This window comes from Strix uralensis, chromosome 4 (assembly GCF_047716275.1).
Source record: "Strix uralensis isolate ZFMK-TIS-50842 chromosome 4, bStrUra1, whole genome shotgun sequence".
Lineage (NCBI taxonomy): Eukaryota > Metazoa > Chordata > Aves > Strigiformes > Strigidae > Strix > Strix uralensis.
In genome coordinates, this window is record NC_133975.1 from 64,847,871 (window position 1) to 64,992,049 (window position 144,179).

The 144,179-nt window shown below is 41.2% G+C and overlaps 2 protein-coding genes across 2 annotated transcripts; one reads left to right on the forward strand and one right to left on the reverse strand.

The window, feature by feature from the left end:
- Nucleotides 1-43,993: 43,993 nt before the first annotated feature.
- On the forward strand, nucleotides 43,994-51,852 carry PAQR3 (progestin and adipoQ receptor family member 3). Its single transcript, XM_074866992.1, has 7 exons — nucleotides 43,994-44,346; nucleotides 44,443-44,605; nucleotides 45,822-45,977; nucleotides 46,729-46,926; nucleotides 48,363-48,453; nucleotides 48,776-48,924; nucleotides 49,384-51,852. Exons 1-6 carry the CDS (start codon nucleotides 44,162-44,164, stop codon nucleotides 48,916-48,918), a joined length of 936 nt encoding a protein of 311 aa, XP_074723093.1. The 5' UTR covers nucleotides 43,994-44,161; the 3' UTR covers nucleotides 48,919-48,924; nucleotides 49,384-51,852.
- Nucleotides 51,853-53,370: 1,518 nt separating this feature from the next.
- BMP2K (BMP2 inducible kinase) lies at nucleotides 53,371-120,565 on the reverse strand. Its single transcript, XM_074866993.1, has 16 exons — nucleotides 120,105-120,565; nucleotides 94,536-94,654; nucleotides 93,088-93,193; nucleotides 91,250-91,392; nucleotides 90,835-90,956; nucleotides 89,736-89,817; nucleotides 88,949-89,081; nucleotides 85,671-85,774; nucleotides 83,454-83,533; nucleotides 81,649-81,809; nucleotides 80,116-80,294; nucleotides 79,023-79,118; nucleotides 78,083-78,270; nucleotides 75,911-76,068; nucleotides 69,803-69,916; nucleotides 53,371-58,920 (listed from the first exon to the last, which is right to left on the reverse strand). Exons 1-16 carry the CDS (start codon nucleotides 120,265-120,267, stop codon nucleotides 57,482-57,484), a joined length of 3,387 nt encoding a protein of 1,128 aa, XP_074723094.1. The 5' UTR covers nucleotides 120,268-120,565; the 3' UTR covers nucleotides 53,371-57,481.
- Between the last annotated feature and the right edge of the window lie 23,614 nt (nucleotides 120,566-144,179).

Below are 144,179 nucleotides of genomic sequence, written 5' to 3' on the forward strand. Positions count from 1 at the left end.
AGCACATCACCATTGTACTTCTGAGAGCTATGCTAATTCATCCTGGCGAGGATCTGGTGACCTGAGCACGTCCAAACAATGGCATTACAGAAAGCTAATGTGCTATGGGTTACTTGATAATTTCTGCAGCATAATTGGCCAACATGGAAACGTTAGAAATGATTGAAGTTCATAACTAATTGCAACCATTACCGAGACAGCATTATTTATGATTAACTGCATGTAGTAGGCCTGATTCTGATTTCACTCACATCTCATTCCAGTCAGTTTTTTGACAGGTAGCTGGTAACTTTTCCTGTGTGCCCAGCTTCTGCAAGAGGCCAGCCTCATGGCTACAGCTGTGTTTTCAGCATATGAAGTTCTACATCATACTGGGAACATCAGGAAAGTAAGATCTTCAGTGCTTGAACTCTAGGCTGAGAGAAGAGAAATGTGTGTTTCATTCGTTCTTTAATTTCCCTGTTGGCAGAACTCTCCTAGCCCACCCGTCAGGGCACTGACCACCCCTGGTGCTTCAGGCAGTCTGGTGACTTGTCTGTCTCTTGACTCCCATATTTGTGTGGCTGTCAGGTCAGGTGGGACTACTGCAGCATCATTTGACAGGTTCAGCACTGGCATTAGCTATGTTTCAAAAACTCATGTGCTGCTTTGTATGGAACTGGAACAGAGCAGACAGATTTCCTCAAAAAGCTTACATAGAATTTTGCAGTCCAAAATAAATGGCTTGCATTTCCAATTTTCTTCCACAGGTCTGTCCATGGAGTCTTGACAGAAGCTTTTGGGATCTGGCTTCTCTTGGAAATCTGCTTTCAACTTCAGGGTGCTCAGCTTAGAAACCTGACTGGCAGGAAGATGGCTCATGGCAGCATTACTCGAGTTACTTTGGAATTTCCTAAACAGAGAGAAAAATCAGTGTGAATTCAGCTGGTACTCCCCTGAACACAGACACATGCACAAACACAGAAATATATGTGTGTGTAATATAAATAAAATGTACAAAAATCAAGTCTCCCAAAAAGTCGCCTGGTTGGACACTCATTACTTTTGACATAGCCAAGACAGAGCCTGGAATCTCTTGTGCAGAATGAACAGTTCCGTATCTTTATTTTCCCAAGACCCCTTTTCTAAAAACAATCATCTGCAAATTGTAATTTTTCTCCACCTTTCATAAATATCAGCAATAGCGCAGCCCTCTCTCCCCCTCTCTTTTTCTTATTCAGGATATCAGGCAGATAAGAGTTATCAGTAAAGGTCATCCGCAATTTCTGTACAGAAATGATCTGTCTCCGGTATGTAATAAACATTTATCCATGCCTTTATTAGCTATATTGGATCTGACAGTTCTGTTAAACCATTTTCTTTCATTTTGCTAGGTCATGACGGTTAATGCTGCTAAAAAATCTCATCACTGCTTTTGATCACTGTATTGTCTTCTCAGTATTATCAGGATTTTGTAAAGGTAAGCACTGGCTGGAATGACCTATTAAAGTTACAGCCCGTTGAGTTCCTGGCTTTTTTCTCACCACAATAAAAAAGCGAAGGAGTGCAAAGCATAAATTCTACTTTCGGGGTTATATTTAGTTGTGCAGTTGACATTTAGTAGAGCAGTCACTTTAAGCCCACTTTGCATTGGTTTCGCTCCATCTTTTTCACATCCTTGAGTTTCTCAAATGGTGTTGGAAGCCACACCATGGCAAATGAGCCCAATTAGTGGGACCAGGAGGTGATGTCCCAGTTAACCCCTACCATGCCAGCAGTGCGTTAGGCATCTGCTCAGGATTTTTAAACAATTCCCATGATTTACGAAGCAGACTCCATCTGCAGATTAAGAAGTGTTTAAAGCATTTTCATTCACTCTCACATGCCCATGGCAGAGCAGCACGTATTCCAAACCCTAGCAATACTCGGGAAAGCACTGGAAGATATTCACAAAGTTAGGCACCTATGTCAGACCTATTGCAATTCTCATCTCCCTCCACCCAGATCTGTTTCAACCAGTGAGACAGACTTTCTTGCAGTTTAACATGAGTCAGATGCATCTAAGCCCAGGGTGCCTTTCTTTATCCTCTGCCCATTGTTCTCCATTGACACACCAAACTCATCACTATAGTGTCTAAGTACATGAAATATTTTTCAAACTTGCTGCTGTCCAGCATTACTTTGGTGAGGGGTGGAGAGGATAAATCAAACAGAAAGCCCTTTGTAAGCCTTCTTTGGCTTCTCTTGCCATGCACCATAGGGCCACTACTCTGCAGTGAGATCAACCATCATAATTTTCACTGCTATGGGGTCAAACCATTGGTACCCTGACCCAACAGACCAATTTGCATCCCGCGATCCGTGCAAAGTACCAATTTAACATGGTCCCATGCCCTTTGTCAGTACACAGTCATTGCAGCTCAGAGGTCCAGTCAGTAATGTACCATCATGCCATGACACTGTGCTGCTTATCTGAAGGGGACCCATGCTCTCCTTCCTGTGGGGCAATACATACAGAGCACCTGGGCCTCGAGCCAGAAGCCCATTACCCCATAGGCCAACCATGGGGCAAATCCAACTCATGGACCAAATCCAATCTCTGTCCATCCAGCAAGTTTTCCCCTCAGAAGTCAGGATAGGCTGCTCACACAGCAAATGCAAGAGCACTTTCCCCAAACCATTCTCAGCGACCTCCAGGGAGTGAGCAGAGACGGTGTCCCTTCAGCAGCAAAGCAGCTCCCTGCAGTGGATCTGATGGACACGCTACAGGGTAAGTAATTAAACTACTTCCTCTAGCTGAGGGGAGGCTGGTGGCCTATTGCTGTCAGGGGAGAGCACAACAGTGATCCTCTCAGTCTCTGCTGCTGAGATGACTTTGACTCCAAGTTGGGAAATAACATTTCTGCAACAACCAAACAAAAATGCATTGATGTCCCTGCAGATGGGCTGGTCTGTGAATGCCTCCCACTGATTCCCTGGGCTACTCAGGAGCTCTACAGCCTTCTTTTTAATGCTTCCTCTTTTCAAGGTAAAATTAGTATTTCTTCACTCTGTGGTTCTTTAGCCCACTTTGTTACTGGCAATGCCAGTACACACTGAAATAAAGACAGAGCTTGGGCCCAGCATTATCCTTTCAAGTGGTCCACAGGTCTTGGGCCATGGATCCTCAGACAAGTTATGAAAATGAGCCAAAACCAGAGTGAGGAACCAGTATAACTCCCTTGGGAGTGGAGAAAAAGTACATATGAAAAAGAACACTCTACTGACTGCAGAACTGGGCAATATGGGGATACTGCAGACACTCCTAGTGACTTCACTGGAGCTATATTAAATATCCACAGCCAAAAATCTACTTTCTGCCTAAAGCCCCATTTTCAGTTACAGACTGTAACAAGGGGCTTGAGGTCCGTGGTATAAAAGGGTATATTATCTCTTCCTCTAAGCAATATGTTGCTTTTCAATTTCCTCAAGTGTCCCCTTACTTGGCGGTAACAACCCATGCCCTCCTCTTCTTTTCTCCGGTTGTACCTAGCTGTAGCTTCACTGACTTCCAAAGGCAAACAGGGATGGACAAATGCAGCCACTCACAAGAACAAGAAGGAAAATGTTTTCCTAGTCTCCCCGACAACAGGCATATCAAAAAGACAAATCTCTCTGAGTGTTTCTCCATATGCTCTCCATCTCCATGTGTCCTGCAAGTCCGTGTTCACCACAGTCTGTGTGATATATACCTGCAGCAGGAGAAGAGGTCCTACCTTCTCGATAAAAACAAATGGCAAGCTTGTATACACAGAGGCTTGAGTCTCTGCTGCCAGGACACTGGTCAGCCCCAGGGAAACACAAGAATTCCCTATCCTGGCTTTCTGCATGCCAAAAATCCCACAATTTTCAACAAAGGAAGATCAAGGGTGTTAACCCCAATGCCCCAGCTAACTTAACCCAAACCTTGTTCACGGTACCCACATTTGGAGAAAGAGGCCTCTCTTCCTTGACTCTAAATGGCCACCCAGCATAAGTATCTCCCCATAATAATTCATGAACAGGCTTCAAATGGTGCAGGCTTGGAAGTGGAGATTGGCTCAGACATGATTATCCTTTTCACCAGCCTAAGTTAGAAGTGCAGACAATAGACACACAGAGCAATAGATGCACTCTGACCTTGATGTTTCAGACCACCAGGCTGTTAAACAAGAGGCAGGACCCCTGTGGTCATGGGAATCTCCAGCATGTGTTTAAAACTGTAACACTATATTTATTGGTGAACTTTGCCTAAGCTATCTTTAACATTTTTCAGGTGCATGAAAAACCATCTCAAGCCAAGCCAACCATTACCCTTTCTTGTTGACATTTCTGCCATTCAAACAGGTCTGTATAGTTCTTTAGTATAATGGATTTACAGAGCGCACTTGTGAATTTGCATTCTACTTGCAAAATTTTATCCACTCTGTATACATTCAGACATACACACAAGCATAAGGTGAGGAAGAGAAAGAGATAACTCCTCATAACAGCTTTTAAATGACCAGTTAACGGCAGCTACTGCCTGCAATTTTTCACGAAGCGCCCCTGCTCCTTTAGTTTGGTTGATAAATAAAAACTTGCTAATGAGCCTTCTCATATTATAAACAGGGAAATCTATGCCCTATTGAAGACAACAGTTTTTGGCCCAGAGCTCCACTTCCTAGGTGTTCTGCTTAAAAACAGCAAAGTGGTTTCTGATGGCTGGGAGCAACTGAATTGTTGAGTCACGAGCTACAGAGAATTCATTTAGGTAGCCAGCTTTGCCAGGCTTAGTTCACTCTCTGTACAGTTCCTCCTCTACACATCAGAACAGGACTCAAAGTGGATATCAAACAAATTTGTTTTGAAGGGCCAGTCTTCCACGAAGATGGAAGTCCTGATGTCTGACTTCTATATGAGCTAGCAGATTTGTGCAAAAGAAGCGAGAACATCCATTAAAATCACCTAATTGACCAATTTGCCAAGTTATTTGTCTTTAAAATGAGACATTTAACATGTCCTGCTATAGGCTGATGAATTTTAGTAGTGGAGAATAAACACAGTCCTAAAAAATAAAATCCATATCCAGATAATGCAGCTGGTAGTTAATGATTACAATATGTGACACTTCAAATATACCAAGTTGATGACATTTAGCTGATTTGTCTTCCCTATTTTTTGCTAAGCAGGTTAGCAAAAGAAGAAAAACGGTTGATCTACTAACAAGTCTAACACAACCTTGAAATAAATTACATTCAAAAGCTAGAAGCCTGACTCAGTTTAATAGTTAAATCATTTATTCCTAGGCTAAAAAAAAAAAAAAAAAATTTAAAAAAATCCTGCCCTGAAGTCATGATCAGCATGATCCTCTATTTGAAGTCTTGCAAAATGTTCAAGGAACAGCCCTTGTGATTTGGCCAAAAGGAAACAACACACTCAGCGGCTCTATGCAGGCCACAGAAAATGGAGACTCCCAGTATGAGAATATTAAATTATTATGGCTTTTGCAACAGGGGGCACAATTGTTAGTGGCCCCCTTCCTCTGATGGCCAAGCTATGTTCCTCCCTGCAGTGAGCATTCATTGTCATACCTAATATTTGCATGCTTTGATAATAACAAGATTGTCAAGATAATAGCAGGGAAGTTTCAGTAGAAACTCAAATTTCAAAAGCCAGCTGTGCATGGCCCCAGTCGCTTTTTCTAAGAAGATGCCTTCAAAAAGTAAAATTAAGCCTTGCTCATGAGAAAAAAAGAAATTATTCCCCTTCCCAAAAAGAAGAAGAAGAAAGGAAAGAAGGGGTATTGGACAAAAGAAGGATGAAAACCACTTCCTGGAGAAATTATTTTTACATGAGTTTAAACTTCTTTTTGTTCCCAAAAGCATTTTGGTCAGTGCAAGCAAATAATACTGCAAACAGAAAAGCAAGTCTTAAATCAGAGAATAATTACCTTTGTGAGCTTTATTGATTGCACTGATCTAGCTGAAAGAGTTTGGGGGCTTTTCTCTCTCATCCACCTTTTTGCATGACATAACCATTCAACAGCTCAAATGAGGTGGGACATAATGTGATTTTTGGAAAGAATGGTACTATTGTTGAAGTCCACAAAATCTGTATTTCTTAGGGTTTTGGCAAACTTGCTCCTTTGTCCACACAAAATAATGGCTTAAAAAAGAAAGGAAAAAGAAAAAAGTCCGCTCCCCCTCCCCTTTTGCCCTTTATCCCTATTTCAGACTATGTCATCCTGAGTTATCAAGGCTGAGGGACTTTTAAACACTCGTGAAAAGGCCCTGCAAGGGTAAACGTCGTGGGCTGAGCCCTCATCAGACAAGAAGCCAAACATCTTTCCTGTACTTCAGGAGGGCTACCAACCAACCTACAGCAGCTGAAGGACTGTGCTGTGGCTAGCATTAGGCAGTCTTCATGCATCTTTTTAGTTCTTTTTCCTCACTTTGGCCTTGTTTTACACTTTAAATAGCTTTCTTTTTAAAGTCATCTGAATTAAAGTATTTTTCCCAGTGCCATACACTCCTCTCCAGTTCAGTTGAGACATAGAAATTAGATATTTGCTTCTGGGTTCAGCAACTTTATTTCTGTGAATAGATTGCACTGAGATGCACTGGTCTGTAGTAATGTCAGCCCCAAAGCCCTTTTCACCCAACAGAGGGAGAGAGAGGATCAGAGTCAAAAACAGCCTTCCACTAAGATACCAAGCGATGAAAAACCATCTCAAGCCAAGCCAGTCACCACCCTCTCTTGTTGACATTTCTGCCATTCAAGCAGGTCTGCGTAGTTCTTGAGCATGACTAAATTCACAGAGCACACTTCACACAGTCCGAAATGCAGGTGACTGAATCCCACGACATTTTAGGTCATTTGTACTGAGCAGGGAGCACTCATGATGAGATCTGTATTCTGACTGTTTGTAGGGAAGAGAAGATCAACTTCAACTCTTGGGTCTGCCAGCAGAGATTCATTCACTGAGTCCTCTCAGATTTTTTTCCTACTGTATAGCGGAACACAGACTACCACACAAGTGTCCATAGCCTGCTCCATTCTTTGCACATGTTTCAACCTTTAAATAGCTGATGGGCTGACTTTCCTGGGAGGTTTTGGACACCACATGGCTTTATAACTTTCTGGCCCTTGTAGGCTGCCAGATTCAAAAGCAGCTAGAATGTATGCACAGACACCTACCTTTTTTTCACATTAAATGGGGATGTGTCTTTTCCCTGGCTTGTGCCCTGTAGAGTTATTTATATAGCAAGAGTGAAATGAGCATAAATTACCAATACGTGAAATGCCTTCACGGACTCATGTTTGCAGTGCACTGCCGTCTGAGCAGGAATAATCACAGAAGATGCAGCACACAACAACAGTTAAAGCACACAGGATTGCCTAGGCAGAGCTGGAGCCTCAGGTAAGACCCACTGGAAAGACATTTCCTCCAAGGTAACAGTTCCCCGCAGCAGCCAGGAAGCTGCTGAGGGAGTGGCAATCTGTAGAAGACATCAACAACAATGAGCAGAGGTATTAGCTAACTTGATACTCCTAAGATAAATAAATGCTAAAATAAGAATGGCAAGTCATACCCTCACTTCTGCCAGTACTGCCTTCTTCAGAGAGGTTTGAAGAGCAGATCACAGTGCTAATAATTCATCATTTGCTCCCACTGATCAATCCGGACAATGGTATCCCAGCACCATCTTCCCTGTTAGAAGACAACAAAACGACAACAAAAACATTTTTTAAGTGCTTTCCAGTACACCCTATAATTCTAGCAGGGTAGAGGCAGACATATCTAAGCAAACTGTCTCAGTAACACAGCCTCGCTACTCCAAAAAGCGCTAACCCCAGGCAATTGGTTAGCTGCACACTCATCTGCTTCTGCCTTTGTCACTTCCATGTTTTGGCCTGCAAGTGAATTTTGGTGTGCCATACATAAAACCATTTCTTTGTTTCATCTTGTGCTAAATTACCCATTTGCAGCAAAAGAAATCAGAAGAATGTCCAAAGAATACATATTTGCAATAGCAATTGCCCCACTGCAGCAATAACCTCTTTCGCTAAGTCAAACTGAGGTACAGCTCCAAAGCGCTTGGATTAAGGAGTTTACAGAAGGCAAATGTATTGCATATATTTATAAACATACATGCATACACATACAAACAAACATATATACATGCTGTGAAAGAAAATAAATGTTCCAGAGTAGTAAGCTTACTTGCAATGGGCAATTAAGCATCTAACAGCACACACCGATTAAAGGGAGATCTTTGTGGCCTGAAATCGTTATTATATCTGTATTATACCTTCTCCCATTGTTTGGATTCTCTAGAGGTCCATCAGTGTAAAAGACAGCAGAAAAGCAGGTCTCTCTAATTAAAGTTCATATTTAAAACAGTGAAACTTGTCAAAATTTAACTTGTTATATTTTGCATAAACAGGACTACTTGATTTGCTGGTTTCCTTGCAGGTGAGAAAGCACTCAGCACATACTCATTATCATGGTACCAGCTCTTGGGAAAAAAAATTAATAAACAAAAAAAGAATCAGAAGCATCTTCAGTGTCAGATGGGATCCCTGCCCTCCCGTAGGAGGCAAATGGAAAAGCGGCATCAACAACCAGTACTGGAGGCAGCACTCTCAGCTGAAGTCAAGAGAGTAGAAACAGCTTGAACTCCCTGACAACTTTATTTCTCTCCCTCTCTCACTGGGCCTGTGCTCCTGCCCTTTAGCTTTGAATTCCTGATGTGCCACTCGCTTGCCCTTTAGGAGTTAACAAGTTGACATCATCACGCCTTTCAGAAGAAAATCTGTCAGGAGAGCAGGAAGAAGAAATCAAAGGGGTAGAAAGCAAGAAACAAGCCCCAATTTTTAGTCCAAAGCACAGGACTTATAGAGCATATAGGATCTGATGGTTTTCCTGGCTCTTTTTCCCCCTTGGACAAGCAAGGGAGCACGCGTTTTGCTGGGAGCTGCTCAGTCTGAAAGGCCAATGTTACAACTCCTTCCCGCAACACAAGTTTATCCTCAAGCTAGCTGATCTGTTCCTTTGAGAGGGGCAGTATGGGACAGAGAAGGAGAGGGGGAAGGGGGGGAAGCTTTTCTTTACACTTGTGCTGTTCTGAATGTGGACCATCTGTGCCCCCAGCTGGAGTGCTGGAGATGGTCTGGCACTTGAACCACACCATATTTACAGATCTAAACACAAATGGCTACTGCCTGATTGTTTCATGATTCATTAGTCAGACAAGCTCTCCTCTCCCGCCAGCACAGCTGTTACAGAGTAAACCTTTGTCACTTAATAGGCCTGATTATTACTTTCCATCAAAGGTATTGATCTGTGTCATCTCTACTTAAGGGAAAAGGGGAGAAGCGAAAAGGGGACCAAAATGTGTCGGGAAAACAAGAAAGGGGGGGGTGGAAAAATTAAAAAACAATGACATTTGTATGGTGACTAGAGGCACCGGTCAATACGTTTAATCTCTCCTGGATGTACTGTATTCATGTATTCATTTACCACAGTGACTAGGTTACTCATGGAGATGAAACGTCTCACATGATGTGGCATTCCTTGCACTGCACCAGACTGCTGCAGTCACACAATATGGCCATGCATATAATTGGTCGGCCAAATACACAATGTGAATTGACAAATAGTATTCAAAAAAATAGAAATCAATTAAGTCATGCAGCAGAAGGTAAAAATACAGGTTCATTTCTAAAAGGCATGAGATTAGATGAAGAGATGGATAGTGAGACTTCAGAGAATGAACCCAGGGTTAAGCCCTTGTCCACCCAAGTCAGCGGTGTTACCCCAGCTTACACCAGTGGAGGAGCTGGCCCTTTTTGTTTAGCAAATGAGCTCAGGATAGGATGTGGTCTGTTACATAATTGTGATGCAGAGAGTATTTACCACAGCTTGAGAGCTTCTCGTTGCTCCAGTAGCCGCCTGACAAGCTGCCATTGCAGCAATTGCAGTGTTATTGCAAATTCACTCACTCCATTGGCGGGGTGATGTTTGCAACATCCAGATTGAGAGTTTCATTGCCTCTCTGACTCACAACATAGTTATTAGTAGCATTATTGCTTCCCTGCTTTATCTGAGGTGGTACCTGGTACCCACTGTTCCAGTGACCAGGTGGACAGTTCAGAGCCACAGATATGGCTCTGGTGGCAGGCTTGGCTGTGGCAGTGAGGAGCAAGCTCTTGAGGAAAGATGGTGTCACTCTTTCCATTTTCCTTACGTTTAAGGCCTCAGGTCTGCTGAAGTCAAATCCCAAAGCCCTTGTCCAGTCCTCTTTGAGACTAAACAGCAGTGAAGATCTGGGAGCTATGGGAGAGAAAAGGAGCCACAGCAGAGACCGCTTGGCTTGCACCTGTAGCAGCACAACAGTGTCACTACTCAGGCTACTGGAATCAAAGACGAATAAAAGCTGTAAGTGCATCTTCAGGGCCAAATAGGACACATAAAAATAGCATGAATGTGCTAAATGCTGTGTTCAGTTCTCTCCCAGTTGGGGAACTGTTTTGGGAGCAGCCCCAAAATCACTGCTGCTCAGCTATTCCAGAACATGTTCTTTCTGGGTGAAATCCACTCCCCTTGTTCCAAGACTCAATAGCTTTAGGACAGGGCAAGGATTCATCTTTTTAGCCCTTTTGGGCCACAGAAGTCCAGAACCCAAACTCGTTCCTACACAGTATAGTAAGTCCTTGGTTTTATCAGCATGCACACCTGCAATGTATTCCAAGTAGAGAGCAAGGTCTAACACCAAACAAGCTATTACAGGATGGGATGTAGTTTCCATGTGAGAACAGAAAAAAACCCAAATGCATAGGCCACTGGTAAATACTCAGCAAATGGGATCTTCTTGTTTTCCTCATGCAGCTTGTTTGTGTGCAGTCCTTCAAGGACTGCCTTAATTTTCCCCACCTTGCAATAAACTCGTTTTCCCCCCACCAATACCTCTCAAGAGCAGTCTATAAATACAATGAACTTTTCCTCAAACCAAGACTTGTGGAATTAACTCAGTAAGATGTTACAGAGGGAATACCAGACATTTAAGGTAAAGCACTGTTGAGAGAATGAAGGAGAAAGAGTGGGAACCTACATCATCAGTGTGGAAGACCTGCTCAAAGCACTTGGTTTTCACCTGAGGTTAGCCTGCCTCCACAGCTATACCTGCCACGTCCAGCCAAAGTTTGCAGAGCACAAAGACAGATGCCGGCCCAGCGTGTCAGTGGACAGGGAAGAGATTGACACTCTCATGAGAGAAGCATGCAGGCCTGTGTGCAGCTATGACATGGAATATTCTTTTACAGTCCAGCTTCCACCCGAAGCTCTGAAACAGACCAAAATACACATGCTTTTCTGACTAAATCTGCACCCCTAAGGAAAGCTGTCCCCTCCACCCTAGTATTTCCCCACTCAGATCCGATTTCTGCTCCCTCACTCCCACATCCCAAGGCATATGCATTTTCACCGGATGGAAAGAAAAATCAGAAGACTGCAGCACATGACACCAAGCAAGAGTTGTGGCACACACAATCCATGGGGAAGTGTTGCTTGGCAATACTGCATGTGCTCAGCTTCCCGCCAAGGGACCGGCATTGTCTCTGTGCCAGGAAATCAGCCATTCAGCTAACAGGCAAAGCAGCGGCCACAGAAGACGGAGAAGCAGAAGGGAGCCGTCAAACCCAAGAGACATGCTTGCTCTCTTCTCCTCATGCACTACAACAAATAGCAGGGGGGTAGGGGTGGGTGCGGGGCGCGAGGAACCGGACAGATGCTGTAAATTTTAGCTCAACCCATTTATCTTTCTAATGCTTCAAGGAAGAAAACTGCTTAATCAGTAGTTAGAGAAACCAAAATCAACTGAGACGATATATTAGAGCTTAGGTTTGAGCAAAAACCCTCCCATTTATGAGCTATCTTGGAATGGAAAAGGGTGACATTTTGTCACTGAATCATTTAGAAGTAGGCTGAGTAAAACAGTCAGGAACAGGCTAATCTTGCAGTAGGCAGGTCTTTGCCATTATCGATGCTTAATTTTCTTCCCTTGGAGACAATGTTTGATTCTGGTAGTTGGTGACAAGACTAAAGCAAGAAGCCAGCAAGAGAGAGGAAAGACATGCAAAAAAAAGAAGAAAAAAAAAAAAAGAAGAAAAAAATCCACTCAAGTAGCTCTTGAATAAAACCTTAGCTTTTCAATTTGCCAAGAGTACAGTTTTATTATCAGACCATAGAAATGGATTATCCTTGGGATGGAAATGCTGCTCATCAGCTCCACTATGCTTTTTAACAAGGTGCTGCTAAGACTTGCCAGACATTTTTTCTTTCTACTCTCACTGATGCAAATCAGGAGTAACCGCACATAAGCCGAACATAACACATGCTATCAGTTTAGCCCAGTACGACCCCAGATAGATAGCATTAACCAGCAACATCTCTTCAACTTCACAGAGAAATTCAGATAGAAACCTTTTTCCTGTAATACATAACAGAACCTAGCCCAACACCATTATGTATCTTTCTTCCTAAATCAACAGGCACTAATGGCCCAGATGGATTTCCCACCTATTTTCAACACCAAGTTCCTCCCTTCCCCTGTTGTTTAAAATAAACCCCTCTGACATCCTTGACAGGCACAGGAGTCCTAAGGCACTGATGACACAAACTACCTATATGCCAAAAGTACCGGTCTGACTTTTCTGAGAGAAAGACACTCAATTGCACTATTTTTCTCTCACTTGTGCCTCTGTTGCTGTGCTCAAAGCAAAGCTGAATTAATTCACACCTACATAAAGCAGCGGTTTAACGCATCAGATTCAATGGTGTCAAGTGACAGAGCTTGGCTGAATCCAAAGGACCGGCTTTGCCCAGGTATTTCCTGGTGGGAAGACCTTCCCTTTAGGAAACAGTACAATGCTTGCAGCATCACTGAACACCTACGAGCCATCATCTGCAGTTTTGGAAGGACTTAGTGGACATCCCAAGAGAGCTTTCCAGAGGGCTGCTTTACTAACTAGAGAGTTCTTCTGAGCAGCTGTGGTGAAAGGCAGGGGCAGACACAGGCTGTCTGTCACACAGGTAGGGAAGGCAGCTGCCTGGGGCAGCAAAAGTGTCTCATGACACTGGGTTGCACAGTGGCTGCAGCCTGAAGAAAGGGGCCAACCGTTCTCAACTTGCCTCAGGCCACAGATGCCCTCATGCCAGATCTGAACTGGACTGATTGCCATAAAATTGTTTGTGGCTAGTGATGAGAGGGTAAAGCAGGAGCAAAACGTTCTTATTTCACCTTCCGATCTTGGCTGTGGCAAAAGGATGGCGAGGCTGAAGCAACATCTGGCCAAGTCCATTCCCAGATTTTCCATATAAATATATATGTTGCAGCTGGTATAAATTGCAGCAGACCTGTGTCAGGTTCCTTCTGCGAGCCTTGTGAAGTACTGCGCCTTGCAACTGAACTGTATCATCAGCTGAAGACATCTTCCCTGGTAGGGGAGGCAGGGAAAGGAAAAAAGAAAAAAAGAAAAAGCTTCAGGTCAAACGATTGATTACGGTTTTGAATTACAGGGGGCTATTGATTTTTCATTAAACACCATGTACTGCTGTAAAGCGGAAAAAAAGTAATTCATTGATCAGAGCTGTGGGCCATGTTCACTTATTGGCTTCCTGCCACATCCCATTATTCCCAGTTCTAAATGTATATTGAAGTCAGTTCATTCTAATCATTGCCTCCTGTCATCAGAAATGTCTCTCAGTAACTATTAGTTTAATCACCCCTTTCTTACAATGGTAATGAGTGATAATATCCAGCATTATGGCAGATTCATGAATATTATTCATTGTATTACAGCATTGCATTTCACAATGCTACAGTTAAGGGTCTGTCAGCATTTCCATTACAAAGCCCTGAGGCCTGGGACTTTATAAATCACTCCTAAAAATTTGCTACTGGCAGAAATACAGAGCGGAGGGTGTCTCAGTTCTGAAGAGAATATTATTGGAACTGCTCTCTGCAAAATCTTTCTGGCCACAGTTTAGATGCATTGAGTGAGTGCTGGAAAGGGGAGAAAAAAGGGGGAGAAAGAAGAGGAACTTTGCCAGCTCAAGCTGCTTTTTCCAATTGATTAAAATGCCATCATTTCGAAAACAGGATGATTTTGCTGTTACATTGGACAGCAATTCAGGAGACAGGCATTCTCTTCCTAAAGCTGACACACGCAGACAGCACTACCATACTATCCTGCCGATAGTGACACTTCAAATTTAAGAATGTCTTATGTGAAACCTTTTGACTTCCACAGTATGCTTTTCTCTGTACTGGTTGATGGCTTCTATGTTTGATAACCTGCATTTTGAGAAAGCTGCTTGGTGTAGGGCCAAGTGTTGAAATTCTCAGATTTTATGTAGCAACTGCTTAGGTAAAACCTCGGCCTGGGGACAATGGCAGGTACAGATTTAGAAAAATGTTTGTATCCAAGTCCAGAATGCAGCCTGTAGGTTTAGAGGGAAACCAGTCAGATTTGGAGTTTACACCCACACCTATTGGAAACTTTTGTTTCCAGTGACAAGCCATAAAGTTGTCACTGGAACTATATGCCCTAAAACTGACAGCAGGCTCTGACCCATTATTTTTAAAACTTTCAGCTGATTAAGATTTGCTGAGGTGAACAGTGCTTTTACATTATCATCAAGCAAGAGGAGGAAAAGCAGATATTGCAGGATCCAAAACTGTGCTATGATGAAGCAAACAAATAAAGCAAACAAAATTGACTCCCAACTGCTTCCACAGTACAGAACCACGGCTAAAACATATAATGGTGACCATAAAGACTATTTTTATAAAAACACCCAGATCATCTTTTTTAAATGCTACCTTCTGCACTCAAAAAAAAAAAAAAAAAAAGCTGTATATTAAATGGTCGTGCATTCTTAGGCTACTTGAGGACTTTTTATACTTGTCAACTTCATCCTAGTTTTCCAGAAGCCAAAAGTGTCTCTGATACTCAAGAGCATATACTTTAACTTTCTACTGGCTGTTTGAAATCAATTCTCTGGAAGGAGAGAGTAAACTTACCATGTTCTGTGGGGAGCTCAAAATAGGCAACAGAACAAACCACATACATGCACATGCGTACAGAGTAATAAATATAAGACATATTAAGTTACTCCAGTATGTGAAAGCATTTAGAAAAGAAAGATCCATTACATGAGAAAATACAGAAAGAAAACAGATGAGTACCAAACCATAATTTAGCCTTACACTAATTAGGTAGAATTAATATCAGATAGACCCTCTCCCAGCATCCATACACTGATGGTGGTGTCAATTATGAATTTTATCTGGCACTGTGTAGGTATGCTCCAAGCCATTTAGTCCAGTCTCAAACTCATACAGTGCTGGAAGAATTTACAGGCAGCTCACCTCAACTCCCTGCACAAGAGTCTGCTGTTAGACACAGGCCAAGTTTTGCCTTTATTGCTAAAACTGTAGCTGCTTGCTTTCATTGTTTAGTCCAGAAGTGCAAGTGCTACCCTTCCCATCAGCATTTCATCACCACCATGTCCATCATCAACATTCCCTGTTGGTGTGAACAACAGAGTCACGACAAGTGGTATCCACTGCTGCACCTACCCCAGGTAAGGGTTTCTCAGGGACGGACTCAGAAGGGGCAGGCCAGGCAGAGTGAAAAGGACTGAAGAGTGCCACCTGGCCCTCTCAAGAAGAAAGGGGTCCCTGTGAATGAAAACATTTTGCATGAGACACCCAAGGGAGATCTCTTTTTCAGCAGGGGTCTTTGGGCAAGTTCCAGCTACAGGCAGAAAAACAATAATTCATTTACTTACCCGTGTTTTCTTGCATGAAGTGTCTTTTGCAATGTGTTCCAATACATTGCCTCTCCCTGAAGCCAATCTCCTGCTGAAGCTCTTCACAGTTTGTTGCGAAGGAGAAGATGAAGCCTGCTAATTTCTGCTTTGGAGTTCGGAGCCTGTACTTGAGAGGTCAAGTGGGGCTCAGAGTGACCATCTGGACAGAAAAGAAACACCAAATCCCAGACATAAACTTGGTTTTGTATAATGGGGCTCTGCAGAGATAGAAAGAAGGGTCCCATACACAATGCAGCCACAGAGGTGGTGGCCAATGTAAATAAATTCTAGTGAGGAAAAGAGCCAATGTGTGGGTTATAATGTGTGGAAATAAGGTAGAGGATGAATGCGGGGCTGGCAGTAGTCAGCCTAAAGGCATCAGAGGAAGCACACGGGGAGCTCTCGATTCTCAAAGGGTGCTGCAAGGATAAATAACTCTTTTCCTTACCAGACACATGCACAAAAGAGCAGCTTATCCATGTCAGGTAGTTATATGGCTCCTATTATCAAGTAAGCACTTTGCAATCTTTGCTGTGTTTATTGTCACAACACACTGATGAGGGAGGAAAATACAATTCTTGCAGACGGGAGCAGGTTTGCCTGAGTACATTTTGAGCATGGCAGGGAAAACAGCATCGGTGAAGCCAAAGAGAGTAGGACCCAGACTGTCAAAGACACTTCTGCCTCTATATCCCACCAAAAAGCACTTGGAAATCAACATGCAAATACGTCTGAGGATTTTGACCTAAGTGACTAACCCAAGCTCACACAAGAAGTCTGCAGCAGAGCAGGAGACTTACCTCCAATGTTCTCAGGGAAACCTTACTTTCATTCCTGCTAATACAAATACACTCACCATGGACAGAAGTACCCTGCATTTGTATGACACACACCTAGCCTTACAAAAAGTTAGAGAGATAGATCAAAGCTGTTATCTTGGCTGCCTGAGCATTCCTCATCTCCCAGAAAACCCCATGCCTGCAGAAGCCAGGTCATTTAAAATGGATTGGTTGATGCTATTAAATCTACACCCTAGGAATGAAGCCCTTACTGGCAAGACCTGTTTTTTCCTCTAATGTCCTTACCTTGTGCCAAATAAACGGTGTTGATGTCACATCATTTGCAAAGGACAGAAATCCTCTGCAGAGCTGCAACAAACAGCCCTTCTCCCATGCCAGTATGTAGCACACATCTTGGGGTAATAAAGCCTTCATTTCATGCTTCAGCACACCTGATCTAAGGCTCGGATTCAGCAATGTATTCAATGACAGCTCGGATTCAACAACAGCTCCCACCTAGCTTCACTATGAATGCCCCCCTATGTTATTCACATTTTTAACTTTTAACCCAGTTTCCCAGGGGAAAAAGAAAACAAAAAACATTCAGACTCTGTACCTTCCACTTCTCCAATAACTTTTGCACATACTGGTCTACAGTAACCAAATCTGAAAGAGCACTGACACACTTTAAGACAGTTAAGCTCCTGCAAGTGTCATGAAAGTAGGTGGCTGGTTGGAGACAACAAACATTTTACTTCAACAGCAATTTATACCACACCTTCAGAGCTGACCCCTTCTCTGACTCTCTCAAGCTAGCTGTTTCTTGCCAAGTGTCTCGTCATTAGTTCATGCGATTGGTCTATTGTAGTTCAAGAGGATGCAGAGCACCATGAAATATGTGTGTGCTTGTCAAAAGCATAGCCTAAATACTTACAGTGTTGTAAATATAAGGTAAACAGCTGCTGTACCTTACAGTTCAAGGTAAGACAGAATAGCTGGCATAAATTGTACCAGCGTGCTATCAACATAAAACAACAGGGCACAATATATTACTGCGAGCCCCAAGCACTTCACATCTGTCTTGACGCCATCGTAAGTTTGACACCCATCAGTTCAAAAGATAAAATACAGCTTGCAAAGAGAATCGTTTTGGCCCTGCATCAGAGAGCTCATCCCTACAATGGGGCAGGAAGACAGTACTCTCTGTTCAGGCAGCATTAAAGGATTCAGGCAATGAAGCACAAGGCAAATATGCTGATCTGTTCTACAAGAAAATACCTGTCAAGATAAGTCTCAGTTCAGCTGGGTGCTTATGCTGGCGTATAACCTCAAGCACCAATTTGAAGAGAGCTGCTTGCAATCTTCAAGTTATGCACATACTTAAGCTGTATCCATATACTAGGGCATGCTAAAACAGGACTTACCAGACTCTACTTTGCCATAGCATTTCAAACAGACTAAATGATATTCCTTGTCTGAGCCAGCCTGGGACCCAGTCTTCACTTCACCACAAATTTCACCTTGCCCATTACCAACTCCACTGATTTAAAAACATCACCTCCCCCCCTACTCCTGATGGGAAGGCTGCTTACTTCTGAACAACAGAAGGCTTGATTAGATTATCCATTATTTTTAAACCATCAAATACATGCAATCATCAAATAGGGTACAATACTGAAGGCTCATGTGACAATCGGACACTGAAAATGAGTGATACAAGCCATAGTCAATATCCGCTCTCCTGACCAAAGCCTTTTCTGATCTTAGCACTGCTTGGAAGGGAAGATAAAAATAAGTCACTCCTTATATAAAGTTCTGAATTTTTATGTGGTTTTGACCTGACAGAAACCCTTGGCTTTCAGCTATTCCTCACTTTAAAACCCCAAAACTTTTTTTCTGTCCTGCTGTGACAAAATCCTTCTTCTCAGGTTTAACTCAAGGTACCTGTGTGATTCTGTAGAGGTCACTGCTGGCATCTGCACACAGAGCAAGAGATGATCCTGGAAAAACAGGATGGGAGTCAAACACACATTCATCTTCCCTTGCAACATGTACCTGGGCAGAGCACTTGCTTGTGTCTGGGAGCCAGGAAGGACTTTGGGATCCCTGGGTTCGGAAGGACCCCACAGGACTGCATGTCTTCTTCAAGTTAAAGCTTCAGGGCCTTGTGGAATATCAATCTAGACTGGTTCACAGAATTCAGGTTGTACGTTAGCAGAGCACATCATCACAGGCCCAGTCTCAAGCACGTAAGCCATCACACTAAAATCTGGCACGCGTCTAAGCAGCTGGCTGAATCATGACCTGAGATAACAAGAACTGGAGAACAAGTTGTGACTGCGGCCACAACTTCTCCACGTTCATTCCACAATGGCACCATCTATTCTGGACACCATTAGGAGGGTTATTGATTTTCACAGATAATGCCAGTTGCCTTACTCAGATTCAAACCTTCAGACACAGACTTAGCCCTAGGGAACAAATAGAGTAGACGCAGAGCAGAGCCAGGCACAGCAGGCATTTGTGACTGTTAGTGAGCACTGAATATTGCCAACCATTATAAAACACAGGAAAATAACAAGCGAGGCTTTAGCCAGTTTAGATAATCCTGCAGGGAATACTACCAATAGAAACTAATACATATGCAAGCAATAGCAAGCTGCCTGGGAAACTGAGCATTTTGCCTTTGGTGTCAGATAAAACGTAACAGTTAAATTGCCTTTGGTCCAGCATTAAGTGTATTATTTAACATACATAATTCCCCGAAAGATTGTTCCTGAATATCTACACAGATCTTATCCTCTCTTGTTCAGAGTTTTAGCACAGGAGGGCAACATTATGCTTGTCATCTGAATTAAGAGCGACTGGTTTTGCTTGCCTGGAAACAGTCCAGATTTCTCCCTAAGTACCTGGGAGCAGAATTTGCCCATGTGGAGACATCTCCAGCCTGGATGGTGATGGCAGCCACTTGTGATCTCTTAGGAATACTCAGAGTTTCTCTGTTTAACCATCCTGTGTTGTACTGTTGTACCTGCATTGTCCTAGACCTGCTCGCTCACCCGCTCTTGCTGTTGGTGTAAGTCAATTTGTCTCTTTCCGCAATCCTTTCCTCCTCTCCTAGGAGGGCTGTATCGCTCTCCACTGTGCGATCCTGCTGCATATGTTTGTAAAACACTGATGTCCCAGAGAAAGGGAAAGGGTGAGGGCCCACAGGCAACATAATAGCATTGCTATGCCAAGAACAAAGCATCCCAAATGGGGGTGGTCGGCAGTACAAGTGGCTATCAGAAAGTCAGTGCAAAATTCAAGAGGCTGAGTACTTTCAATTACAATTCAAATGTGCCATTTAGTTCATCATGTTTACTTAGGCATTAAAAGCTATTTTCCAAGCACATGTCTGTCACATTTAGACACAATGGGCTAGCCTGTAATTAGGAAGTATATGACCTCACTGGCTTTAATTGGGAGAAGCCTGCATCCAATCCGTTTACCAGATGATAGAAGGCAACTGGCATTAGAAGGGAAGTTCGGTGTCAGCTGGTAGAATGTGCACACTACCTGCTACAATGGCCCCCAATTCATCATCACCCCCTCTACCATTAGGACTTTGTCAATGGTTTGCTCATCAATTTGTTTGTGTACCAACACAAGAGATCAGGAGACAGATACTGCATCATAGAGAATTATCACAGACCAGGGGGAAAAAAAAAAAAAAAGGAAAAAGAACCAGGAATGGCAATTTCTGCTTTGGCAAGTGAGCAGGGCAGGCACAGGGCCAAAGTCAGGTTTAGCCTAAGGGGCTATAACTCTGCTAACTTTACACCTGCTTATGTTATGCCAGAATTTGGCCCATACTACCCACCAGGGTATGCTGTAGCTTAATGCACAAGAAAAAAAAAAAAAAGACCGAAAGACCCCAGCAAAAGGCAATAATAAGGAAAAGTCCATTTGTTATAGGAAAATGCAGTGAAGAACTCCAAATTCTGCGATATGTATCCTGCTGCACAGAAAGTACAATTTTGGCCTAGTTAAGAGCCTACAGACACATTTCTCTACCTCCACTGCACTGCTCCTGACTGCTGGACAGGCCACATAACTGTGACCCATTCCAGGCACAGATTCTCAGAGACAAATACAGGCTCAGAGACAAACACAGACCATCACCCTCCAAAGGGATCTATGCTCAGGCCCAAGAAGTCCTGTCAACTGATTTTTTCAAAACAGGGAGGAGAGACGGGAAAAGCTATTTTGTGTACAAACTACACATAAAATTATTGTTGCTTTTTTTTTTTTTTTTTTAATTTACTGTGATAGCAACAGAACCTGAAGCTCTGCTTCACTAAGACCTGGACAAGCTCAAGAGACAGGGACAAAGAATGTGCAAAACAAGCATTAGAGGGAAGAGAGGCTCATGTTCACTTCATCACCAAGAATCTCTGTATGTTAAAATCACATGCTCTATGTTCTGGGGCTGGCTTGTCAGCTCCATTTGCTGGTAGAAGGATACAAGGATTTCCACACCTTAAAAACAGGTCCCAGGTCAGTCACTGCATTTATTTCTGTTGGCTATACTGCTTCAGCTCATGAAAAATTAATCTCCACTCCCTTCACCATAAGCAGCCTCTCCCTTCAGCTAACAATATCATATCACCAGGAAAGAAGCAGAAAAAGTGAAAATTCTGAATTTTCATGCCTCAGGAATTTCCAATATTTAAAAAAAAAATTTAAAAAATATATATATAAATAGTCAGATAGACAGATAAATAGACAGACAGATAGATGATGGCTTTTTACCTTGATTTGGGATAAACAGCTAAGATCTCAGAACATTTTCCAGAACAAAATACTTGATTCATTTTCCAGAACAAAATACTTGATTCCATTTTTTATCAAAGTAACATGTTGTAAACCATGGAATAAACGCACAAACCAAACATATTTCAGTTGCTCCCCACAGAAGTTGCCATGAGTCAGATAGAGACTCCTTCCATTGTTAAGAATGTGACTTTATGCCAGCCCTAACAGGACCACGTACACATCTAAACAACCTTAAAAACCCAGAACAGCTCTGCTGTGTGAGCTGGGACGTTCCTCCACAAAAGCGACCTGGGGGAAGCAGAAGAGATAAGAATGGGAGATAGAGCCAGCTACAATAAAACTCGCATTGATGCTCCTCTGCATGAAGTGAATTGTATAAATGTCTGATAGTCATATATGGGTTTTTTCAGCCTCAGACATTAAGCATTGAAGCCCTGTGAAGATGTAAATGACATGATAGAAGTTCTATGGCATTCCCAGTCCAGCTCCTATTTCTGATGAGCATCCTCCAAGGGGCTAGGACATTTTAAACTGTACACCAGCCAAAACATTCTCACTTGTAAAACCAGCCAAAGATCAAGTATGTTCTCCTTTCTTTTACACAGCTTTCTGGTACAGCCTCAGTAATTCCACCTTTCACTCTTTTCATGGGTTCAGACCCTCTATCCCAGCCAGACTTTCGTTTTGAAGAAATTGTCATAATTCCACTGACCATACCTGCACAGGATTTACTTCACAGAAGGAATACTTCTGAGATGCTGATCAAATGTTATCAGGCCAGGGGAAACATTAAATGCCTAATGTAGTTATTCCGATACTTCAATCTCTTGCTCTGCATAGTTTGGGTAGCCCTTCAGCTCAATTGCAAGGCCCAGCCTTCAACAGAGATTTTTCAAGGGAGGGCAGAATATTTACAAAGATATTTTTGCTTCTGCTCAATTAGGCATAAAGGCTGACATATATGAACCATTAGCACTGTTTCTTAAAAAAAAATAATTGCCATAAGTGATATGCATCTGCTACTGATCACTAAGTGATCCACTAGAAGCTACTTGTGGTGAACTCAAGCACAATGACATAATAGGTTCACAGAGATATGGGATAATCATGCTTTGCCATTACTTGGGAGTACAGTGTCCAAATGGGTGAGCTGGTAGAAAGAAATCGCTAGATCCTGATAGGAACATCCTGTAAAAGGACAACTGCATTTCCAGCAGATTTCCACCTTTTTTTTAATCTCTGTCAAACCTGCTAACTGCTTTACTGAGGCAACAGAGAACGTAAGCAAAATGAGACAAATATTCAGGCACAAGGAAATGCACCAGGTAGGTAGAAATAAAGGACAAAGCCACCCAGTTCTGCCATGTAACTAGTCTGACTTCTGTTCTTCGCACAATTAATGAGCTCTAACACCGAGAAACTAGCCTCCTAAGAGACAGCCAAAGCATGCACTAGCTGTAGCAAGGCCTCTTGCTTCCTTCCATTCACAGTTCCCTCCTTCATGCCTATGCTAAAACAACCTACTTCTCCCCATGGTTTCTGTTGATTTCTGTCAGCTCTTGGCCTGCTCTGGCATCCCAGCTCATCAGGTACATCCCATGCTCCTGTCCCAGTCACCCATGGGGTCTGTCTGAAAGACCTGACAAAGAGGGAGAGCCAAACTGGTTGCTACAGTGTGGCTGATTTGTATTCAGAGCACAACTGGGGGACAGACCCCAGCCTCCAGCCACAGCTTTAGGATATAAAGCTGGGCCAATGCGGGAGAGAGAAGCTGCCTGCTTATTGTTTCCAGAAGACATAAAACATGATTCCCAATGTATGCTCCCACTAAAGAGGAGCAGGGGCGGGGGGGGGGGAGGGAATTAATAGCCATTGAGCATATCGTGTACTAGATTAATGGGTTAAATAAGTAACCAAAAAAAAAAAAGCATGCAGAGCAAACAGGGGAGGCTTATTACATTAGTTGCATAAGAAAAAGGGAGCAGGCGATGGGCCTTGAGGGCCCCCAGAGCAATTAAGCCTCCTCGCTGTTTTCGGATAGGCAGGGCTGGCCACGGCTGTGACTTGTGTGCAAGCCCGCGGACATGGCAAGCTCCTCTCCGGAAGCGGCTTGCTGCTGCTGCTGCCGCTGCTCTGACTCCGAGGCATCACACGCGAAAGCTGTCAGCACAAGAGCCAGTTGTTTGAAAGCAGGAGCTGGTGCTGGTGGAGGGGGCGGGTATGGCAGTGGCTGGGCCACACAGTGCACAAACGGGTGCCCACAGGCTGGGGGAACCCCCAAGAGAGTGAGGGGGGGATGTCAGTTGCGGGAAACAGAGTGCCTGGCATTGCACATGGCTAAAGAGTAGAAGAGAACACCATTTCTTTAAACTCATCTTGCATTCAGCCAGCTGCATATAAATTTCCCTCTATCTCATCAAGCTCTCACTGTTTGGCCTCCTCTGACTGATATTGGCTCATCATACTTAATCTAGGGTGAAATTTCCTCGTCTGAGCTAAATTACTCGCAGCCATCAAGGGAAACGATATTTATTTTTCGTGGGGCTAATGACCTGTCCCCCGGACCCACCCACTGATGGTTATTTACTAGGGCCCAGATGCTTGGGCTCAAAATGAGTGCTAATGTCAGCGGGGGCCATTTCTCATTCAGGTCTCTGATTGAATTGGAGCGATCCCATTGACATTGACTCTGTGACTTTTAAGGCCATTACCCTCAGCAAGAGATGAACCTCTCATCATTGCTCCAACACTGACAGCTGATTAGCGACAAATTACAAGTGGGAAGAACCTAAGACTTTCTTGGGTGAGGGAGGGGCAGGGGGAGGAAGAAGAGGAGGGATTCGGAGGAGGTAAGGAGAAAGCACAGAGTCGGGGAAGGTAGAGTAAGTAGAACAGAAGAAGGAAAGAGTGGGAGGGGAAAGCAATACCCTGAAGCTGATGTAGCCTGTTGGCATTGGTACTGCTCTACAGGCTTTCACCAAACACAGAACAGGGCCCAAAGCCAAAGGTTGGAGGGAGCGGTGAAGACACATACCAATGGCAGGGAGCTTGAATCAGAGCAGGGCTGGAAGGAAGAACCTCCACTTCGAGTCAGTGGGTGAAGAACGGACAGCAGGGCCAAACCACAGCTGGGCGGTCAAAGTGCCATCCGGGGCGGCCAGGCAGACAGCTTGGCAGCTGTGTGCTGGCTCTCTCGGGAATCGCTTGTCCTGAGAAGACAGAAAAATCTCCAGGAAAGCAAAAAGCTGCTGCTGTGAACTGGCAGGTGTTGAGTACAGCTCTGCCACCAGCTCTCACTGTGCACCCTCCGTCAGTCCCCTCACCTCGCTGCCTCTGTTTCCCTACTAGGAGGCTGGGTGATCAGGAGTGACACTGATGCAGACAGCATCTCCTCATGGCCATCAGTCACCACTGGCTGACACACAGAACACTTGCTAAGCTGAGCCAAAAGCTGCCTGGCAACCCTGCTACACATTTCAGTCACAACCCTTGTGTTTTCAGTGTTCTTAGTTAATAGACAAGTAACAAACATAACCAAAGGCACTGTCATCATGACATTTCACCAAGCACAGCGGTACCCGAGTTTCTCTTTTCACCACTACTATATTACTTAAGGATAAAGCTTTGAATGACTCTGAGGTACAATCAGTTTTGTTTCTGACCACAGAAATGTAGCCACTTGTGCTGTCAAACATGGGAGCCAGACAGTAACATGCACCAGCTTTCTGGACCAGCTCCTGCAAGAGACTGAAGAGTGGGTGTTATTTTAAAGCTGCCACAGAAAAATTTCATACCTTAAAGAAAATGCTACCTGCTGTGGATACAGTTCTTCTTATCTGGATGATTTGTGAGGTGGACTATGCTCCCTGAAGTAAAAGGGAATATTTTTAGTGACACAATTAATATAAATAGAGCCATCCTGAAAGGCATTACAAGGAGGCTTGTTGCTCTGCAGTCCTGCATAAGCAAGCTCAGAGACTCTTTACAGCTCACAAAACACCAGGCCCATTTAAAAGAAAAAGTGGCATGAAATACAAATGGAGAAAATGCTTGCAAGGCTGAACTGCTGCGGTCACAACCGCCCTCCTCTGAAATAAAAACTGGCTTTGGATACTTGGGCAAACAAATGCAGTATGCCTAAGTACAGTCTCGGCATGCCATGTAGGCACCTGAGCTGTGATTTCTGTTAGTCAGGACCTAAAAATCCAAATGGAACTTCAACAGCACTCATGAGTGATTGAATCTCAACCCCCTCTGAAGAAAAGTTGTTCTGAGGAAACCCGAGCCTGTGGCCAAACCTCCTCTTGCTGCTTCTTTACAGCTGCATTTGACAAGTGTCTGCCCACTATTTCTGAGGAAAACCAGCAAAAGCAGCTCCACTTCTCTCCCCTCTCCCACCCTTCCACCTTCCTCTCCACACCATTTCTTTTATGATCTCAGGAGTTCACTAGGAAAGATATCACATATTCAGACACCCTAAAAGCCTCTCGGGGACTTGGCAACAATGAATGTATTGGACTAGCTGTACAACTCACTGTGTTTTATGGCCTGCTTAGAAAAACTGTGATCTCATTTATGCTGATGTAAGTCTAGAGCTAATCCATTCAAGTAGATTTAGACACCCCACTACAGAGCTGATGAGTCTGCTATGAGGTCTGGCTATAGTTTGACAAGCTGACACCTACTTTGATGCAGCAACTAACTTAACAACCTTAGACAGCGCTCTTGTCATGTTACAAGCCTTGTCCCACCTTCTCTCCTGCCCATTTAACACTCGATGGGTTCCACAGGACTCAATGCAGGTTGTCTTTTTTCACCTGAGCATAAGCCGTTATATGCATACCAGCATGAAAGACATGCTAAGGGATGAATGTCCATCCTCTTGCCAGTCCAGGTCTGATCCTCATGGGAAGTTCCCTGGAGCACTGCCCAGGTTTTAAAAGATCCTGGTAGCAGAATTTCCACCTGAGAGACCGCTCCATGAGCTCATCACCCTTACTGAGGTTCTCCTCATATAGGGAGCTTGTACTCTAGCAGCTAACTTTCTATTACTCAATTCCTATCTACCCATACTAGCCCATCAGTGTGCAGGAAAAGCGACCTGTCCCTTCAGCACTGTCAAACCTGTTTTGAGAGAAAGCACTGCCAAACCACCACCTCCCAGCACTGCACACCTGTGTAAGGTTCTTCCCTCTCCTGGAGCAGGACAGCACGTACCTGGAACACTCACTAGAAATAAAAATTTTCTGCGGAAAACAGACTGGGTTTAATGAGCTGTTTCTGAAGTGAAAGCAAAAAAAGATTAACTGGTATCCAATAGGTCAGAATATTCAACTGATCTGGGGTTATATCTTCCATCTTCAGACAGTCTCTCTCCAAGAATGGGACAGAAACAGTATCTTTTCTCCTCAGAATTAATTTCACCAACGAATGCAGGGTTGGGGAGGCTTTGTCATCTTTTAGAACAGAAAAGAAATCCTAGTAATTGAAGCAAATCTAGCTGTCACTTGGCCAAGCAAAACACAATCCATTCACTAACTGCAGCATCACAACACTTGGTAATCAAACTACATCTCAGAGCATACAAATATTGTAAAAGATCTTGCATCATCCCTTAAAAAACCAAACACAAATAATAAGGAAAAGAAGAGATTTCTTGCAACAAGTTCTGAAAAAGCAAAATTAAGCTTGCTAGTCTTAGGAGGCTTGAGCTAAGCTGACAGGTAAGAGCAGCTCCGATTTCCGGCTGCTGAGCAGCAGCGGGAAAGAAAAGCTGATGGAGTGCTGGAGTGCCTGTGCAAGCTGCACAGTTGCTGGGGTGGGCCTGTAAGACCACACATCCAAACAGGCTAATGTTCCCCTCACCAGCCTGATTGGTCAATTTGGATGACATATTTTGGGCATCTCTGCTTACTCAGTGACTGCAACTTGTACACCGTCCACAAATCCCCATCTGCATCTACAGATGGCCCACTTTTTTTTTTTTCTTCCTTTCTCCATTGTGTTTAACAGCTCTTCGAGGTTGCAGAAAAGAGAGGCAGAGATGCGTGTTTGCTGTATTCTGCTACAGAAGCCAGGTAGACATTAAATTCAACAACAGTAAGGAAAACCCAAATTCCAAATCTGCAATACTGTCCACTCTGTGCTGTCAAAAACCTGTTTCTCCAGTTCAAGCTTGCACACAAAGCACAACCTAACAGCAGCATTTAAACACTGCCGTACATCTGTTGTAGGACAAACCAAAAAAAAATCCTGCAGAGTTTTTAACTATATGATCTTTATTTTAACTTTACTGTTTAATATACTTTATCCCAGACTTTGTAAAATATTTTCTTTCTCTGCACCTTATGAGGAATGGTAAGATTTACCCAAACCTGGGAATACTTTACAAAGCCTGGAAGATCTGGTGAAATGCCACAAGGAAATCGAGCTCCAGTTTTATCTGTGCTGCAAAATTTCTACCTGTCTTTTCACATTTCCCCATTCCTAACTCTCTGTTTTCTTCTTCACTATTAAATAGTGACACACAGAAGATGGAAAAGACCTGTTTCACCACTCATGCAGTTTCATTTTGCTTAAGCTCTAGTGAAAATGGACCAAAAGCAGGGGAAACAAGTTAAATAGAGAAGATAAAAGAAACCTTTTCTGCATACATATATACTCACACATCAACTGCTTCTTACAAACTGCTGCTTCTGAAAGGAGGAGTTAATTTACCTGTATGTTAGCATTTAATGCTGGTCTGTTAGTGCTGTCAACCACACTATTCTCAAGACCAAGGGCTTTTACCTAGAAATTTACTTGCTGCTATTTTTCATTGTTATTATTACAGTTAACTGCAAAGAAAACAAATGATTCAGAGCCTAACCATGCTCCAGTTCTGTGAAGAAATAGACATTTTAACAGAGGCAAAGGAAAGTCTTGTTCTCCCTCAATTTTCAGTGGGGCTCCTGTATTAGCTTTACACAGGGGGGAGCCTGTGTAAAGCCAAGCATGTGAGCAGGCATACAGAGGACCATGACCTCTGAACTTGTTAGGATTTTTCTACAATGCCTGGGACTGCAGCACCTAAATGCTTCAGCATCAGGGAAGTAGCACCAGGCAGGACACAAATAATTTTTTTTTCTTTACAAACTAATTCCACATCCTGTGTCTCTGCTCAGAGGCACCGAGCCCTGTGAAGAGTCACGCTTCAGGAGAGAAGTACCCCCTGCAGTCCTGACCCCACCTAGCCATCGCGGGGACACCTTCTGTAAGACCACATGAGTGATGCACACTACCCCATCACTTTCCAGCTTAGCAGGTAAGGCTATGCCACGTATTTTGTTTCCCAGCAGTTTCAGCAATGCATTTTCCAGGACCAGCCCTGCCTTGCTATACGCTTACTCCTCTTTCACTCCGGAGCAGGCTGAATTTGCAATGATCTCCATGCATACTTCTTATTGCAGGGTGCCACCATCACTACTGAGCTACATTTTTCAAGTGGCTTTCATGTACTGCATTACTTTAAACTACAAATGTATCTTTTCCTTCATCTTTTTTTTTGTGTGTGTGTGTATACTGGGAAGCCCTGCAGTTGTAGATGCCTACCTTGAGCACCCTTAGTGAGATTTAATTTACATTAGTCCAACTCTGAAAACACATTTCATGTGATATTTTGCCAGCTGGGCCCAAAACTATTAGTACATTTTTAAAATGCAGACCATTTTGTTTTTAATCACACACTTCTATTTTGAGTTGGGTGCACTGTAATCCATGGAGTTCTGTAATTTTCCACTTCATTTATTTTGGATTTAATGAGCTAGTAATAATGTATATTTCCAGCTGAAATGGCTGTCTGAAATGTGGAGCAGAAAGTCACAAAAGTGAAGAACTTGGGGAGGGAACATTGCTGCCTGAAGTTTTATGGAAATAAAATTAAGCAACATTAAGACATGGAAGATTCAAAAGAAATCTGCCAGATATCAGAGTGAAAGCCGTGCTTAAGTGTTTAAGTACTAATTGCTATGCTAGGCTGGACCATTGAAGAAGTCTTGATGTACCTCAGTACAGCATCAATTACAGCTATGATTGCTAATAGCAGAGGGGAAATCCCCTCTTCATTAAAGCCTTTGGCCCAACTCCCATTGAAATCAGCCCAGGAAGACTCAGATGACGAGTCTCCAAAGTTAGGCTCCTATCTTTCACTGGGGCAGCTAGGCAAGGGGGTTGGTTTTTGAAAGCTCTGAGCAACCAGCAGCTCTGATAAACACTTGAAAACTAGGCCACTTAATTAGATGTAAAAATATGGGGTACCATTTTATACCTTAAAGTGTACTTTTTCATGGCTTGAAGATACAAACTGCTTTTCCTCTGCTCTAGGAAAGCAGCTATTTGATTGTAAGCAAAAACAACCAGAAGTTTCACATGTTAAATGCATGTTTATGTCTAGTGTGTGTTCTTCTGCTCCCTCTGGGCATGTACAATTGACAGTATCATGTCATTATACCACTGAAATCCTTTTTGGCTTGCCAAAGATGGCAAGGATTAGATAGCTACAAAGTAGCTTTGCTTCATGTGAAAATACATGGGGTTTTCATCTTGTTTAATTTTAAAATAATCAAAAGTTGCAACTTCTTGTATAGCACCTTCTTAAATACTATAATAGGTACAAAATCAACTCAGCGCTCTATTCTTCATCAGTCCCACTGAGTGCCAGAAAAGAGGGAGTATTTACAGCAGCTATGTTAGACAACCACGTTCACTGATAGCACACACAAGCCAAATTTTGTTTTTCAGCATGGCTACTCCAGCAAGGATCTACCCTGGTCGGTTCTGTGTCATGTAGATCTCAAGAGGAAACTTGGCAAAAACCCCAGTCTCTCTCTTTAATAGTGAAACTGCTTTTAAAGATGATGTTTAAAATATTAGTTTAAATGCTACATTCACAGTCCTGCTCTGCAAACTGTAAACAAAAGCTGATTAGCCAAAGACATTTTCTCCTGTAATTAGATTCACTCCTCAGTTTAAAAAAAAAAAAAAAAATCAAACCAAAAAAAAACTTCATAATGAAAAAAAGTCATGTCATGTATTTTCACTGCTCTACACAGAGTGCTATGAATAATGTGGCTGTGCTAATTGGTACCCATTAGGGTACTGAATCAGAATTCCAATGCCCCAAACAGACTGCCTTTTCCTGATAATTATAATGCTAGGAAGCGACCCTCCAACAATTTTGAGGCTAATCACAGAGAATCCTGTATATAGTGTAAGGTTGCATTATTCAAAAAGGTAATGAAATTCCAGGAAACATCAGATGCAGCAGGTACATGAAGATAATTTTGTTTTTATAACCAATTTCAGTCAGATAAATACTAGAATCCTTTCCAATTTTCCCCCCATGAAACTAAAGTGTCACCGAGATTTACAGCCCCCTCAAGTTCTCTTTTCAGAGGAACATTCATTTACATAAACAGATAATCCCAGATAAAAATTTCCATTAGACAAAGGTGAAATGGATCAATTTTCTCTGCCAAGACAAATCTTAAATCTTGAACAGATAGGGTCATTATTACACCAGGCCCATTTCAGAAATAATGTATTAAAAAAAAAAATCAGCCGATAGCAGCCATTTCCAGCTTTCCAATTATCTTTAAGAAAAGCTTATTCTGTGGACAATAAAGCACATTACTGCACAATATGATACAGTCCATAAAGATCACAATGTTTTATGAAAGGTTAAAGAAAGCTCAGCACATTTAGGGGAATGTCATAACCCACAAAGTCTTTCAAGACTTAACTGAATCCATGCGCAGGCTGTGCAAATATTGTGCTACGGTTTGCAGTGCTCCCCTCCTGGTATCTAAACAGTGCACTAAGAAGCATATGCCACCCTGGTTTCACCCTGGAAATCGGGTATTCGCATGCCGTAAAACGGAAGGTAAAGGAGGCGCTTGCACAGCTCTTCTTCCTCCAGGGAGGAAGTGAACTCACCCATCCCTACTTTATATGCTAGGGAGGAAGAGACGGTTGCTTATGAATACTTACCGAACCACAGGGTCCCTCTGCCCTTGTCTTCAAGATCGAATGGCTCTCCTCAACCCACAGGGATGTCTGACCACACAAAGAAACACGCGAGGAGGTCACTGTCCCTCTTGCCCAGCACATTGCCCCTTCCCTCTCCACCTCCACCCCGAAGCCAGTTTCGGCATTAACGCAGCAGAAGCAAAAGCCCAGCCTCTCCTCCCCATCACTGCCTGCTCGCTCCCCACCACTGGCATCCCGTGCTCCCCACCAGCCACTGTAGCCCGAGCCCTCTGCAACGCCAAAGCAGAGCAACCAGCTCTTCAGCTCTTCCCCTGGCACAAAGCTCCAGAGGGGGAACAGAGCGAGGCCCAGCAGCCGGGGCAGGAATACCCTCCTGTGGCAGAGAGGCCACACAAGTTTGTCAGGCCCCTGGGAATGGACTTTATGAGGGGTGACAGCAGCAAGGAGAAAGTGCTAGAAATCACTGCCCAATAGACACAGCCATCAAAGCAAAACCAAGCAGCAACTTCCCTGACTCGTTTTTTCATCTAAAAGGAATCAGATTTATTTGCCATTTAACTAACTGTTCCTTACAGACATTGCCTGAGGAACAAGGAGAGGAATGATATGGGACTGAGTGAAACCTGGCTAGAAATAAGATCCCATCATAAAAGATAACCTGTATGAAGGCTTTATGCTGGTCAGTGGCAAATCCAATCCTATAGAGTGCTAACCCTTCTCATGACTTAAGGTGATAAGGCTGCATGAATCCCTGGGAGAGCTCTAAAGACCACAGTGCTATAGTTCTGTGGATGTGCCGCCACTAGCTCTGAAATACAAGAAACGGGAATTACCTGAAAAACAACGTGAAACCAACAGGCGCGTCCAAACACATTTTTCCAAAGTCTTCCCCTGTACCACAGTGTAAGGCAAAGTTAACTTCATTCCTTTATTAAGGGCAGCAAAAGAACATTGGGTGAACTGAAGAGTCTTCTCCTGAGTGGGGACCCAATTCAGTGACTTGTTCTCTCCCATCTTTTAATGGGGTTGTCTTCATGCTCTTGTTGTGGTTAGTCTCTTGGACTGAAAGCCCAGTGACACAGAGGCTGCTGTTTGCTATTCGCCCTCACAGCAGCTAGCACTCAGGATGCCTGGTTTCTTTTCTGTCTGGTCATCACCACAGTAGAAAATGCCAAAACTAGGGAGTAACAGCAACTCATTCACCTTTGGAAAGGAGGCCACCACCCATCTAAATACAGTAAAGATGTGAATCTGCACAAGAAAATGTCAAACTTCTCTTCAATGCTCTTCTGGTTTAGCTTCTTTCAGAATTTTTTTGAGACATTGACCTAAAGGTCAGTTTCTTCACATGAGCATGATCATGTCAAGCAACTGCTATAACAGAGACTGGTCATGGTGTTCCCTCTGGGACCCCATTCCCCAAAGCTGTTATTCAGTGCTTGTTTATTTGAACCCCTCAGATAGAAAGTGACGTATTGTGAGAAGTTGCCCCATTCATCAGGGGAAATATGGAGCAGTATGAGTCTTCAGAACAGCTAACTTGTTCTGTAAAAACTGATAAAGAGCAAACATTTGTACTTGTGAAAATAAGATCTCTTTACTCAGTCTAGGTATATACAGAGACATACAATGTCTGGGTGTAAAACAGAGACATACCAAATCTGAAAAGAAAAATCTAACTGTCTGGAATACGTAAAACAAATCACTGTGTGACCAGTAATGAAAAGTTTCTTCCTGCATTGCCAGAAATGCAAGTACCTTTTACTGACACCAGAAGAAAAACCTGACATTATGCAACTACACTATTATACTGTACAATATAGCTATATATACAATATAGCTATATATCCAGTTCATTAGTTAGCTGACAGCACTGATGTTGAACGAAACTATGAACGCTGTAAAAGATTAACACTGCTGTGAAATTAATTCTGGCCAGATTTTTCAAACAACACTTGTGCTTCTCTTCCTGTCCTATAGAAACCACTGCACAGAACTCATTGCAGAGGAGGGACTTGGGTTGCCCAAAGAGGGCTCACTGGATCATCTTCAACTCGAGATTTGGTCCCACGTGCTTCTAAATAAAACAAGATAACTGTTGTAACACCGCCAAAAAAACTCAAGCATGCTTTTCCTATGAAACAATATAACTGTGGTAGACCAAGCTGCAGTCTGATCTGCCTCATTGTGCAACATTTCAGCTGAATTTCGATTGGTTGAAGATGTAGAAATCACATGAAAAGAAAAATAATTTTGATTTTCAAAAGTGTCAGGCAACGTGATTAAAGCTGTCAGGTGCAAATATCAGCATGGCTGGAATAAACAGATACTTGCAGTTCACTAGAAGACAGTACATGCCTGTCTTCATAATTTTAGAAAACTGCTTTCATTTTGAGCCAAGAAAATCTTCCAAGCAGAGCCATACTTCCTTTAACTGTTATCAGAAACTTTTTAAATGTGTGGAAATACTTACTATTGCAATCGCTGGCGTATCAGTCATAACATCTAATGATGTGGAGATTGTTGCCTTATAAAATTCACAGCTGGGTAGCTACATGGCTCAAGGCTAAAACCTATTTTAAAATCCAGTGTTTTAGGAGGCAGGATGTTTATTAAAACATTTTTCCCATTAAAAATATATGACATATCATCGGTCATTCCATGTGATGCAGTGCCAGCCCTTTTTTAGGCAGTCCACTTGGGATGACTGCTAAAAACTTGGCAAGCCTGTTTGATAAGTCCACATCCTAATAATTTACTAGTCCATCCAAAAAAAAAAAAAAAAAAAAAAAAATCAACCAAAAAAAAACCCCCAAGAGAAACAAGAGAGAAGGAAAAACAAAAGCATTCCAGCAGCCTGAAAGAAACTCACCAGTGCCCCTCACGCAGCATCCCCAGAAACTTGCTCTCACATACAGCCACAGTTGGTCTTTTCACTCTGACAGTCAGAGATTGACATTCAAAAAGGAGATAATTGCTTGATCTCCTTGTGTCAGAAGTTACATTAAAATAATAATGAGGCTGCAGGGGGGGGTTGGGGGGGGGGGGTTTGGGGGGGTAATTTTTTTTTTTTGGAAATGTGGTGGAGAGAGAAATGCTAATAAATATTCTTTCAGCAATTCCACAGGTATTTGGCATCTGCTTCCATGAGCTGATGCATGTCTTAACTTGGAGAACACAACAATGAATGCTATGAGGCTAAACAAAAAAAAAAAATCAAAATCCCTGTCTCTTCTACCATTCACCCATCTGCATTGACAGCCTTTGGTATTTCACAGGAAGAATTCCAGTTTTCATGGGTGAAGCTCTGTCTTTCAAACAAGTACTCCCACTGAAGTCCGCAGGATTACCAAGGGAATAACTGACCACTAAGGTGAGCGACCGACTTTACCATCTGATCCTACCCTAGAAACAGCTAGTATGTCTGCAACCATTTGAGAAAATTATCTGAAAAACTCTGACATAAAGTTAAGATGGCTTGGATACAGAGAAATGGATACGCAGTCTGAGCCATCTATTCTCCCAGGTTATTTGCTGCTCCTGCTGCAACTCCCTCTCACTCTGGAATGAGCTGAGAAACACCGCAGCCATTCACAGCTGCGTGCAGGCAATGTTTCAGTCGGGCTTTTCCCTCATGCAGCAGCACGGCCAACAAGGCCAGGCAGAAACTAAGAGGTCTCACTCCCAGGACCACTGACACGGCTTCTGGATACCAAAGGGCAGCTCAGGGGTGTGAGAATGAGTGCAGACTGGACTACCTGAATACAAGCAGGATGGCAGGTCCCCAGATCAGAGGTGGCAGCCGTTTTGTGTTTGGTCTTTGCCCTGTCATGCCTAGCCAGACTACTCACTGTTGGTAGAGTTATCCGCTCCTCCTACTTGATACGCACAAGCAGAGAACAGACAGAACTAACTCAACAGCTGTTAAAATGGCTTTCCTACTGCAGCAGAGGTTTCCTCTGGGAAGTCCAACACAAATATGTCCAGGCGACCCAAGAAAGCACAGCCCATCCAGTAGGTCTTTGGTTTTAAAAGACCCCAGCTGAACCTCTGTTTTGCACAAACTCTTCAGGAAAAAGAACACGTTTTATACTCGAAAAAAAAAGTCACCATTGCTAACAACCAGGAAAATAACCCTGACCTCATTGCGCATCCCCTTGTATGACAAAGCATGGATACTGTTATTTGTACTTATACTGTACAAATGTTCCCAAAATGTCAGCCTTTCCTAATGATACTAAAGTGATTGAAAATTAAAGTGCAGTTCTGGGCAGGGAAGCGACTCTATTAAAAAGAGAGAGACAGAGAGAGAGACACTGGCCATTGCCCATAGCTGTTCCTAGCTGTCTTCCAAGTTCTATATATTAACTAAGCTTATGTACAAAAGCCATTTTTTTAACTACTGTCAGCACTGCAGAGTCAATACAGCAGCAATAGAGCAAGCTGTTCTGCCTCATGCCTCATCAACATTTCTCACACTCTGTATCAAAGCACGAACATTAGCAAATTCAGCTGCCCTTCAAACTTCCAGTGCCAGTCAGGAGAAAAAGCATCTGTGGCTGTTCAACTCCTTGCAAGGCTGCCGAAAAAATTCCTGGCTTGCCAGAAATACCCATAATAGCCAAGCCGATTGTTCTCTATGACAAGTGGCTGTAGTACAAGCAAGAGAGCTGTTGAGCTCTGCTCACTTCCTATCACGCCGCAATATCCACGCTGCACTCCAATTACCACTCAAAATCCCTCCCTGGCAGCACAGATCAGCGGGTTAGCTGTAAGCTTTCATAACTCCCTCACATCATTCAGCATGTCTACGAGAATCAGAAGATGTTAGAAGGGGAAGAGGCACACTTCAAATGTTTGTAAGATCACTTCCTAGTGACACAGCAGAAGCTGACAAAATAGTAGCTCTAGTGGTATGTAAAAAGCTTTCAATCCACCAGTCACTCAGAAGGCAGGAATACTGTCAGAAGGCATCCATCAGTTTTGCAGACTGTAGGAAAACATGAAACAGAATAAAGATGGGCTTTGGGCAAGAGTAACAGAACTCTAACTCCTTATGGTTTAATGTGGACAGCATGAATAGGGAGTTAAACCACCATCTCATTTTAGCCCAGTGCGGCATCGCAAGAAGAGACTGCATTATCTTTATTCCAAGGTTATGGAAAAAGGAGCAGAAGCATAACAGAATTCTCAGGGTTGGTCAAATTCAAGAGCTCTGCAGCTGCTTTTGGGATACGCTGATGAGTCTTGTATGACCCACAAGATACGGTATGAAGCATGGTTTGTGAACCAAAGGACATGGCAAGGAAGATGCAACTGGAGAACAACAGAGAAAAATTCTAACAAATGCTTCTAAGATTGTGAAACGATCTTGTATGGACCTTGCTTAATGTTTGATAACTAAAAAAAATTAATGAATACATTAGCTTAAATATGTGGAATTAACTGATAAAACAGTCAAATAAATAAAAAAGGGATGATTAGGCAGGAAAGAAGGCTACCAACCCTGTTCCGTCTCTTCTCCACAGAGGATTTTTAGTCCAAGTAATTGCTGAAAAGGATTCTAGAGCTCCCAGTCTCACATTGAGATGGGACTGAGGCATCTACCAGCATAAAAAGTAGACAAACAAAAGACATTACAAAATAATATATTAAAAACAGTTGCAGGATTTTGCTAGTTATACTGTACTTCATTCTTCACTGACTTCCCAGTGCTTCCTAATACACTGTCTCCGGCACACATCTTTGCACTTAAAGGTCTCAATGAGGCTAGACAGACAAGGATGAGAGAGGGAAGGTGAACTGTATGTCTTCAGAAGATCATGGGATTCTAATTTTAGTAATCAAGATAACTGAGGAAAACCTAAAATCTCCTAAGACAAACTAACTTGCAAGGGGAAAAACCCAATCCTCGCAGATAGGCAACAATATCCACAGTGCAGTCAGCAAAACGAGACAATGGTTTCCTCCCCATTTCCCAGATCTTTCCATCCCAAAGCATTTTTGGAGGCAAGGCAAACCTTTATTTTGACATCTCCAGTTCTCAAACTATATCACTGCTACTTAGCAGAGATTTTGGCATTTTGCAACACAGTCGGAAAAAAAAAAATCATGATTTGCATGCACTCATCTTGGCAGATGAAGAAAAAACAAGACAAAAGTAAGTGCAGCGAGATGATCCCAAATGGCAAGTACTCAGGACTCGTTTGGGATTAAAGCAGCACTTCACAGATCAAATTTAAGAGCACATTAAAAGTTTGGAAGGGATTTTGGAAAAGGTCAAATCAACTTAGGCATACAAATCCTCATCAGGACAAAATGAGAACATGTGTCTCCTGTCACATTTACAATAACATTCAAATACCTATAGAGGTCAGTCAGCAACAGTATGGATTTACAACAAAAGTGTTGGAAAGGCCACCTAATCCCCCCGATACCAGGGAAACATTGCAAGTCTCTGCACATCCCAAAACATGCTTAAACATCACTGAAAATCCAGCCTCTTTCATGCACTACAGAGAAGCTACTCAAGAAATTACAATTGTGTAAACCACAACTGTAGGACTACTTTACAGAAAGGCTATTTTGACTTTTAACAATGTCTTAGAAACATGATCCCCTTTTGGGAAATCTGATGTCAGACTTTGACCAGGTGAGGGGAGACACAGACTTTCCCAGGAATGGTCTGATTCTTACTTTAGCAAAGTCAGAAACCTACACGGTTGTCCAAGAGTGAAATTACCGTATCGACCAAAGCTGTCCACAATTCCTGGAGTTTCACCCTCATTGTAAATAAATCAACTAAACTCACCACAACTAGAAAAACAAAACCTCTGTGGTCAAAATAGTTTGTCTCAAAATGCCTTCTGTCATGGCATGAATTCCAGCTGTGATAAAATTTTATAGACAAGCTGGAGTTAGAGGGACCTTCAAATATGAAAAAAAAAAACCAACCAAACCCTATGTTCCTAAAATTCAGGACTCCACACAAAGGAGTTCATTTTTTTCCCTACCAATTTCACTGGGAGCAGGATGTTGTGCTAGGAAACACCATCCCACATGATTAAGAAGCTTTCAAACAGTTTCTTTCTTTCGCTGAAAATTCCCTAATTTCTAAAAAAAATTCCTTTGTTGTCCCCTCACCACTTTCACCTTCAGAATATCTCCAGAAAAAAGCCATTTGTCAATTAATTCCAGTTCTTTAGGTTCCGGACTCTATTATGCTGCACAATTGTTCATGTGCGTCTGCTTTAATACAGAGGGAAAAGATGCTGCTGAATTGGAAAAAAAAAAATAGTAGGCTGGGTAGAAGAGGTGCCTTCTTCCATTGTGTGCACAGTGCATTTTTGCTGACTGTAAGCTCTCACATGGCAGGAAAAAGCCCAAATGCCATCCTTGCTCTTGCTATTGGCAGCTGTTCTCTTATCACCAAAGAGAATTTATCGCACCACTGACAGATGCTGAGATTCAGAAGCTGGAGCTGAAAGCCAAAGGGATTGAATCAGAAAACAAAAACGCCAAAAAAGAGGAAAAAAAAAGGAAGAGCCCTACCAAAACAAGTCACTTCACTGCACACATCGCACATGCATCTCTCCATGGGGAGAGGAAAGAGAGCCTGAACCCCCACGACAGATGTCAGACGGTTTTGTTTTGGGCACTCCTGGAAGCCGCTCAGGCTCTATACCGAGGAGCACACTACAGGAAACCACGGAGAACTTCACTACAAAAATCCTAGCAGGGACAGGGCGAGGAAGAAAGATGTATCTTCAGGGAAAAGGACACTGAAATACAGCTTTCTTAGTATTAAGGTCACTCTAATCATCAAACACAAGGTACTTGTGTTCCTAATGCTCTCTCATGAAGCGAGTTGGTGGATTGGGGGTGTCCCAGGATTTCTACTCTTACACACACACACTCTTCCAAAGACTCTGGGACTTCCACAAAACTATGAACCTTATTTGCTTATATGGAACTCCACCATATATCAACGTCCAGTAGTTAATTTCTCAGATGCTCTGGCTACTTCCAAGAAAGGATGAGACAGGTTCTATCTGTTTTACATGACAAGGGACTTTAAATATCTCTATGTCTTGATGTAACTGTCAGTAAACATGTAGAGTATACACGGCCCTTTGCAAGCTTTCTTTGTACGTTGATACAGAACCAAAAGTGCTTTATGCACATAAATAAATACATGGTCTCTGTGGTCATAAACCAATGCCTATATTTTATTCACAGGCTTTGCATTGAAACGTACTCCTGAACACAGTATTCTGAAATATAACTCCTTTTTCCCATCCCCAGGGAAAACACAATTGTTTTTAATCACAGGCAAAGACAATCTGAGCTATACACCCGCACAGCTGTAAGCACAATGTGACGGAAGACACGCCACGCCATACTTTTGACCAACATTCTCAAACGTATTTTCTCAACTAAGGTCAGATTGATAACAGATGTCATTCCTGGGCACTAAACTGTCTTTTCTGGAAAACTCGGTGCAATCTGCATTCTCCCACGGCAGCAGATTCCAACAGTCGGAAAAGGAGTCCCAGGGCACCTCCCATCTCCTTGCTTGCAACACACATATGAAAAGCCAAATCCCTGCAACCACAAATCGGGAGGTGTTTTGCCGGGCACTTCCGAAGAAGAGGATCACCGAGCCACAGCTACTTCAGGAGTAGCGGCACTGACCTGATGTGCAAGTGCTACTGGTCTGCGAGGACGGGGGGTGCCGGGCCGAGGACCGCCCCCGCCGCGGCCTGGGTGCTGTGTTAATTAGCAGGGGGATGAGGAGGCCCCTCCTGGGCGCAGGCCGGCAGTGGGTAGCGCAGTGTCAGGCTGACACCTGGAGGGAGAACCGCGCATGAGCCCGGGGAGGGGAGGAGAGGGGAGGGGAGGGATGCTCGCACCCCACAGCGTGCCCCCGCCTTCGGGGAGGTCCCTGCGGCCTCCCGCCCTCCGCCCGGCTGGGGAACTAGCTTTCGCTTGTCCAGCCGGAGCTGTTCTGGCACCGACCTGCGAGAAACAGAAAAAGCAAGGGGGCGTCGGGGGTGGTGGTGGTGCGTGTGTGAAAGGTTTCAATGTCTCAAAAAACAGCACCGAGAATATTTTCACCCTTTCAACTTCAAAATTGAACTTTTTTTTTTTTTTTTTTTTTGGCTCCTATTTTGTCATGAGCATTTGAGATATTTTGTTTGGATCACTCTTCTTTCAAGTCATTTGCCCCCTGTTGCTCCCTGAAAAAAACTCAGCAGAATGGAGCAGGGCATTAAAAGATCCTGTCGGTATTACAGAGCAAATACCAGTTAGTTCAAATAAACTTGTTCTTTCCTAGGTTTCCCTCAAATAGCAGGCTAAACAGCGGTTACAGGGTTATAGGTCATGCGCCTGATCAGGGCATTGCACAGGGACACTGCTGACAATAGGAGAATGGAACTCAGCAGGGCGCAGTTAGGGCTAACAAGAAACAGTTTAGCTCACTTGTGATCTCCTCAGACATCTCCCCAGGAGAGCCTTCCCTACCTTTGTCTGCACAGGTGATTTCAGTTTCAACAGAGAAGTATGGAACCTCTAAGGTACATTCATCTTTACTCCCAGTTAAGCTTATCTGCCAGTAAAATTAGGGATACAGTATAGGAATTAGGGCAAGCTACTTACTCAAGAAGGTCAATTTAGGTCAAAGCTATCTTGCACAGATGGCTAATTTCAATCACTTACGCATACAACACAATTGTTCAATAAGCTCAAAATAAATAGTGTAAGTAATTAATTTAAAGCTGTCCTAATTGTTTCTCAATTTTCCCTATTAATTTAACCTATAACACTTCTCCTATCAAAGCTTCAAAGCTTTAACTTAACAGCCAATTAAAGCTTCTTTTATAATAAAAAAAAAGTGCTGTCAGCTCCGATTCCTTCTGACTGAACTCTTTGAAGCACTTGGGATTTCATTTAAATTGCACAGGGCTTAGAAACAAAGTGTTTTTTCCAGGTATGATGTTCTCAGTGAGCTAATGATTCAACAGACAATTAAGACTAATTAAGGTTTTAACTTGGTAGCAACTTTCTAAGCAGTATTTGGCTTGATGAAAGCAAGTCCCTACTCCAGTGAACAATGAATCTTTTCATTTATCAGTGGGAGCTGGCAGGAACCTGACTTCCCCAGCTCAGTTTCACCAGGGCAGCGAGAGGCTCCTCAGGATAGTTGGAGTTCGCTCACCTGAATTAACGTGGCAGCTATATTCTTACTCCTTTACATACATGTGACTGAATAAACATGTATTATCTCCCTCATTGTCCAAGTGAGCACTGCAAAGAGAAAAACCAGTGGGACACTTGTTAGGAAAAAGATTGCCACCATGGAAATACCCTTCTTGTTAGCTTGGCCTCACTAGCCTGGTTCAGAGATTTTTAGCTTCCAAGGGCACTAGGTCGACCAAAATAGGACATTTTCCTCTTTTTAGCACAGCTGATACAGGTCAGCTGGGAACTAAACTGTTCTTCCACCACCAAACAGAAACATCAACAGCTTCTGAATTATTTCCCTTTTGAGCAAGCTACCAGATAACACCTTTGTGGCTTCCTAAGGTTTTATTTCTAATAGACTCTAGTATCTGAATTCTTGGTCCTCCTGTGACATGTGAAATTCACCAAGCCATCACCCAAGTATCAGCCAACTTAGGTCTTAGCACTGCACCGCCCTGCAAGGCGTTCTATTACACCATGCTTCCCTGGGTACCTAAGGCCACTGCTGTCTGCAGAAGGGGTATCCTGTGCTCCCTCCTCCTGATTACAGCCAGCAGCACAATCTGGATCTCTCCCCTTCTGTCAGAAGAACTATGTCTAAGGATCTTCTTTCAGAATGTATTTTCTCTGTGTATTTTTCCTAAATTATTCTTATTAATTTCATTAATAGCAAGCTCAGGTGAAGGGAAGAAATAGAAACAGAGAAGCCCTATGGAAAGTAAGACAGAAACTAAGTAAAATAGGAATGAACCATTCAGAGACATGTGTCAGGTACATCCCAGAAAGGGGAAAACATGAGGAAGTTTCTTAAAGTTAAGCCTGCTGAATTATTACTATGAACAGGATTCCTCCGTGTAACTCTCCAAAGTCCTGTGGTATATGCGGGAGAAAAAGACAGCCAGCACATGGAACAGCTGAGAAGGAGGGAGAAGGCATAAGGAAGTGTCATCAGGTCTGCAGAGGCAGGAGGAATATGGTTTTTAGAGCCCTGACATTAAGAAATCTCAGTGAATGATTCATAAGTAGAAATATTCAAGAGCTGCTGTTGACCAAAACCAACTTAATTTGAGTAACCAAATGGTGTAACATGGAAATCTGGGGGTGATGTAGCACAGCTGGTCATATTGCAACATCTAGGATTTGAACACCTGGTCTTTACTGTCATTCTTGATTTCAAACGCCCATCACCCTGCATCTTTTACTTCACAATACAAATCTCTCTGCCGTGGGAAAAGCTTTCATACTTGTCATGTCATTTTGGAGAAAAGCTCTCACATTTTGTTTAATGAAACAAAAGACCTTCGAAGAATTCTGCATGGCACATTACTGGAGGGGAGGGGCAGATGAATGAGGATTACCATTCAGCACACTTGTCAACTTTGAAAAGGAGAGCCAGATACCTAGTGAATTACTTTTTAATTAGGAAAAATGTTTAAAAACAACTGGCAAACAACCCACAACTTTTCTTATTTAGGCAAAGCAAATCCTTTGCAAGAGTCTTCCTCACTTCATAAAGTACACAGAAAAAAAAATGCTAATAATAATGACCTCAATTAACCAGATTGCTTTTGCAAGGTGCAAGTACAATTCCCATAAGCAATGATAATCCTCAGCACTTTTTAACTTCACAGCTGTTTCTGGCCTGTATTTTAGAAAGGTTTGCAATCGTCAGGTCTACCTGAAAGAAATGGCTGATATTCCTAAAGAAACATCTTTCTCCAGCAGCTTCTCAGGGATGTGCACCATTTCCTTCCAGATAAAATTCTCTACCTTGACAGTAATGTAACATTTTATTGCGTGTCGTGAGCTGTAAATGGATAATCAGTGATACCCACACTGATGACTGCCAAGCAGTGCCGTGTTTCGAACCACATCCAGCCCGTCGGGGGTGCCTGCGGACATCCCACAAAAGCGCCACGCAGCAGCCTTTCACCCCAAGTGGAAATCTCCGTTTTTTGAGGCGGGTTTCCTTCAGAAGGCTTCGAGAAAACAAACGCGCCAGCACCTCACCCACCTCCGGCCGCACAGGCGCGCCTGCCCGCAGCCGCCCGACCCTTCCGCCCGCAGCAGGGCAGCCCATCGCTGTCGCGCCCCGCCGCCGCAACTCCCGCCCGCCGCTGCCCTCAGGCTGAGGGCTAACGGCCGCCTCACGCGCGGCGGGGAAGGGCGCCCCCGCGCGCCCGCAGCCGCCGCGTGCCGCCGCCCCCGCGCAGGCGCCGGCGATGAGAAGGCGCCGCGCGGTGACGCCATCACCTCGCGCCGCGGCCGCTCCCGCTTCCCTCCGCGCCCTCACGGCCGGGCCCCGGGAGGTGGCCCCGGGAGTCCCGCGCGGGCGATGCGGGCGATCCCCTCGGGTGGCGGCCCGTAAGGGGGGGTGGCGGCGGCGGCGGGGCCGTCCGATGCGGCGGCGGGGCGCTGGGGCGGCGCGGCGGGCAGGATGCACCAGAAGCTGCTGCGGAGCGCTCACTACATCGAGCTGGGGAGCTACCAGTACTGGCCCGTGCTGGTGCCCCGCGGCATCCGCCTCTACACCTACGAGCAGATCCCCGTCTTCCTGAAGGACAACCCCTACATCACCGACGGCTACCGGGCCTACCTGCCCTCCCGCCTTTGCCTCAAGAGGTGAGGGCAGCCCCCGCCGCCCGGCCCCGGGCCCGGCGGGCCGAGCCCCGGCTCACCCTCCCGCCCCACCCCCCGCCCCGTTGTGTCTCCTCGCAGCCTCTTCATCCTCTCCAACGAGACGGTCAACATCTGGAGCCACCTGCTCGGCTTCGTCCTCTTCTTCACGCTGGGCATCTACGACCTGACGGCCGTCCTGCCGGCGGCTGGCGCCTCCCGAGAGGACTTCGTCATCTGCTCCGTCTGCCTCTTCTGCTTCCAGGTAGGGGCTGGGTGCCGGCCCCGCCATGGGTGTCCAAGCCCCGGCTGGGGAGCTTACTCAAAGGAGCACCTTCTTTGAGAAGGGAGAGCGGTAAAGCCCACTTGCAGCACTTCCACGTGCAGTGGTGCCAGTTAGGACGGTAGAGCAAGATGGACTAAGGTCAGACCTGGGAAAGAATGTTTTAAATTGCATTGCTCTTAAAGACAGCTGACTAGCTCTGTGGGTGAGTTGGGTTTGACCCATTTAATATATGGAATAAACCAGGGAGGACTGAACATAGCTGGCAGAGGAGAGAGTCTGTGAAAACCAACTAACTGTCCAAGGCTGTACTTCACAGCTTCAGCTGAGCATTGGGGTTTGGTAGTGTCTGATGGGGCCCCCAGGCAACAGCAATTACTGCTGCAAAGGGTCACCCACCAGAACATGAAAAGCAGCCATGGCCTGCTGCTGGTCTGGAATGGCAATCAGGCTTGTATTCTAACTTTTTACCTGCTCTAAGCAACAGCTCCCATGTCAAATGAAATCTGTTCTCAACAGCAGACTTCATGTGTCTCTAAAAAAGTGTGAAGAGCTGAAGATCACTGTATTCCTTGAAGAGAACAGGATGCCTTTGCGTGGCTAGGAGTGGGGAAGACCCCCTTGCTGGCTTGGAAAGCACTGCTGTTGCGCTCTTCCCTACTCCTGTTGAGGGTTGCAGAGAAACACAAACATTTGTCAGGGAAAAAAATCTGATGCCAGCCTAGAAGCAAATAAGCAGCCTGTGCGTCAGAGGAGTTAAATTTCTTGTGTGTTCCCACAGTAACATGACATGGGTGCCAGGCAGTCAGGGCAGATTTGGGCTTTGGTTTCTGCTTGTGGGAGTTTGGCCAAGCAGAATTCATCATCCCACTGTAGTCGTGCAGACACGGCCCTGCTCCCTTGCATACTGTCGCCACACTTGGCCTCAGGGTCTAGGCCTAGGCCTCAATGGCCCAATTTTCTTAGCTGGGCAACTTGGGGTTATCACATCTTGCAAACTTTTCTGTTCTTCCATCAGCAAGAGAAACTTACTTTAGTTTCTGTTGACTATTGGCCGGAATCATAATTGCCTACACCAAATTGCACTGCAAAACATGTAACAGGTCAATTGCATGCTCTGAGCTTCAGAGTTTAAGCTTGCTCTACTCCCTGTTAATTTTTAAGAAATTAATGTGTCCTTGTTTGAACATTTGTATAGGTCTGTATGCTTTGCTCAGTAGGATATCATCTTTTCTGTTGTCACCGCTCAGAGAAGACCAGCCGACGATGGATGGCATTAGATTATGCAGGAATTTCCATTGGTATCCTGGGCTGCTATGTGTCAGGAGTGTTTTATGCATTTTATTGCAATAACGTAAGTTTGAAGCACTTGTTCATGTAATGTTTAGTTCCTGTGGTCCCGTTGTCGTTTCCACACTGCAGGAAGGGGGTTCCTTGCAGGGTGTCCAAATAGAACGTTAGTTGGGAGCCAGGGAAGGAGACTCAAACAAGTTCCTTCTGACAGCAGCAGAACTGTGCTTGCTGAAGTGATAGGCAAGTTGAGGTTTTCCTTTCAAGCTGTGAATCACACAAACCTCAAGAAAACGTTGGAATTTATATGAAGGCAGGGTAAACTTTACAGATCCTACTTTTGTCAAATGCATGAGGGTGATTATGGGATGTGTCCCCATCACAAGTAATTCAAACATCCTTTCCCACTAGGTAGTTACAGAGGCAGAAATAAGCTTATTTTCTCTTCATCTAATAGACGACAAGTAAAATTAGTTCCCTTCAAAGGCCTAGATTACATCTGTGCCTGCAACAGATGCAGAGATCAGGTAGTTGAACAAGTCTGCTGAGGCAGAGCTATGTTTAAAATGTTTGGTAAAGGCCCTTCTTGGAATAAATGATGATCTACCAGGTGTACCCGAGCAGTAGAGTCCTTTCCCCTCACTGTCATTTGATAAATACAAGTCCATTCATTCAAACCCCATCGTTTGTGCTCGCAGCAGTGACAGGAGATTTGATATATCATTACATTTAGTAATGTAAACTTTCTACCCAGAGTTTACTTTTACACATGATGAGAAAACCCACAAACTTGCTTTTGTTTTTTTTTTCCTCAGTACTGGCGTCAGGTATATTTAATCACTGTGCTGGCAATGATCTTGGCAGTATTTTTTGCTCAGATTCATCCCAGTTACCTCACGCAACAGTGGCACAGACTGCGCTCCATAATCTTTTGCTCAGTGTCTGGATATGGAATTATTCCCACCATCCACTGGGTTTGGCTCAACGGCGGCATTGGTGCATCTATTGTACAGGTAAAAGAAAAAAATGAGCAAATAAGATTCCTTTTTGCTTTTCACTTGCCATCTTCCTTCAGTCCTCTTACACTTCAGGAAATGAGGGGGAAGCAGCAGGAATTAAAATTTCTTTAAGCACAGAATTCTTTTGGATGATACGGTCTAAATGCAAACACTTAGAAATTGAGAAGTAAACAGGTTGAGTAGATTAAATCTGCTTTACTGCTTTAAAAGTGCACCAAGAGAAGGAAAACTGGATCCAAGTGTGACTGAGGGATAGAGGAGCCTGTGTGGGTGGGCCGCACCCTGGCTTACCCCAGGGCGAGGGACAGGAGCAGAGGAGCTGAGCCGGCTGGCGAGTGGGAAGCAGTCTGTCAGGCTGCACGAGTGCTCTGGGCTCTCCACCTCCACAGCTCAGGAGGAGGGAGGGGAAGCAGAACACACTGATGGGATGATTATTTGCTTCCTCTTCTGTTCCCTGGGTTGGCAGCAAAAATCAGTATTTGCCTACTCAGCCCTCTCTCTCTTATGCAGCCCTCATTTAACATGGCTGTGAAGTTACTGCACTATTTTCCTGTTCTTGTTTTACCACTTAGAATTATGCTCTGAAAAACAAGCAGCACAGTACAGCTGAAGACAGTAAAGTACACCCCACTATAAAAAGCCCAGAAGTCATGGCAATTACCCAGGGACCCAACTGTGCTGAAGAAAACATTTCCTTTTCATAGCGAGCAGTTACTGTGCACATTCTTACACTGGCCCTGATGGAGGACTGTCACCTGGGGTGGTGGTTTAGCCCAGTCCAGAGCTGCTGTTGAATGTGGAAGAGCAACCTTTATGGCCACTTAATGCTGGCTTAAAAATCAGATAAAGAGTCGTCTTCCCCTCACATCTTCCCCCATTTAGTTTCTCCTGTACAGCAGAATGGTATGTATGGTATGCATTTTGTTTCCATACTTCAGAAAAACATCCACTTCTGGTAACAAAATTTTCTGTTAAGGAAAACAGAACACAACTCGTGAATGGGTTGCTTGATTATCTACCATCCAGTATCTGGTATTCCTGGGGCCTTAGGTCCTAGCGACTGCAGTCTCAACTGGTAAATGATATTCTGCACTGAAGCCTCACTTTTCCTGGCTGTTCTGTGTCAGATTGGTGTACTGGAAGATGTCAATTTACTGACAGATTTCACATCTGCTGCAGGCAGCACAGAAACACAAAGTAGCTTGTATATTGAAGCAGAGAGGTGGTAATAAACCAAGTTTTTTTCCCCATTGAGATTTTCCCAAACTTTGGCATTTGCTTCGCTGTTGGATTTTGTCCATACATAACATAGGCAGTGCAGTAAGATTCAGTTTTGTCATGCCTTTTTCTTTTATATCTTTAGGGACTTTATTTTTTTCTTTCTATTTTTACCTTCTAACAGAATAGGAGAGCTTCCTTTTCTTTTGCAGGAGTTTGCTCCACGTGTAGTTGTCATGTACTTCATCGCTGCTGTAGCTTTTCTCTTCTATATTTCCAAAGTTCCAGAAAGATACTTCCCAGGTAGGACATTCTCTTCTGGGTGTTTTTTCTGCAGTTAAGCTTCCTGCAGTGTCACAGTCCTTGCTCTGACTCCTGAACTTCCTGTGAGGGAACAGGTTGACCATGTTCTACATCAAGTATTCTCATATAGAGTAAAATGTGGCGTGTATTTGCATCAAAAGAAGGCAGACAACTTCTCATCAAGTTTGTTAAAGAACTTTCACTGCCTTCCAGTAAGTGGAGCGTGTAGTTGAGTTTTGGAGACTGACTGATTGCTAATTGCATTGCATGAGTTACTGTGAAGTTTAACAATTTAACCACTTGCCCTTTTTCTTCCCCACAGGACAGTTGAACTACCTCGGCTCGAGTCACCAAGTCTGGCATATCCTCGCCGTGGTGATGCTGTATTGGTGGCATCAGTCCACAGTGTACATCATGCAATATCGACACAGCAAGCCCTGTCCTGAGTATAGCCCAGACTTGTGAGTGAAGGTAGAGCAGTCTTCATACTCGTGGGAATAGGATATTCTAACAAGTATAGGGTTAAATAATCCTGGTTTTAACTTGTCACAAGTTTCAGTCAGCCTCCCTAATTAACTTCCCCAAAGGAAATGCTGATTGGTGTAATACTTGCTTGGAGATGTGATCTTGCTGCCAGGCAGGCTGCTCCTCCATCCTGCTGGATGGCAGGAGGCTCCAGGAAGCTGCAGTGCCCTTGAGCAGAGTTTCAGAGCAGGCTGGACAGAGGTCTGCCAGTTCCCTTTCAGCTGTTTCACAATTTTAATAGCCTCAAGCCATCATTAGTATTTGTTCCTAAGTAGCCTTTTCCTCAGGCTTTTGTCAGGTTTTCAGCCTAGTAAGCATTGATCTGGATTTTTTGGAAATCAGGTTAAGAGTTGATCTTTTCATATGCATGGTAAGTGACTAAACTTGTTTCCCGCTGTATTTCAGAGGGACTTCAATAAAATTTCTGACTTTGAGGCTCTGGACCTTACCTAATGAGCTGAGCTATGAAGTTACACACTGAGGCAGTTCCTTTTCTGACTTCTGGACTGTTAACCTGCTGGCTGGGCCAGTGTATTATTAGGAGTTTTGAAAAACCAACAGCATTGCCTAGGATCTGACATCAATTTCCTGTTCTGCAATCAAGTCCAAAACAGGTCTTCCTGGAGTGGGACAATGGAAAGGTGGGCTGTAAGACTCAGCAGTCGGATCACAGCAGTATTTTTTTTGCTTGGTAAACATGAACAACAGAAGTAATTACCCTTGCTGAGCTAACAGGCCCATATACCAGGTTTTCAGGTTTTGTTCAAGAGCGTAGTTGAGAAAGTGCTCCTGACAGCGTGCTTGTGAAACCATGGTAACTGTGGGACCTGGTCTTGGATCTAAATCGCAGTGGTACAGTGTGTTGCATCCTTCAGCGTCCTTGTCTGAATGATGTGCTTACGCTTCAGCATCAGTATGGTAACGTACGAAATTTAATTCAGATGACTCTTGTACTTTTCTGAACAAGCTCTTTTTCTGGAAGATGAGATCACATGTCATCCACCGTAGCTATATCTTCATTTCAGATCTTAACAAATTGCCTCCCCCAGTATGGGTAGTGCCATCACTTCAAGAAACTTCTCTAGACCTTGGTAATTTGGAATTAGTATTCTAAAGTATTTCAGGAGTAGCACTAAGCCTGGATGTTCATATTTGTTACTATCTTGCAATCAGTAGAGTTGCTAATGATTTTTTTAAAGTTACATTTGTTTAACAGGATGGAATAACACACCCCAAGTAGTGAACCCACTGGGGATTCAAATCACTGAACTTTGGCCTTTTAACGTGTCATGCGTTGTACTGTACTTGCAGACTTTGTTACTGAAAAAGACTTATTGCCATAAGCTCCATAAGCTTTCCCCAGGTAAAAGGTTGCCTTGGGTTTTAGAATCTGTCTTGGAACCATCTCTTATAAACTCAATACTAGGGAGACATAAAATACACAGGTTATTAGATAGCTGTAGCTCAGCATGATTAACCTCAATGGGTGCCAGTTTTTCAAACAGGATTGGAATTATTTGGATTTTTGGGTTAGAATCAACGTTTTTAAGTGACTTCTGGATAGCAGCTGTGCTTTTGTTTACAGTTCAGTTGAGCAGTGGTAGCAAATGCTGTCGCTTCACACGATCAAGTGTTAGTCAGCATTAGCCATTTGGAGATTCCTCTGCTTGCTTCAAGATGCTGTAACAACTTAATCCCAAGCGGTTAAAGTTTGGGACCAGAGCTGTTGCAGGACACAATTGCATCAGCATGGCTAGTGTAGGAAAGCAGCAGATACCTACTTTTTAACTGTTTCTGCTGTGACTACAGGCAGAAATGTTCAGTTCTGGATTAAAAACTGTCCTAGCTGACCTCGCTACACCTCCCCTTGTTACCTGCAGCGTGGCCTTCGATAGTATCCCTGCATCTTCTCCCATATCCTGTGACCGTCTGCCAACTGCCAGCTTAATGCACACTGATAGGGGCCTTGTAAGGTGTCAAACACTTTATCTTACCCCTGCCGCTAAGGAGGGGACAGAGACCTTAGGCAACCGTGCCAAAAGCCGTGTAACAGTCGCGAAGCCCTTAACGAACTGTCGGCCCTGCCAGTGCTCTGCTCTTGCCTCTGGGGGAGGGTTTTCCCTTGCTGGGGTTTACCTTAGGCAGAGAGGAAGAGGCTGGCTTAGTGCAGTGCGCTTCACGGGGCAGGCAGGCTGCTGTCAGGCTGCTGTCAGGTCCCCTCAGCGCTGCTGCTGCCTCCCCGGGCTACACATGCCCAGCTGCCCCCGCCTTTCTCGGCAGGGTGTGCCAAGGACATGCGGAATATCGGTGGAAATTTACTGTCGGGCACCTGAGCACTCATCGGCGATGGAGATGGCAGGATACTGCCTTCTCTGCTGCTATGTTGGAGAGTAATGCTAACTGTCTGTTAAGTTCAGGGGGTTGGGTTTGGTTTTTTTATTTTTCAACTCCAGAAACAAGGCAAGAACTGACTGCATTTAAGATTCAACTCCCAGACCTTTGAGCCTTTCAGTGTAAACACTGAATTTTTAATTTTTTTTTTTAAACTTGACAGCCAAGCAAGTTTCAAGTGCACTGATTACTACTACTGAAGCCTGATAAGGAACCTGCAAGTATAAAAGCCTGTTTCCAGTGTTATGTGAACAATAATATTTGAAGAATGTGTGTTTGTGTATTGAAAGCATACTGACTTTATAGTTTGCTAATGTATTTTTTTTATGTAAACTCTCAACTACTGTAGCAGTTTTCACTGGAGAAGGAAACTGACTGCAAAGCTGTGCATTTTTATTACCCTGACAAAATTTATCAAGCTGCATGATGGTCTTTTATGTACATACTGAACCTGTAAATAAATTTCAGTTCATTGGATGTTTACTTGGAGTAACATCATTCTTGCATCTCACATAGCAAAACGACAGATGTGAATTTCTCAACCACACAACTTCTGTCACCTCACCGGGGTTTTAAATACACAGAGAGACTGTCTTAAATTATCAAGGCACAGCAGGGACGGGGCAGGGCAGGTGTTCAAACTGCACTACGCCAGTAGTGTGTGCAGTGTAGTCTACTAGGGGTACTTAGGGAGTGTCTATTTGTCTTTTTGGAGGAGCGTCTCTAGATCGAGCTGCTGATGAACTCAGCTTTGCAACCTACCACCTTTAGATCAAGATAGTTTCCAAGCAGGGCCCTGTTTGTATCTTAAGAGCTCTGGCCCTTTGCTGTGCCCTAAGCAAAAGGAGGAAAGGTTCATCCTGACTCTGCTTCAACAGAAACAACAGTTCTCCCTCCCACCTCAACTTTGTAAATGTGCTTTTGCCCTAACAGGAGAAGTTCAACTGCACACAAAAAACAGTGATGAGAAATCAAGTGCTAGCAGTCACACTTCAAAAAAAACATAGCCAGAACATTTTTTAACTGCTTTTGTAACTGCAGGGGCTGCAAAGAAACCAACCCTCTATCAGAGATGGCACAGGCAGAAAAGCTGCGACTGCACGTACGTCCTGCCTACACAGGCAGCCTGCAGCAGGCAGCTGCACCAGCAGCAGGGGTGACTTTGCGCCCTCTATTACCAGTGCCTGTTCTCATCCCGTCCTGCAGCACACGGCCAGCACTCACAGAACATTTATTACCAGTAACTCTCAGGACCGTGCCCCAGGTCCTCTTCCACTTGCACTCTGCCACGCCTTTAAACCACGAGCAGTGTGCAGACTGACCGACCTCATTATCCATGAAAAACTGTTTAAAGCAAGAATTTAACAGACACAGTTGTTCATTTAAGCTGAAGCCTCCAGTTAAACTGTGTTTCCTTGTAACAAAATTAGACTGAAACAGGTAGTAGGCATGAGAGAGAACAGCCTGGACATGAGCTACTATTTAGTAACTGAGTCCTGCTGCCACTCTGACTATTTTCATTCTTACTTCAGCTTACCGAAGAGTAAAATCAGTACAAGCAGCATTCAAAAAAAACTGCTCTGGGAGACAGTTGCCAGAAGGGGGTCAAATCACATGAAAATTATGTCTAAAAGATTAGGTGCAGAACTAAGTCCACAGAGGTAGCATTGCAGACTGTACTTAACATTTTGGCTGTAGAAAAGGGACCAAGCGTCAGTTACCACCTAGGAATTGGAACGCATCCTTTCGAAACTTCTGCAGGAAGGCCCTAAAGAGGAATACTGAACTTAAGAAATTAAAAATAGTACATGATCAACAGGTTTTGAACAAGTTGGACAAAGACAACTGGGCAGCAAATACAAGTATTTTAAAACATTTTCAAGAGTGTGACAGGTCTACAGCCACAAAATACAATCAGCAGAAGCAGCACTGCTTATAGTGAGTAAATTAAAGCCTAAATGTGAATACTTCATAATGCAATGTTTAAAGAGATCTACAAAATCACTGTTATCACATTTGTTTATTTAACAACTGCAAGTATTTTATGACGTACATCAGTTTCACAAAAAAGTTAAAAGTTCTCTGTTTAGTGGTACACAAAAAAGCTTTAGAAACTTGAAGTCTAACAAGAAATGGAAGTGTAGTTCAGGAAAGTGCACTTAAAAGCTGAATGCCAGCAATTTTAACATAGTTTTTATGCTCTTTAATGTTATGTGATGCCTTAGTCACAAATTGAGCTATACACACAATTTCCTTGATTTTCCTTTCGAAATAAGCACTATGGAAAAGTAACGCAGCAGCCACCCTTTGCCCTTCTTTATTCTTTTGCAGCTTTCATTCATATTCACTCCCTCAAGTCACATGAAAGTGATTGTGGCTGCTGTGTTACTAGAAACACAGCAACTCCAAGAGATACATGATGTGTGCGAGCATGTGTATATTTTATATATACTTTTCATATATAAAAATACACGATATAGTATAAAAAACTCCAGATAAACTCTTATTCTCACAGTAGCAAATATATCAACTTATTTTCACAGTACTTGGTTTTACTAACTGGGACACCCAGAATGATTAAAAGTTATCTCCTCCAAAGGTGGTATCCACAGATCCCTCATTACACAGGTCAGCCAAAGCAAATGCAGACATCTCAAGGCCGTTTGAGAGTCTGCAGAGAAACACAAGTATCTTACTTTTCTTTTAATGTCTGCAACCATTAAGGGCTTCTTAGTACCTTTGGACAGAATCTCTCTCTCAAGCAGCTGATTCTAAAAGGCCTGTGGTTCAGCCATTCAACATGATGAAAGCTGTAAAAATCAATCGACATTTTCAGTGGGAAAGGAAGTGTCAGCTCCTTACCTTGCCATTATCGTCTTCACAGACAGTATGATATGTGTCTAGTGCAACAAGGTCTTTCCCACATTTCAGGTAAGGTCATGATACACTCCGTGGCAAGCACACACACGAGCACGCACACACACCAAATGAAGGCAAAAGGCTGTCACGTTCCCCAGCAGTACCGTATTTCGTCTCTGTTGAACAGTGGATCTTAGCTGAAATTAAACCCAAACTTGGGTTTAGTTGTGTACAAACAATATATACCATGCAAAGACAGCTTGGTGAGGCATACTAATCTCTTTTCAGTCACAAGAAAGGATAAAATAATTTTAACTCTAGAAAGAAAAAAGTTACATTTATGCAAAAACCTGTTTCACAACTAGAATACAAAGAACAAGGTTTATTAAGGCCATTAGAAAGTAAATATTATCAGCCGTAACTCATATGCAGCCAGAGGCATTATGCCACTTATAGAGTATCTTGGGTTTACAGCTTGCTTTTATCTCAGGTCTCAGTTTCTGTGTACAATCTCACTCCAGCTTTCCTGTACTGTAATATAAACCACTTATGGACCCTCTGCCAAAAGCCAAACCAACCTGCCACACAAAGAAAACCTGTAGCGCTCCTCAGCCTGAAGTCTCGGGGTAAACAGGCAAAAACCAAACACGCTTCCCCCCTATTCTTAATTTACCTGAATATTTAGGCCCACACTAAGTCTGCTGATGCACAGCCTTTTCCCTCCGTTTGGAGCTGAGCCCTTGTCCCATACACGTTGTTAACCCTTTCCTCTGGCACCAAACAGCTGAGCAAGTCCTGAAGTTGCTTTTCCAGCAGGGAAAGCAGCACCTGCGTGGCTTCGGTGAGGCTAGCCACATTTAAGACCATGGGTCAGTTGCCTGTTGTTTTATTTTCATTTTGTTTCCACCCACCTGCCCCATTTGTCATGTCATATTCTGTTCCAACAGCTCTTTAGGCAGGTAAGTAACAGTTCAGAAGGATACTGTAGGAAGGCAGCTCACAAGCACACGGAGGAAAAAAAAAAAAACAGTTAACCTGAGTATCAGAAAATGCTACACAACTTGGCGTGCGCTTCTTACAGCCTTTGGCACAAAAAACCAGGTGAGAACAGTAGTAATAAAGCCTAGGAAAATCCTGTGCAAATAGAGTTGAAACATTTCTACTCATAACCTCCTAAAAGCTTAATTTCTAAGCCTGAAAAAGGAATATTTAACCAAGCACAGCTGTAATATTTCACTTTCACACTGCGAGAAAAATGAAAACAAGGAAGATAAAGGTAATGACAGTGTACATATACGTATGTGTTACTTTCAAATTCCAGGACCAGTGGAAGCAATCTCACATATATCTGAGGGAGCCTTTTATCAAACCAACCCCCAAAGGAGTCAAGTGACTTGTTTTTAATGCGTTGTTTTCAACAGATATTGTAATGGATCCAGCCCCACCATCACAAGTCTTAGGATGACTGTATAACCATCAGGAAATTTGGAAAAAAAACAAAGCACAACCCTAAATATTTCACTTTACCTCCTGTGAAAGGGGGGGGAGACACAACCACAAACGCCTAAGTCCTCCATATAAAAACATCCAATTATCTACTCTTCAGCATTCAGCAGAGCAGGATACAAAGTTGAGACAAGCAGAGGAACTACCTCTTTCCACTTCCTCTCTACAACTGCCATGGAAAAAAGGCAGATTGGACCGTCCCAAGTCATACTTGCTCTGCAGACAGTGTACACGGCTTGGCACAAGTTGCGAGGCAGTCGAGAAGCCGTCCTGCCTACACACAGCACATACTTCTGCAACACAGTAAGGAAATCTTGTCCTCAACAAGTCTGTTCACATCACCTTCCCATCACCTACCGGCACCGCGCGCTCCCAAGCACCTGATGTCTCAGAGGTACTGTGCAGCAGGACAGCAGTCCTGCCCGTAAGGCTTCGTGGTGTGAAATGCAGTTTACTGGCAGAGTAGCAATCAGCTTCGGCAAGCTACCTACTGCTTACTGCTTCTGTTCTGGAACAAATCCGGGTTCAGAGAAGTTTCTTCAAAGCTCAGTGCATTTAGCAAAACTTTCTTATAAAATACACTTAAGTACAATAATAGATTCATCAGAACTTAAAGGAACATTAGGTTACAGTCATTTCATAAAATTATTGTTTTAAAAAACAACAGGTCTGAAAGAATACATGTTTTCTTCGCAATAAAAATCCAAGAGGAAACGAAAAGGTATTTTCAGACACAAATCCCAATTTGTAATCAAATAAATCTGATGGTTGCATCTCAGAGTCAACTGTACAAATCATCTGAAATACTCCACATGTGCCAAAGGATTTCTTTGTGTAAACCAGCCTCTCTTCCCAGTGTACTGAGTAGTCTTCAAAGTGCTGCAAACACTGGCTGCATCCCTGCTGGTTTACTCCCTTACATTCAGGCTTTTCATCTTGCAAACCACTATATTCTCTGTATCTTTAGTTTTAACGCTCTACTTCCAGTTTGCTATTTTACATTAATGGCACTTACTGTAAAAAAAAAACAAAAAACAAACAAAAAAAAAAAAACCAAAAAACCTTGAACTTTTAGGCACATAAAAAAAAAAAATCTGCTTTTCATCTCTGCAGCTGCATAGACATCTACTGGGTCTCAAGCCATAGCCGTGCTTTGGAATTGTGGGTGACAGCCCCTTGAGGACTTGGCTTCTTGATTTTTACGATTAATAAAGGTAGTTTTCACCTAGGAAGCATCGACTTGACTATTTCCAGCAGATCAGTCTGGGTATTAGTACATTTTGGTTCTTAGGTCTACTGCAACTGAGACATGAAGAACCAGCACAGTTCTATTAGCCTACCTGTAAGTATGGAAAATGTCTTTCATGTGATCTCTGACCGTCCCTCTCCCTCCATCTCAGCACATCACAGAGGACTGAAAAGGCAACACAAGAGTGCAGAATGACAGTATGTTTCAGGGCCCAAAGTCAGTGGCAGACAATGATTCATATCTGATTTTTCTTTCTGGGAGGCACGTGTCATAACAAAATGATGCTCCCAGGTTTTTTTTTCTATTTTTCTCAAAAAAAACCCAATAAAAATTTGCCATCACTCTAAATGTCATCGTGCAAGCTGGCCATGCCTTCTTGAACTTGAACAAACTGTACAGTCCAGGTCCCTGTCAATTCAACCAGATAAATTACTCCACTAATTAAAATCTCTATCAAGTAAGTCAGAGGGGTGGAGGGGGGGAACCCATTTGAAGCATTTACTTTTTGGAAGGAAACGGAGCTGCTCCAAAGGGATCTAACTCTAGTGTCTGTTGCTGCTGGCTCTGCGCACTCTGCACAACCAGTTCTGTGAAGGGTACTGCACCAAAGTCATCTGTTTTCAGCCCGTCACCACCATGAATGGCTCCATGCAAGGAGCTCTGCCTAGGTCTACCAGCCACTACTACTGTGCCATGATCCCCGCGGTTGTCACCAAACCCTTGATGCTGGGGATGCCGCATCAAGTCCGGTGGGTGGAAGGGTTTGGCTCCAAAAGGATCCAGCAGACTCTCATCTGTCTGCAGAGGGTTGGTTCGATCTTTGCTGTCAGTCAACGCAACGCTTATGTTCTCTTTGGAGTCCGAGATAGTCAGGAACTCATTGCTGCTCTGTGAGTCCCTGCGGCCTGCTTTTTTGTGCCTGCGGGCTCTCTCTGGGGTGCGGTAGCTCGGTTTCAATGCCTTCTTCGTGGTGGTTGGGGTACCATGGTGGCGCTTTCCGTTGTTCTTTGAGACCTCCTGTTTCATGCGCCTTTGGCGGGAAGAAAGTTTCTGCAGGTTACGCTGCTGCTTCACCTTCTGTTGCTGCTGGTGACTCCCCGTGATCTCTTCAAAAGGAACCAGCCCAAACAGGTCTTCTTTACTCCCACCAGTCTTGGGGAGAAGGGAAGGCTGAAATGGCGTGCAGCCAAAAATATCAACACTCCGTGGAGAGGTGGGGGAGAGCAGAGGGTCAGTTCCTGCCACCTGGCCATCTTGCTGAGACACCTTTTTGCTGAAAGGGGCTTTTGTGAAAACATCGAAGTCATCCTGCTCTTGATTGATGCCAGGAAAAGCCATCTGAGAAGAGACATCTTTGTCCATCTTCTCTCTTGCCTGAGGCTGCAGAGTAAAAAAGGGCACTGCCCCAAACACATCAAATTCTTGGTCAGGTTTCACCTTGGTTACAGTATTTGGCACCTCAGACAAGGTCGTATGCATTGAACTGGGTTCTTTGATTTCACTGCTGCCCACGCCATCTCTGAACCTACTGCTCAGGAGCCCTTCCACAGATTTTTGCTTGGTACGATCAGAATCGGAGTCAGAACTTTGCTTCTCTTCCTCCTCTTCCTCTACCTCTTCCTCAGAATCCATGAGGAGAGGTCGGTGGCCTAAATTCTCTGGTTCTGTATCATTGTCATCATTGAAGTCTCCATTCTCTCCCTGCAAGACTTCTTCATCCTCCTGTTCTTCTTCCTCCTCACTGCTCTTGGGAGAAGGAGGATCAGATTCAAAATCACTCTCTGACTCATCACCACCTTTTGTCACTTGTCCCTCTGCAGTTTTCCTCCCTGGCCGGGGATCTCTAAAAGCATGGCTCAGTTTTCCAGCCTTGGTTGGGGTCCCTAAGTTATTTCCTTGATTGCTGGCCGAGTTATCCACTTGTTTTCCAGGGGAACCTGCAGGTCCGAAGAAAAATGCAAAATAAAACTTGAAATACATTCTTAAAGTCAACACTTATTCCATACATACCAAGAGTTGATGCAAAGGTATGCTTTGCACTTAATGAGGGCAATGAGCTAAAAATCATATCTAATATTTCAAACAACACTCAAAATTGATTAATAGTCAGACCTTCTAGCTTTAGTCCTCAAGCCCAAGATGTCTGGAAATGCAATACTAGTATTTTTTGGGGATGAAGGAGGGACCAATGGACACAAGTGATCTCCAGAGCCAGCTTTTCAAACACACTCATTACGCAGTCATTCCTCTCCAGGGAAACAGGAGCCAGTGTGCTTGAAAGATTTTAATTAATTTTTTCTTTTAAAAACAGACTACGTATTTCTTGAAGTGCTTCTGCTTTGATAGTTTGTCAGCTTATTGCTCTAGTAATGAAAACAATCAGCATCGGCAAAAGAAAAGTACTTGGCAATTTCAGATAATTCACTTCAGATCTTGGGTACCATTTTACAGCAACAACAGACCTCAAAGGGCTCTGCTCTGCTGGGCTACCAACCACTTTGCTGTCCAGTTTCTGTATACCAGAAAGCACATGCACCTTGTTGACAAACATATCCCTTCAGGTGCCTTTTGAAGAGGTTCTCCAAGACTGACCCACTGTACTAAGGTTTTTACCACACAGATACATGTGGCAATACTGACATATTCAACGTAGGTTCAAAACAGAAATGAGTGCATGACACCCTGTTAGTCCCCAGCCTTTCCACTCCCAAGCTTTCATAGCATGAGACAATCCTACACAACATCCCCAAGATAATTAGGTTCCTCTAAGGTCTATGAAAATCAGGGACTGAGCAAGAGAGAAGCTTGTTCCTGTCCAAGCTGCAGGGAAGGTTATATGAGGTCATGATCTGTCTGTCCTGCCCTCACAGGCACCAGCTCCTTACACAAGCTGAAGAAGTGGGACTTGGAGCCTGCCAATAGCCACAACAGATATGGGGTTTGGGGGTTTTTGCCTCCCTAGTGTGTTTTGATGCATACAAAGGGAAACAGACAAGACAGCAGTCCCTATGGGGAGATCACAAAGTAATCGGCTAACATAACTATACAGAAATAGAGAAGCAGGGAGAAGGATGTTAATTGCTGGCTTTTCCAATATGTGAGTTGGTTTGAGGTACTCCCTCCCTCCACCCAGTCAGCGCCAAAACTGTAATTTGGACTCATAAATCCCACTGAGAATTAAGCTTGATTGTCACTGGCATTTGGGCATTCGAAAAGGTCTCCCCAGGTACACCCCCCCCCCCCCCCCCCCCGCCTCCTCCCCCATGGTTTCAACAGAAACAGCTTCTCTACATCAGGGCGTTCCCCACCAATAATGCCAACGAAGCACCAATTGCAATAGCAACATGGAAGAGCTTTTAATTTTTTTTTTTTTTTTTGAAAGTAATACTTGCCCTGGTGCGTCAAACCTATGCTTAGAGAACGTCGTCTTCTCTAGTGACACTGAAACTTCACATTCAGCCCCTTCTAACTTCCAGTGTAGCAATTCAGGCAGAAAAAAGCTACTGCTTTAACTTAAGTTTGAGGAGAAGTGTTTTCTTGTTTGTTTCTAAAATAGGATCAGTCAGCTCAGTTTCTCCACAGGAAGGAAATTTATTCATTTTACTCTGACACCTTCATTCTCACTATTTACTATCTGACAACTAGAGCTAAGAGAACAATTCACTGATGACTCTTTCATGGGGTGGTTGGCTTAGAAATACTGGGAGCAGTAAAAACTTTGCATCAGTAAACAAAACAGATGGCAAGTGCAGGCAGACCAGATAAGCCAGCACAGTGCCATTGGTATGGCACACAGACTTACACAAAACAAGTTTCTCCCTATGTCGGAGCCCTGCTGCTGCACAGAGATGTTTTCAGGAGCGTAACTGACTGCTGGATTTCTATTTGAAGAGAATGAGTAGGAGGAAAAGCAAAACACTTGCTCTCAGCTCAAGAAAGCGTATTTACTAGAGATGTCCTTTTCTCTAGGACAAAGATCACACGGTAGCCATGCTGCTTTAAGAATGTATAATTGAACATGTAACTCTAATACAGCAATGATAATTCACCTCTTTGCAGACACAGAGCAACTACCGAAAATGTGTGTGCAATACTCTGAAGTGACACTATATTACAGTCACTCCAGGCTGATACTAGGTGGGTACCAACCTTCAGATGGGGACTAGAACAATGGCAAGGCCAACTGTGTTTATGCTTGCACCAGCAAGGACTTGGACTGACAACGAGTTTTTGCTTGCCTAACAGCCAACACCAAGTTCACTTTAACCCAGCGAGGAACACCCAGGTACCCGCCTTCACTCCTGAGATACTGTGCAACACACAGAGAACAGCCCAAGTGCTGTGTACATGTCTGACACACACCTGGGGGCAGGGGTTGGTCCTCATTAAAGCAGTTAATAATGGGCTTTATTGACAGTACTGTGCTAGACTGCTGACCCTCTCACCTAACCAAAACTAATACCTTGCATGTACAGTTGTATTAAAAAATTGCTGAAATTTAATTGACTCAATGTGTTCAGCAGGATTGAAAAGGCTGGAGATGAATGTGTGAATCAGTTAATTCTTTTGAAAAAAATCTTCATCCAGAACCCAGCTCGTGATTCTCTTGTTCTTACAATATACAAAGTAATTTCTCAGGTAGTGTCTTCTTTCACAAGGAAATCAGCATGTAACTAACAGGCAGAGTCACATTTTGTCTTTCTGTGCTGCAGTTTAGACCAGAATATCAAGTTTTACATTTTACAAAAACAGTTTCTCCTTTTTTAAAAGGAATTACTAGCAGATTTCTTCATACAGTAGCCATTTTGCTCTTTTACAATTACATTTAAAAGAACAATAAAAATTCTGCAGCAATATATTTTATGTATGGATTTAAAAACAAGATGATAAGAATGACTAAAAACATCAGGTGATTAGGGCTTTGAGCTGTTTCTTCTCTGCTTCTGGTGTCAGACTGCTTCTTATCTACTGTAATTTTAAATACTACATATTTGCTTTACCCACTAAATTAGAATCTGGATTATTTGGCTGCTTACTTTAGATTTCCCAAAGGTACAGCCTTCACATTGCACTGTGTAACCCCCTATCCTCCAAATCCTGCTGTTTCCAATATTTACTGAAGCACTAATGTCGACACAAATGCAATTAGATTTAAAAGGAGAAGAAAAAGGAAATATTTCTAGGTTAGATGTTAACACCACTTACACAACAAAAAACCCAAACCTTTTATGTATATCAATGTCCACATGAGTTTATACTCCCAAGGAACAATTATACTTTTGTCAGTAATTTACATATGCAGAAAACAATTTATCATTTTTTTTAAAAGACAAAAACTGAACCACAGTATATCTAATATACCTGACTTCCCAGAAGGTTTAAATATTATTTGTTAGTTGCTGCCACAGTCACACTCACTGGAAAACAAACTGCAAAGGACACCAACAAGACAAAAAATTCCAACCTCTACCAACAGCTGCTGACTTGCTGAACAAGTAATTTAAGCCACACGACGTTTAGCGCTCTGTAGCAAACCTCTCTGGACAGAACATAGATCAAACAGGACTTGACAATACATGGCAAAACACTTAAAACACTTTCTCAAACCATACTCAATGTATTAGTATTGACACACAAGCCATTCCAACATCTCTTAATACACCCACCTATAATTGTTATTTGGGCTGACAATACACAGCAAATGATTTGGGGAATCAGTCATCCAGACAACCTAGTTTTTAAGGAGTCTGTATTAGCATCCTAAATTTCGTTTCTCTAGTCCAAAAACTACCATCTCTAGAAAAACTGGGATGAAGTCTGGAACAATTCATCGAGTGACCCCACTTGCTATAAATTTGGGTTCTATAGTGAACACAGAGAGCACCTGCTCGCTACATATGAAGCTATGTGTTTTCACATACTGGGAGCTCTGAACCACTCTTTGAAGAAATGCTGAGCACATTACTCATTGACAGAGACATGGAAGGTGCTGGAATAGCTAGTGAGATTATCAAAGCTTTGAAGTACTTGGTCATTTTCACAATACTTTCCACACAGCAATCTGTCTCGGCACTAGTTAGTTTTGTGGCCTCTTGTTCCAAGAGCAATGGGGGCAACAGGGCTAAGCCATCGCACACTGAATGGAGCACACACCACCTTTTTTGAATAAGGGCAAGAATGAAGCAGCACACTGGACAAGGAAGCTTGAGCCTCTGCATTTGTAAATGTCTGTCCCTGCACATGAGAAAATATTTTCTTAGGTATATCTATTCTGAGGCCATTTAAAGATTGAGCAAGTGTATTTCTTTTCCCAGCTGTACCATCACTGCACCAGGCAATTAACTGCCTATTAGCTCATCAGCTTCAAACCCCTCATTTCACTACAAATTATTTCTGAACAGGGTTTCTGAAGTTCTAGCTCTTTAGCCCTGAGATTCCTCCTTATGCACCACCTCCTTGATAGTTATGAATATTACTTATCACAGCAGGAAAATTATATTCCTGTATTGTGTACAGACAATGAGTTTTGCAGTGATTCAAAACTGACAAGCTACAGTAGCAGCTCAGTATTATTCAAATTTCAGGCCCAGCATGTACAACCCTACATACACAACTTCAACAGGAAAGCAAGTGGCACCCATCAGATGACGCTGGGAGCAGCAACTGCTCCTGCTACATAGCTTTGAAGAAAGCACTTTTATTTCTGAGGTATTTCAAGAGTGGTGACCTCACTGCTCCCACATTTGTATTTTTCAGGAAAGAGCAAGTACCTTTCTTTATTCTTCAGTTTGTGTTGACGTGTTGTAAATGAACAGAGCCATCTGCTCCAAGCAGACCCAAGGTACTAAACACTCTGTAGTCTAACACAGCCAAATCTCATGGAAGAAACCATCTCTGCATGCTCCTTCCCAGCTGCAGTCTTTGGTTTTGTCCCAATAACAGGGAGAAAATTGCAGCAGACTGGTGTTAAAACCAAACATTTTAAACCCATGACAGGAATATTTTGTTTTGGTTTTCTGCACTACAATTCCCCCTCTTTCACTCCTAAAGAAGTTTGCAAACTAAATAAATACAAAGAGCACTACAAATAGAAACTTAATGCCCCAAAAGGGAAAATTCTCTGGTTAATGACAATTTAATGCTCTGGCCAAATAGATTTCAAAAATGAAGTGTTCTGTCATGTTGATTTCATGCAATCTTCTCAACTTAAACTGCTGCAGAGACTGTTCAGATATTTATATTTATAAAAAAAATGCTGCAAAATGTTGAGTAACATCTGTTTGCAATGTACTGTTCAGATTACTAGACTTCTAATCAGGTTTGCATCTTGTAGGAGACAATTGTTCTTCACTCAAATGCAAGCCAGGTGGAACATCTTTAATCATATAAGAAGATCCCAATCTTCAAGTACATTTTCTATTCTGATGTTCTTTTTCGAGATATCCGATTAGAAGAGGATGAATTCCCTCTAACAACTGCAATAATTACATGCCTTCTGCTAGTTCATCATTTTAGGGTATTGCGGGGGTGGCAAAAGAGCGGGGCATAAGGGCTTTAAGCTTTCTTTGAATTGGTAACATACTGCCACCATCATTTCAGAACAATTTGCCACATGTCAGGCCCAAGGATTACCGGCATGCTGCAACTAAATCTGCACTACTTCTTTGACAGCAGCCAGAGCAGCAGCTGGTGAATATTGTAATGAGGATTTACACTGCTTACCACCTTTATTTTCAAGAACAAAAATGGGAGAACACCACACTTCTGCCTGGCATCTATTGCTTAGATAATTTTTCAAATAGTTAGTCTACAGGTTGAAACATGTTATTAAAAAAAAGTGAAAGGTGACTGTGATTGCTCTAAGATTTGACAAAAAGAAAACCCCACACTGCATTGTTTTGGAGAGAAAAAGCACACCACCGGAACAGCCCATAGATATCATTTATTCTTGTGATGTGTAAGTTCAAGTTACTTTGGAAGCGTTATCTAGAAAGGCTAAAGTCAAAAGATTATCTTGATACAGGGAAAGATTCTGAACCTGCATTCAGCAATACCTGAAACCATAGCTAAGGACAGGTTATGGAGTAACATAAGCAGTATTTTGAGTGATTACAAACACTGGTATGAACTTATTTTAATTGCCAAGTTACCTAAATCTGGAGCACCGTACAACAGCCATAACAAGTTGTGGGTCTGGGCATCTTTTAACAAACAATTAAAGAACATCAATTGCCAAAGAAACATGAACTGATGGCATGAGCTGTTTTAGAGGAAGCTGGCTCAAGTCTTTGTTTTTCCTGTTCTCGTGTTCGTAACTTCTTGCTGAATTGTACTGAGTTGTGTTTCACTTAAAGCTCCAGACTGCACAGTAGTCCAAGGGCTCCAAAGCCATGGTACAGAAACTTGCAGCGTTCTGAAACCTTGTTAGAAGCAGTATACATGAGTAACCAAATGAACGGTCATCACCCACATTTCTTCATGCCAGAAAAATGCACTTTTCTGCTGTAACATGATGAATGCTAATAACCAGCTACTGCAGCAGAGTCCTTTCAGGGACATATTGTCTCCAAGTCTCCAGATGCCTTCCGTTGTACTGCTATCTCGCAGACAGCTGGCTGGTTTTCAGTCAGATCCATACCGCTGTGACTAGCAAGTTACATACCACACTGGAAAATTGCTTTTATTCCAAGTCAGACACCTATAATGATCATTTAAAGACACTACCAAGTCTTTGAGCAAGTCAAAAGGAAACAGCTACAGAACTGAACTTGCTTTTATACCCAGTCTGCACACAGTGAACATGCATGCAGTGACTGGGAAGGGGTTACCTACGTATATTAGAAAAAACAAGTGACTTGATCAAGCAGCACCATGTCTACAGCACAGATGATGAGCTTTACAAACATTCAGTAGAACAGTTAAACACATGACCTGAACTAGAGCCTTATCCCAATAAGACAAGCCAGAAGGCAGCTCACTCAGATTCTTCACAGGAGTAAAATGCCTAGCAGACTGCTTCAGGTCAGCACTTGCAAAGAAATTCCAGTCAAGGTTTCCCAACATCTACACTTCTCACACAGTCCACCTGCATCATTTTGAGAGTTACCTCAAATCTTTTATTACTTCTCTGAATTCCAGTAGCCAAGGAAAGCAAAAGGCAATCTAGCCCAGTTTAATCCCAGGAAGAATTAGTGTAAACAAAAATAGGATGGCAAAAGGCTACTGAGTACGACTCAACAGCAAACTAATATATTCATGACATTTCCTTCTTATAATTTGAAGACAGCAGAAAACGTGTGTCTCAGTTTCTGAAACGCTCAACTTGATGTTAACAAAAGCATGTTACAACACAAGCCAGTTAACACACACTTGAATCAAGAGCTTCCGTTCCAAAACGCTGACCACAGGAGCCAGTTTTTCCACTGTCGCCATCTCATCCAGTGTTTCAGGCATCCAAGAACCAGGATCTGTTTGCCACTGTAGGTGCCTTCCTAAATGCCCCATTACTGGCTATTGAACTATGCTTTCTTCTCTCTTTTTCATGAGAAGTTTGCAATGTTAGTTTTGTTTCTATCAGATTGAGCATTGGAATTATTTATCAAGCCAATTTTCTTTTCCATCCATCTCAAGTTCTAAGCCATTACTATTTTCCACAAACGTTTAGGCATAGTGTGTATAGCAAGTTTACACATAGTACTTGTGAAAACACTTTTAATAGGATATACACCAAGTGTGAGTAACACTAAGTGCTTCTACACTGTTTTCCTATTAACTATAAGAACCCAGTAATATGTTAGTGCATTTCACACCACTATTTGCCCTCTGCATAGCATGTCAAGTGACATACATGTTGTTGCTGGCTCTCCATTCCCACCCGAGAATAAGCACAGAAGCTCTGACATATAAGCAGCCTTAGTCCATCCAGTTCCAGGTTCTCCTTCCCAGTGATCCTTGCAGCAGCAGTGGCTTGAAATGCACTCTCAGCTCCACAGGGAAAATCCCAAGGGCTCACAACTCACAGTACCCCACAGTCCTTTCCAGCGATGATAAAAGGTTTCAAATTTCAACCTCTGCATCTTCCTTGCATCACCTTCCCAGACACATGTAAATGTACCTGATAGCACATCTTGCTGGACTACCAGAACTTTATGTTAAGTCAAAAGATGATACATGATCTTCAGCTTCTTGCTGCTATCTCACATCAGATGATAGAAATTAGTTAGACATTTACAAGTGCTGATTTCAGCAGAGAACCCTTAAGCAAAAGCTGAAACAAAAGCAATATTCTGGGTGACTCTACTCAGCTACAGTCCATATACAACAACATTTACTAACCTAAGACCTGAGTCACACAGGTTAAAAAAAAAAAAGGCAGAAAAAGACCACAGTTTCAGCTCAAAGGTTGATAATACGGAACACATCTTCAATAGGAACTGTCACTTTTTAAGGAAGTAAAATTTTCTTTTTTTATTTCTTTGAAATAGTCTGTATTGGTAATATCAACATTTCATCTCATCATAACTTAAGAAGTCAAAATTCTGTTGTCAGAAACCTGGGTGAATAATAACAACACCCTCCATATTTACACTGTAGAATGTTACAATAAGGAAGTGAAACTCCTGCTCTAACTAGATTGAGACAGTATCTCACCCAAACGCTGGAACTGCGCTCAGGGTATTAAACTCTGTTCCACTTTCTAGTCAGTCATCTTCCCTTTGATGCCCTGAGTAAGGTAGACATGTGGTTTACTTCTGTTAAATCTTTAACAATCACAAGGAACAAACCAGAAAGAACATATTACACAGAAATATTAAGTACAAGAGTAAATCAAAGTTAGGGACATCTGTCAAGTTTGTCCTAGAAAGCTCACAACTAGAAATAAAATATGTCTAAGTCAACACCATTCTCCTTTTCTGAGTTATCTTATACCACCTCATTTCAAGACATATCCAAGAACAATTCATGGGGAAAACAAAACAGTTTTTAAAAGATAGATTTTCAGATTTAAAGACTTATCATATCAGATTTGTTTGCTAAGTGTAAATTACTGTTCATACAGAATTAAAAATACCTTCGTTAAATCAAGCCAGTATGTACACTTGTTTAAATTCCAGTTGTGAGTCAGTACAAAAAAGCTATTGAAAAACATACTATTTTTTTCCAATGGAACAGGCAACAGTTCACAGCCAACTCAATATTTCTCAAGCAGTCTGGTTTTTCAGCCATGACTGATTTTTTTTTTTTTTTTAAAAGAAGGCATCTCTCCTTGTTTTTTATGTTTTTTAGTATTTCAAGAATGAAAGCTGGGATTCAAAGTAACAAAAACAAAACATATGACATAATACAGTGAGGCCATTAATTACAATCTAAGCTATATTATAACTATCTGAAAAACAGCAATAAACAAATAGATTTCTAAGATCTATAAGGTGAGGAAAGAAAAAAAAATCCCTAGACACATGGGTATGAATACTCAAGAGACTAAGCACCTGATAGTCACCATCTGAGATTAAATATATGTATTACTGTTCATTTTGTATATGAATTTAGGCTCACCTACAAAACAAAGCAACCTTTTTAATGAAGACTCTAGGGTAAATCCTTCCAAACTGCCACCTATGGAGCAAACATTTCTTCACTGAAGAATTGCTTTCACATTATATTGAACTACTGAATATTAACAGGATGACAGAAGATAAACTTGCCCTTTCTGAATGAGCAGAACAAAAAGAGAAACTGAGAACACACTAATAGACCAAGCAGAATTAATTTAAGTCTAACATCAGAAGCAGACATGGATGCAGAGGTGTTTTTACAAATTGCCTTGCAGAATACAACAGCGTTATCCTGTTCACTCTTCACCACATATAGTACAAGAGCACTTGTGTGCATAAACCAGCCCAATTAGACAATCTTCAGGAACGCGAGATGAAAGCAAAAGGTTGACCCCAAGTGACTTATTTTAAGGCACATTATCTGAGCTTTTATACTTCTGTAAGAATACTTTTTAAAAGTCATATTAAGGCACCTTTATCACACAAGCACTCTCAACAAAACTTAGGTAGGTGCCTGTGTGACTCCATAAGTAACTGAAGCTCTTTTTACCATTTAACTATCAGGTAGGCTTTACTTTGCTACAGGTACCAAAAAAAATATTAAAGTGATGATCAAACAAACATTAAAACTGGTGATTAAGTTGCAGGATGATGCAGTTTCACATTCACAGTCGGTGTTCACATACAATGTTATTTTTACTTCCATCCAAGGTAAAAAATACCCAAAGTCAAACTGAAACACAATAACGAATCCCCCCCCTCCCCTCCAAATGTACAGATAATGTAAGATATTTTGTTTGTTTTCACTCAATTCGCACCAAAACTATTCATAAAATGCAGCAGAAGCTTGAAGTCTTAACTTGGCTGGAGAACTGAACTAAAGAAACAGCATGAGTTGGAAGCAGACTACAGGGAAGTAGCAAAATTTGATCTTAGCAAGTAATTTGCCTTTAGCAAAAGCATTTCTGGTTCTGCCTAAGTGATTCACACTGCACTAGTCCAATGTATTTGCACTGCAAACACTACACAGTCTGTACACTGTACAAGTACCAGGAACTGGATGCAGAAGTATTTTTTAATATGAGGTAATCAACATATTAACAAATCTCTTCAACCCATTTACTGTCATGAGGCAGCCAACACCTTTATCATTCCTTTGGTCATTTAACTGACGTACATACTTCAACAGATAGAGATATGTACATATGTATACGTATGTATACATATATATATATGAGGTAGTGATGTTACAGATGTAACTTGCCTGGGTGAGAAATGAAAGGAACAGAACCAAACGGATCTTCAGGAGGATTTTTCTGTGGAGCAGAATGGGGCTCCACATTCTTATCTGAAGATGCTCTCCTGTCCACCAGCCTGTCTGTAAAAAACAAAATGAAACAGAACAAAAAATAAAATAAAATAAAAATGGCAGGTCTTATGCCTATGCAAAGATATCTACTGTACAGGGTGAGGAAGGAATATACTCTCGATTAGGGGTTTTTAGATGTTTTAAAGATATCCTATATCCTGAATTCACACTCCTTGATCATTCAAGAAAATTCACCTGCACAAACATATTGTTAATACCCCTGTCCCACCAAAAGCAGTATGTATGTGGTGATGGAATGCTTTAAATGAGGATCGCTCTTACATATTATATGTAGCCTATGCGCTCTGTAATAGAAACTACTTGTCCTCTGTGCTCTAGAGGTTTTGAAGTCAGAATCACTATGCTTATTCAAATCACAAAATCATTCATTTTATCCAAGTCTTGCCCAGCCTTTGCCACAAAAAGAGAAAAGTTGACAATCACAGCAAAATAGCTAGGAGTACTTTTTATTAAACATGTAACACCTGTTAGTACTCAAAAATAAAAATTTGAGTGTCGCATAACATAGAGAAATGTAATGTCTGTTTGGTATGGTCTTCAACCCTTAGGAGACTGATTTTTTAAAGAATTTTTTTTTCTTTCAGAAGACACATAAAAAGGCTTTTAACACAGTCACAAATTCAAAGCACTAGGAAAGGTAAATACAATTTTTTCTGTCTAAGCTCTTATTTTAACCCTGCTGCCTACTCAAGATCCAGACCATCCAGCCCAACCACCACACTGCAACTCAGGAGGGTCCAAGCAAGGCCCATCAGCCACTTAACAATACCATGGTGACAAGGCATTCCACTTGCAGCTAACATCCTACATCCTCTGTGCAGAAGACACAGCATTTTGTTTTCCCCCTTTTCCACAGCAAACAGCTGCTCTTCCAAAAATTTGCAGCACCACTTTCTTGACAATTTGTAGAGATGCAGCTGAACTCTGCTCTAATTACATACCAAGCTACCTGCACATTTTCTATTCAGTCCTGCAATGCAGCAGCCAGGAGGCTTTGCTAAAACAACCACCAGGGACTAGACAGCAAGCTAATCTACTTCAGACAGATGCATATTAACTCTGTGTACAAAGCCCAAGAGTTTTGAAATTACATGCCAGTTTTCACAGACAAGTGTTCTGTTCGTATTCAAGTGTCCATAATGTGATTTGTCTGACTCTTACCTACCGTTAGAAATACAAGTGGGAGTTGTTCTATTACAGACAACCCCCACTTAAAATATCATCCCAACTGGGGATTCCTGGTGCAGAAGACTAAGTAGTTGCTCTCACCTCAACATACACATATTGAAATAGGCAGAGACTAACCAACCCAAACAAAATTATCCTACAGTGACACAGCCATGCAGAAGATGCACAAAGACTAGCAGCTGTATGTTTTATATTATCGGCTTTGAGCCTTGAAGACAAACAACTGCCAAGCATCACATCTAACAGCAGTACTTATTTCTGTTTCTGAGCAGTCATATCCACACGGCTTTCTCTCCTCAGGTTCTGGGTTTTGGTTTCAGGGGGGTTATGGGTTGGGGTTTTTTTTGTCGGTTGTTTGGGGGGTGGGGGGGGTGGTGGTGTTACTTTGTTGATTTTGGGGGGAGTGGTTTGAGTTTTGTCTTGGAAGAAATGTATGTGACCTTCATCTTGCATCTTTACAAATGCAGACTGAGGGATGCTTTTGTTCTATTATCCCTAGTGTCTTGCCTCCAGAGGAAAACCAGTCGACAGCTACACAAGCAATCAAACTCTAGAGCAATTTTTCAGGGTGCAACAACTTGAACTATCCTTTGGAGAGTCCCTGCAAATGCTGGCATGAAAGACTACGCAAGTTCAAGCCCCTAGATGATGATCAGATCTCCCAACTTGAGCAGCAGGGCTAGGGATAGAAGAAAACAAAATGGATTGAAATGTTAAGCATGCAAGAAAGATTAGGGAAAGTGAGTAAATACAAGGTTTTAACTCCTCCATGGCACCTAGGCATACACGTACTGGGATACATCTCCCTGGAAAATAGAGTTTAAAATTTGTCAGTTCATCAAATCTAAGGCTATTTATTTGAAAAGGACGAGCCATTTTTCCAGTCTTCTGAAGCACACAATTTGTCCACCTTGTAACACAATCGACTTCTCTTTATCAGAGAATGTTTGAGAAAAAAAAGAAACAGTGATGGTTTCTCCAGCTTCACACAAGCAGAAGTAGATTCAGTGGGACTGTCAGTACTAGACATTATTGTGCTTCAGATTCAACTTCCTTAAAATAAAGATCCAAGGTTTTTTACCAGCAGTGAATAATCATACAAATATGCAGCCCAGACTGCTGCAAGAGACACGATCACATGCCACGTGGTACAGTGGCCCCTTCCATAGAAAAGTGCAGTTATTTAAAACTACAAACAAGGAATCCATCTTTTTCCATTCAATTGACAGGCCCAAGATCACTCAGGAGACAGCTCTCTTGGGACTTGTTGAAGTACAAGAAACACTTGTGCACAAAACCTGGGAAGAACCACAGCTCTTTCCTGCACAGGTGGTCTAGGTAGTTCCTTCATACGGTACATGCTGCAAAGGTGATGGGCAGAGAGCTTCATAGGCTTTGCACCCACAGGTGTATCTGTTGCAGCACCGAGATGATTCTGGGCCTAACAAGAACCTTGTGCAATTCAGTGTGAAGGCTGTGCTGGTAATTTTTCCCGGTGAGAAAGCAGACCCATCTTGGCTCCCAGTTCTGCAGAGATTAAGTGGTTACAGGAGCTCTTTGTAAGAAATCCATTTCTTCACAAATTTGTCAGAACCTCAGCATCACCTGTGCTTCAGGACCAACATTAACACCCATGATGACAGCCACAACAGAAAAACAGTGTACACAAGAACTAGGAACTCCATCCTGTAACTTCATATCAAAGTTCTCCACAAAAGTGCTCACAGTTCAGAAATTTTCATTCAGTTGCACGTTACATTTTACTGCATCTGTAATCTTTTTACTATGAAAACTTTCACAAAGCATAAACAAGCTATTCTGTTCTATGAGTTAGCTTCCTCTTTAAAGGAAAAGTGATTAATCGTCATAGCAGTACCCATCACTACATGCACTATGACATTAAGCTACTAAATGCATGAAACCGAACAGTAACGTTAACCTGACAAATTATGATGACATCTCGATCCACTAACAAAGGCTGTGTATATTTAATTACTCATGTATTACTGTCATGAACATAACCGCTTTAAAAATATTTGACAGATTTAAAAAAAAAAATTTGATTTATGTATAAAGCATCAGCTCAACAATACAAAACAGGCTTCTGGAAATGGAAAAAAAAGGATCAATGTTTTGAATGCTACTCAGCACCACACAACTTGACAAAAAGACAAACTTACACAACACTGTACACAAGTTATCAAGTACGAGACAGCAACTGGGTTTAGTAACAGAAAATGTAACTATCAAAGCTGTATCTTCAATTCTCCTTCCTCTAGATGGCAAAATGATTCACAGTAAATTCAAAAATTGAGCACAAAAATTATTTAGCAGTAAACAGTTTTCTCTCATAAGAAATAACCTACATCTGAAGAGAATTAAGCCTTGACCCTTAAGATGTATCTGAGGAAATTCCAGGAAGTATTATACAGTTAAAGACAATTTTATAGGTATAAGCCTTAATGGTACAATAAATCTCACAATTTCTCATTAATCCATCTAAGTTTGAGAAAGTATCGGTAGACAAAATTAAGTATAAATACTGGAGTCAAATCAGAAATGAAGGCATTAACAGTGCAAGGTAAGTTCATACGATCTTTGGAAGTTGAAAGGTTTTTGAAGTCTTTGATATACATATCTATGTGTAGGCAGAAACACACATACACTGAGATTAAAACTAGCTCCCCCTCCACTGGACCTCTTCACAGAAATTAAGTTAAAAGCCTAAAAAAGCTGTAGCTGCATCTCATTATGTGTAAACAAGCCTGCCCTCTAGTGTACTGATCGGTCAAGCTAGTAAATTTATTTTTATGTTTTCTGTATTCAAGTGACTAAAATCCCCTAACACTGGTTATTACTAAGCAAAACTGTGCTGTTATGTTTACTTTTCTGATACAGCATATGAAGCTTGTTATCACCTCCAGCTCTTCGGTGCACTGAATTATCTTTACTAAGAGATGAGCCAAAAACATGCTTAAGTAGATTTACTCTTTAAAAACCCCAAAACTATTTTCACATGTATAGTATAAAAACTTGATAATGGAATTATAGTAGTAGTTAACTGTTCGTGCTGCTGGAGATTTAGAGACAGCAGTTAGCAGCATTTAGCTCCAAGTTATTCAAGCCTTTACTAAGTCTGTTTGCATGCAATTCAGCATTTTCACAGAAAAGAGCTATCAAGCATTGGAACAGGCTGCCCAAGGAAGTGGTTGAGTCACCATTCCTGGAGGTATTTAAAATATGTGTAGACCTGACACTTAGGGACATGGTTTACTGGTAGACTTGGTACTGACAAGTTAATGGTTGGATTCAATCTTAAAGCTTCTTTCAACATAAATAATTCTACGATTTTTCTATTTCTCCAGCTTGCTATAACCAGCCTATTGAACTACTCCAGACAAGCGTATTTCTTGTACAGCATTTTCCAGCTTTTTTGTAAAGCCACTTGAAATATGTCCTTGGTTAATATCATCTTCTGTACTTATATGTGTTCAAAACATGTGGTTTAACCAAAAAAAAAATCTCATAAAACTTACTATAACTACAGTCAGCAGTCCAGAAGTCAGTTAAAGATTCTGGAAACAGGTAATGTGCTGAACTTTTGGTTTAAAAGCTAGCCTTCTCCAGATTCAAGAGTGTATTATTTCAGAAGACTTCTAAGCCTTCAATTGGAAGCAGCATACCTGAAGATATTCCATTCTACTACTAAATAATTTCAAATTCTAAACTTGGATTCAGAAAGAATGCTTATTTTTCAGCTGATATTTTATCCATTTTCCTCAGCTAGCAGTAAATCATTTTACTCCAAAATGTGTGCAGGCTACATCCACATCTCAAAAGTAAGAGTCTTACGTGATCAACACAAGATACAAGTGAAAACAATCAACTAGAGTTTCACAAAAAAACTCCAAGCAGTCACTTTCCTTGAGGATTAACAGGTTATGCGCACATCTTGTTCAGCTACATTTAAGGACACAGAAATCCAAGAAGAAAAAAGACTTAACTGAAGGCACAGTATTTTTTTTTCAATTACTTGAAATTCAACTTTACTGCATTTTTAATTGCAAGGAACTTGCTGATACTCAGCCAAGTATATACAATCTGTTTTTTAACATTGTCACATCTTACAAGTCTCACTAATAAATCTGGTCTTGACAAAACCAGTTTTAGGAAGAGCATCTCATGAGCATGTGTTAAGCAATTAAGACGAGGAAGTAATTTCAAGTAAAAACCATTGAGATAACTGACTTGAAGAGGAAAAAGTTTATTCAACTATTGCCATATCAGAACAACGAAGCAGCCCTTACATGTAGCCACTCATCAGAAAGGACATTACAAAACATTAACATAATGTAATAGATCAATTTTCTTTCAGGCATTTTCAAAGGACAAATCAGACCCACAGACTCTTCTGCTCTGGTGTGCAAGAAAAAAGCTGGAAAGGAACAAAGCAAGCAGCCAAACTTTTCTTCCTATCTGACAATATACCTCTGCTATTCAGAGCTTCTTGACGATCAAGGTGACACAAGCAGTATTCAAGAGCTAAGTTATTACCATTTCTGCAGTATTTGAGCCCATAAGTACCAGTTTTAGACAGTGAGTTCCTATTGCACACATTTTCAAAAAGAGAAAGGAAAATAAAGAAGACAGGCCCAACTCTGCCCTCAAATGCTCAGAAAGAATTTTCTGTACACAGACTGCATGGCCCTTCCACAGGACAGGTGTTGGAACTGCTGAGCAACTACAGAGCCCTTATTTACTGTGAAGCAAAATAAGCCTTCAAGCGTCCCTTACTTGATCTTAGCAGGTCAAATTCTCTGTCCAACAGCTCCTCCTCTGTCAACTTGGAAAAATTGTCCTCTCCAAATGGGTTCCAGCCTGACATATCAGGTGGGTTATTGATGCTCTGCTTTGGGTAACTGGCAATTGCTTCAGCATCCAGAATACCTGGTCTGTAAAGTAAGTTCATGGAAGTAAATAGAAACATTACAAGATTGTTTATCAGGGTGAAAAATCTTTAACAGGCTTCATTAGGCAAAATACTACATACAAATAACATGCATGCATTAACAGCTTATCCCAAAAGCATCCGAAAGCTAACTTAAGGGAAAACGGATCACTTGAAATATGTGGTTTGATCACATGATTTCTTTATGCAATCCTTGGACTTTCATTATTCAACTTATTAATTGTAGCCAAAGCACAGAATCCTTCATCAAGTTGACATGCAAGGGCAAAAACTCTATTTCACTCTATGGTCATTTCTATATTGCCGTAGGAGACTGACTTGTTTTTCTCAAAAAAAGCCTGTTTGAAGTTTTCATCAGTTCTCTTTATTTTCAGATTATTTTTTCTTGGCAGACACATTAAGTGCCTTTGAATTCTACATCCATCCAACTGATAGAAATAACTGAACCAGTTGACATAATAGCTTCTGCTTGGATTAGTCTTATCTACACAAAGAAACCTTTGACCAGATGTGGTTTTCCTTTCATGCAAGTTTAGCAAATTACGCCTACTACTTCTCTGTTTGTCTGAAGCAGACTAGAAAAGCAGCAATCAGCAAGTTACAGTGTGCTAACTGGTTCTTTCTCTATGCCCAGCCAGGCTCTGCAGGCCACACCTGCAGCCCAGCTTCATGTGGAACCATCTCTTCAAGACGAGAGAAAGGAGAAGGGGCTTCTTCCTATCAGCTTGGGTCCTATCATCCCAAAGACTACTGGCTCTTTCCACTGAAAGAAGGACAACATGCGATACAACGCAATGCATTTAATATGTCAAGGGAAAAGAAACTCATCGCCCCCTCCTTTAATATAAGAAGTATTAAGTATACAAGAAGTATATTTTTTGTTTACACGATCAATCTCATGTATTGCAAACCATTGCTAATTCACAGTCATTGACTCAAAGCTAACCAGCAGGACCAAAATCTTCAGCCAAACACACGGAAGAGAAACTGGAAATGTATGTATTTACTTCCAGACTGGAATGATTCCTTTCAGAAATTATTTGTGACAGAAGTACTCTGGCAATAGACCTGCCTGAAGTACAGCTGGTAAATCTCAGATATGGGCACAGAAGTGCAGGATGACACTCTCTGCTAGGGATTAGACTACCTAATTGGCAAGATGAAGCCAAACTGGTCATGGTGATAATATTACATCAATCCAGCCCACAGCAGGGAATATTTTGGTTTTTACACTTTCAACACACTGTAACCTAGAAGAGACTGACAGCAGCACCTGAAACATGTAGCCACACTATTAACTGAAAGCCTGTGTCAAGACTGACTGCACCAAAGACTCAGCATTTCGACAATTGCAAAGCACTTATCTTTCAATATAGTATAGTAGGAACCTATACAAATACATAACCTAGCTTCTAACATTAGTGAAACTGGACAAATCTGTGATTTTTTAGTTTTTAAACAGAAAAGAAAGGTTTTCTATTCCACACACAGTTTTTCATAAGAATTATTGGAAAAGTCATTATTTATTACACCTTATTAAGCAAGGGTAAATCCACAGCCCCCTGCAAAGGGATTATACCTCTGATGAGGTATACTCTATCAAACAACATACTTAAGTCAGACCTCTGATCAATAGACACAAGAGTTAGAAGCCCTAGCAAATAAATACCAACTATAAGGCCTCTCTTAAAGAGTGTTTAAGGTGACTTTCACATGCCCATAACCTCACTCAACATTGGCTACTAACCATCTTAAGCAAAGTCAGTTCCTGGAATAAATCCATGAACAAGCAAAAGAGGAAGACAGGTTCTTTAAGAAGTTGTACCAGGCTCATCCTAAAATATTCTTTACTACTAAACAGCAACTATCCAACTGCTTCAACTAATACCTTACTACTGAAGCAGGTAATTTCTGAGGAAAGGATTCAGTAGTGCTCATCACAATAAGCAATGTAAGCAATAAGTAACCCTTGGGTACATCTGTGTCAGAATACTTGCCTGCTTGCAGGGTAGGGACAATCTGCCACTGTTCCAGCATGCACTGGAAGTGACCCAGGGTAGGAGATTAAGGCTGGTGAGAAGTCTTGTGGAGAAGTGATATATTCAGGAGACTGCGCCTGTTGCGACCGCTGTTGCTGCTGAGCCAGCATCTGCTGCTGTAGGAGAGCGTGCTGATATTGCTGCACCTAAGAAAGAGAATGATCATGTTACCAAGTCATCTGAGTCAGCATTAATCTTTTCTGCTAAGTAACAATACCAGCCTTGCAGTCAAACGCACTAACCACCACCACACTCCAGAAAAGCTTGGTAGCTTCAGCAGAAGCAAGAAGACAGACCTGTCCACTATACAGGTGAAAAAAACCTGCCCTAACAGGTCAGTAATACCATTTTTCTCTTCCAACACATTATCCCTTAGCTTTTTGTAATTACTGCAAACTAAGCATATGCTACTGCAGCACTAAAAAGTTAGTTTTCATCATACCTTATTCTTAATTATTAATAATCAAAATTCATAATTGCTCCCGACTTTTGAAAAAACAGATTATGCAGTTTGCTTTCTTGCTTTTAAAGTAGGAATTTCAAGTCACAATGCCTTGTATCACTTAGTAGTCTAACATACATTTGTTGCTGTGGTCACTTGGAAGCCTTAAGCACCAAGTATGTTTCAAACTACTATATACCTACTTCATGAAGTTTAGGATATATCCCATCTGATTAATACAGAAGTGCAACTCCAGATAAGCTTCTGCAACCAAGACTGGGTTAACTTTTTCTTCCCCAACTGAGTATCATTTTAGATGCTGAACTCCACGCTATTTACCACATCCACAGCTCATTACACCTACTCACAAACTCATCTTATTGCATCTTCATAACAGACTTACAAACACAGCACGTATTTTAAGATTTTACTGTCTATGTTCCATTCTTGACATACCATAGCAGGATACTGAGATTGGGAAGGTTGCTGCTGGTACACAGACTGCATCAACAGCTGCTGTTGGACCATCTGCTGGTGCATTGCTTGTTGATACTATAGTTGAAAAGAAGAAAATAGCTTTAAGAAGTCGTGATCTCCCCTTTAGGAATATCCAGATATTTAGAAACAGCATCAATTAAAATATGACTTCTGTGACTCAACAGCATTTTTCACTTAAGACATCACATAACCAAGAATCACCTTGCAATTCAGTCACAGCATTTTAATGACTCTGTGTTTAGAAGCTTTTCCGTTTTTTCCCCCCAATTAATACCAGCCTGTTTAACAAAAAATTAAACTACATACTCAGCACTGCCTTTTCTGAGGCTGGCCAATTAGCATCCCAACTTCTGTAGTTTTCACCAGTGCTGAGTCACTTTGGAAAATAATTCAGCTGTGCTTTAAAGAATAACATGTCTCAAAATGGGAAAAAAAGAGGAATAGCAATACGTGCCTTGGACAGGATCTGAACATTCTTGTCTGACCTAGCTGCTCTTCCGTTATGTTTACAGTAATTTATGCTGCACAACTTAAGTGATTATACTTGACAGTATGCAAGCTGGACAGTGTTAGAATACATGTCATGCACGAAAAATCTGCGTGGACAGAACAATTACCAAAACAAAGTTCTTTGCTGACCAAGAAAAATCAAAGAAAGCAAAACTGGCAAAAAATGCTACTGAGATGGTGTAGGTACAACCATCTACTGCAAGCATAGCATCATCACCTAGATAATTCCTAACATATATCTTAAGCACATTTACACGCAAAACCTTTGTTTGGGCCACATGGTGGTGATTCAAAGCAAGATGGGATTCACTGTCAAACTAAAAAAACAAGATAGCACAAAGAAGGCAGCTTTCTAGGGTAAGCATTACAGTGCCTATGAAGAGACAAAGTTAAAAAGAAGGGGCAGGAGCCATGATCCTTTTATCCTAGCGGGAAAAAGAACAGGCCACAACAGCAGAAATGTTTAATTAGCACATGATTCCAAGTATTATTAACAGGCATAACATGTGTCTCTTAGAAACCTAACAGATTCAACTTGTACCTGCTGAATGTAAGCATCCTGAACTGTAGGTTGCTGCTGCTGGTGATGTAAATGGTGTAGCTGCTGTAGTCTCCAGTCCCCTTGCTGCAGCTGCTGCAGAACTCTGTTCTGCTGCGGGGGGTGCTGGTTGGTCCCTTGGGACTGTAACATTTCTTGTCCATTCCCTGGGCGCATGGTTCCTGTGATAGTCAGACAACACCATTGACATACTGATCTCTAAAGTTTAGCTAGAGCACTCCCTGGCAGTTAACATCTTTATTTAACACTTCAAGGTGAAACAGTTTATTAACTTCCCTTCCCAGTCTGACAACTAGTAGAGCTGGTAGATACGGTAGATACTAAGTTCTCTTCTCCAAAAATACTTACGTGCCTGTCAAGGCACAATTTCTACTTACAAGATGTGGGAAGCTTCATTTGGTCTCACAACAGAGGAAGCTGGGTTCAAGATTTCTGCTTTACTTACACTTAAGTTGTACCTTCTACTGTCTCAAACCCTAACCCTCAAAACATACAGTTTTCTATGCATACAACACGTGCGATGGTTTTTTTTAAGGGAACTATTGGCTCACTTGTCAAATTCCCTAAACAGAACACCTGATTGATTTTGCCATTCAATTATTTTTGCAGCCTTTTAAGTAAGCAGTTACTAACATAAATCAATCTCTTCTTGCGTGCTGTATTTATATTCTGAAGTGCCCAGGAATGATCTGTTACTTGTCATAACAGGAAAAGCTTTCCAAGTTGGATGTTATCTGGATCCTGCCTAGTAAAAGTTGTTTACACCTGGGACACAAACATTCTCAGCAGCCTTTTGATCAGAGCCTTTGCTAATACCATCCCTGAAGCTACTCTTCCTGTACTGTAACATCACACAGTTCAACTAGGAAAGTACTGGAGATGTAAATGAAAACTATTTAAGTGAATATTTACTGGAGCCATAACTCTTTTTTAAAGGAGATGAAGAAAAACTCAAAGGATTTATCTAAAACCCATTTCACTCGATTGAGCTTCCCTCAATTACTCCTGTTACCCCTCTATTGCACCCACAGTTCAATGTGAAATGCATCCATCAATCATTAGAAAAGTGAACTTTTTGCATGGTTCCAGCCTACAAATAATACCAACATATTGTTGATATCTCATGACTTATTGAGGCACAGGGAAAATATTTCTCCTACTACCATGAAAGCAGTTTGTTACAGAAGACCTCAGTATTTTTCATGAATTATTTGAAAGTCAAAACTGAGCATGAGCCTCTCTCGCAACCCACAGTGGGAAAGTTCGTGCAAAATCAGTGTTAAGCACCAAAAATACCTTCACTTCTCAACAAATTGCATTTAGTTTTTGTGGCACCTGGTCAAACTTATTTGCACATTTAGAATCTTTCAGAAAGGATGAAGATTCAGGTTTTAGCATATAAAAAAGAAGATGAATTTGAGTTTTAAATTTTATCCCTACTAGAGCAAGAAGGAAGAGACAGACAATATTCATTCTTCATTTATTTTGATCCATCCTTAGACTTTGTTAAGTTACCTTTTTGCCCACGATTACCAAATTCACCAGGAACTTGTACTTTGACTGGAGTTGCTGAGCTCTGGATCGTCAGCACACTAGAAGTGGCAGTACTTGAATTGGCCTTTGGTCTTTGTCGTGGTGCAATTGAGGTTTCTGTTGGTCCAACAGTATCTGTTATTCTGAAATGACAAGTATTCCCACAGAAGAGTCATGTTAAAAAAGGACTTTCTTCTTCAAATTAGACACGGTATATCTCTTAATAGCTCAATTATGTCTTAACCATAGGCTGCTCTACTTCTGAATTTGATTGTAATACCTTAAAATTTGCTTCCTAAATTCCACTCCCCACCCATCACAGCCATAGGATATACAATTGCTCCAGAACACCATTAAGAAGGAGCTATGCAATAGCCTTATTCCCAAGGAGACCATGGAACTACACGAAATCTCTCTGTAAAAGCTTTCCTCACTTCACACTAGTGAGTGAAAGTTATGTCTAGCGCTTGAGTCAGCAATCCTATGACTAGAGGTATGATAACTGTTCATACTTAAAGGAAATAAGATTAAGAAAAATCTTATCTGTAAATCAACTCATTTCTACCTTTTGTTAGAGATTTTAGCCTCTAGCAGTTATAACATCCATAAACTGCTCAAAAGATTTGCGTCTTTCCTGAAGTACTTCAGAGATGTATAATAGTCTGCTGGGTTAATAAAGATGTTCAAAACCCAAGTACTTGTACTTGAGAGCTTTAATGCCATTATCAGGTTACAGTATATGCATTTTTTTAAAGCTGTCTGATTGCTTAAAAACACTAATTCACCATCTGAGCCATCAGTATGTAACACCTCATATTAATTCCTAACATATTATATTAAGACACCATCTGCCTTAACCTGCTGTAATTTACAGCCATCAGGAAAATATTATCTAGGAAGAACTATGAACCTTGCTTGGCACTAGATTTAGTTGGAGTTTAAAAGATTATTCCATAGATACTCTACACCTGCTGTACATTACCAACTGACAGCAGAGCCAGCAAAACCAACCACGTCCAGGCCATGACATTACCTTAAAATGGTACATACATATCTACATAGCTCAAATGCAGCTTAGATGAGCCCATTCATTTGCTTCTCATTCACAATAGACTAAGGAAGTCAGAGTTGAAATAGAACTCATAGTTATAACTAAATATAAGAGTACCTAAGTCACACATGTTGGTAGATCCAAAACCCAAACAACTTCCATTAAACAAAGAATAGAAGTGTAAAGGATTCTTCCAGCACTAACATCAAGCATACACATCATAGCAGATGTAAAAAAGCATGAATAGGAATTCCTGATGTTAATAAAAACAAAAACAAAAGTACAAAAAAAGGAATAATTTAGTATAAAAATCAGAGGTTTTGAAAGAACAAAATCTATTTACTTTCAATCAAATTTGATTTGTATATTTAAATAAAATTCCTAAGAACAGTTTATGTGTACCATATTATCCTCACCTACCACTGAAATCTTTTATTTCAAAATTCACTTATCACACTAAGTGAAAATAAGACAGATCAGACAGCTAGCACTTACTTATTCCACCACAAAACAGGCTCTCATTTTCCCTCCATGGATTCTCAATACAATGAAAAAAGCAATGGAGTGGAAACCAAAGAGAGACCTGAAGCTCTCAGAATTGCTGTTTGTGTGTTCTAATGACCTCTGCTAGTAAGATAATTTTTCATTTATTAACAAGCATATGAAAACAAGTTTCAGACAAACATGGAGCTTAACAATATTAGCAAAAAAAAGTAAAGCCACATCCACTGCTCACCTTGCTTTTATTTGGCTTTTTCTAGCAGCTGCCTCACTAGCTGTCATGGGTTCAGGAAGAGTTGAAGGGACAGGAGAATTCTTGGGAAAAATAAATTTGAATAAATTAAAAACCCAAAATCCTGAAATAAAAAAAATCATTACATATTCAAAACGAACACTTGGGTTCAAGTTTTTCATGTTACAAGGCTTCATGCAGAACTCATACAGCTGCAGATTAAAAGTGTTTCAATTTAACAGTATCTCTCTGTTCTCTTACCAGTTGCAAAAGTAAAATAAAAACATTACTGGTCTGACTGTTTTGTCAACAACTTTGCTTCATTCACACACTACCAACTATCAACATTAAAGTAAAACATTTTCTCCAAATGTTTTCTTGTAACTGCACAGAACAGAGACTTATTTTAGCCTCAAGTTTAAGGACTAAATCAAAGTCTAACCTTTGGATAAAACAACAGTAGTTTTTTTGTCCACTCAGCTCTTACACCCCAACATAAATTCCAGAAAAACATGCCATATCTAAGCTTCTATGGTTCTTCAACTTAACCCCATCTCAGACCAATTCCTGAATAAATTACATTTCACCTAAACCACACTGAACCAAGGAAAACAGCAGTTTTGGGGGAGGGAGAAGGACGATTATCTCATTACACATGCACTGCCTCCTTACATAAACAACACAAATTACATTTGGTCACAAATAATAGAGAAAGCCAATTATCAGATACCGCTTCTGACGACTTTCATCAGTACTGGAATTAGCCAAGTCTTAGAAAGAGATAGACAGACACACTTCCGACTTTACCTTGAAAATGTAAGCTGCTGTCAAAGACCATATACTGCACTGAGCCAGCCTCTCTTCTAACCTACAACAGTCATTCTTATTCTCAGGAAACTTCAAGAGGGAGGGTCAGGGGTGTCCACGTGCACATTTTTGTGCTGCTTTTCTTTTAAGGCAGCCATGGGTGCTAGAGGGACAAGCACTACCAAAGGAAATCAACAGCAACAGAAACCAGGGCATACACTGTTGCTTTTACTGCAGTTTTAACACGTCAGTGGAAAAAACATACACACCAAACAGCTTCACTTTGTAAGAATACTCCAGGCCCTTCTACTTTTCTAGGTCTGTCACAGGGCAAAGGGCCAAGTAAACAGGCAATTCCTATCTGCAAGGGCAGGGAGAAAATCAAACAGACACATTTTCAAGTCACCTGAGTGAGATGATACTACTCCTCCAGTGAGTAACATAGTAAATTCCCAAATTATGTTATGTCAAGTTATGTTTGTGTTTCAGGATAAAGTCTTTGAGGGAAAGTACAGTTATCGCACCTCCTATTCACACACTGCAACAGCGTAATGCAAAACCATTCAAAGCACTTGAAATTTAGCCTTTACCTAGTAACAGTAAGTACTTCAAGGTTTTCTGATTTACTTAAGTCGCCAAAAGCAGCACTCACATTTACTGAGCACCTCCTTCTACAAGGATCAATGATAAAGGAATTCAAAGGGATCTCACTAAGTTTATTCGTCTGTCTCTGAAGGCAGTTTACTATAATTGACATTAGTGTCAAAATGAATTTTGAGACTGATTTTTCCTGATGCTTGAGATTCACTTTAAAATACTGAACATTATTCATGTGCCCTCAAATTCTATTGCACAATAATTAGATCTGTGAATGAGATGATCTTTGAAAGTTCAGACTTTCAAACAAAGTTCAAACTCACATGGAAAGTAAGGATAAGAATGCAGGCTAACCAAGGCACTATTGTTTGCCTTCCAGTTCACTGCAGTCCTTCCAGTGGATTAACATAATTGTTAAGGATGATTAAGAAAAAGGGTTTATCCAGAACATAAATGCTCTTCACACTACAGTGACAACATTAAACCTTCTATTGTCAAACAAGTTTAAGTTCTGTAGTATATTTCACATTAATTGTATTAGACACAAGAGATTAGTAATGGTTAAAACCATAAGTCAGGTATTGAGGCAGTATCCATGTAATTCGTAGAGCTATGCCTCAAAATTAAAAAATATTTTGTTTAGAGAGCTAATGGCGCACATATGCAATAGCAGCTTAAAGTGTACTCCGCTCTATGTTTTAAATATAAGAGCAAGGTTTATTAAGAAATTGATATAATCTCTCAGGTGATTTGATAGCCTTCTCTCAATGCTACCTACAATATACACTAAAAATATGGAAAAAAATAACTACTTACATTAATATTAGACACTGGACAATCCTTTTTGGCAAGTTTAAAGGCAAAGGAAGATACTTGAAAGATATCGGGCCTCTGTTCTTGATCTGGTTCAAGCATATATCCTGCAGAAATTGATAAAACCAAATTATCACTGTTGGAAATCAAAAAGCCTGTTGAGACAGCATGCCACCAGCAAGAAGAAATTCAGCAGTTCTGCCACATGAGTTTACCCCAGAAAGAGTAATTTTAATTATTATGTTGGTTTTTTGGATATTTTAAATACTTTTTGTCAAGTCAAATTGTTTTTAGGGTCAAATACAGTTGCAGGAGATGTATGCTGTTTGATATTTTGACAGTTGTGGAAAGGGCAGCTAAACTGATGTAGTGATTAGTAACTTGAGAAACAACATAAAACCAACTCACAGTACTAGAATCTTCTAAAGCTAATACAAAATTCACTGTAGCTAACAAGTTTCACAGATTGATGTAACTGCATCTGGTTAAAGTTCTACATCATCTTTTGCCTTGCAGGTTTAGTTGGCTATGCACATTTTTGTGTATTTAAAAAAAAAAAAATAGTCCCACGATAGAAGGACTTATTCCTGATAAGACACAAGAATTTCTGATGTCCCTTTCAAACATTACGTTCCCAAATTAAAAGATTTGGTGTTTTTCAAATAAAAGTTACTTTAGATTATTTACAGTATGACACAGAGGACAATCAGAAACCTTGCTTAAGTGACTGGAGAATCTAAATAAACAGTGAAAGATATTTTCTAAACAAGCCAAGCCTCCAAAAATATGTTCAGCTACAAAGAAAACAAACAACTTAAGTTTAAGTTCTCAATTTTGATGAAAAAATTGCACTACATTTCCAAAATTGTCCAGTAGTACAGCCAATCTTAAACAAGATTTTGTAAAAAATCTTGAAGTATTTTTTAAAAAATAAATATAATTTTAGATAGATCTTCGAATTTTAGTCAAAGGCATTATTTCATGGCCAATGTAGTTTATAGCAAGTTTTATTTTTAATGGGTTTTACAAAACAGAGCAGATTTAAACTTGCAGTGACAGCACCATTAAGTGGAAACAGAACATATATGAAGTGACAACTCCTGCCACTTGATTCTAAAATGTTAGATTTATGAAGTGGAGAATGTTCAGCTTGTCACTCCCCACCCCCCACCTTGTAAAAGAGCTGAGACGAAGCCAGAAGTCCCTGAAATACCTTTTATGACCAGCTGCAGCTTTTTTTGGCTTCCATTCCAAACGGAAAGAAGGGAAGTTTACATTATGAGATTCTTCCCCACCCACACATATTCCATGCCAGTAATGCTCATCTTGGCACAGCAGTTCATTGAATCTTAATAAATCAGCATTCATACTTATAAGGAGACAGGATTAAAACCTGTACTCTTCTAAAAGTAGCACTGTGACACAGAGAAAAGTATTTAATCACTTCAAAATTAATCTCATTTTGGCACTTATTAAGTATGTGCAGAAGGCAAACGCTTACCATGGTAACTGCTATTTCTCAATTATGAATGTGTGCTCAAAAAAGTGGTTTGGATTTGGTATTTCCTATTATACAAAAGCATAAACTATGTGGTCAACACATTCATAACTTAAAAATAAATTATATGAGCTCTATTCAAGCTTTCTGAATTTTTCATATTCTGTTGGTCACACTCTGTCAAGTTAACCTGCTCAAAGTTTAAAACTAAGACAAGTGAAAATACTCATTATTACTGTAAATATTAGATCCTGTATCTTTGTACCTGTATAACAGAATAAACGCTAGCCTCAGAGCTTGCTGTTTTCCTTCATACTCTTTGTGCTTTCAAAACTTTGTCAGAGTTCACAGAATCATAGAATCATCTAGGTTGGAAAAGACCTTGAAGATCATCCAGTCCAACCATTAACCTAGGACTCACAGTTCCCAACTACACCATGTCCTTAAGTGCTATGTCATCCCGACTCTTAAACACCTCCAGGGATGGGGACTCCACCACCTCCCTGGGCAGCCCATTCCAACGCCTAACAACCCGTTCTGTAAAGAAATACTTCCTAATATCCAGTCTAAACCTTCCCTGGCACAACTTGAGGCCATTCCCTCTTGTCCTATCGCTTATTACTTGGTTAAAGAGACTCATCCCCAGCTCTCTACAACCTCCTTTCAGGTAGTCGTAGTGGGCGATGAGGTCTCCCCTCAGCCTCCTCTTCTCCAGACTAAACAACCCCAGTTCCCTCAGCCGCTCCTCGTACGACATGTGCTCCAGACCCTTCACCAGCTTCGTTGCCCTTCTCTGGACACGCTCGAGTAATTCAATGTCCTTTTTGTAGTGAGGGGCCCAAAACTGAACACAGGAATCGAGGTGCAGCCTCACCAGTGCCGAGTACAGGGGTACGATCCCTTCCCTGTCCCTGCTGGCCACGCTATTTCTGATACAAGTTCACGTCCAACACTTTGGGTTACACAAACTTGATCAGATTTTTGTTCTGTTATAAACCACAAAACTACTATCAAATTCTCCCCAGTGCAATTAATCTCAGTACAGTTATGTTTCTACACTAAACCTGCACTTCAAATTCATCTAAGCACAACTGGCCAACTTAGAAAATGCTGTTAACAGTCTGACATTCCATAGGAAATATACACTTAAGAGCAAAAAGAAACTATGAATAAATTAAGAGCTACTCTTTTCATTCCCCTTACCCCTCTGTGGGGTGTCACCCAAGAAAAAAAAAAGAAAAATCATCCATGCCTCCCAAAGAAACAAAAAGTTCTTTTAACTTCACCAAAGGTCTTCTGAGTTGAGAGGAACAATTTAATCTGGCTAAATAAGACTAAATTTAAACAATTTAGTCTTTCTAGTGTTTTACTCCGTTTCAATTCAGAGGTTATCAAACCCATTAAATGCCCAGAATACAGCAGCTGATTTTAACATGTCACCTGTGCAGGAGAAAGACTTGTCTGTACTTCATTCACCTGGCTCACTTCTAGCACCATTTCAAAGAAGCTTCCTCTAGGTTTCTGAAATTCCTCTCTGGGCTGGCACCTCAGTTCCGTACCCTGTGGTGCAGTCCTCCATTGAACAAATGGATAAGCAAGCCTCCTTTCAAGGGCACGAGCAGGAGTTGCAAGACACATGGTAGCCAGGAGCAACTCCCACTGTTCACTCAAGAACCCAGCCAGTCTACACCACCCATCCAAGCACTCGCCTACATTAGCAGGATCTTCTGTGTTTTATTTGATTTACAAGGCAAAAGAATTGCCATGCTGCCCGGATACTTACGTATCAAACAGTGTATACTATGAGAGTATCGAGAATTGTCTGGAATGGTAAAGCTTCCATCACAAATAGCAACTTGACTTTCTCCAAAGGGAAGTGAGAAGAAACAAAGTTTATACAGCAAGCAGCCAAGTGCCTGCAAAAAAACACATACAGGCACTGTAAAGGGATGAGAATAAGCCTTTTACACAATAAAGCAGCACCAACAAGAAACAAATTGCATCCTAGCTACAGCTGATGCTTACACTGTTATGTAGAAGCTGCATTATGAAACACTGTGTTGATGTGACAAGCTGATATATAAAGCAGCTCTAAAAAGGCTTTCTTTCCCACTGACTCCTATATTAGGCAACAAACTACCAAAATCAGAGCATACCCAAGGGCTGCATTCACATTGTTGTATCACCCAGAGATACCGCTAGCGTTTCTGTTGAATTTAGTCTTCATTTACCTCACACTACTCAATAAAAACACCTTTCCTTATCATGCCACCAACAGGTTTCCACGAGAAATCACTGGTGACTATCAAGTAGCAACCTGAGCAGACAAAATGGAAAAAAATTCTAAATCATGTCCTCCTTATCTCAAAACAATCATCACACATGGCATTCATTTTATTTACAGAAGACACAACTACCAAAGATACCTGTACCATATTCTGCATTGTACAGCTGCATGTTATATTTCTCTTTCAAAGAATTACTTTTTCAGTTAGTCAATGATGCTTTTAACTTACCACCACCACCACCACCTCAATTCCATATTTCATAGTACCTGATTTTTTGCTTACCCAGATATCTGCCTTGGTAGTAATTGGTTTTCCTCCATAAAGATTGATCATCTCAGGAGCTCTGTATGATAGTGTTGTATACCTAGCAGTATATAATTAGAAGAGGACAAGAGATGAAAAGCATGCCTCAGAACTGAAAGTGTGTTTCCCTGCATCTGCCATGCACACCCCATTCACACCCAAGTTTCAGATATGCACCTGGAATTGTCTTAAGCAATGCAAGTCATTTATTGCATTTGCAGCATCACAGAGTATCTGGAGTAGCACCCAAAAATTATCATACACAATAATAAATATTAGCTAAAATTTGCTTTTAATGTTATTTCCCTAGCACATGTACTTTTGCAAGAGTCACTTGGCTTAAATAGTGCAATAGCCATTCACTTGAAAGATGAAAGGTAAGAGTCCTGCAGGAGTATCCACTATCACATACTGAAATATACAGAATGTAGACTTCAAAAGACTAACATCTCAAAATAATTACTATACTGATAGTTAAAATATTTTTCAGAGCTAGAAAAAAAAACTGTATAATTATAAAACTTGATAACAATTAGTCTGTATTTATTCCTATGCAGCAGTTACCCTGAAGGGGCAAAACCACACTAGTACATATTTTCAGGAGTGTGCCTGTAATAAGAGTTAAAATATTTTTCTGATCAGTCTTAGGATAATGAATATGAACCTTACTCTATAAATAAGATTCTATGTAAACCCATTTCAGCATTTACATCAGTTCTTTCTCTCTCATACCATTAGCTGCATTAAAATAGAACAAATTCAAAATATCAAACTTCTGAAATGGCCAGTAGCCATACATATGTTTTTCAACAACTGAATTTCAAAACAGCATGCCTTTTTCCAACAGTTCTATTCTTAAGAGTCTCAGTTTTACAAAAACAATCTGTGAATAAATGGAAGAAATCTATGTTACCAAATATTTTCACTGTTTTACTATATTTATGTCAACATTAGTTCAAATTCAACCATTAATTCCAATTCATATTAATATAAGATACACACACACTGCACAATAATACTTGGAAGTTTCCTAGCAGCACAATCATTGTTTACCATAGCCACTTAAAACTGAACTTACTTTTTAATTTCTTCTTCAACCACATTAACACCATCTTTTTGAGGATTCAGATATTTGTTAGTGGCACTGCCAAAATCACAGAGAACATAGTTCCCATTATCGTTTAACAATATGTTCTCCACCTTGAAAGGAAATCAACACACAGAAACATTAGATGAAAATAATGGCGTTTATTTCCAAGTGAGTTACTACCCATTCTCACACACAAACAGGAAAGTTTTCTGAAAAATCAATTGATAGAGTTGGCATTAGCAGTAAGCGATGTCTTACAGTTTAGTTTCTCTGTTTACAGCTCCACCAACAGCAAGTGCTCCCTTAACTAGAAGTCAGTCAGTGAAATACCTCCTATATTCTCCATCCTTTTTAAGTAGGCCATTGATTTTAACCTAGATGTTCCTTTTTATGAAATTCATACCTTTAGATCCCGGTGAACTATAGGTGTTTTGCACTGGTGCAACCGGGCAACAGCTTCACAGGTATCACAAAATATTCTCATTACTTCTGACTCAGTAAAGCCTGTCTGCAGACGCTGATTCATCTGATTCACAACTTGCCCAGCTAAAGGAACAACAAGGTAAGAATTACTAAAAAAGAAAATTAAATAATTATCATGTACAGAGACTTATTTATATGCAAAAAGTCCACAAATAAGATGCAAGAAAGTCTTCCACAGTTGCTGTATTTAAATAAAACAAATCTGTTTTTCCAAATGTGTGCTCTTGTATCATCCTAGATAGAAAAATTACTGTCTCAAGTGAGGAAAAAAAAGTCCCTATGACTGAAACCTGTTTGGGACAAATTGTCACAAACATAAAGAAGCACCCATCACACAAAGATGTTACCTCAAAAGTGTCTCTTGCATTTAGATCCATAGCCAAAACCCTGTCAGTCAACCAAGTTCAATTTAATTCATAGTCTAGACACCATCTCTCTGTCTTTCTGGGAGATAAAGGGAAAAAAAAAAGGGGGGGGGAGCCCTGAATCCACCCTTCAAGACAGACCTTACTTAACCTCTTCATAGGTTTCTTTCTAAGATTGAGCATCATTATTTCCCTGTTTCTTGAGGTAATTTTACCAGCTAAGACTGGGCTCTTCCCACCACAATGCTCACTTAACACTAAGAGATGAAGCAAGACTCAATATCTGCAGGGCCTTGGTGGGCATTCCATTGAAACAAGAATGCTTTGAAAAAGAAAAGCCTAGCATTGTCAAGTCATCTGACAGTTGACATCCACATGGCTATTGACCATTATAATTAAAGAAAGAGTGCTACCAACAGGGAGTCAGAAGCAAGCTCCCACAAGGATACAGAAATTCTCCCATACCAGCAGGGTAGAGGGTCAAAAATGTGGCCATTAGTTTTCAAGTTCTCCTTATTCCCTTCCCCAAAACACACATCAAGATTGTCTTTGTGTCCTTATGGTAGAGATTGCACAAGCTGTAATGTTTACTGCTTCTACTGCAAATAAAACCAACATAAACCTCCACTGAAAGCATCTTCAAGCATTACAGACAATGGGGTGGGTTTTCTTTCTAGTCTAGAAATACTTACTTTGTACTTATAGCACTTACTCTAATATCATCACCTATTTGGGTTAACCACCATCTCATATTATGAGGTCAGTGGCCAGTTACCCTAAATTTTGATGAACTTCAAAAGTTAAACTCAATGGCAAGTTTATTCCAATGCATATTGGTAAAGAAAAAAAAAACAACTAGAAACTACCTGTTTTTACATATTGTTTGAAACAAAGTTACATTATAAAGCAGGACCACAAGACTGTTATTTTTATGGCCAGCATTATCAACACTAACTATGATATGCTCATTTGTAACAAGTCACCTGTCAGATAAAAGTAAAGCATCTCTAACATTGTTACCTAAAACAAAAATAGCAAGAGGGAGAATAGCAGTGAAAAGTTTGCCAATCTTTCCTATCCAATTACATTCCAGCTACATGTTGATTAGCACAAACAGGAGAACACTTTCACTTATACAAATAATTTCCCTGTTTCTAATCATACTTAATTACAAAGCCATGTGAAACTGACTTTTACATTTTCTCAGTGTTCAACAGCTCAGTGCCTAAGTAACAACACAAACAGAAAAGCAAAAAGAGCTAATTAGATTCCAGCTGTGAGATATATAGGTTAACCTTTTATATTAAGGGAACAATTCTAACTAAAAATCCCAGGTGATCAGCACAAACATTTTCCCTGCATTTACTCTGAAAATCTAAGAGTTGACTCTTACCTCGACAGTACTCCATGAGAATGAGTACCTCCCAAACATTATCACTTATAGTGTTAACAGCACAATCCAAATAGCTCACAATATTCTTGTGCCCAGATAACTCTTTCTGAAAAAGAAAATGCACACTGCACTTCAGCATAGAAATATGTAAACAAAAGATAGTACAAGTGTTCAGACAACCATTTAAGATTTCAAGTTAGCCTCTGTCCCACATCCACTACTCTTGAGAAAGCAACCGCAAACACAGAACATAAGCTTCTTGCTGCCAGCAATGCTAGAGTGACTGCTACGTATCAAACACAATGCAATTACTATTCAGAAAAAAACATTTACGTGTTTCTTGTTGGACAGCGCAAACACATGTGAACTGTTGCATTCTAAAACAATGTTGTGAAGCAGTAATAGCTAGAGCCTTTATGTGCAGGAGATACAGAAGGATCAAGCTACTCATGCCCATCCTAAGCTAAACTGAAAATCTGTCTCTCACAGTTATTAAAAAAAGATAGCTGGAAAAAAAGCCACAACTGCTGTAGTCTGAACTATTACAAAGTTTTAACACACGAGCAACTGAAGGTGTCCCCAAAGGAAAAAAAAACCCACAACCCAACTTTCAAGAGCCATTTTATATGCAGAATTAAGCAATGCTTATTTCACATATGACAACTATACAAGTGTTGTCATCTGTACTACAGAGTTTCTGCCTATAAGATAACTTAATCTTAACATAAAAGTGCCTCATATCAGATAATTAAATAGGTTCTGCTATGATTAGAACACATGTAAGCTAGAAGTGTATGGAAATAAATAGTCTTCATTGGTATCTGCTGGAAGGCAATACAACACATTTTCTCTTGTCTAATCAGCAACTAGGGTTGTTTATTTTCTTAATTTTTTTTTTTGACCTGTCAAGAAATCATAAACCCAAGTGTGTCTGACTAAACCTTCTAGTTTCTCCTTACTTGCTAGTCATCTGCTGAAAAACAATAGAAACTATGATGATGTAGGGGAGTTCAGCTACATACGTACCAGTTACCTCAACACTAGACTAACAACTTCAAGAAGGTTCTTCTTATACCTACTCAGGATGACAATACTTGGGGAAGCCATCAGCAGCATCATTCAGCTAACAGAGCTGTGGCACACAGAGGCCTTGAGAATTTGAGTTACCACTGCAGAACTGGAAGAAATTACTTTCACTTGGGAGCCAGATGTACTGACCAAATTGGCCATGCTATCAAACACATTTCTCATAACTGCTTTAGAAGTTTATTACACACCAACCCTATTATGCACCAACTCAGTTTATTACACACCAACTCAGCATTAGTTTCTGAAACTAATGGTGCAAAATCAGGACTGCAAGGTCAAAAGAAAATTGTCACTGAAGAGATATTTCGCGTACATTACAAATTAATACATTCTTCAGTTACAAATAATGGGCTTCTTACCATAATTGTGATTTCTCTCTTGCATATGTTGAGATCCGGCACATTATTAACATACATTCGTTTCAGTGCACAACGTATCCCACCATGGGTACGTACCAGAAACACAGTTGAGAAGCCACCTGGAAAAAACAATTACAAGAAAATGAAGCTACTTGAGTTTTTGTTATTCCTCTAGCCAGCATCACTACACACTAAGAAATGAATAAGAAAGTCTATGTCAGTCATGAAGTGAGGGAGTAATCAACACTTAAAAAGTTGAATATTTGCTATCTCAGTCTATTTCATATAGGTGAAGTATTCTTCACAAAAACATAAGGATCCTACTATTTTGTTACAATATTAAATAAACATGTTTTAAAGCATTTTCACATTCAAATAAACTTATAAAGCCTAGTGCGAACACTATGTATTCAGGTGTCAACCCTGAAGTACTTTCAGTCATCCAAAAACCTGAACAAAGTGACAGTATTCTCCAGACCTTCATAATTTCTAAGTCTCCCAGTTCTTGATAAAGGTTAATATTAATTCCATACACCTACATTTTAAAATGTAAAAATTAAAATACTAAGAAAAGAGAAAGTCTTGAGGGATACTGAATTAGTCATGCAACTTTTCAGCATCACCTAAAGACAGGTAGAACATCCCTGCAGCCACAGACAGTGCAAGCAATCAGCTCTGATGTTTTTATTTAAACGCATACTAAATACAGAGTTAAGAACGAAACACCTTCCCACAATTAGTCCCAACAGTAGTCCAACAGCAGCATGAACTGCGAGCCACATACTCAAACCCACCTCCCAGGTTCCCAAAATGAGGTTTTTCTTCTCTTCACTAGTAGAGAATAATCATGCAGACAGGAGTTATACACAGAAGCAAAGTGAAACAACCTACACAAGAAGTACTTCCAAACACTCAGGCAAATGAAAAACAACACTCTCTTGTTTTATCTGTCTTCTGATAGTCTTAACTACTGCTCAAGGCCTCAAGCAAATTATATTAGCATCACCTCAAGGTTCACACGCACAGCCTTCCCACAGTTTTAAGAAATCTGCCACATAGAAGAGCTCACATAAATCCATACTTTCCTTAATTGATTGCTGTCTGATGGTAAGCCAACTATTACCATGGGAACTTTCAACTAGTGCAAACACTCAGGTATACAATCAGGACAAATATGTAAATTAGAACGATTAACTACTCTGATAATCAGGCAGCCAATTGAAATGCATGTGTTTCATGCTTCCTGATATGATCTGCAAGCAGCATTTATTAAGTATAATACACCTTCTTTGATACAAGCCTCATGTGCTTGAACAAATGTTCATGTAACAATTTACAACTGAAGAAGCTAAGTTTTATCAGGAAACTTTCCTGAAGATTAAATATCGATTATTTTTTAACTTAATTCCTCATTAAGCTAAATGAGATGCTACGCTGTCAAAACAGAATTACTGCCAACTTCAAAATAAAAGCCTAAATTCTGCAAAATTATTATACTCAACCTAGTTTACATAGGGCCTTCCCAAAACATTAACAGGACACCGGCTTTTAAGCTACTCAAGTTGTAATGCCAAGTTCCAGCTGAGGCTGAAATGATCCTATAGGGCTCCTCTAATACCATCCTGGAAAACTGCATTAAGAGTGATGTGCAGACCTTCGTTAGTGGAAGAATTTTTGTACTACCCTCTCAATAAAGGCACCTCTTTAAGCACCAATACTTGACCAAAAAATACAAAGCAGTACTCGGGTAAAGCACAGAAGTCTAACAATTAGGAGACAAAAATACCCTCTTGGCTTTTTAACCAGTTTTATAGCCTTAAAATTCTCTGTGACTAGCAGGAGAACAAGAACAAAATGCCTCATTTCAAGTTTCCCCAACAACTGTTTTTATGTAACCAGAGCAGACATGACTGGGTAAAGACAATCAATCATTAGATAGTGGGGAAAAAAAAAAAAATCTAAATACTCAGACAACTGCTGCTCTTGCCATTAGGTGGCAATATTAACCAATACTCGAACCCTGGAAGAGCCACAAAAGCAGACCTATTTTGGCAGTAAGTAGGTATGTGACCTTCAATGGTTTTCCATTAATAAATACCACTGCTATAAAAATCCTTTCAAAGGACCAAGTGGCATAACTGTGAAAAAAAATTGAATAAGTATATAAATATTTACAGGAAAATTAATAGTTACCAATCTACTGGGAATCTTGATGCAGTGAAACCCTGAATAATTAAACTTTAAAGCTTTTCAGTTGTTTCTGATGTTAAACTTCTCACTGAAAGCACCAAAGCAAGCAATAATCAGTGCTGTAAACATTCATGAAAACTCTTACTAAACATTGCTATCCAGGGTCAGGGGAAGGAGTTGAGTACATATATGGCCTTGTCCTATACAGAAACACCACCAGAAATGAACAGTTGTTTTGCCCAGAGATTGCTAAACAGAACTACACTTCCACATATTTGTCAGCATAGGAGCTGTCATTTCACCAACATTTTCAGAAGCTAAAAAAAAAATCTTCTGTTATATCCACTCAGTCTTCCGTAATACAATGCATCCAAAAAAAGCTTAAAACAAAACTGTCATAAGCTATGACACATAAAGGAAGTTCCAGATATTAAGCCACCACCTTCTCTACACACTTCCATTCACAGAATCATCTAGGTTGGAAAAGACCTTGAAGATCATCCAGTCCAACCATTAACCTAACATAGACAGTTCCCAACTACACCATATCCCTCAGCGCTATGTCAACCCGACTCTTAAACACCTCCAGGGATGGGGACGCCACCACCTCCCTGGGCAGCCCATTCCAACGCCTGACAACCCATTCTGTAAAGAAATGCTTCCTAATATCCAGTCTAAACCTTCCCTGGCGCAACTTGAGGCCATTCCCTCTTGTCCTATCACTTGTTACTTCGTTAAGGAGACTCATCCCCAGCTCTCTGCAACCTCCTTTCAGGTAGTTGTAGAGGGCGATGAGGTCTCCCCTCAGCCTCCTCTTCTCCAGACTCATCAACCCCAGTTCCCTCAGCCGCTCCTCGTACGACATGTGCTCCAGACCCTGCACCAGCTTCGTTGCCCTTCTCTGGACATGCTCGAGTAATTCAATGTCCTTTTTGTAGTGAGGGGCCCAAAACTGAACACAGGAATCGAGGTGCGGCCTCACCAGTGCCAAGTACAGGGGTAAGATCCCTTCCCTGTCCCTGCTGGCCACGCTATTTGTGATACAAGCCAGGATACCATTGGCCTTCTTGGCCACCTGGGCACACTGCTGGCTCATGTTCAGCCAGCTGTCAATCAACACCCCCAGGTCCCTCTCTGACTGGCAGCTCTCCAGCCACTCCTCCCCAAGCCTGTAGCGCTGCTGGGGGTTGTTGTGGCCCAAGTGCAGCACCCGGCATTTGGCCTTATTGAAACTCCTACAGTTGGCCTTAGCCCATCGCTCCAGCCTGTCCAGGTCTCTCTGCAGAGCCTCCCTACCCTTGAGCAGATCAACACTCCCACCCAACTTGGTGTCATCTGCAAACTTACTGAGGGTGCACTTGATCCCCTTGTCTAGGTCATCAATAAAGATGTTAAACAGGAGAGGCCCCAAAACCAAGCCCTGGGGGACACCACTCGTGACCGGCCACCAACTGGATTTAACTCCATTCACCACAACTCTTAGGGCCCGGCCATCCAGCCAGTTTTTTACCCAGCAAAGCGTACGTCCATCCAAGCCACAAGCAGCCAGTTTCGCCAGGAGAATGCTGTGGGAAACTATGTCAAAGGTGTTACAGAAGTCAAGGTAGACAACATCCACAGGCTTTCCCTCATCCAATAAGTGAGTCGCCCTGTCGTAGAAGGAGATCAGGTTTGTCAAGCAGGATCTGCCTTTCATAAACCCATGCTGACTGGGCCTGATTCTTTACCACCCATCACAACAATTCTGGTTGCCTTCTTAAATTCCTGATACAGTCAAGTCACAACTCCCCCACAGCACCCCACAAGTACCTCCCCATCTTCCCACAGACAGGAAGTGCTGCAGTTGGGCCCTGGACAGGTATGCAGGCACTGACTAGCACATATTCTTCACTTATTGGGCAGCAAGCAATAGCTTTGCCAACTTTGAGGCCTTTCCATCAAAAAGTAGCATAACTTTGGGTGGTCTTATTTATGAGAGCATCAAAATTTACAGCACCTTTGTTTAAAAATTGACAGAATGGGCACAAGCGACCAGGTGTAATAACCCTAGCAAACTGCATACGTGCTCAGGCTGTCAACAGGTTTGGCAATACAATTCTATGAACCTCACCACCCTTAGCTACTTCATTATTTCAGTGTAGCAAGTCCTTTAGCTTACTTGTCAGTAAATAATTTTAGATACCATCTAAAAATTGCCACTAACATATTCAAGACAACCGTACATAAGGCTACCAGGCATAGGCAGAGAACATAACATCACAGTCCCATTTTTCCCACCTTTGTTCCACATCCTCACGAACCAACTCAAATGTAAATTGAAAGGCCACAGAAAGAGCAACTATGGAAACCATGCGGCTGGTAACACAGTCAGCACTCCAGACCTGAGCATGGGACTGACTGCACCTCTGAGGAGACTCACATGCAAAGCAAAGCACACAAAAAAAAGGTACCTTTTCACATGGTGACAGCAGCACTGCATTTAGCCAGCCTGTGTTGGCCTACAATAACTTTGCAAGAACATCCCACAGCGTTGCTAAGTGTGAATCAGCGAGGCACCACATCTGTGGGCCTCACAACCAAGACTCATCTCTGTTACACTCTGACCTTGCCACAGAGAGCCATCAGGATGCTATTTTCCTCTCATAACACAGACATACTTCTAATTGTGTGTGGTACAGTTCGAAATAAATTATCTCTATACCCTTCTACAGAGTTGAGATTTTGTACTGGTTTTAGCTGGAATAGAGTTGAATGTCTTCACAGTAGTTTGTATGGGGCTATGTTTTGGATTTGTGCTGGAAATAGCCTTGATAACACACTGATGTTTTAGTTACTGCTGAACGCTGCTTATAGAACACCAAGGCTTTGCCTGCTCCTCACACTACCCCGCCAGCCAGGAGGCTGAGGGTGCACAGAAAGCTGGGAGGGGACACAGCCAGGACAGCTGACCCTAAATCACCAAAGGGATATTCCAGACCATATGACACAATGCTCAACAATAAAAGCTGGGGGAAGGAGGAGGAAGCGAGGGACATTGAGAGTGATGGCGTTTGTCTTCCCAAGTATCCGTTATGCATGATAGAGCCCTGCTTTCCTGGAGATGGCTGAACAACTGCCTGCCCATGGGAAGTGGTGAATGGATTCTTTGGTTTTTGCTTTGCTCACATGCACAGCCTTTGCTTTACCTATTAAAATGTCTCCATCCCAACCCACAAGTGTTCTCACTTTTGCTCTTTCAATTGTCTCCCCCATCCCACTGGGGGTGAGGGACCAAGCAGCTGTGTGGAGCTGAGTTGCCATCCAGGCTTAAACTACAAAAGTCTCAGTCTTTTTTTTTTTTCCATTGAACTCATTCAAGACTTAAGTACTCAAAAGTTACACAGGACAGTCACATTGCATAAATCACTTTTCCTCAAAATACTTGCTAAAAAGCCTTTCTATAGCATTTATGGTTATATAAATCAGTAGATACTTAGCAGAATTAAAACCCCTGAAGCTTTGACAGATAAACTCATTACAAAGCTCAGCAAGTTGAAATTCACACCCCTTTACCTTGAACGTCATTTCTTTCATCTTAATCATCCGCTTTTGAGACCTTATTAACAAGCTGACTAGCAATGTTTTGTTTTATTTTTTGTTTGTTTTGGTTTTTTTAAACGAAATTCTACATCAGCCACATTTTCTAGTCTGGTTTTTTTCCTATGTATATTTAAGGTCAACCTTGAAAAATTTCACAGGCCTTGACTTTCTATTTACGCTTTACCATGTTACATTCCTGAAACTCCAATTAAGAAACAGCATAGCTGTCAGAATTCAAAATATCCTATTTGCTTACTCAGGTAGAACAAAATTAGGCTGGAGAATCTTCCAGTGCCTTTACCATCTTTCAGACTGCTGACAACCATTTTTTGAAGACAGACTAGAAGAATATCAACAAAGGTATTCTGAACAAAGTTACGTGTATTTTAGATACACAGTAAGATTTTTTTAATATACCATTAAGAAACACCAAATGTTCCTCCAGCTGATGAACTACTCGCCACATACTCAAGTCTCAGACAAACAGAACAGAAATTCATGAGCAGAAGGATTTTATCTGTACAGGAATATGCAATAACCACCACCCATACCTGTAAATGCCAAACCAGCTACTACAGTCACGCTCAAAACCAGCAAGTTCTAAAAGCTTCTCTACAAATGGATTAAAACCTGGCTATTACAGAGAGGTGGCCAAGTTTTAACATCCATTTCCATTTAGATACAAATAAATACTCAAAAAAAAGTTTTTATAAAGCTAATCGTTATATAAAAGTGTATTTTCAGATACAGTAGTCACACCCAGTTTTCCTGTACATTTCAGAAACCTGAAATGAATGAAAAAATACATGTGGGAAGCAACAGGTACTAGTTGTTCTTTTGTACCTGCACAATCTAGACTTCTTCAACAACCAAATATAATCTTGCTTTTAAAAAGTGCAGTTTTTGAAAAAACTAACCCTTGGGGCTGTAAGGCCAACATGACTGCCTCCATTATGGCACAGTTTCAGAACTGGCTTTACGTTTATTATGTAAAGTTGTTCTTAATAAAGCTGAATAACCTAAAGAACACTTTATTTCTAATTTGAATCCAGTTGACAAGTTTGGCTCTCAGCTTCCTATGACCTTAGCCAGCGAGATGGCCTTGTGTCCCTCTCTCCGCAAAGCTGGATAAACAGGTTTACGTGCAAATTATTTTCCAGTGACCCATCTACCCATGCATATGCTGCTAACCCTTCCCCCCCCCCCGCCTTTGCATTAAGATGGTTACCTGTCCACACACTAATATTCTTTAAAATATCAGATCGGGATTTCAGATAATCTAACATACAACAATAATTTAGGTGTATTTGTCAGTATTCTGAATAAACTTCTGCCTTTAGCAAGACGTTCACTGCAATCTTACTCCGCATCACTTGATGCCTGGTTCACTTTGTACATGTCTGCTCTCTGTTAATTCTAGAGCCAAAAGTCATCTAAACATCTCATTTAGCTTTGAAAATCAGGCTGACCTGCAGCCAGAGATGCGTTCCTTCTGAAGTTATACACCTCCTGAAAATGCATAGCATTCTGAGTGCTACAGTTGGCAAGCCCAATGCACAAGCATGAACCATTTTATGGACTATGAGTCCACTCAAAATACAGACTAAGACCAGTCCCTCTCAAAGTAGTAGCATGAATGCCCTGCAGATAGGCTCCAAGCAATATGAAGAAATAAAAACCTGCTTGCAAGTCCATAATGAAAGACAGCAGTAAAGTCTCATTAAATGTTTCAAGTGCATGCTCTTTACTAGAAAAAAGACAACTCTGACCTCTAGCTTTATGAGGTGCCCAGACACCAAAGAAGACAGTGTCCAAAAGAACAGGACACTTAAGAAAATCAGGAAAGTAGTAGTCCTTCTCCACGAGAAAAGCATGACCTCATGAAAAAACAGCTCTTAATACCCACATGCACTTCTGTATAGAGCACTGGGAAAGGCCATTTTTCAGTAAGTCTTAACCACCAAGTCAATGTGCTATTTTATTAGGAATTTGGAGTAAACTCGTTCATCTGCAACTGCAGCAGAAAGCTGTGTCAAGAGCTGCTTCTTGCTCAGTTTTGATCACATCTTCACATAGTATATAATAAACAGTGCATTCATGGAGCTCAGAGTACTTCTGTGATCCTGATACACTGCTATCATGCCACACAGCCCCCTCTTCCATCCTGCTGCTCAGTTTCATCTCTCGTGTTACACTGCTACAACGCCCATAACATTGTCATCCTATTAGGATAATTACAGGGCACTTCCTGAAATTATCAGAAACTCCCTCCTTCCCACAATGAAGGAAGTCCTCTCTTCACAGAGTCACTGACTTAGTCAGTACAGATGTTGTATTGCAAGCACATTTATGGGAGCAACAGTGTAAAAGCATACATACGCAAGAAACTTTAGTTTTGCATTGAGAACACTGTTTAGTTCTTCAAGATAACAAGATTTATATCTATTTGTGACAGTGAAACCTTTAAAAACACACAAACTCAAACATTTGAAAATTTTTGATCAGACTCCAAACAGGGTGTGATTGTTGAGAAGCTACATACTAAGAGAAACTTACAATGCAGTTTTCAAGCCTGATGAATGGCACTCAGTTTTTATCAAAACCTCTGCAGGGTAAGGAAGCCACTGAGCACAATTCCACCTTTCCATTCCTGAAGCACCTCTGCATAAGGTGATGGGACATCCCATTCATACAGGTATCAGTTTTCCAGCAATGTGACAAGCATTCCTGCAACAGCTGGTACATACCTCATGTTTTATGCTAGGCTTCCAGAGCATGGGTGGAAGGTCATCCAGTTTCATCGTCCCAGTACACTGTCACCACTTTATTTGCTCCTATTCACAGCCAGCCCTGAGCTCATCAAGAGTATTCCAGTTACCAGGAAGGTGCCGAACATCAGTTGTTCCACCACCCTTGCTGTATGGCTACCAACTGAAGCCGGAACACCTGTGCGTGCTCACTAGCCAGAAAGCCCTGTAAAGCAGCCTTCCTGCCAAATAAAGGCAGTATTAAGTTACACTAACCATATTTATTCACATTTAAATTTTCATATATTTATCTACATGGTCTTGTGTGTGTATATGTGCGTCTATTTTTAGTAAAGCATATTCCACAAGTCTCAGTCATAAACACAAGGCTCTAAGACACAGCTCCATCTGGAAGAGCAGTTGACAGATGTTGCCTGCAAGCTCAAGAGCTCATCATTCCCAAAAATCAAGAGCAGAAATAGCTCCCTACTTTTAAAATAATCCATTTCTATACACATGCATTTTGGAGTTCAATATTTCTCTGCTTTATTTAAGCTTGCAGACAAGGCATTCCAAGGGACATACCACCGTTGCTTTTCCCACTGCCCACACAAATTCCCACTGTGTAACAATCTGAATATCAGGGCTAGCTTAGACAAGCAGCACTGCTTTATTCAAACCAGCATCTGATCTTAAGGCAGTGCTGAGAAAACAGCAGCTGTGAACTGCATACCAACAGGACATTACAGTACACCCCATAAAAAGCAGGTCTGCTATGCACACCTATCTGCCAATTGGACTGTGAGCCCTGCCGATGAGCAGGCACTCTCACTTTTTATTTCTCTGAGCACCAACTGCAGTCCACCTTTGCAAGAAGCTTTGACATAAGCACCTGAGACTACTTATGACATCCAAGACACTTCAAGTTACTAAGGTGCTCTGAGAAAGATGAATTAAGGTCTGTTATAGACTCCTGTGAACAGTTTTCTTGTTTAGTAATACCTATGCACCAGACATGCCCAGGTGCCAAACTGGGAAAAAAAATTAACCTGGTGTTCTGTGCTGGGTTTGCATGGTGGGGTTTTTGGTAGCAGGTGAGGGGGCTACAGTGGTGGCCCCTGTGAGAAGCTTCTTGAAGCTCCCCCAGCTCCAAGTCAGACCCAACTCTGACCAAGGCCAAGCCAAATAGCAGCACTGGCTGTGCCTCTGTGATAACATATTTAAGAAGGGGAACCTGAGAGGGGGTTGGAACGTGGGAGGAGAAGTTACAAGGACACCTGTATGAACACCGAGGTCAGTGGAACGAAGGAGAAGGAAGGGGCAGGGGGGAGGTGCACCAGAGCAGAGAGCGCCCCCCCCTATATCCCATGGTGGGAGGGCAAGCCACCCTCCTGCCACCATGAAGGTCACAGACAGAGCAGAGGCTGACCTGCAGCCTGCATAGGACCCCACACTAGAGAAGGTGGCTGCACTTTAAAGGATAACGGACTCTGAGGGGAGAAGCAGTCCCCACTGTTGTAGTTTGGCACTGGGAGGACTGCAATGTGCAGGGGTGACTCACACTGGGGCTGCGTGGCAATGGCTGCAGCCTGTGGGAAGAACTCACACCAGAGAAAGTTCATGGAGTACTGTCTCCTGCGAGAGGGATGCCACGTTGAACAGGGGGAAGAATGCAGAAGAGTGCTTCCTCCCCACCTTGGAGGGAACAGTATCGAACTGACTGTACCCACCATCTCCTGCCCTTGTGCCACTGGGGGGAGGAGGTAGAGGTATCAGGAATGAAACTGAGCCCAGGAAGAAGGGAGGGGTGGGGGGAGTTTTTTCTAAGATATGGTAACACTTCTTACTGTCCCATTCTGTCTGTTAAGTGGTGGTGGTGTTAGTGTTTTGAATTAAAGGTATGTTCTTTTTCTTCCCCTAACGAGCCTGCCTTTTGCCTGTGACCAATGGGGGAGCCACCTCTCCCTGTCCTTATCTCAATTCCTAAGCCTTTTGATTCATTTTCTCCTTCCCAGCACTGGAGGGGGAAGGGGTAAATGAACAGCTGCATGGCACTCAGTTGCCCTCTGGGCTCAAACCACATGTTCTTAATGGAAAAGAGAGAATCCATTATGTTGGGAAGGAGAACATACAAATGCCAAATGCACAAATCACTTCATTTTTTAGCTATTTAAAAATAATTAGATCAACTGATAGTGTGTGCAGCTATAACCAAAACCCCCAGACATCAGTGATGCAAATAGGTACCAGTATTTCTATCATGAAGCAGTAGTAAAGCTTTAATCCCGAAATTCACATACTTAGAGACTTCAACATGTCAACTATACTTTCTCTTAACACAAAAGATCCCAAAAGCTTGCTACAGTGCAAAAAAGTAACTCTATGCAAATTTAAGTGCTACACAACATGTTACAGGAAACTGCCCAGAAATGACAGGAAATCCCCTCACATCAAGACAGGCAACAGCTATGACAGACGAGGGGGTGGAATACAGAGGAACATTAAAATTATCAGTCCCCAATTGGCATCTTTTTCTTCTTTTAAAAGCCAAGAAGTATTCCTCACAGTAGTGAAGTTACCATTCATCAAAAAGTCTTAACAGGAATTTGTAGACATCACTTCTGACAATGCTTTCATTCCCTCCTGACCTGTGAGCACCAGCAGGGAAGCCTGAAATAGTCAACGGATAGACATTTCTGCAAGTTCTGAAAAAAAATAACAAGCATCTGATACACCTTATAATTAATACATCTTATGCACCCAAGATAAAACATTGTATTTCTTAGTGTAAAACTGATCCCTTTATCCCATTCTCTTGTTAGAAGAAACATGAAAAACCTCTCTCTACATTTCAATTTTGAATCAAGCTGCCTGACAATTAATCACAACCACTGTACTGCTTTCATATATTACATTATCAGCTCCTCTTGCTATTCACTGAAAAAAAAAAAACCTAACACGTTTACCTCTACAACTGTATTCAACAGATTCCTCTAAGTCAATACCCACCTTCTCTCAATAAGGAAGAGAGCACAGAACATAACTAGTAGACCACCAACAGTTCAATTAATTTATTGTGAATATCAAAATGTTAACCTCTTTTCACCTCCAGATTCTGATTACTTGAGAGTATTAAATGGGTCCATTATCCATACTAACAGAAACAAAAAGTAGGAAATTATAGTAAAATTGGGCAACAAGTCACAATCCACTGGGCTTCATTCACAAAGTCAGCTCTTGAAGTTCTAGGGCTAGGCTGTCGTGCAGACACTTGCTACCCAAGTTATTAAAAACACAAGTTAAACGTAACAGAGAGGGAAGGGTACCGTAGTTTTTCCTAACAAATAATTAAAGACTGAAGTTCAAAAAACACAATTTATATTTCCAAAGCCACGAAACACTTGTCAAGAGTGACAGCTGTTTGCAGGAGCAAGCAAGATTTTTCTGCAAGAGACAGAGCTTCACATCACTGATGCTTCCCTTTCCAAACAGTAAGACCCAAAACCAAACAGGAACTCACATAACAGAACCTACCAACCAACCTGAATACTGTATTTTTTTGGTCACAGTCAAGACTGTTGACTACACATTTACATAAGGGATTATGCTGTGTAATACAGGCCAGAACAGGTAATTCAATTCCATTTCACTGTGCCATTAAACCTCTAGTCTCTCAAACTTTAGTATGCTAGACATATCGTGGTACTTAAGACATATAACCAAGGTGATGCCTTTAGGCAGGATGTGCTTCCTGCCCAACTTTTCACAAGAAAGCTTCTCAACTTGTCCAAGTTGACACGGTAAGACACCTTTAACAAGCATCTGCTAGTGGAGTTAAGAAAAAAAAAACCACAAACAAACAAAAAAGCAAAACAAAAACCCTGAAAAAACCACACACAACAGCAGTTGTATCTTCAATATGTGGAAAGATTTTTCCCCCCATCACTCCTGACTTTGCTCATTTACTGAATTCAGCTCGAGCTGTAGTTTACTCTGAACTGAAAACAGAGGCAGTTTGAAAAACAGGGCGATGACATTATCTGTAAATATAGACTAGACAGGCAAATGAAGTTACTCATTCTACAATACTGAGGCTATGATATGATCAACAGAACCCATGAATTCAATTCGTTTTATAGATTGATTTCAAGTGTCATTTGTTAAGCATTTTTCAACCACTTGATTTTTAACTCCAATATAATAAACAAGTTTCAAAATAAAATACAGTTACAGAATGGTTAAATCAGTGGGTACAGATACATTATGTAACTAATACGTAACCACCACAACTTTTTTGGAACTGAACTCCATTGTCATACTGAATGGTTATCACCCAATTAAAAAAACCACACACACATCTTTTCTTTAACTAACTCTTATACGCTCTGTAGTTTGTCTTTCATTTCCCTTAAAATCACTATTTTAATTGTGATTTAAATATGCAAGCATAAGAATCCAAAGCAGAGAAAGTGAGAGAATGAATCTATAACCCTACACACGAATAACCCACTGAGTATCACAAAGCTGCTATGGCCCAGAAACAAGTCAAAGCATAAGGTTCCCAGCTTCAGCAAAATGGCTAGTTCTATGGCATCTTGGAGAAGTGCCACCTTTCGTTGCAACAAACAAAAGAGTCACCAGGCCATGCAGAGATAAACCAAGCAATTCATAATGCTAGAAGCATTTCAGACTAAGGCAGATGTCACAGAAAAATTCTCTGGTTTCCTATTTTTCTAAGGCATCATACACATACTAAATTAGCAAGTTGAAACACACATCTCTTCACTGGCAGAAACAGTCTATATAGTCTTACATCTTCACATCCGAGTACAATCACCAGTGAACTCACTGATCATTGTTCATAGACGAGCATGACCAAAACTGGATTAACTGGCTGGAATTAGTTAAGAGTATCTGACGTGAATATTTTGGGCGATCAGTATAAGGATTTTCATTATCTCACCTCATCTTCTTTAGCTGTCTGCAAATACTTGCATATGTTTAAACTCTGAGCATACTGAAGGAGCAGATATAGACCTATCTGGCATATGAACAACAGGGAACCAATAAACTTTCTTTAGAGCAAAATATCTGAGACTCAACCTGTTAATACCAATAAATAGAATTAAAAAATATTTTAGGTAATATTATTTCCTTGGCATCTGCATAGGGGCAGGCAGTTCTTAAAACTGTATCTGGTACACGTTGAATGTATTTGAATACTTCAATCTGCATACAAAACATCTCTTTATTAAAACTGCTACGTGACTTATTTTACATCACTTCTATGCTTCGGATTTATTCAGTAATACTACTTTCAAACTGCACACTGTGACATCTGACTATTTAAAAGGAGACACTGAAACTTCCAAACAGTATAAGCAGCTTGATCATTTTACATAAACAAGCTATGATGCAACAACAACAGGATTCTGTATCAGTGTCGAGATTATCAAAATCATTTACTACCTCTCATTCATGCACTGTGTTTCAAGACAGAGTCAGTCAACAGTGATAACTCTGAACAAGGCAGTTATTCGTTAAACGGACCAGTCCAGAAGCCCACTTGTTTTTGGGTTAGTCTCAAAAACCAGAAACGTTAGGACTCATCTACCACCTAAATCCAAGATGGCCTTCAACAAAAACTCTTACAAATGCAGCTATATAGTTCAGTGTCAGCTTAACAGAACAGCAAGTCAAAAGGAAGTAGTAAAAGAGTTCCATTTGATAGAGATAACCAAATATTTCAAGAAAGCACAAAGCTGGGAACGTAATACCATAAGTTCAAATCAAGATTGGAGGAACCTGGAAGACTTCTGCATGACTAAACCAAATTAGAGGTAGCACATGATGTTTTCTTCTGATGAGTTTTTATATGATTACACTGCTTTTAGACTACCATAGCAATATAAACTTTCTTTTCTATCTTCAGAATGCCTAAAGAATCTGTGGAGAGCTCATTCTGAGAACAAATAATCCTCCTTCTGCTTTAATAAATTCACATTAAATAAAAGCCAAGTGATACTACATAAGTGCTAACATCTAAACTCAACTCAAGGTGAAGGTCTCAACTCTACAGACACAGACCATGCTACTGAGCTCTAGAGAGTGATAGCAGGGCTTCCAAGGACGCAATTACTTCATTTTCTTTTTTCCCCTAAAAGTTTATTTTCCTGGACATCATGCAAAAACAGAACCCATCTCATGTCTAACTGACACAAATTTCATTCACCCTTCCTATTCTTGTCTCACAACACACATGCTATATTCAAGTGAAGTCCTTATATATGTGTCAGCAGAGTAGTTAAATGCCTTATATTCTTTTATGATCTATTTGCTCTGTATCCAAGACATCAAGTTCAAAACCAAAGCACTAAGAGGAATCACCTCCTCCTGTGTTTACACCGCTGCAATCCTAAAGAGCACCTGGCTATTTCAGAGTTCTTAAACAGCACAGACCAAACTCATGCACATTTAGCAGTTAGATGAAGATTACCTTCAAGGTTTGCTTGTCCACAGTGTGTCTCTCCAAAGAAACACCGCTTTCATATCATTTCATGCAAGTAATTTAGTAATTATGCAAAATAAAAGAAAAAGAAATTGTTGCTAAACAATTTTAAGTTAAAGCACATTCAGTTTTTCAACCTATAAGAATTACAAAACATAAGAACATGACATTAATCACTGACTTTTAAAACTATTTTGTGTTTTGTAAGAGAAGTGGCAAAATGCTGCAGTAACAACTCATTGAAACTGCTACTGAAAGATGAGATGCACAGATACAAGTCACAGTCAAATAAATTAAAAAAATTAGAAGCAAAATGAGTCAGTACAACAGAACAGGAATTAAACCAAGAATTGGACCATTGCTCTGTATTAGTACATAACTCTTAGAGACTTGCACAGTAAAGTTTTGAGGCACCACAGGAACAAATTCATCCATTAAAATAATGTGCAAGCTTGGAAGGAAGCCCAACATATACATTATTCCACATAAAATTTCCTCGAGTCCTGGAATATCAGAATTCCTTTCATAGTTTTGTATATGGCAATCAAGGCATAGTGTATTACAGAAGCGATGAGGAAGAAACCATCACAGAGCCAGGATGTTCCAAACTCTACCCCTATCTCTTGTACAGACTTGTATGACTTGGGGCAAATCCCTCCATACTCCTTTGTTTCTCCATCTGCAGAACTATGACTGTCCTTAAGGGGATATAGAGTTCTTCAGATCAAGACCAGCTTTGACACCTCTTGAAGAGCAAGACAAAAAATGCTAAGAGGTGTTAACTCTCACATGAGTCTACATAATAATTTCTTCAGTATTTTTACCACTTGCATCAGAAGTCGCAAGGCAGACCTAAAAAGAATCAAGGTTAAGACTATCATACCATTACAGAGAGAACACTCCAAGTTAGCCAGCTTGCAGTTTCACAACAAACTTAATACAACACCCATGTTCATGTTGTTCAAGAACAAAGCAGCATCTCTTTTGCCACTCAAACCAAAAGAAATATTCCCCATCTAATTACAACAGACCCTTAGAATCAAGTAATTTTTTTTTATTTTTGGTTGTTTGCCTGGACTATTCTGTGCATTCTCCTCCACCATTCTTCCGTTCACAGACCCAGTTTCACAACTGACCCCACCCATATCCAAGACATCCCACTGCTACTAGTAAAAAGTAACTAACCTAGACAAGTGTGAGCAAGGAATGCATGAATCAGAGAAGACAAAGAGAAAGGTTCCTGCCTTCTCAACCAGCATACAAACACTCAAGAGACTGAAATCTATTCCAAAACAACTAGGAAAGCAGAAGAGGAACTCGTCTTCCTTCCTTGTCAGCAGCTAGACAATGATGAAGAAAAAAAAACCAGAAACTAGCCCTTCAAGAGGACTGGTGTTTCATATTCACTGCCTAACTTCTTAAGCTGGAGAGGAAAACACAGGAGAAGCCATTTCTACTGCAGCAGAACAACAGACTAGGGATGATGTGACCTGCATCAGTGTATTGCTGCTTAGCATCACTGGGATCTGCAAACTAGCCTCAGACTTTCAGCTTAAGGTATTAGAAATAGGCAAATACTCCCAACCTTTCAGAAAGCAGCTGTTCATCTAATATACTAACAGCCTTTAAGCTAAACCTATAAAAACACATGAGGAAAAACTTCCATTACAAAACAGATGCCTGCAAATCTAACAGTTTCTTAGAAAAAGGACAGCATCTCAAGCAAGCAAGTTACAATTAGGTGACTGATCACATCTGTGTTCCTAGTTAGTCCCAAATGCACAACAAAGTTTGTTTACTAGAACCACCTGCTATCTGACCCTCTTACACTCTGCATTTTGGCAGGCATAGAGCATTCATAGTGTCCATTAACACAACTCTGCTTACAAACAGCAACTCATTCGTCTGTGGTAACCTACTTATCTAGACTATTATTGAGGCAAAAAATATCCACAAGTGAAATATAGCCCAAGGTTAAGAAATTACAGTTTTGAGAATGAAGACTTAAAAAGAACACTGAAAACCAAAACAACACCAGAGCAAAGAAGCACAACTGAAAGGATTAACACACTTGTCCCCTGAACCTGAGGTGAAATCTATTTAGCAAGAAGCATGACATTCAGAGAGCATGTGTGCACACATTTACAGCTAAAACAGACAAAACAAACATCTACAGCTAGAAAGCTGTCTAACTTCACACAGTTAACATGTATATATTAAAGTATGCTCATTCTTCCCAGATGTGAAAGGAAAGTAAGCCTGTCATTACGCTGCTCCATAGAGACCAAGTCTCATCTCTGGCATTAACTTCAGTTCACCATGCAGAGAAGAACTGTACAAATACTTCCATATGGGTAACATACTAGTTAATGACTGACAGCTCTGATATTACACTAACAAAAGCACAGAGAAATAAACACACTCTTCCCAGAATCACTGGTTTCTAGTTAATACCAGTCTGAAAATGAATTCTACTTTTATTAGCTAACAAAGTTTTTCTTTTCTATGTTGACAAGCAAAATATCTAATAAAAAAAGACAAAAATAAACTTCCAGTTGAACCAACAAAACACAAACACCCAAAATAAGATCCTGCACAGCTTCTTTTAAAGCCAGACCAAGTCTCTCACAGACAAAGCTAATATATCCTCTATTACTACATGCTGCCTTACCCCTTGGGGGTGTCCAGGAGCTTCACAGTAAAAACACCTGCACATGTACACCCCTTTTATGACTAGTGTAACATTAACATACTTTATCAAAAAACATCCACAATAAAGCAAGTAGATGGCACATATATTCGTTATGTCTGTCATTTGTCAAAATTTGGCAAAGGAAAGATGGCTTGAGTTTGTGCATCATATTAACATGATACTGCTACCAATCAAGTTGCTTCTTCTATATAACCATCTGACTCTTGGCCACTATCCCAAAAGCTTAGCTCAGGATTACTAGATTCCAAAGTACCTGCTCTGTATTTAACTACTTCCGGGCACACAAGACTTAAAATTGATAACTTTCTTGAAGAAGAATGGACCATTACATGCAGTTCACAGAGGCATAATATTACATGTTCATGTATATTGCAATGCAGAAAGGAGTGTCCTTAGGGGATGCAAAGACCAATAATTTGACAATCAAAGAGCATTAGACCACATGTCCAGAAGAGCTGAACTTGGCCTTTGCTGTACAATAGATACCTTTGTCAGCCTACAGATGTTTCCTAACCTGTTAATTTCTCCATTGATACAAAAGAGGTACACAACAGCTCTGGAAAGTACAGCGAGAATGACCGTTCTCCCAAAGTATGACCAAAGTTCAGTCGGTACACTAGGTATCTGACTAACAAAACCGACCTTAAAGCATTCACTTTGTGCGCTACATTACATGAAAAGATTTTTTACCTACATATTGATGTAAGACTAGAATCACATGCAAATACCCCAACTGCTTCCTGGTTTTTCTTTTTCAGAATGCAGCTATGTTCTGTAACAGGCAAAACAATGCTCTTGTTTCAAGTTGTTAGCTGCCTTCATTATGCTTGAAAAGCCCAAAGATAAATCCCAAGCACTACAGCAAAGGCTCCCTATCTTTCATTACCCAGAAATCAAAACTTGGGGTTCAGCATCTCACCACCTCCCATTCTGAAGCTACACTTGAAGCAAGGCAGCCATACCTATTATTGGGACTGTGCAAGAGCTTTGCAACTATTAAATGATACTTTTAACCAAAATGAAAATCAGTAAGTTTCAAGTACTCACACTGCTTTTTTTCCCCCCCTTTTTCTTTTGAACTCGAACAAACCATTTCTGCTACTCAAATATTAGCAATGCAAAACTGTAACAGTAATAGACTTGACCTTTACAGTCACATGCAAACATAGATTCAGTAATATTACACTCTAAGGAGAAAAAAAAAATTGACATGACCAATTTCAACTCAAATTCCACAAGTTATCTTCCCAGCCAACCTTCCAGCTCATAATCCACCTGAAAAACTGAACTAGACTCCAACTGAAAATAAAACCTTAGCTACTGCAAGGAGCAGCAAGTCACATGCTATATAACCACTAAACTAATAAAGAAAACCAATAATGAACATGCCAGCTTGCCATGTGTGAGACTGTCATGCCACAGTCATGACAGCAGTGACCCTGCACCAGCTATATTCATAACACCTGACACGAAAAACAGGCTCTCCCACTGTACAATCAGAATCTCAGTTAGAAAGTCCGTCCACACCACATTTAAACGCTTTGAAATACCAAAGCTAACAGCTCCTTTACAATGGCACTTCTCTCCATTTGCCTCTTCAGAACAAAGCACAACAAACATTTTCACAAGAGAGAAAGCAGTGTATGCTGTACAGAGGCATGATTAAGAATTTATAGCAGCTGATGGAGTTGCAAATCCCCAAGATAACTTTCATATGTTGATTTTTAGGTCTTTAGAGTAGTTTCACTGAAATGGCACTTAACAAAGCATCCTAGGAGGGCAAGAAGAACCTTATGCACTTCAGCAAGTTCGTCTATTTGGATTACTAACTGGACTGCTATTGCTAAGACAATAAGGCAGGAAAAAACACCCACAACAAGACTTTCAAGACTATCCTTATTTTACAACTGATTGTGAAAAACTTAATACGCCTCCTTTCTGGACAATAAGCAAGTTGACCTTTACCACAGCTGTGATGTTGATCAAATTTTCAAACCCCAATTCTTCCCTTCAACAATTAATTGAAGAAAAACCTCCAGGAAAAGACACTTGCACTAAAAATTTAAGTAGCATGAGAATCTAGAAAACTCACAGCACAAAAATCTCAAAAAACAGGACTCGGATTCCTCTCCATTAAGGTGGTAGTTTTCTTAGGCCTTGACTGGACCGGTATGAAAATAAAAAGTAATACTTGCAAATACTGCACACTCAGCTTAAGTAGGACAGTAGAGCTTGCAAGGAGCTCATTCATTCACTAGTTTGCCAGTAATTACTCCAAAAGGTTGCAGTGTGAGATAAATTATAAAAGAAAGAAGAATGAATTTCCAAAAGGGAAGATTCAAGGTTTTCACTTGCCTCCCAATTGAGAGATCCCTCTTCACAGAAAATTATGCTTTAGCCATCATATTAAACAAATGAAGCAAACATTCTGTGCTATACAAATATTAACTAATTAACTTAAAAGCAATCACCACTTCAGTGGCTTGTTCCCTGCCTCTCTAGTCCTGGATATAAGGTCACTTAGAAAAACAACAGCTTACTAAGATACAGTGCCAGAAGACTCAACACCACACAGCTCCAAACTCACTATTTTATCAGCTAGAACAGTAAAAAAAAAAAAACAGTATAACCGCTATCACACAACTTCTTTCCACATATACTAGGGCAAAGGAAATAGAGAAAGTTACAGCACAAGAGCAGTAATGTGTCATGTTTAACCCCTCCTATCCAAAGTTTCAAGACACAGAAAAGCTCAAGAGCAGCCTATTGCCTTTTCTAAACACAGCAACATGATCAACTGCTACTTTACATCCAGTTGGGGTACTTCTGGGAGCAAGTTGCACAGGGTATTACCCAGTTTCTTCCATGTAAGTCTCTAGCATCTCACCTCCGCTTTCATAAGCGAGGCACTTGCTGGTGGAAGGGTTATAATGGAAAAAACTGCACTGAATTAATGACAAGAGAGTTTCACTTCCTCCAAATACAATCAGCCTAGTCCTTCCCAAAAACCAAAGTTTTCAGGGGCAAGATCATCACCCTCTTGTGCTATATTCATAGCACACTAGGATATTCCTCATCTCTAACTAGGCTTAACATCTATATCAGAGGCAAATAGTCATTACTGGATAATCCTGTGAAATCCAGTTCAGTAAAGTTCACCCACAACGTGATTAGCATTCCCAATATGTGACCAAAAAAACCCAAACCAACACAACAAAAAAAACCCTCATGCTCATTTCTAGGACACTACTTCTTTTACTTCAAGGTTCTTTGCTGAAGATTACTCCAAGTCCAGTGGCACTGGCACAGTACATAAGTTTACAACTACCTGCTGACCACATAATGCTTTTATCACAAAAGAGGAGTACCCCATCACAATATGCAAGCTGCAACCCTCTTATCTGCTCCAGATGGTCTAAACTTTATGTTCAATCATCTCCCATATTCTTTTATTAGGGGACCAAGTCCCAGCTCATTTTTTCGAAGCACTTCTAGCTTAATGAACAAGGGGAGATACAGATTTCTGACTCTTTGGTGGAATACTTCCAACCGGACAAATGTTTAGTACCTCTATAGGCTGCTCCCTCAAAGTGGGGGGGTGGAGGGTGTGTCAAGACATGGACAAACAACAGGGGACTAGTGCCTGACATGGAGTCACCCTATTTCTCTATTGGACTAAAAATAGTCTAATTAAGAAATCAGGAAGCATCCCAGTATGGTACTAATTGTCCTGGACAACACAAGAACAACCAGCCTGAAGAACTCCTTGAAACTACAGTACTTTAAATACCAGATCAAGATATGCAGGACACTGGATGACAATTTATTAGCTGTACCACAGTAGCAAAAAACACAACACAGTACTGCTTTTTTTTTTTTTAATAAGATGCAACAGCATATGACCCATTATTCCATTAATCAATTCTGAATAGGAAACAATGAAACCAGTATGATGATCATTTTTCCACGCCCACAAATTAGCTTCCAAACCAAGCCAGTCATGTTTGAGAGTGAAGCTTGAGAGCCCACTGCACATTTCATGTAGTCTCCTTTTTTACCTTTTTTTTAAAAAAAGAAAAATCCACAACTGTCTCTGCTTGCTTTTATTAAAAACATACTCACATACTAAATTCCAACACAACACTTAGCATGCCCACTTTGGTCTGCTCATGGTACAAAGACAACTTCAAACCTGTAAAAACCTTTATTTACTCAATTTAAACACCCCCAAGTCCTGTCAAGCAATCAAGACAATAAGACAACTAAGTGTCCTTCCAATGCCTACTGCTATAGTCTCCAGAAAAATTAGTTTTACTGCAGTTCTTACACTTCAGTAACTCCTTTCTGTTTAAGTCAACACAAGCAACTAAGTAGTATTATCACCATGTCAAACACAACCTTCTACCTCCTCCTTACATAAACCGAAAATGTTTTGGGAAGTTGCTAATTTTTACTTTCCTTTTCACTCTTCACAACATTAACTGTTTTCCACTGACATTTTAGATCAATTTAAAAGGATGTTTCATACTTTATCACATCCAGTTTCCTGCAATTTCTAAACTAGAATGTCTTTCAGTATTGGAGTCACCATAGCTAGAGTTCTGAGAACACCATCTGCAACTTTTAACTGAGAATTCTTCATATTTTTGTCAGATTATATCTTCCAAAACTTCAGCTGCATTGCACATACTCTTTTTGAACAAAAAGATATGAAGGCCTTCATTCTGTTTGTGTCAGTCATTTATTCCACATACTTCCACCATCCCCTTGAAATGAGTAGGAACTCATTTTCTGCATCAAACTTAACCCAAATCGACTATTTTTTTCCCCCATCTCCGAGAAATAAACCTTAAAAACAAATACCTGCATCCACCATACTGACCACTGGGTTACGAAGGCTAAGATGGCACCAGAAGAGAGGTGTGTTTGAAACAAGAGAAACCATCTAAGAGTTTACTAAAGGCACTTTAACCTTTATACTACTTTACTAACAAAAGATGCAGTTGCTTTAGACAGCATCATACATACTTATGCAACAGAACTAATTATAATGCTACATACTTTTGCCTTTAAAACACTGCAGTACAACAATATTGTCAAAAACTACAGAGAAGTGTTTTGAGGGCAACATTTGTATCAACACATGAAATCTAGCAAAGATTCATTACTTCAGCCTAACGAGGTAGTTACAACTTGAGCCTTTTGGCATCACCACTGCCACTCGCTCTAGTTACCAGGAGCCTAAGTCCTTTGCAAAACCAAGAGCTAGCTTCCTAAGAGAACTCAGATGCAAAATTTGGAAGGGGCATATGGGGGTGTTTAACTGTTTGAATCTAACAGACATATAATGCTATTAATTCTAATACCTAGTAAAAAAGCCGATCCATACCACACCACTGCTAACAGAACATTATATAGCCATTCTGATTAGGCTTGTTATGTTCATTATATTCATTAACTTATTAACAATGCTTTGTGACACAACCTAAAACTCTCATATGAGCCTCTTAAGGTAACTTGTAAATGGTATTACACCAGCACTGAATAACAGGAACTGCCTGGCAAGCCTAAGACCCTCAGTAAGACTGGGTTTCAGAAAACAAAAGAAGAAAAAAAATGCTTTATGCAAAGGGACTGGGGGGGGGGGGGGGGGGAAGTTTGTTTCCCCTGACCCCCAAGGAGGAGGATTATTAAGCAGGGGATTTATAAAATGTTAAGTAATAATAATAGATTGAAATATGACTAATATACCATCAATAACAAATAATTACTTATTATTAATTGTTACTAAGTCAAGGGAAAACCTGCCTGTCAAGAAGTAATCCTTAGATAAAAAGCAATCTTTTCATTCATAAACTACTGTGGTCAGCTGGGAGTACCGGAGTGCCACTTGAACACTTAGTCACAGTGACTGCCCACCATCACCACAGGCACACGTCTGCTCCCCACACACGCACACTGTTAACCCAGCTGCTTCCCGACAGTCGGAGGAGTTGTAAGAGTATCCTTCCCCCAGCTCCCTCACTTCCCTACTACCTCAACCATGCCATTATGCCACCTGTTATTCTCCTCTAAGCCTTTTTGGGTCCTCCCGACTGAGTAACTCTGGTGTTGGCTTTGAAGACTGTTCCAAGATGCAGCAGTTCTACACTGCCCTGACTCTTATCAGTACTAGTCCTAGGCATCCATATTTAAGAGACCACATCAAAGCTGTAGAAAACTTTCTATTTCAGTCTCAAAAGTAAGAAAGCCAATTTGCACCACACTCAACTGTTAAAATTCATGCTCCCCCTGCCCCCAAGCCCTTAAGGGCTATGCATTTGTTTCTGCAAGCTACAGAAAGAAAAAAAAAAAAAATAGTGATCTATAGCGACTCTTCGCACATTATGAGAAAGCTTTTAATAATATGCTAGACTGAACCAAGCACCATGCAATTTTTCTCCTTTCCAGTACATACGTGGTTTTTGTGTTGCCTCCACAATTTGTTCAGGAGCCTATTTCTATAATTTTTTCAAGAAGTCTCTATCCATCACCAGCCCTGCGAAAAAATGATCTTCTGTCAGACCACAACTTTGAAGGAGCTCTCAGCAAGGACCACTCATATTTTAGGCAACCAGCTCTGTCCTCATTTTCAAAAGTCAAAGACAAAATATTGCCTTCTAAATATTAACTACCAATTCCAGTATTTTACTAAAACTTTTTCCAGATAGCAATGAAAATTTAAGTACCACCTATATGTTTCTATTTTAAATAGTAATAGTATCTGCATATACTTGTTAAAACCGCATCTTAAGTCTTCATCAAGAAATGCACATAAGCAATGAAAGTTTACTAGTACATTTATGCATAAACTAATCTAAGCAATACACAGACATAAAAATGACAAAGATAAAATATTTTACCCCCAACATCCAAAGCAGTGTGTTGTAATGCTGTGAAATTCCATAACTACAAAGTATACAGGACTAGCCCTGTGCTCAATGACCTAGGAAGTGAATTACACTTTATATATTACAACATCGGCTGCCATCAACTATGAGAGATCAACACTGCACTGTTCCCCACACACAGAGTAAAACTCAAACATGGCTGTTTTGATGATGGCCCATGCCAGTATCTATTCAAGTCATACAATTAACAAAGTCTACCCAATTCTGTGGCTACCTGAATTCATGCAATTCTTCTTTAAGACCCAGTGGAGGTCCAACGGCATGAAGAGCAAGTTAAGGACAAGAGAAGTCAAACACCCTGCAACAAGGGGAGGACAGCGATCCTCTACAGCAGAAGTTGCTCGTACTGCAACTTCACTCGGGATCCTGCCAGAAGCCTACTGCATTCCAGCAAGGAAGATCGCGGGGTTTAGTTCTTGGTTTTTTTCAGATTAGCTGGCAAAAACCTACTACAGGATTAAACCGCCCTGTTCGAAGGCACCGGGAACTGGCCACACCATCTCCAACCCCAACTGATCTGACCCAGTGAATCACCGGCCCCACCAGCAGGGTGCCGCTCTCAGACATCTCACATCGCTTTACTCACGACAACATGACAGGAAAATATTAAACCACCCAACGAGCCCCAGGCACCAGCCAAAACAAGAAAAAAAAACAAACCAAAAAACCAACCAAAACCCCCTTAACCGGCTTACAGTGGGTAAGCAGCTATTCAGGGACGGGAACGGCGCGCCAGCGGCTGGCAAGGGCGGGGGAGCCCGTCCCGGCGCGGGGCAGAGGGCCCCCGCCTCGCCCCACGGCCGCGCTCGGCCTCTGCCGCTCCCTCCCTGTCCCACGGGCACCTCGCACGGCCCGGTCCCGTTCCCCCACCCACCCCGTTACCTTCCGCCAGCAGCTCCTCGGGGGTGACCTGGTAGCGTCCGACGGCGAGCACCTTGCCCAAGGCGACGCCGCTCCCTCCGCCGCCCCCGCCGCCGGAGCCGACACAGGCCGTCCCGCCGCCGCCGCTCCCCTCGGACTTGGGCATCCGAGAAAACTTCTTCATGGCGAGCGGGGCCCCGCCGGGCCCGCGCGACGGGCGCCGGGCGCAGGCGGCTGCCCGGCCCGGCGCGGCGCAGGGCGGCTGAGGAAGAAGCCGCCGGCCGGGCGGCGAGTCTGAGGCGAAGGGCGGCCGTTGCCCAAGGGCTACCGGAGCGGGGAGGGGGCTGCCCCGCTTCACATGCCGGCCACGGCCCCCACCCCGCTTCTCCTCACCCGCTCGCCCGCCACCGCCGGCTCCCTACGCCCGCTCCGGGTGGGGGTGGTGGAGGTGGAGGAGGAGGACGAGGAGGAGGAGGAAGGGGGCGGGCCCAGCCCAGCCACGGCCCCGCGGCGGGGGAGGCGGGCGGGCAGGGAGGGGGGGGGGGAAAGAAGCGCGCAGCCGGGAGCCGCCGCCTCGCCAGTGTGCGGCGCCAGGGCGCATGCGCGGCCCCCCTCCCTCAGACACCCCCGCGTTACACACGCCCCCCCCGCCGCCACCCGGCCGGAAGTGAGGTTGTCAGCCCCGGGCGAGCACGTGGAGCGGGCGCGGGGGGGAGCGAGGCGCGTGGCGCAGCGCCCGTCCCGCCACACCCCCCCTCCTCCTCGCGCCTTCCCTCGCGCCCCTGCGCGCCCGGCGACCGTTAGCGGCCCCCGAGGGAAGCACCGGTGGGGCGAGCGGGGCCCCTCAGCCCAGGCCCCGGCCGCCGTCAGGGCGCCGACTGCTCCTCACTGAGCCAGCCGGCTGCGGGACGTGGCCTCGGGAAGGGGCCTGCGGAGCAGCGCGGGCTGGCGTGGTAAAGCACCGCGGTGGGAAAAATGGCGCTGAACGTGTGGTCGGGCCGGCAGTTGCCTGTAGACCCTCTGGGGTCTGTAGAGTGCTTCCTTCCAGCAGGGGAAATAACTGTAAAAAGCGTTGACGCCAAGTGTAAATTGCCAGTGATGGGTCTCTACACAGGCACTAAGCAGAGGTTGGGAGTTAACTGACTGAAAAGAAGTGGTAAAAGGATGGATCTGGACAGGAAAACATCAGCTGTAAATTTTCCACTGTGTGTGGACATCTTCCCTATAGACATTGACAATGCAACCCTGGGAATTTTCCAACACAAGCTTCATTTCAGCTGTGGAATTTTCAGGAAAATAAGAACAAGTTTTGAAAAACAGTTTTGGAACTGCAAGAAGCCCTGTGTCCCACAGCCCCTCACGAAAGTTTGTCAGCTTGATTGGAAAGGCACAGAGCCACAGCAGTCAGAGAGCCACTGACTGTAAGGTACATCGTTAGCACCGTGCTGCTAGATGGCAAGCACGGCTATTTAAGGCAATATTTGTCACAGTTCCCTAGAAACACCACTTGGAAAACACCCTGCACTTCCAAATCATTTATCTCAAATTTCCAATTCAAATTCACATTCTGGCTGAAACCAAATTTCAAACTGTCCAAAATGCCAATGACATCCAGTTTTTGTACTTAAAACAGTGATTCTAGTCATCCAAAATGGTGAGAGATTAGAATCATTGAAAAGCTGTTCTCCAAACCTGTTCTCCTTGGGTACTCCCCCCTGTGCAAATACAAAAGAGGTGGTCGTGCATTTTTTTTTCCCCCTGCCAAATGAAATCATACAATAAACCCAAAATCGATACAGGATCTCCTGTCAATCTCTCATATGAATGAATGAAGCTGCATTTTTGGCATCTATAGCGGGAATTTAGCAACACAGCCTTTCACACCAAACACGTAGGTTTTGGATATCAATTGCAGCTATCGGTTCAGTAAAACCTCTGGAGAAGTCAGAAGCCTAAATCTTCGGGATAATGTTTCAATAATCAAATTAGTTTTGACTTAATCATATTGCTGTACTCTTAGTAACAAAATGACAATATTTCTCTATTAAAGTGACAACTTGTCATATATTCAAAGCACCAATACAGCTATTTGCATTAGTAGTCCCCTTTCCGTAGTCGTTGCCACCCTTTCAGTAATGGGAGATCAATTTTTCAGCAGCATATAGAGACTCTAAATTCAGAGTTTTCCTTAGAAGAGAAAGGTGTTTTGACTGCAGATGAAAGGAACAGAGTACTGTGAGAGGAATGGCATTTCATTAATGAGGGCATTCTTACAGTGAGATATGTCTGCGCTCCTTAGATATATGCTTTTAATTATGTCTTTGAGAAAAAGTGCAGCTGGATTAAAAGCACATAAGTTTAGTGCCAGTGAGTAATACAATTTTGCTTGTCCTCAGTAAAAATAATATATTTTCTAAAAGTCACTGCAAGAGGGTAGGATTGGCTTCTAGATTAGCTGGTTAGTTTTTATTTGTTGTGGGGGTCCCTATCCCCGCCCATGAATTTTTGTTCTTTTTAAGGTAAGAGACCGAATTATTGCTTAAGTTATTTATAGGCTGGACAAAATGAGAACTCCTGTTATACTGGGATTAACACTACTAATCTCTGTATTGACATACTAGAGGATGTAGAGGTCAACTACAAGGCATCGCTAGCAAATAAGTGTATCAGTATTGCACACCGAGTTGTGGTGATAAATGTGTAGGTGGCCACAGAACTGGCTAGTCTCCCGTGAGTAATCTTGAAGAGCCATGTCGCAGCTACCTTATGATGTTCCACAACCCATTTAATTCCAAACTTGGCGACCAAATGGTCTTTTCCTGTAAGACGCCAGCATGTTGTGAGGAGGCTTCATGTTAGGGATTCCTTTTTATTAAGTATAGATCAATGAAGTTGAATAATAGAGACAATTTTGACAGATCACTTAAAAAGTATGGGCCGATCCTTCAAGCAGGTAAATGAGTGATAATTTTGAATATGTGAATAGGCCCACCAACTTGGATTTAATTCCTCACCTGAGCAGGACAACATTTTGACATTTCTAGAAGATACATTAATTTCCAGAAAGGAAGACTTGTGAGACTTCTTTCACTCAGAGTATGAAACCCAAAGAGAACCTTGCTCTCCCTTACTGAAATGAAACTTCACATTTGGTTCAGGCAGAGCAGGGATGCTTTGGTTTTCTGCATCTGGAATGTGTGCAGTAAAACCAACTGATTTAATGCAACGCATGCTTGACAGTGTGACAAACAGATGAGAAAGGTCTTTGCATTACTTTAAAAAAAAAAGAAAGCAAATTTTAGAACCTTGAAAGTACCCACAAGCACAGTTATTTTCTGGTTGATGTGAAACAGTAGATGGTCTGAAGAAAAAATCCAGCCACAAAGAACAGCAGATCAGAAGCATGAATTTTAAAGTGAAGAGAGATCAACTACAAAGGTGGAGAAGATGGAGAATCTTAATGCAGAGGCTTCACTGAAGCTGGGATATCACATTATCATTATTGGGGGGGGGGTTGCTATATAATGCTTTTTTCTTAAACCTTCAACTCAATGAATCGTGAAATCATAGGAGATATTCAGCTTTCATTATCAAAAAAGTAGAGCAATAAAGGTCAGCTTCTGCTTTTTATGACTGTGGAGTCAACAGTGAACTTTCACTGCATGATAACAGGAGAGAAAACAAAAAAGTCCCAGCCACATGCTGTGTATGTCTCCATCACAGTATTGGTACGTCTTGCTTCTTCCTTTCTTTTATTGCCTGGGGTCTAGAATGCTGATACATTCTTCCTTTTTTAATAATTGTGTAATGGCAGATTTATAATGGCATATAAATTATTCCGCTTACTGTCTTTATTCAGCACATAATATGCATCTTGAAACTTCTCTCACAGTTTTACAAAAGCAAACCTCCGGATTTTTTTTTTTTTTTTTTTTTAATTAAACAGTAACTATACTCCCAGTGTCAAAATAGTGAGAGTCATAACTTGTGTCAGATAATGTATTTGTGACTTTATTTCAGAGTGCTTGAAATCTGCGTCCCCTTCCTGACTCTTGGCATGCTCTTTCACCTCCCTATACAAAAAAGTTTTCCATCTATAAAGTCAGGATAAGGCACTTGAAGTATGCTGCTTTGCCTCCATATATGAAGAATTTTCCCATTTATAAAATGAGCGTAGTGATTATTTACTCCATTGTAAAATACTTTGAAGATTTATGGAGGAAAACTGTAGGTGAGAAAGCTACTTGAAAATGAAACATCAGATATTTCACATGTGCTTAGAGTTTGAAACGTGATGATTTAATCCTCTTTAAACTGCTGAATAGCTCACATGCCTTTACCTTGATGACTGTTTCTTAAGCATTTCTCTCCTTATATCCCGCCCTACTCATAACTGTTTCCTCTGTACAATACATAAATTGGTTTTAAATCAATCCCATGAGAATAAAACAGCTTCCTGCAAAAATGTTAAATATCACTTAAGGAAAGTAGTTAGTAAGGCAAAATAGAAGTCAAAAACTTTCTTTGTGTAAATCTTGTTTTGGAAATGTCTCTTGCTGTTTCTGGACAAATGCTTTTCATTCTCATTACCCAAGCAGAGCATTAGAAATGAAAGAAAAAAAAATTCTAATTTTCTAGAAATATGTTCTTTACATATTAAAACTTTTTTTTTAAAAAGTATCACTTCACTGTTTTTCTCCTTCAGTTAAAACACACAGATCTGTGTCTTTGTAATACAGACTCTCAAGTGTAATTACTGCAATTAGTGCAGTAAGATTTTTTTGTCCTTATACGGTTATGTGAGGGTTATTTCCTATTTTGTAATAATTCAGTTAGTGTGAACAAAGCACTGCCAGAGAGAAGGTTTTCCCAATAAGCACTTTTAATTCTTTTTCCCCTCTTATCGCCTCATTGTGGCATGTTTGTTTTCCTTCTGGTCCCCTGGGAGCCGTGAGAAACATCATTTTACACAGAGAAATAGCTACACAATCTTCCTATCTTAGTAAATACCGTGTCTTAATTTCATACTGCTGACCCTGATGGAGTCTGTTTTAGACACAGTTACTAGAACCAGACAAAATGTTTATGATGAGCTAAAAGCTAAGAAAACCCCAGGAGACAACTGGTTTGGGTTTGGTTTTGCTTTTTTCTAAGATCAAGTCATATCCCAGCTCCACATCTCAGAGCCAGTAGTAGTAATGAAAGACTTTTTTTTGTTTGCTTAATTATATATACAACATAGCAGAAAGATTTTGGTATGTTGTGAAACATGTTGGCATGGAAAATATGTTGACGTGGGGGAAAAAAAAAAAAAAAACAAAGCAAAAGACTGAAATCACTTGGTGCAGAGGGATGGCACAAATCAGCTAGAAAGCAAGCGCATTCTCTGACGTCTCCTCTGGTTTTGAATATCTGAGCAGCAGTAGAGGCTTTGCATTGACCTTGTGAACAGAGACAAATTTTCATTCGTTTCAGTTTCTGTCAGCTATTCTAATCAGGAAAAAACTCAAGGAGCTGTGGAAAGCAACTAAGTCACAGCGTTCTGACATTAAAATGGAAACACACTGAGGAGAGGGCTGGTAAAAATATTTAAGGTACAAATAGCTGACATCAGCGTTGGTGACACCCAGCGGAACTCTCATTGACACTGAGATCAAGAGTCTTTTATTGCAATGCGAGATTCGGTCATTTGTACTACAGCCGGTGTTGGGACCAAACAAAATATCAGTTTCTTATTGATACGACAACACTTGTCTGGTTCGAAACAGCAATGGAAAGTGGGGAAAACATAAAGGCAGATATAAGAGTCCTCGGTAGAAACCCTAGAGGAAGGAATAGGAAAGAGGTTATAACGGGCTCAGAACTGTTTGCATCTTGACCTGGTAAATTGCTTCACATTAATAATAATCTGCTTCCTTTCTGGAGAATAACAGTCTCCTGTGTTTGTCCTGATGACCAGGACTCGGCTTCATTTGATAGGGTAACATATTCCTGTTCACTTTGTAAGAGTGTTCTTAGATCCATACGTGACCTCTTGAGGTTGAACTCTTCCCTGCCTTCTATTGTCCAGGTTTCTGGTTATTCCCAGCTCACCAGCAGTCTGGTTGATTTCATTCTCTCTTATAAACAAAACCTGATTTCATCCTTGCTTTAACAACTAACTTTTGCAGTCCTAAAGATATCTAAGAAGTTTCTCTTACAGGAATGAAGCGTGGTTTGTGAAGCCTTTTGAAGGAATGCCACCATCCTAACTTATTTAATGAATAAGTTGAAAAGGTTATGCATGTGACTAAAACACGTGGCCTTTCTCAGCAGTGCTTAAACCGTGGTACACAGTTTATAAAGAGCCTGATGATGTTCCACAGTGATCTGGCTGGTAACACGATGTTCCCCTTCCAGAAAGCTAAACTTTGTGACAAGAAAACTAAAATGCCCGAATTCCAACACTAATACTACCCTCCTGCTTCTACAACTATTGAGATAAAAAGGGCAAAATGTGAAGGTCAGGCACAAGTGGCAAGTCTGAATGATATCCTAATTTCAGCAGTATACAAATTAGAATATAGCATTCTTCATTTAAGTACCTTTGAGATGTAAATACATTATTTTATAGTGAAAAAAAAAAATCCAAGCATCACCAAAAACCCCCAGAGGCATTGATATGCCCCAAAATTACTTGTAGCAGTAAAAAGTCATTGCAAAACCACAGCCATTGAGGTTCAAGAAATCATTTTATTTCAAATTGTTTTCTTTTTACCCTATTCACAGATATGGTTTTTACTTTTATAGTTGTTTGATAAAATGAGCAATGGACTTTTTTCCCCCATGTATTTTTTGAGTCTTAGAGAACTGCAAAAATATCCCTGGTCATCCGTCCTTATGCTAAAAATACTTACTTCTTTATATAGTCTTATAAGCTTGAAGGGAGGGGAAAAAATCCTTGGAACAGAGAGCCTGGGAAGAAAGAATGTCTTTTGGGTCACAACTGAACAGTCTTTGTGCTGATGCACATTAAAACATTGAAAAGGTATAACTACCATAACTACAGATGTCATTGCTGCTGACTTGTATCTTTAAAAGCCCACTTATAAATACAGTTATGTTGCTTATAAATTGTTTAATTTTGCAAACAGGTTATTTCCACCCACAAGCTGTTAGCTGAAAGTACATTTCACATACTATGGAGGTATGATCTCTACTTTTAGTTTTGTTTGGTTTGAAAAATCATTAAGACTTTTGCAAGTTTTTTAGTCAATAGCATTTGCATCCAGGCTAAGGAAAGGGAAGAATTTTATCTGCCGCTAGCATAGTTGAAGTTACCTGCCACAACAGAAGTATTGGGAAAGATGGAGAAAAGAGAATTGCTGCAAGATTATGCCAGATCTAAGTAGGTACAGAAATATTGTAATAATTGTTCATAATTTTGCAATAGCCTTTCCTAGGCTGTCCATTGTTCCACTATGCAAAAAGACGGAGGCAGAGCTATTGCATAGCCTAATTAATGACTGTCATTTCATGCTCTGCAGCCCAACTGCATATTACATAAGATAGATAAGTCTTTGGCACGAGATGGGAATAACTTTCTGTTCTGGAAAGCAGAGAAGATTATTAGGGGAAGAACTATATTGTAGCTGTTTTTGAAGAATATGTTGAAAGTAGTTGTAAATCTAGAAGAGTGAAGTGTATTGAATGTGATCACAAAACAATTACATTCACCATGTAAAGAAAGGAGTAGTAGTGGCAAAGCACAGGTGAGGGACTTCAGAAAACCTCATTAAGTATCACGATACTTATGGATGGAACCTTGGGGTAGTAAGGCAAGGAATAAAGGAGCTCAGAACACCTGATGACTTCTGAAAGGTACATGACAGACTTGGCAGCAGAATGATGCAGTAGAAAGATGGGCAGCTTAGTAAGGAAATTATACAAAAATCTGAGATAAAAACATTTTAAAGGATTTTATAAATATGTGGAAGAACTCAGGACTACCATTGTCTGTTTGACTGTGAACTGGGGCACTGTAGTAGTCTCCCCTGGAATGGATTTTATTCAAGATCACTGGATCGCCTGAGTGGCAGAAGAATTTACACCTCTGAACTGTTTTGATGACTCAATACCTGAGAGGAACTGAAAGTAATTTGGAGGGGAGAATCCAGAATCAGAGGGATCTTTAGAAATGGAGAAATGGTCTGAAAATAACCTGATAAGATTCAATAAATACAAATGCAATAGCTAAGGGCAAGAGCAAAAAAAATTAGAAGTATCTGACAAGGCAGCAGGTCTGTCAAAAAGGGTCTGAGGGCTACAGCAGCTCACAGTCTGAACAAAAATCTGCAATAGAGAAACAAAGGCAAAATTCAGTTCAACACATACTGAAAGAAATTACATTTACGGGACATGAAGGTAACTAAGCTGCTGAGACTTCATCTGAAGTACCACATCCCATTTTGGGTCTCCCACATTAAGTTATTTTACATCAATTAGTTCAGAGAAATGCAGCAAATACAAGAAATTTAGAAAAGATATCCTCTGAAGAAAGGTTAAACAAGAGGAATCTCTGGAGAAGAGGAGAAAAGAGTGAGATAATTTTCTGTGATGGAAAAATTGTTAATTACAAGAAGTTGGTCAATGTTTCTCAATATTTACTACTAGGAAGACAAGAATAATTTGTCTTAATTTACAGGGGAGAAAATTAAAGCAGACAGTGGGAAAACCTTTGCTATAATTAGGGTAAGGAACCAATAGAAGAAAACTTATTAAATGCAGTACCCCTATCAAAAAGGTTGTAGAAGCTTTAAAATTTTCAGCGCTTCATTTTGGTTTTTTTAAAGGATAAATAGACAAGTATCAGTTCAGAAAAAATTAAAGTTGAGTTGTAGATGCACAGGATATTCCTTAATGCATGGTGATAGAAGTAGTTCTCAACTCTATTTCTATGTAGGCATTCAGGACAAAGAAACACTAATTCAATCCAATTTAATGTGACATGTAACAAAGATGTCACATAACTTAAGAATCAATGGTTCCAGCCTGCAATGTGCTGGCTGCTTTCATTTACTCTCATGTTCCTCTATGCTTGGTTGGAATGGGTCTTCAAACCACTGTAATGTTGACTTTACTGAGGAAATTATTCCAATTTTTACTGAGAAGTCAGTAAAGTAGCATAGGTTAGCTTTTGAAACTAGCTTTAACAGCAGAAGGAAAAATGACTCGTGTGGCAGAAATACCAACATAGTCCCATAAATAAAGATTTGTGACAAGATATGTTTGGAAGGAGGGACTGTGAGCTAAACCCAGCAAAAGCATAAAACATTTTTCAAGTTCGCTTTTTAAGCTGGCTAGGAAGTTGAAAGATGATTGAAACAATCTGACAAGCTTTTAGGACATACATTCTTTTCAGAGCATGCATTGGTTTTCGAATGCCAATAAAATTGTGTAATCCATTAAAAAAATCCTTTCTGCATTTTTTCCCTTGTTTTCTCTTTGCTCACAATTGCAATAACAATTTCTCTGTGGGATCTTGGCCCATCACTTCCTTCCAGCCTTTTACTAGTCTTTACAAAATGCTTACACCTAGTCATGATTGTTTAATTGAAGTGTCACCAAATAATAGTAATGCTTTTAATCTTTACAAAGGGTGATGAATTAAGACTTTCAGCATCCTTGAGAGGAGATGAGTAAAAGCAATCCAGCAAACTGTGAACAAAACCTGGACACTGCCCACATAAACATGGTTATTGCTGACAAGAGCAGAAAGAAACAAAAAGGCATGAGCACTTTAGACTGCAATCACCAGAGCCTGGCTCTCTAGCAGCAAGTGATTCATCACTCATGAGCAATTCATACTCACCTCTAGACCTTCAAACAGACCAGGCACAGGTTTTTAGCATTTAAGTTCTACTTTTCTTTTTTTGTCCCCTAAATCTTACAGGCAGAATTGTTAAAAGCTGTTTAGCATTATGACCGTTTCTGTGATACCACTCTTCCTGCTTCATGAAGGTGCTATATCATGTCTAGTCCTTTCTGTCCACAGTTAAAAGGCTGTGAACTTCTGACCATTCATGAAAACACGGGATCAGACAAGAAGATGCCAACCAGTCCAGGATGTTAGTCACAATTATCGTATGTAATTTTATGCTCCAGCTAGGACATAAAGGAAATGCTGTATCTTCTACACTGCGTTTAGTAATCCCAATGGCAAAAGTAGCTTCCACCAGGCTACAACTCTTCTTCTCATCAACACAAACGAGGAGCTGGTGCACAGGAAAATGAAGCTGATTCAGTGTCGACTCTGATCCTACACATGTAACATCAGAGAAGAATTGACATGGAGAGGCGATTAGGAGAGAAAGGATCAAGGACTGGCACAGCTGTTTATCCTGTGGGAGCAAAGGGAAACTCTTGACTTCTGCTTGGTCTTTTATTTTGATTTTAGGGACAGCCCAACTATGCACTGTGCTGAGTCCAGGTTTGACAGTAAGATTCAACAATGATAAAAACGCATTACACATTAGCTGATATTTCAAACATTTGCCACTGCCTATAGTTATTGAATTCAGGGGCTCACATTCACTCCAGTGTAGCAGCACTGGTTTAGATGTGATCTTAATTAAATCACTACAGTGTGCACACTGCTCAAGCAGTTTCTCAACTGATTTAATTAAATCAATCAAGGCAAAGTCTTTATTCAAACTCTTACTCAAGTACTTCGTCTGTGATCAAAGAGATCATTTCCCCCTGTTCCCTGTGAATAGTGGATATATCTGGAGAGTAGCGTGGCATTCATGTTTATTTGTTGCTATCCTGCCCTATATCAAACTCAAATATCTAGAAAACAAATCAAATCTAAGGCAACTATGTCTGTAGGTAATATCTGTTAGCATTACTGTAAGAAACCCCAGCAAAAGACTATGTGAGGAAAGTTAGTAAAGATTGGACTGGGCAGTGTTGACTCTGATATTGGTACAGGGATATTTATTTAGCATGCTCTGTACTTGTATTCCAAAAATAAGGTAGCCAGTTAAACCCAAAAGCAGACACTTTAAACTGCTTCTGGAAAAACATATAAATATACAACAGCAGATATACATAAATATACATGGAAATAATATTATGTATGTATATAATACTGGACTAACCTGTAGAACTCTTTGCCACTAAGGTTATGGAGATTATTAAGATCTTAGGTATATGCAAAGGAGGCATCTATTTTGATAATGAGGAGAGTCACAATTACCTCAAGCAGCTTGATAAATTATTCAATCATTAATGAGATGCTAATAACTTTAGTGCTTCATTCCAGGTAATGGGAAAAGTGTCTTTGTTATTTCCATATATATTGTTTACTTTCTCCTTTTTAGTATCTGGTGTGGTTCACTTTCAAAGTCTAGATGAATCAGTGTCAGTTACCAAAATATACTTCAAACAACAATATATTCTGGTATGGTTGTATAAATATTCTGATTTACCTAAACAGCTCATCTATCTGCAGAACACTTACCTCTGTGTGCTAGAATTTTAAAACAGTAATAAGATGTAAACATTTTTCCAAAAAATGGACATTTATTTAAAGGCAAAACTTGTTGGGGGGATTTGTCTTCTATTGAGGGAAACGCTGTTAGTGTTTTCTTAGCTTTCTTACATTAGGTACAGTTTGAGAAATGAGAAAAAATTTCACAGTTGTGCTTCATTTAGTTTGAATTCATTGATTCAGTAAGTATCATTTCCAAAAGCATGTGCAAGCCCCACTGTCCACACAAAGCTTTTCAGTTACTAACTCTGAGTTATCCGGAAATGAAAAACACAGACTGTGACGTAGGAAGGCAGAACCTTCCTACATATCCTCCAGTTTGTCTCCATCACCAGGAGGTGCTTACTGACAGTTGTTCTATGCTTAAATATCTGTGGTGAAATAACAAGTCTATTAGTTAAAGACCATAAGGGAAACATTGCTAAAGCACAAAGGGCAGTTGAGCACATCTTCCCTCATGTGACTTTGACACCTACTTTATTAAAATGGACAACTGTCCAGAGCTAAGATATGAACAACTTTTCAGCCTTAATTGTGGTTTTTCTGAGTCTGCTAACACGGTTCAGCTGTAATGGTCTTTTTGCATGGAACACATGAAGTCACATGGCTTGTAAGTGCAGGCAACAGCATAGGAAATCACTATTGCTACAATCATCACTTCTTCAATTTCTTGTTTGTACCACGATTAACACTAGACACTCAAATGTATCATTTGGTGCATTGCATTGTGAAAGTTCCCTTTTTCTAATATATATTAAGCTGGGAATATATTATTCCTTAGATAAGGCATGGAAATCTCTAGTTGGACTTCTGTCAACCTTAGCTGCTGCTGAGAAAATTACTTCTGCTTCCATTTGTGAACACTATGCTTTCATACATAAAGTGCTTTAGGACATGGAAGAATACAAAGCCTAGATTGTCTTAGCATAAGTTTGCTACTGAAGGCACCTGTGTGTACCAGAAAAGCACATTATGATGCACTTTTTTTAACAACTGTGTGACAAAAGTCACAGCTTCATGATATGACTTCTGAGTAGTCTACAGAAATGAGATCCAGTCCTTAATTCCTGCAGAACCCATTCATGAAGGCTAAATAAATAAAGTGGGATGTTTTGTACATTTTAGATATTGATACAGAGATTTGCAAGTTGCCTCTTTTTCCAAAGAAGAAGAAATAAATTCTTTCTTTTAGTGCTTTGTAAGTCTGGTATAACAGAAAATTAGGTATGAGGAGCTAATTTGCCATTTGTGCAATGATATGAACTCAGCTTTTTGAGAAAGGGGAGAACATAATACAAGTCATCAACTTAAACATTTCCGTATCCATGGTGAACATGTGTACATGTTTAGGACAGAAGTCAATAACAGCATACACTAAAAACCTGCATGACAGAAGACAATTGAGGACAGCTAACTGCAGCACAGGTTTTCTTCTTTTTCTTCCCAACTATGTCTGAGGTTCAAAGCTACATTCTATTATCAAATAAAATCATTGCTCATTGTAAATGAGGTAAGTTGCATAACTTGGACACAAATGAACCCATAAATGTGGTTTTGCTATTCAGAAACACTAATGCTGCTAGCCAATGACAGAAGACCAAGAGCGGTTACACTGTTTTCTGCAAAAGCTCAGAAAGAAGTGTTTGCCCACAAGTTTCATCATAGGCTCTTACTGCAACACCAACCTGGTGTTTGTATTCATCAGCATCATTTAGGCACAGAAAAGAGAGCAAGTGTATCCTTCAGTGTCAGCTTAAACCGTTTCTGGAGTGCAGCTTATCCTCTGGTGTGTCTTGTCAGCTCTGATGTTTGCATACATCTGCAGATATTGAAATATTCTGATACACAAATGCTAAGCCTGGGCATTCTGAAAAGCACCAAAGGAGACAGAACCGCAGTGATGACTGAAAAACAAATGGAACGGTGGGGGCCTTCCCCACCCCGAGGACCAGAGCACATACTACACCCATCCATCCCAACGAGGCTGATTGCACATGGTCATCCCACCCTCCCTGTGTCCCTGTGACAGTAGAAGGAGAACTCAGCATCTAACATTGAGTTAGCAGCAAATTGTCTTTATATTAGCATCCTAGAGTTAAAGCTTATGAGAAGGTAAAAATCATTCTACAAAGAGTACCAGCCTGATAAACAATCTCCACAATACTCTAATCTGATGGGAGCATGAAACTTCTGCTGAGTTGTGTTCTACAGTTCTTCCCCGAACGTGCTTTTTCTCTGAAAAAATGCATGTGCGGCATCATTAAAGCAGGATACAAGCTTGCCTGTCATTGATGAAGTAGATAAAGGATGGCTTGATGTTCTTTGAAGTACAGAACACACAGCATATCTAAGAGTGTAGAATAAATTGCCCAATATATTCTAGATGAGAAATAATATGTCACATTATTAAAGACACACTAATGCACAAAAGAACAGGCTTACAGTGGCAGACTCAAGTTGGCATTATCATTTCTTAGGCTTTTCCTCCCCAGGTGGCATATATAATTGTATTATTGCTGCAGGACCCAGTGGGAATTTCACCGTTGACTATCGTAATTCCCAGAGTAAATATCTGTAATGAATCTTTTTTTTGTTGTTTTTTCAGAAGAGGTTGAGCTTGAGCCATCCTTACCCTGAAACTCAGTGATCTTTATCATTTAGCTCAACAATAGCTTGTCTAAGTGTCTGCTTTTAATTGATAGAAAGTTAAAAGAAGGCTTCAAGTCTGCATAAGGCAGGCAAATGTGCAGCATTATTTTAAGACAGAAATTACTACTTGACCTCCTGTGAACCATTTATACTTTGAACAATGAAGATTGATGTCTCTGGTGTCTCTCTCGGCTAGTATCAGCACACAAGCTAGCTTCTGTTACACTGGTTTTTGCTTCCATTATTGCTATCCTAGTAACAAGCAAAGCTCCCTTTGCCCAGCCAAGCTTAGAATGATTAAAGCAGGCAGTGGATTTCAAACTTCTTCTCTTCTTCCACTGCCTGCTCAAGTGGAGAATTAAGCCATGTTCACAAATAAAATTCCAGCCATTTGTTTTGTATCCTCATACACCAGTCAATGTTAGGCAACAACAGAAGAAAAAAATGCACAAACAATAAAACAAAAGTACAAAGAACAGCTTAATACTACAGTAAGCAATTTAAACAGCTGTCTTGGTTTATCCTTCCCACAGGACAGTGTTTTCTTCATTCCCCAGCAAGCATCTCTTCCAAAAAGAAAAGTAAACCTTTGTTAGCGCCTACCAATTGGACAGAGCTGGATAAAGTTGGCAAATATTTTCTTCATTTGTTTCCCATTTAAAATATAAGGAAGGCTTTATTTGCGTTTTACGCTTCTGTGAGATTTGTGTTTATGTAAGTTCATGCCTTCAATTTGCAGAAATTAATTCTGTACAGACACTATATCTATATGGAGACTTGCTACTATTTGCAGACTTAAGGATTCTTAGTATCTTTAAAAAAAATTTTCCCACAATGTAAATGGCAAAGAAAATATCAGACTCCATAAGAGAAATAATTGAGGTTAAAAAAATTAGATGACCCTTCTCTCCTCATTCCCCAAATATAGGAAATACAAAATGCTCAGGTTTCCACAAATATTACATTAGCTCTGTCATTCAAATAGGAAGAGTTCTTTTAACAAATAAGGGGGGAATGAAATACTCTGTATGTACATGTACAAACCCTACCCTTTCTATATTCCAATCAGTCTTAGAGGTAGAGTCCAGTTTGTTGTTAACTTGTCCAACATCCTCTGCTTAGTTTTCACAGTATCACAGAATCATCTAGGTTGGAAAAGACCTTGAAGATCATCCAGTCCAACCATTAACCTAACATAGACAGTTCCCAACTACACCATGTCCCTCAGCGCTATGTCAACCCGACTCTTAAACACCTCCAGGGATGGGGACGCCACCACTGCCCTGGGCAGCCCATTCCAATGCCTGACAACCCGTTCTGTAAAGAAATCCTTCCTAATATCCAGTCTAAACCTTCCCTGGCGCAATTTGAGGCCATTCCCTCTTGTCCTATCACTTATTACTTGGTTAAAGAGACTCATCCCCAGCTCTCTGCAACCTCCTTTCAGGTAGTTGTAGAGGGCGATGAGGTCTCCCCTCAGCCTCCTCTTCTCCAGACTCATCAACCCCAGTTCCCTCAGCCGCTCCTCGTACGACATGTGCTCCAGACCCTGCACCAGCTTCGTTGCCCTTCTTTGGACACGCTCGAGTAATTCAATGTCCTTTTTGTAGTGAGGGGCCCAAAACTGAACACAGGAATCGAGGTGCGGCCTCACCAGTGCCAAGTACAGGGGTAAGATCACTTCCCTGTCCCTGCTGGCCACGCTATTTGTGATACAAGCCAGGATACCATTGGCCTTCTTGGCCACCTGGGCACACTGCTGGCTCATGTTCAGCCAGCTGTCAATCAACACCCCCAGGTCCCTCTCTGACTGGCAGCTCTCCAGCCACTCCTCCCCAAGCCTGTAGCGCTGCTGGGGGTTGTTGTGGCCCAAGTGCAGCACCCGGCATTTGGCCTTATTGAAACTCCTACAGTTGGCCTTAGCCCATCGCTCCAGCCTGTCCAGATCTCTCTGCAGAGCCTCCCTACCCTCGAGCAGATCAACACTCCCACCCAACTTGGTGTCATCTGCAAACTTACTGAGGGTGCACTCGATCCCCTCATCTAGATCATCAATAAAGATGTTAAACAGGAGCGGCCCCAAAACCAAGCCCTGGGGGACACCACTCGTGACCGGCCACCAACTGGATTTAACTCCATTCACCACAACTCTTAGGGCCCGGCCATCCAGCCAGTTTTTTACCCAGCAAAGCGTGTGCCCATCCAAGCCACAAACAGCTAGTTTCACCAGGAGAATGCTGTGGGAAACGGTGTCAAAGGTGTTACAGAAGTCAAGGTAGACAACATCCACAGCCTTTCCCTCATCCAGTAAGTGAGTCGCCCTGTCGTAGAAGGAGATCAGGTTTGTCAAGCAGGATCTGCCTTTCATAAACCCATGCTGACTGGGCCTGATCATCTGGTTGTCCCGCATGTGTTGTGTGATGGTACTCAGGATGAGCTGCTCCATCAGCTTCCCGGGCACCGAAGTCAAGCTGACAGGCCTGTAATTTCCTGGATCCTCCTTCTGACCCTTCTTATAGATGGGTGTCACATTGGCCAATTTCCAATCTGTCGGGACCTCCCCGGTCAGCCAGGACTGCTGGTAAATGATGGAAAGAGGCTTGGCGAGCACCCCAGCCAGCTCCTTCAGCACCCTCGGGTGTATCCCATCCAGTCCCATAGACTTGTGTATGTCTATGTGATGCAGTAGGTCACTGACTATCTCCTCTTGGAATGTGGGGGGGTCGTTCTCCCAGTCTCTATCATCTGGCTGAGGAGGCTGGATTCCCTCAATACAACTAGTCTTGTTATTAAAGACTGAGGCAAAGAAGGCATTAAGTACCTCAGCCTTTTCCTCATCACTTGTTACCATGTTTCCTCCTGCGTCTTTTCCCTCTCCTCCAACTTGTATCATGCAATGTTTGCCCTTGTTTGGTGAACTCTTTTGAAGAAGGAGCATAACTTCTCATCTTGGGAAAGCACACGGCTCCTTGAGTTATTCTGTAAATGGATGTATGAAGACAGCAGCCCCGCAGTTGAAAGTAAAGATCATGGGGTTATCAGAACTAGTAATTCTACAACTTAGTCTTAGTTCTTCTAAGAATTCAGTCCAAGTTACTTGCACTAAAAATGTGGGATAAAACAAAGAAACAAGGGGGGAAGGGTGCTCATACTGCACTGTCTCAGAGGGACGATACGGCTGCTGTCTGGCTTTGCAGTGCTTTGAGGAAACCAGCACTCAGGGGAAGATAGGGAAGAGCAGTCCCTATGCGTTTGAGGGCACTGGAAGTGACAAAGGAAGACAGAGGAGCCACCTCCCAGCCAAAGCATGCTGCCATGTGAGCCTGAAGCCTAGATCCTACTTTAGGGTTGATACTGCTTTTTGACACAAGCAACAAATCCAGTTGACCTCCTCCTAGGAGAACAGTATTAAGACACCCAGAGATACCTGAGTACCTTCCCTGTGGCAGGTCTCTTCCATCCCATTGATGGCATGCTGTTACTGCAAACCTCAGAACACCACTGGCACGGGTTTTACAGGCATTTTCCACCTATCTCTAATGAAGATAATTAAATCCCCACACTGCCGTAGACCAGCATGAGGCTGTAAAATACAGCTATGTATGGTTGCACCAGCAGTGTATCATCTACCTGCTTATTTCCAAATTTGATATCAACATACAAATCCTACTTCCACTTCTGACTCTTGAGGCACAGCTTTCTGCATGTCTTGTCAGTGAACTCCATCTGTGAGAGCAATACTGAAGTTGTACTTCTGAGACACTCTGCATGCTGATGCAAGCCTGAACACGATTCCCTAGACTCAGGCTGCGTGGAGAGGGAGCAACCATGTTACAAAACATGCCTGCAGATAAATTCTTGAAGTATGTTGATTTTCATGCAAAACAGTTTTCTTAAAAAAAGTTGACAGTAGGGCAATAGCAGGTTTGTCCACCCACTGTGCCCAAAAGCATGCTGGTACAGTTGCTTCTGGAAGACCCCACTGCACTGAAATGCAGCAGGCTTTCAGCAGGGCACATAAAAAGGGACAGAGGCAAGAACTGGCTCACTCCCTATACAGATGAGGTACTCCAACTGGATATAAGATGACCAAATATCTTTAGTTTAGTCTGTAACTTCCCATGAGTTATGTTGCCCCACTAATTTCCAGTGCTTCTGTTTCTTTAGAAACTCACCATGAGGAAGGCATGTATTTTGCACAAGATCGAGTCTCAATGAAGCTATTACAAAATTATTAAGAAGTGAGTTTACTTAGCCTACACAGATCTCTCTAAATAGATATTTCCCAAAATAACCAGATTTCAAAGGCTTTTGAAAAAATGCATACATAGAAGTTGTTTATTCCCAAAGAGATGAACCAAACCGTTCTCTGCACTCTAAAGTCCTTTCCAGAACTGGATTCCTTTCATGCTGCCTTTTCATCTAAACACATTTGTTTCATTTTAAGTGGTGTGTTTTGATGTGCATGTCTCTTGGACCTCATCTACCTCAGCCTCAGCAAGAGTATCAGTGTCCCTTATGGGATAGCATCATGAAATATTTTATATGCTATGACAAGTAATCTCTTCTGTAATATTTTGGTCCAACATTCCCTGGGCTATTTAATCTCAGCTTTTTAAAAATGTAGTGTCCTGTAAAAGGAAACTGTATTAGAGGGAAAGCAATAAATGCTTCATTCAGTGTGCTTGGCCAAAATAGCTCACTGAGTCTTGGAATGAAAAGACCCTTGTCCATAACAACACAGACACAATTACAAGCACAGACAGGATGGTTTTGCCTAGAAGGGGAAAATGCCTTGTAGCATTAAGGAGGAGGGGTGAAATCTCTCAATGGGTAGGACAATCAGTTTGATAATAATTAGGACACTTATAATGGCAAGCGGAGAGAGATGGGAGGTCAGAAGTGCAAAAAAGGGACAGCAAAGTGAAGTTCCTATTTTTCTAAGGAAACCACTTCCTCTTGTTCCCTTCCTGTCTCCCTTAGAATATTTAGGATAACTCATCCCAGAAGCATTCCAAGGAGAAAATCCCATCAATTATGACTCTCTCCTCCTCCTTCTCAGCTGTACCTTCTTGAATGTTATAACACTTGATTCAACCCTTTTCGATGTCATCCTTCTCTTCAGTTGTTTGCATGTTACTCTTCTTCCTTAGCGCTCTCATAGATTTTGCACTTTGCCTTCCACTTCTCTGGTCTTAATCTGCAGTTCCCCTTTAACTCTTCATAACTTCTCACTCCCAAGGGATTCATGTTGCAGAGGGCAGCAGCAAAACCAAACTGAGGTGCACCTTAGAAGCAGAAGCCACAGGACTTGGACAATGATTTGCTACAGTATCAGATCCCACAGAAGTTCTGAGAGGGATCCTACAAAGACTTGATCTGTTAATGGGGGTCAGTCAAGCATGGTGCCTTTTTTTATTTGCCATCAGTTAATGACTCCCCAGGCCAATTAAAATTGTCCCACAAGGTTCAAATCAGCATGAACACTGTCTTGCAGAACTGCAGTAGCACTACAGACCTCAGAAAGGAATCTTGACTGAGGCTAAGCACTTCATCATGTTCACTTCTTTCTTCCCTGAAAGTAACTGAGAATTTGGTCTCAACAAGAAGGACCATAGAAGCAGCAGTCATGTCTAAAACAAACATTTTATTCTGATAATTAAGTTACCAAAAAAAGTATTTTGGTAGGGCTATAAATGCAGAGTAGTTGTCAAATGTAGGGAATGTTGCTCTGCACGTCTACAATGCGGTAACTGTTCCTGAAAGGATCTTTCAGATGTCACAGAATTTCTGTCCCTTCAGGGAGTGCTGCTTTCAGTTCCTCCCTTGATCACAAGTTCTCTGACAGGACTGCATTGGGAAAAAAATTGTTATTTGCAAGCTCTTTTCAGGCTATACTCTTTTCATGCTCACGATCACTAGACTTCTGTGAAAAATACAGGCTGCAGAGACAAGACTTACATATTCACCCCACTTTGCAATACACAGGAAATTTAAGGTAGAGAAGTGCATAGTGTAGGGAACCGTGAATGGGACTAACAGTGAGGAGACCCAGGTGCTCGTCCTACTTCTGCAGACAACCTGCAGTGCCAGGAGACTAACAAGTCTGTGATCTGGCTGCCTATGCTGAAAAAAAAAATATTTATCCATCAGTGTACTTCACCACCATGAAATCTGCAAATATAAAGAAGAGTCATGTGTTTTTAGGAGGAAGAGATGATCTCCCATCTCTTGCCACAGGAACAGAATCTCTGAAGACAATTTGCTCTCATAGTCCTCTGCTTTTTGAGAGCAATAGGATGTGATGTGTTCCAAGGCAAAGTGCTTTCTGAAGAGGCTGTTGCATGCTTTCCAGATGGGCTGTGCATTATCTCTCCATACTGTTAGGGTACGCTTAAACAGCACTGCCAGCAACAGGAAGTTGCTGATGTGGTTGTTCACATGTTTTAAGACGCCTTAAGGTGAGTTGCCAGATTTTCAAACAGAGGTTTTTTTGTTTTGCATGCCAAATATTTCTTAAAGAAAACATACTCTATTTTCTCTTGTCTGTGGTATCACTCCTTTGCCCCTACTGGCATGGAAATTATGTTCCAGTCACATTGCAGAGTAAGAGAAAACAATTTTTGCTTTTTTCCCTGGAAGGGGTACCAACTAAAACAAATAAATAGCTGGTTAAATTACATCTTCATATTGAACACACTTCATATAAAAATTTTTGTCCGTTGATATTGCTGTCAACTTTCAGATAGATAATTATCTGTAGCAATGCCAGAAGCACTCACCGACCTTGTTTTCAAATGGAAGGTTGTCATGGCACGTGCCAACATTATGTCTTACACCACTGTCTAGACATGGCCAAAATTACTCTCAGCCTTTACTGACACTGTTATGGGAACAGAAATAAATCCGTAATATAGCTTTTCAACCCACCCAACACAGTGCAAAGGAATTTCTTTAATCTGAACTAAAAATGAACCCAGACAACAGAAACATATTACCATCTTGGCCTACTAATGCAAAGCACAATTATTTTTGCCTTCACATGTCAAAATGAAAAATGTGCAGCTTAGCTATTTTATATTGTAAATAAGAAATTTGTTCAAGACTGAAAAATGCAAAAAGCCACAGACAGTTCCTCAGGGAAAGAGCATCTCATCCTCCCCTCCCCAAAAGCCAAAACCAGTAGAAATTTACTCACTTAAGGAAAAATACATCAACTCATATACATCTGCTTAGTCTGAAATGTCAGGTCTAAAGCATGTGATCTTTTTTCTTATTCCTTTTTTAATTCTCACCATGTGTATTGTCCAGTCTCAGAACTGTGAGGCACAGAGTATAAATTCAGTATACCAAGCTCTGATTTCCCAGCTCAGTCTGTGCTTAAAACTACAGGGTCAAGTAGACATTTCCAAACTACAATTTAAGCTTAACAGTACAAAAATTGCCAAAGGCAATAACATTTTAAGCTATAGCTCTCTCTGGCTTTCCCATCCTGGATTTAATTCTCACATTGTGAAATACCATCCTTTACCTAGGCTAGTTCAACTATCCGGGTAATTGCACTGTGAACTCAGCTGCTGAACATAGCTGACAGACATTCCTAACCCAGGAACCTCCACATGAGAAGCTGCGGCACCTTAACCACCTCCAGAATAGGCTTATGCACATGCCTGTCGCATAGACAAGACAAAGCAAAACACCTCTTTTCTTTGGTAGGACCAGGTTTTTCTCCCAGGGAACCACAGAGCCCATAGTTTGGTATACAAGCTACGTTTGTTTTAAAATTATACTGGAAATGCTGTGAAAGAAAAAAATAATCTTTGAATTATTATTTTTTAAATAACCCCTTTCTGTTATCCCCTGATGTAAATAACCTAATAGTGATGCACAACATAATCCACCTCTGTCTTCTCCTCTGTCTTTTTCACCCTACTTGCTTCCCTTTAGCTTACATCACTTTTCTTCCCCTGCAGCAGCACCTCTTCCTGATCAAGCCATCTCCCACCTGATTGTGCAGTTAAAGAAAACTTAACTAGGACATAACAAAAATTGTGTTGCCACTACCTTCCTGGCTTAATTTGTGTTTTAAAACCCCTGGTTTTCCCTGTGCCCACTTGCAGTGTTTTGCAAGGTGCAGTGGCAAAAGCTCTCCATTTCTTTGTACAGCACTCAGCACAGGGCCCATTTTGTAGTTAGTGTAGCTGCAATTAAGAGGAGGAAAAAAACCCCAGTTTCTTCATGCTGGAGATGAGCAAAACAATTATCCACTGGAAAGCATATTTTGCCTGTTAGTGGTTGGTCTTTGTGTCATACCAGTTCCTGTCTACTTGACAAAGCAACCATGCTGAAAATGATGATATGGTTATACAGCCCAGGCTTTAGCACAGTTCACAGCACCTAGGAACAAACTATAAACATGGCTCAATTCCCTACAAGACGCCAAAAAAAAAAGATAGGTTTTTATGTTCTTCTCTTTTTAAATATGACATAAAGCATTGTCACCAGCGTTCTATCACCCATATAATTTAACTCTAGCCAGAAAAATTACATTAAATCCCCCCAAAAGTCAAGAGTTGCTTTAAGACTGTTCATTAATATTTGATATATTTAATCAAACATACATGGTATATTTGAACTAAAAATTTGGCTATGCTTTAATTTGTCTTGAATTGCCTTTGGGGTTTTTCCTTTCCTCTGGTACTCAGTTTACTTGTGTGTGTGTGTGTACAAACACACACGTGTATATCAACACACAGAGAAAAGGAACATTTCTTACATAACAAGGTGACCACAAAAGCTCAAACAAACTAATACAGCAAACCACACAATATCATGTGCTCAGACTCAGACTATAAATCTCCAAGCAGCATATGATGTATTCGGATTACTGGGACACAGGACTAAGTTTACCTGGTCTCTGCTGCTAATTCACTGGATGACTCTGGAAAAAATCCCTTTCTTGCACAAAGACACTGACTGCCTCTTTGTAAAATGAAAGTGATACATATCTCTCAAGTCCCATTTACTGACTTCAGTAGGAGTTGCACTTGATAACGACTTGAATAAGTACAGGATCCATCCCTGTATTAGCCTGTATTAGATGACTTGTCTATCACACATGTTACTCTCAGTCATCAGCTGCTCAAAACAGCTCTTTTGAAACCTTGGAGTTTCCCTTTAAGATCTGATGAGATCTCTGTCATTCAACAGCTCATTTTACTTCCTCAGCATTTTCTCACTTCCGCATTGTACGTACTGGCAGTCATGATCAGATTGTTTCAAAATACTGCCCTTCTGTACACAGGAAAGCTTTAAGCACCAGGTCTGATCTCAAACCAGCACTGAGCCAGCAAAACATCACTCAAGTCAATAGTTACTCTGGATTGCTATTAGGATAAAAGGGGTGAAAAGCTGATCCAAACTCATTTGCAAAAAGTATGAACAACATTCTGCAAATTATTGAAGTTTGTCACTTTTTAAGACAAGAGATCCTGCTGTCAAGACAATTGAATAGCATTATGCAAACTCTGTCAGTGTCAGCATCAGAAATCTAGAGAAGCTCTCACTGATCATGGAATTACACCAGCAGTGTAAGGAGCATATACCTTAAAAAACCCAAATCAATCTAAAAAATCTTTCTAAGGGACATTAAGCTTTTGTTTTTCACCATTCCCCCCACTCACTCAGTGAAGTACTAGATTGTTCTCTATCACAGAAAATTGCTGCTTCACTTTTGCCAAAGCAGCAAGAGCTTAGTTCTCTCCTCCTGCAGTTCCATTCTCAATTTCAGAGGAGTTGTGCCTACTTTACACCAGTCTAAACGAGAAGAGAATCAGACATTCCATCTTCAGTGCTTTTGTTTCAAAGATAAATGACTGTGTTTTGCTGCTTTCCCCATGGCTTATTTCAGAGATCTG

Coding starts and splice junctions, on each gene's coding strand:
- PAQR3 (XM_074866992.1), top strand. CDS start 44,162: ATGCACCAGAAGCTGCTGCGGAGCGCTCACTACATCGAGCTGGGGAGC. Junction 44,606..45,821: donor TCTGCCTCTTCTGCTTCCAG/GTAGGGGCTGGG, acceptor ACATTTGTATAG/GTCTGTATGCTTTGCTCAGT. Junction 46,927..48,362: donor TTGGTGCATCTATTGTACAG/GTAAAAGAAAAA, acceptor TTTCTTTTGCAG/GAGTTTGCTCCACGTGTAGT.
- BMP2K (XM_074866993.1), bottom strand. CDS start 120,267: ATGAAGAAGTTTTCTCGGATGCCCAAGTCCGAGGGGAGCGGCGGCGGC. Junction 91,393..93,087: donor TCTCATGGAGTACTGTCGAG/GTAAGAGTCAAC, acceptor TTGTTCCTTTAG/CTGGGCAAGTTGTGAATCAG. Junction 58,921..69,802: donor TCCTTTCATTTCTCACCCAG/GCAAGTTACATC, acceptor TCGGACCTGCAG/GTTCCCCTGGAAAACAAGTG.